The sequence below is a fragment of the Epinephelus fuscoguttatus genome, linkage group LG7 (assembly GCF_011397635.1).
Source record: "Epinephelus fuscoguttatus linkage group LG7, E.fuscoguttatus.final_Chr_v1".
Classification (NCBI taxonomy): Eukaryota; Metazoa; Chordata; class Actinopteri; order Perciformes; family Serranidae; genus Epinephelus; species Epinephelus fuscoguttatus.
Genome location: NC_064758.1, coordinates 25485265 through 25628351, shown reverse-complemented (window position 1 = coordinate 25628351; position 143087 = coordinate 25485265). Strand labels below are relative to the sequence as shown.

The following is a 143087-nucleotide window of genomic DNA, read 5'->3' as shown; positions in this document are numbered from 1 at the left end:
TTCAGGTTTACAGTTTATCCCATTCTTGTGAGCAAGATATCTTAGGAACACTGAGGGAATTTCTTCAAATTTGGCACAAACGTCCAGTTAGACTCAATAATGAACTGGTTAGATATTGGTCATCAGAGGTCAACGCTGCTGTGACCTCATCTGTTTCATTCTTGTGTATGTGATACCTCAAGAACACCATGAGGAAAGTTATTCAAGTTTGGCACAAACGTCCACATGGATTCAAATTGGAGAAGTTTATTGTCATGTGCACAGTAAAAACACAACAGTTTACACCACACAATGAAATTCTTTATCTCCAGGACATGGATTAACTGATGAACTGATTAGAATTTGGTGGTCAAACATCAAGGTAACTGTGAATCGCAATCTTCTCATTCTCGTATGTGCAATATCTCAAAACAACTTTGAGGGAATTTCCTTAAATTTTGCACAAATGTCTATTTAGACTCATAAATTAATCTATTCGAATTTGGTGCTAAAAGGTCAAGGTCACTGTGACCCCATAAAAATGCTTTTGGCCATAACTCAAGAATTCCTACACCAATCATGACAAAATTTCACGCATATGTCAAGTAGGATAAAATGATGACTTGATGACATTTTATCTCCATCAGGTCAAAGGTCAGCTTCACTGTGATGTCATAAAGTTCAGCAAAAACACTTTCCTTGCCATTACTCAACATCATAATAACTCAGAACACAAAGGGAGACACTTGGTCAGATGCTGACTTGGTGGGTGCCCACCTTGAAACCATGCTGATTGTATAGTGTGTGAAGCATCCATGTTTTCACAGACATGGATGTAAACTATAGTGCAACTTGACTGGTTTGCGGATGCATATAACCTAATACTAGTTTTGTAGACAACATTTATTTAAACTTAAGTGGCCAGAAGAAAATAATGAACTGAATATCTCATCTATACATTTACCTGCCAGGCACAAGTGCACTTGTGTTTCTGTGTTATACGAGGCAATACCCAATAGACCAAGTGATTGTCCTACATGCTGTGAATATTTGCCCATTGCAGTGGGAGCTGATTTATAACCTAATACACAGTCCAGTTAATGGTCTGTCAGCCTGAGCTTTCTTTATAGCATACCAGGTTCCGTAGGGGAAACCTGCGTAGGTGCTGTGAGCACATATGTGCATTTATGTGTTCGAATGTGTGTGTGTGTGTGTGTGTGTGTGTGTGTGTGTGTGTGTGTGTGTGTGTGTGTGTGTGTGTGTGTTTGTGGAGGAGGGGAAGCCCTTTTCTCATCATCACTCCTGTCCCAGTAGTGGAAGCCCCTTATATTAACCTTCACTATTAATAGCACACACAGCAGGTTTCCCCTTTGTTTAGAGGGAATCCTTCCTTCTTGCTTTGGAGAGTTAAACAGCCAGTGGAGAACTGTTCATATTACACAGTTTATTTGCATTATCAATATGGAGGATCAAGATTTCTTTGTTGGATCAGTATTTTTTTGATGAACACAAAGAAAAAAAAGTAAAAATGTAAAAAATTCTATTTTATTAAATGAATGCTAATAAAAAAACATCAGATGGAGGGATGATGATGGTTGGAATAGGGACTGAATAATAGAGGAGGTGGAGTGGGAGTAGGATTACAGTTTGAGGAGAGGTGGAGGTGAATGTATGAGAAAAGAAGGACACCACTGGGGAGCGTCAGCCTGTCAATGTGTTTAATAAGCTGAATTGATTTACAGGTTCGACCTACATTCTGTAGACTGCTCTACATCATATACCTTTGCTTACAGCCAAACACAGCACGGCAAGGGTCTTTAATATTATCTTAGCTGTTTACAATGAGCTTTAAGAGCTGAGAAGATGTTTTATTTAATTTTATTTCAGTCAATTTGCAGTCAGCCCAGCAGATAAAGATGGCAACACATAAATAGATCCACATATGACGTATATGGAGAAGGAGGCATTCCCAAGTATAGAAAGAAATGAAATCTGCTGCGTTTATTTTCCACCATCCTCTTTCTTTACTGTATTCCTTATGTCTTTATATCAGCCAACAACAAAATTAAGCATGGAAGCAAAACAAACACAAGGCACAGAGCAAGGTGTAGAGAAGCATAACAAGCTAATCTGCATAGCAGAGTCTACCAAGCATGGCAGTGACCTTAAGACAAGAGAGACTCCCAAAAATTATGCATGATAAAATAAAGGAGTAAAGGAATACACAGTGCTCCCTTTTTAGCATAAACAGTGCTGCATAATAAGAGACAACCAGCTTTGTGGAGGCGGCGAGGATGGTGGATAGCATAACACCTAGGAAAAATAGCTACAAAGCTGCAGATCCACCGTTCAAGACCAACAAACAACACCAGGTGTTTGTAGCGAGAAATCGGCTGCATTTCCAGCTGTGATTGTGGCACCAAAACCATGTATTTTAAGCCTAAACATGAGCTTTTCCAAACCATAACCAAGTGTTTTTGTGCCGCAACATAACGACATGTTAACCACAGCACTGTTGAAGTGCAAAAAGAAAAGTTAAGTTTCAACATATCCGCTACGTACCCATGGTTTGCAGAAATGTACAACATTTATTCTGCCGACTAGACTGAGTAAAAACAAGTATGGACAAAGACATACACTCAGCTAAAGGGTGTCAAATGAAAGAGTGAGTAAAAATTCAAAAGGTTTAGCAGCCCTACAAAACCTGTTTTCCAGGCTTGAGACATTTCAACTGAGTGAAACCCAAGAACAGATGTCAGTCAGCTGCTTGTGAATTTCTTGTTCCAGCAGAGTGGGCAGAGGATGAAAGACTTCAGTTAAAGCTGCCTGCTGTGTGACGTGCGTGATTCATTTTGCATCTTTATGGACCACAAGGTTTTACCTAGTAACTCACACATAAACATGCTCCTTCTTTCATCCCCTTATTGTTTAACCATCTTCCCCCTAGTGTTCATGAGCAGGCATGCAGCAACAACTGTTTGTACTACTGTAAACGTGGATCCTTTACTCTCTCTACTATCCATCCATCCATCCATCCATCCATCCATGTGGTGAGTTAAGGCCGTGTTTGTCTGTGTGTGTGTGTGTAGCAAAGTGCAATAATCGTCACCACAGTGAGGAAACAGGCAAATGATACCCACTTCCTCTCCTCTCTGCACTTCCACCCACTCATTGCTCATAGACATGTTATGGGGGGCTTAAAATATCCCACCCACATAAATAATTCATAACCTCAAAAAACCACGTTCTACAATCCCTCCTGGTCTCCGTCTAGCCTTTTTTCTCCCTCATTCTTCAAACTCATTTGTCCATCTTTTAGTCCAGGTGTGCTTTTATTCGGCCATCTCGCAGGTTCAAGTTGGCTTTATTGTACGAATCATTTTCCACCTGCTAGAACACTGCAAAACACAGATTTGCAGATGTGATCACACTGGCCCACTGGACACACACACATAGACACACACATCTGCTCCTTGTTTTTGTTCTTCATGCCTCTTAGTGTATTGATCAAGTGTGCATCCGAAGTAGATTTCATAATGGGATGGTGATTGGAGAGCATTAGCAGTGGATGGTTACTTAGCCTTAGTAATTCTATCGCAAAGTCAAGGGTTCATTCACTTTCCTTCCATCTGTCTGGTCCCTTGTGTTCAAACGCCCAACCCAACAAGAACATAGCTCTATTTTTTTCCATTTTATATTTAGCATTATAGCATCTTGCCATGCCAGTAAGAAAATCTGTGACATGGCAGGAGGGTAACTCAGACTTTTCACCTTCCATCTGCTCCATCACTCCTCACTTATCAGCACCACACAGGGAAGAGGAGGCTTACAAAGCCACAAATCAGTGGTGAAGCTCAGTAGACATGAGCGGATTATTAGACAATTGAACCCTAAGCACAAATATGCAAAAGCCCCACCGCCTCTCCTACACAGGAGCAAGACACACAGACTTTGTCATGGTTTTGCCTATTTTGTTGTTGTTGTTTTGGGCTTTTCTGCAGTTGGTATGTGTTTTTTGTGGGGTTTTTTGTCCTTTTGTAGTCTTTCTGTGTGTCTGACATAATTCTGTGTATGTTTTTGTTGGGGGTTTTTTGTCTTTCAGGTCATTTTGTGTCTCTTTAGTAGTCTTTTTGTGTATTTTTTTGATCATTTTTTGTCTCTCTGTGGTCTTTTTGACTCACTTCCTGGTCGGTAGGTGTTAATTTGAGTGACATTTTGCAGCTAGAGTCCAAGGGGGTGGCCCTGACACTTAGGACCCCTGGGCCTGTGTCCAGCCCACTCAGTAATCCATCCATGTCAGTAGAGATATCACTAGGTACTGTATTAAGGCATACAAGATGAATAAGTAGGCTTTTTATTCTCCTGACAACAGATAAAAAGGTAAACCCAGTTGACACAAAGCACCACAAGGAAAAAAACAAACCCTGATTTGAACAAAATCTTCTCCAAAATTTTGTAGCTGCCTGTCCCGACTCTCTCTCTGCCCTATTTAAATAATTGCAAAACAGAACAGAAACAGGGAGTTGGCTGTAACAGCTTTGGGAGGAGTAGAAAAAAACAGAGAATTGTGATTTAGAGAAGAGCTAGAGATCAAGTCTGTTGAGACACACGGTATAGGGGGCAGAGAAGAAGACAGTGCTTCTCATGAATATTATATTGCACCCTTAAAACTGACTTTAGACAGGTCACGTGTACAAAAAAATTGCAAACAGTCTGACATAAAAAGTCAAACCAGAAACTCAGAAGTAGGAATGAAGGCCTACAGAGTGAACAACGTGCAGAGCCACAAGAAGCCTGCAGAGGGAAGCCTATCCATACTGTGCGCTACTCCTCATGTGACTCTGTACCAACCCATGCACAGTCAGACAGGAGCCAGACAGTGGCATCTCCTCCCCAGCCTGAGGCTGTGTGCAGGTCCAGGGGTCAGGCAGTGGAACCATCTGTTCCAGACACATCTATTTAAACAGTGATGATGGGAGATCAATACGAAGCAGTGAAGTGAATCACTCTTAATTAACTATGCTGAGTTTACCCCTTTGACCTGCATGATATGCAATATAGGTTCTTAGTTATGGAGATATGACATAATAAAGTGGTGCAGGTGGAATTGAAAAAAGCAAAATGCATTTATGGGCTGCAGGATTAGAGAGTATTAAATTATTAAATTATTTCAAGTCCATCTTAAAACAACAAGCAATCAATATATGCTCTCTGAAGGAGTTATTTGTTAGTTGTTCCTCTCGTCCATACTGGCTATGAAAAGATCTCTTCTTAGGGTGTTTTCACAAACCGAACTCAGTCCTCTTAAAGTGCACCAAAAAGTGGACCAACAGGAAAGAGACTCAGTTCTCTTTCTGGTCAACTTCAGCTCTGATGGGGCCTTAGTCCTCTTTCTGTGCACACAATAGTTTATATATAATATATATTGATGTAGTTTATTTTTTCTACTTTGAGGTGGCACTGCAGTGCAGTCATGAAGCCCCTCGCTTTCAGATGAACTTAAAATTGGAGGAAAACCTTAGCGTTTCTGTGCTGTAGACTGTTGGCTTTTGATGTATTCTACATTTCACATCTGGAGACGTGCAGTAGTATCTTCCGTGGAACAAACTACTCCTCGTTCTGCATCCTTGCTAGCATTACAGGCCGACGTGGTTTGATCTGTTTTTTCAAGCGTCCCAGTGCAATAGCATGTGATCTAGAGGGCTAAATACAATGGCAAAGAGCAAAGCAAACCTGGAGCGCTTTGTGTTCACAAGGCACAGGTTAAGCGAATCACACTATGGACTTAAAGCAAACTGAACTCAGGCCACCCCTGAGGTAGTTTGAATTCGGTTCACTTCAGAGGGGTCTGAGTTCTCTTTGAGTGTTCACACAAAATGCACAAAAATGCTGAGTCACCACTCTGAGTCCACTTAGGGTGCGTTCAGACCTAGAGTTGTCTTGCTTTGGTCTGAATCAGGGAGTAATTTTGTTCCAAAGTTGCATAATTGCCTAGAGTTGGTTCGTGTTCTCACTGCAGCATTTACAAGCGGACCAAATCAAATGCCATGTGCAAGAAAGCTGCTCTTGATTGGTCAGAATTTCCATGTGGGAAAAATCCAGGAAGTAAACAAAACATTGAAGAAGAGTACACTTGCAAGATAAATGCAACACTTTCTAATGTCACAATGGAGGGACAACTATGCAGGTTGATTTTAGCGCTGCTCATCATGGACTATATTGCTGTCATTGTTCATTTTAGTCAAACCATAGAAAACGAGGCGCGGCTCCAACTAGAAAACTACGTTTTGATGCATTGGATGTGCTGAATGTGCATATTAAGGCAGTACAGGAGGAGGCGCACATTAATAATCCTCCAGGACTGGAACATGCTCATGTTTAACCCAAACAATTTGTAATGTGACTGCAGTTGGCTCAGATCGAGGTCCGAACACGTTCTCAGCACAAACAAACCGCACCAGAGTTAGTTTGTAACCGGACCGAGACCACCTCTTCAAGAAGGTCTTAGCCCGGTTGTTTTGAGTTCGACTGAACTGAACCAAACAGGACAAGTGTGAAAACACTCTAACAGGACTGAGTTCAGTTCATTGTGCAAACACCTTAAGTGAACTAAACGTGGACTTGAGGTGAACCTCAGAGGAGTCTGAGTTCTGAGTGTTTACATAAGTGCAAAAAATGCTAAGTCATTGCTCTGAGTCCATTTAGAGGGCTGAAAAGGACCAAGTGTGAAAACACCCTTGAAGCAGTTTCAGTGATTTCAGTGTAACTGATGGGGAACAAAACCTACAACCATCTGTTCAGCAGTCAGATCCAGTGGATGTCTACAATTTTACTCATCACAGTCTGTGTGCAGGTCTTGTGGAGTACAAAACTTGCAGACCTGTATTTCCAAGACAGTTTTGTGGTCATACAAAATTAGAATGACGTCAGAATTGTGATTGAAAATGAGAAGAGAGAGTTATTATGACTGTCGGTGGTAAAGAGAGCATAAGGGGCAGCCTGGCAGAGGTTAGGAAACAACCCTTTTTTAATCTCCTTAGTCTCCTTTCTCTCTCCCTCCCTCCCTCTCTCCCTCTCCCTCTCTCTCCATAAAGCGACATCGCTTTGGTTGGAGGGCGAAGAAGAAAAACAGGGATTTTGCAAGCGGGGAATTGGCCAAATTAAACGTAATCATGTTGTTGTTATATCACTCTCACATCTGGCCCCAGGGTGATTGGCCGGGGCACCTCCGCCGCGCCTGCTGTCGGCGCGGTCAGCCCGGGGGTGAGAGGACGCGCAGTGTGGTCAGTCGATCCAGTGCGCACTAACCATGAGTCCGGCACGGCCCGGAGCGCCAAACTTTCACCAACAACGCCCGGAAGTTTGTCGGATCGCACTGAAGGTAGGACATTTTTCTCTCCTCGAACAGTCGCTTTCAACAAGTGCTACAGGTTCCTGTGTGATTTTTTTTTATGTATTTTAAATTCAACCAGCTGTTGCACGGTCGCATGAGCGGTGCGTCTGTGTGCCGCGGGAATAACAGAGAAATCACAGCTTATTTCTTTTACTGACCTCTTTTAGTTGCCTTCGTTCATACATACATTTAGGAAAGTTGAGAAAAATATATATGTAAATGGAATAAAGGGAAATTAAGGCTATTTTTTTCCATATATCTGCACAAATCTCTTATTTTCAATAGTGTTATATGTCCATGCTGAAATCACAGCTTTACGCTCATATTACTCAAGGACTTTATCAGTTTAAATCGCTTTCAATTCAGTAAGCTTTATTGGCATGACATGTCTTATGTGCTGCCAAAGCACAATTGCAATTACAAATGCACAGACATACATTTTAAAGGAGAAAAAACTCGTGAAGTGAAGGAGTAAATAAAAAGGCAGAGTGTGATCTGTGATTAGATGAACTACATGTTGTGTTAGTTGTCTCTAAGGCTTTGACATATCTTGCTGCATCTATGGTGCTGACACTATTTCCTCCAAGTAGATGTAGCATTTTAGTCTGGTCATAGAGTGAATCAAAATCTTAATTTTTGTAAAGAACTTCGCTCTGATGTCCTCATATGTGCTACACTGTGGCAGGAAATGTTGCTCTGTCTCCACCTGTCTCTGCAGACAGAGCTGACACAGCCTGTCTTCTCTAGGCAGCCAGGTCTGCCTGTGTCTGCCAGTCTCTATATGTCCAAGCTGTGATCACTGGCACTGTCAGTATCTTTCTCAGTCTCTGATCTGTCACAGCGGTCAGACAGTTTGCCATCGTGTACTGTCTGTTTAGGGCCAAATAGCACTGAAGTTTGTTTCTATCTCTATAGGGGGAAACTATGGTTTTCTCCTTTTCCATCTCAGTTGTTTTCAATTATGTTCAGGATTGAGGCAAGTCAGCCTTCTGTTTTGATTTTTCTTAGACTGGAAACTTGCATCGTGACTTTCAAGCAGTCGTGGTGTTTAATGAGTGCGTCATATGTGTTTCCTGAAAAATCTTGATCTACAAAGTATTTAATACAACTGCCACAAATATGAAATACAGTAAAAAGAAGGACTTTGAAATACATGAAATAGAGACCCTCAGGTGAAGAGCTTCATTTATTACTTCCTGTCTCTGGCCAAAGGAGACGATGTGCCTCTGCAGAGGGTAGCACTGCTCTTTGGTCAATGTCCTTTTGCTCCTTTGCATGACAAAACATTGAAATATAGATCCCCCACTGTGGAATAATTCAGCTGAGGAGTTGTGGAAAGTGTCTTTAAATACAGTAAGTGTGCATGGAAATAATGTTTTTCTTAAAATACGGTCTGTTGTGTTGATGCTGGTAGTTTCTTTTTGTGGTGATCACCAGCTGAAAGCCATAATGTACCACAATGTCTTATTCAGCACCATCGGTAACATTCTCATGAGGTGGTTTAATTCAGTAGACTCATGTCCAAGTTGGTTAACTGTTACTGAGAGAGAAAACAGGGATCAAAAATGGTGGCTATTTTATAAGCAGATGAGGAGATTCACTAAATATGCATGGTGCACTTTGGCATCTGTGTGTGTGTGTGTGTGTGTGTGTGTGTCTGGATGTCGTGCACGTGTGTCACTTGTTCGTACGCCACCTGAGATTAGTGATATGTAATAGAGTCGGACCAGATGGCCATATTTTCCTCGTCTGGATCTGGCACAAAAAAAGGCTTCTAAAAAAAATAACAATATTCCTGTGAATGAGACAGGCTTAATCCCCACTGTGGAGGAGGAACGTCAGGATGGGATGGGTAGATGGTGGGAGGGATGAGAGCATGTGGGTTTTATTGCTTTTGAGGTAAAATGAAATTATGACATTTAACTTTATGGCCCTGTGAGCAAATGACCTGTTGTTGCACAATGATGGGAAAAAGTCATGAAGAGTTCAATGAAGATGTTAAGAAACATGAAGAGACATTTGTATGAATGCTGAAATTGGTGAGGTATGTAAGTGAAGACACACTGCAGCATTGCTGATTAAATAGAAGTGACTAGAAAGGAATTGTATCAATTGTATTTCACTCTTCAGGCTACAGACACAATATGTATCAAAGACAAATTTTTGCAGTGGAGAGCAATAACACTTTTTTCCTGTTCAGTCTCCCTTGTTTTAAGTATTATGAGAATTGGTATCTTGAGAGGCACTCTCAGCGACAAAACGGCTTCTTAAAGGGATAGATCAGCATTTTCTTGAGTGGGCTTGTATCCGGTACTTATCCACAGTCAGTGTATTACCTACAGTAGATGATGGTCGTCACTTCCCCAGTTTGGAGAAGCAGACTGGAGTACTGCCACAGAAGGTAAACAATGTGCTGCTGTGGATTGAGAACAAGAGCGAATGCATTTTAACCACCTAAAGAAAGTCACACCTGAAAAACTGAAAAGTGTGCGCTATATTTAGAATACTTTAACCACTTAACCTTGCTGTCATATAGCCCTATCAAAACTGGAGCCACTGTGGTCTCTTCAAACTCAGTCTTACTCCAAGACTTGCGGCACCAGAAACCAACGAAAAAAGGCATACTTTAAATCGCCATGATATGCAGCTGGTTGTCGTTATAGTTTAATGGTGCCTGGCGGTGTCAGGGGGAAACGCTGTGGGACAAGGACGAAAGTAAAGGCAGCGAAAGTCCATCTGGGGCGGGCAGGAGGGGTCATGGATGGGCCCAACACTGACTATTGATAAGTTCCTCATACAACCCCACTTAAAAAAAATCCAAACTTTGAGGGCTCTAAAATATTTTGAGTAATGGGATCTTACTTTTTTCAGCGTGCTAACTGATGTGCTATTGATTCGATCCTTTCTTCATCATGAAGACAGAGTTGAAGTGTTTGCTGTTATATACAGCTATGCTTTGTCTTCTGGCCAGGTTTCTGCACATTTGGTGGATGTGTTTCACAGTTGCATCATAAGTACAGACAGACCCATGCTGGTGCCTCAGTCTCTGTGCCAGTAATTGAGGATGCCCTGTCAAAGCAACAAGAGCTGACTTGGCTGACATGTCTATTTTTCTTCCCCACACACATCCACCAGCAGCAGTCATAGCTTGTCCATATCTTGAAGTAATGTGTTACTATGACTCATATACAGTATATGGCTTTGTACCTCAGAGATGATATATATTTTTCTGAACTCAGAGCATGAGGCAGTGAGCTGTCAGGTCCCATCGAATGGCACTTTGAGATGTTTGTGTTAAAGGTATACCATACTGTACATCTATAGGTCTAATTTCTTTTTCTTTTCCTTTTTTGCAGTGTGAGTGAATGCTGTACTTAATCTATTGATTTATTCCTCTGACTGAATGAATGACTTTACCTGTTGGGAAGGATGTAGGCCTTTAATTGCCTCCAGTACTGTCCGTGTCAAAAGCTGGCGTACTACGTTCTGTTTTTAGATGCTCTACCGGAAGTTGTTAATTTATCAGGAAGTGATTTGGACTGTACTTTGCTCATGATGTGGTGGATGTTTGTGTGTGTGTGTGTGTGTGTGTGTGTGTGTGTGTGTGTGTGTGTGTGTGTGTGTGTGTGTGCGTGTGTGTGTGTGTGTGTGTGTGTGTGTCTTGTCAAAAGGCCAAGGGAGGATTTTGGTCCCAGCTGCTGTGCACTGGGACTTGGCCTGGAGCCTGCAGACACACCCATGTCAGCATCAGCAGCTTACCTCTTATGAATGCCTCGCGGAGAGACTGCACGTAGACCACAAATCTGCTCCAGACAGACATATGGAGTAGGGATGGATGGGTAGTATCTCACAGTTTGTCAAGATTTTTTTTATTTCAGCTCTCTTTAATTCAGCATGATTTGCATGTGTCATCCAAAACGATGCACTAGAGAACAGTCTCCCCCTTCACTCTGGGCTGGACAAGGCTGTGGATTTTATTCAAGCTACAGTTACTGTAGGGATAATTTTCTGTAATCAATAACAACATAAATCTTTTTATGTTAACATCACAGTCATGTTTATACTCACAACTGTCCCCTAGAAATAGCATTAGAAAATAAAATAACCCCGAGGCAAGGGGACTATGAATGGGCAAATCAAATGTTACGCATTTACAAAAATGTCAATAGAATTATAAGATATGATGAAATAACTACTGGAGGGAAACTGATACAGTCTACTATAATAGTCTCCTTTAATGGGAACATATTCACACATTCACATTTTAATGGTGTAAACCATATTTAGCACTGCAGGACATGTTTTTCATATGCAGTGCAGTCTTTGCTGTAGAACTTTTGATGTCTGAGTGCGTGACTGTATCTGTGTTTGTTTGAATATGTTATCTTTGTTCACTTTTCTCTAAGGATGCCCTGCCAGTCAGAAAGTGTCATTGCAGCTTGGTCATCACAAATTCAAAACAAAAGGCTGAGTGTGCACTCGTACAGCATACAGTATAGCGTCCCCTCATATAACCGCCACACACTGACTGAAGATCATCGAGAGTCCATTTTTTGGCCTATTTTGAGCTTCATTAATAAGCGTTTGGCTCTGGTTGTGTAAACTGCATTACCAAATGGGCATTTGTAATTCATATTTCAGTAAGTGACTTAAAAGCTAGAGAGAGGGGGAGAGAGGTGGATAAGGCTACGATAGTCTATAAATCTGTTATTCAGATAATAGATGTTTTGATAATTAAAATATATTCTCAACTACCATCTGTATTACTGTCTGGAAATGTTAACAGGCTTGTTTTTACCCATAAACAGGGAAGATTCATGATGGTAAAGGAGAACAAGACCGTTGTCTGCTGTGTATTTTATTTGTACACAACTGCATTATTAATAGATAAACTGTTTTTTCTGTAGAATGCCAAAAAATAGTAAAAAAAAAAAAAAAAACCTTATAATTTCCCATGTTGGTGAAGATTCTCAGTCATCCAGGTCATGGTAATCTTAAGAGCTATATCCTAGCAGATTCTCAAGCAAGTCCAGTTGCCTACAATAAAGCACTTAAGAATATAATTTTAAAATTGACAAGAAGATCTATTCATCAACTAATTATTGCATTTCTAATTTCCATTGTTGAATCATGACCACAATTTTCGTGTAATTTTAACCAAGTGGCTTAGTTGCTTAACATTACAGAGGAATTCCACAGATTTTACACATAAGTTTGTTTTAGAGGTCTTGAGTGGGAGTTGAGAGGGAGTTGAGTGAAATCTGATAAATTTAAATCGGGGTGTCAGTTGGAGCTGAAGACTGCAAGTTTAAAAGAGAAAAAAAAATCTGGGGGTGTGGAGTTACAAAGAAGTGATTTTACAACATTTCTGTAGTCTGTTCCAGGGGCGTTTCCAAGGAGTGGCTGGGCCTGGCCCCTGAAATCTGATTGGCCACCCTAGGTGGGACCCAGTTATGCTATGATTGGCTATCCAACTTAATCAAAGACAGGACCTCAGTTTGCACCACAGAATAAGAGTAGACTGGACATTCCCTTTCAAATCAACATAACATGGTCAGAGCAGTGGCCATTTTCATGTGTACGGTTGCCATTGCAAAGAACTGTGACTTGAGTTCAGCATAGAGCTGTCGCCATCTTGTTTTTTTAGAGCCAGCGGTGACCATGTTTGGGCAAGAGGGTGGCGCTGTGGAGGAGTGAGGGGTGGATCTGATTTAGAAGATGAGGACACTATCAAGGGACAGCTTGCCACTCAAAGTGACTCGCCCCTAATTATGCCTGACTTTAAGCCTTAAAGGGATAGTGCATCCATAAATGAAAATTCAGCCATTATTTACTCACCCATATGCCGATGGAGGCTCGGGTGAAGTTTTAGAGTCCTCACAACACTTGCGGAGATCCAAGAGGAGAGGGGGTAGCAACACAACTCCACCTAATGGAGGCTTACGGCGCCCCACATTCAAACGTCCAAAAACACATAATTGAAACAACAGAATATCTCCACACTGCTCGTCCGTAGTGATCCAAGTGTCCTGAAGCCCCGACATAAAAAGTTGTTTGGAAAAACGTTATTTGAACTCTATTTTTAGCCTCATTGTAGCCTGTAGCTCTAACTGCCTCTCTGTGCACTGCGCTCACGTGTGAGCACTTGCGTGAGACTGTGAGACATGGGCACCACGTTCATGTGTTCACGTGCTTTCGTTGGTCTCGCACGCAAGAAACTTCACCTGAGCCTTCACTGGCATATGGGTGAGTAGAGAATGGGTGAATTTTCATTTTTGGGTGCACTATCCCTTTAATAACATTAAAACATGTGAGTTATATAGAAATTCACCTGCCATACAGTTGTCATGAAAGGAGAAATTAACTATAGAGACCAAAACCTTTTTTTGTACCAGGCTGTAAATGTGTTTATTTTTGCTAAAGAACTGCATTTCAGTCAGGACCACTTTTGTCAAAGAAAACTTTGTTTCCATTTGCAGTATTATATTTAGCAGTATGGCTCTGTTCTGGGGCCTCTCTACTCTTCCTAGGCCTATGCAGAAAGCCTCTTCCATGGGCCTACGTGGAAAGCCTATGGCGGAGAGAGCACACCTCTCTGCCCTTCCATGTGCCTCCATGGAAAGCCTAAGGCAGGGAGTGCAGCAGCAAAGACCCCCAGGAACAGAACAGAGCATCAATGACAAACAGAAATGACACTGATAAGTCACACACAGCATGAAAAGGAGAAGCTGGGGTGGAGGCGGCTTGCAAAGGAAGCAGCAACAGTAGGCAGGTCAGAGCAGTTTAAATAGGGCGTCCTGAATGAGACCGGCCAATCGGTTGCATAGAAAGAAATCATGTGATCAATCCGCTGCTCCATCAGTTGAATAGGCTGTTTGAGATTAGCTGATGGAGCTGAGCTTGACATTGTGTCCTGCCTGAACTAGCACTATGCTCAGTTTTTTGGCACTTTAGCGCTTCACTTTTCAGCCCCGATGGTTGAGACTTGGCATCAATAAGAGACAGACAAAAGGAAAACACTGTCTTAAGCATGTGCCATAGGTCAAACAGGGTTGTCAAATTAGTGAGTGTGACACTTTACGGTCCTACTGACGTGTGTTGTCACGTTAACAACTAACAGCAATCATCATATCATCATATTCTTCAGAACTTGTTCGCTGTTACTAACACACCTGAGCTAAATTTTCCCTCTGTGGATCAATAAAGGTTTGTCTTACCATTGTGGGTAATAAGTGCCAGGTTTTGGCAAAGAAAAAGAATGCATGAAATAAAAGAGACGATATCTCTGGTTCTGCTGCTTCAAGTTTGATCTTTTGTCTTTAAACTGTCCATCATGAGTCTAACAGTGTTTTCCAAGTGCAATCCTAAATTGATGGAGTACGCTTTCAACTATACTTTAAATACATTTTAGTTTCTACAAATTGATTCTGAAGCCACATCAGTAGTAAGACGTTAAAGGTAACTGTTTTGCCCATTCTGATATAGAAACACAGAGATACAGAGAAATATGCGACCCAGGCAGCCTGTTTCCCAATGTGTGTATCTGTGTGTATGTGTGCGCCTGTGTGTTACTTTTTGTGTGTGTGTGCCTATCTGTGATGGCTCGCTAGTATCTGTGTTGATCTGACAGAAGAGATCCCTCGGCTTATAGCACTGAGCTGCCCAGCCTGCATTAATCTGCTTAATAGGGTCAAAATTCTGGTCCAAAAATACCAGCTCTACCAACCAATGCCTTCACACCGCCACAGACCCCTCACCACATCACAGGGACATAACAAAAGGTCCGACACACAAGGTCAAACACACTGTATTTACTGTACCTTGAAGTGAGAATGCCTCCCACGGTATGTCTTTACACTGAATGAAAAGTTAACACTTGTGCAAGCGCACTTAACAGAATCACCGACTGCGCTCAGCCGCAAACATCTGGCACACTGCAGATTTATTCTTGTGATAATAAATATAAGTCAGTAAAGTGTGTTGGAATATGGACCTCAGTTTGTGATGAGGTAAATGAACGTTCATTTAAAGGTTTATGTGTCAAGCAGGAGGCATCAACAATTTAAACAGATCCATCAGTGAAAGCTTTGAGCACATTTGCATCCCAGTTTAACAGCATCGTATACGGGCCTAGTTTACACAGTGTATAATTCAGCATAGTGTTAGTGTAGTACAGTGTAGTGTCATACATCAGTATATAATAACGTATATCAGAGATCAGAAAGGATAAATAACAGGGACTGAAGTCATAACAGTGACAGTAGAAAACTAAACCTGGTGACTGGTGGCTGATAACAAAAGCACACCTGAGATCCATTTAGATTAAAATGTGGGATATCAGCCGGGATAAGCAGCAAGCAAAAGATCACTTTAAACTTAAAGGGGACCTATTGTGTTGGGTTTTTTTTCAGTTTATACTTGTATTTTAGGTCTACTAGAACATGTGTGCATGGTTTAATGGTCAGAAAACACTTAATTTTCCTATACTGTCTGTGCTTGTATACCCATATTCTCCTTCTGTCTGAAACGCTCAGATTTAGTGCCTGTCTCTTTAAGCCCCCCACCCAAAATCTTCCATATCTTGGCATTGCTGCACCTTCTGTGCAGCTGGGGAATGACTGGGAATGCTGTGAAAAATCCCAAATAAAATCTTCTTAACACAAGCAGGCATGTTCGAGCAGGAATATGATCTGAAATAAGGGAGAAAATTAAAATTGTCGTAGCTATGTGAAGCAGTGTAGGCTACATAATGTAAACACTTGCAGTAGCGATGCCTGGAGCACATGACCATGTGAAGAAATCCGCCATGATGGGATGTCAGCTTGTTGCTAAAGTAGAAAATTACGCTCAAACGCTTAGAACTGTCTGAGATTTTTTTGTTTGTTTGTTTGTTTGTTTTTTGAAACTCTGGCTGATTTAATTCAATTTTAAATTCAATTTTATTTATAAAGCCCAATATCACAAATCACAATTTGCCTCAGGGGGCTTTACAGCATACAACATCCCTCTGTCCTTTGGAACCTCACAGTGAATAAGGAAAAACTTCCCAAAAAAAACCTTTAACAGGAAAAAGAAATGAAACCTCAGGAAGAGCAAGTTAGGAGGGATCCCTCCTCTAGGATGGACAGACGTGCAATAGATGTCGTACAGAACAGATCAACATGATACATTTACAGTAATCCATATGACAAAATGAGACATAAAGACAGACAGAGAGATAGATGGCAAACAGTAATGACAATAGCTACAATAACATTAATTTCAGTAACAATATTATAATAACAATAGTATTTTGGTAGCATATATGTTACAAGTCTAAATTAATATATGATAGTATATGTATGTGACAATAATAATCAAATGTGTGTAATAATAGCAGAAGTATGACTAATAATAACAGCAGTAGTAGGAGGCATCAGGCAGGATCACAGCAGCAGTGTAACCACGAGCCACGATCAAGGGAACCTGCGAGACAGTGAAGCACAAAGGCTCCGGTTTCATACAAACATCTGACATTGTAACACTAAACATATATATATATATATATATATATATATATATAAAACAGAAAATAGGGAAATGTATAATAGGTCCCCTTTAACGAAGCCTCAAACCTGACTGAAATTACTTTGGACACACTTACACATATACACAAAGACAAACACACACATAAAAACCCACAAAAACCCTGCCAGCTAATGTCAGGGCTGAAGGTTAGGGAGCCATAATGTGTATCAGGCTTGATCTCTGTGGTTATTAAACCTTTAATGCTTAAAAGGTCTGAAGTCAGCAGTCTGGGTCCTCCTCAGTCAACAAAAGAGCTTTAAAGTCAAACAACGAAATGGACTTAATGTCTCTTAATGGGAAGGAGGCATGAATGTAAATGAGCTCAGCTGAGGAGACACAGTGTGTGTGGCTGTGTTTTATTTGCATGATTGTGTGTTTATCTTCACACTACTAACCTGACCAGTTATAAAGGGATGCTTTGAATTTGCTGCCCTTTGTCTAAATTCATTTATATTGTTATGTGGAAACGCTGCGTGTGTTACATGGGTTTATATAGGAAATCCTCTGTTACATTTTTGTTAGTAAATTGTATAAAAGGTTTTCATTCGTAAGGTTAATATTGAAGATATACATGCATCACTTGCCGACCAGCTATACCAAAGGATTGTAGTTAAGCTAGATCTGCCTGAACATCTGTTCATGTTTACACACATGTGGTAAAGTCACAGCGGTCAGCTTACTAAAATGTACAGTAGCTCAGCTCAGCACAACATGCAGCACCATATTTCTGATGCAGATTCCCATATTGTCTCACATGTAGGGATTTTTTTCTGCCAACCATATGCAGTGCATGCCTGTATTAGTTTTCACATGTAGCATGAGTTGTTATCTCATGGACTGATCCCACTATGACTCCCTGTGTATTAATAGCAGGGCGAGAATAGTCAGAGCACCATGGGTTGGCGTGGGCCCCATATGACACCTCTGTTTTCCGCTGTCCTAACACAAGTCAAGGTCGCACTGTCTCCTTAGAAGCATTTTGTCCTCACTGCTACTGAGCACAGCTGCTAGTGTCTTTTTCCATGCATCTGTGAATGTATTACAGTATATGATATAACATACATCTTAAATATCTGTTCATTATTTATTAATGTTTGATTCCCCAAGTTTTTGATTTTCATTCTTTTGAGATGTAAGCCCTGTTAACCGCTGAATCAATTCTTTTCCCACATTTAAATTACTGCAATCCAAGACTTTATTCATTAACTAAATAATAATAATATATTCCGAGAGTCATCCTAAATTTCATGATCTTAAAGGAATAGTTTCCCCCAAAAATGAGTATTTGTATAACAATTACTTACCACGTGTTACCTTGAATTTGTGAATTGTTTTTCTCACGTCTCCACCATGAGTGGAGAATCCAAAAGAAGCAAACATTCTTCATGAATTCAAGTACATGGGGGAACATGTTTAACAACAGCATAACTATATAACAATATCTGGTTACAAACTCTCACACAACTCCTGCAGCATCACTTTTAAGTGTCATTTGAACCAGTTGTTTGTTTTGTACTCTCCAAACACGTGCATTTTTGCTAAAACACTATGATTTATAACACATCCGTACAAACAGTCGTATGTATGATCAAGCAGCATGCCAGAGTGTGCGTGTGTGCATGTGAACTGTGCTCAAGCAGAGCTCATACACACATGCAGTGTCTGTAAACAGCTGTTTTGATATAGTTTCACTGTTGTTAAATGTGGACCCCAGTGACTTTAATTAAAGTATAAAGTTGAATATTTAATCAAAGTTTAACATTAATTTAATCAGATTAAGTTTTTGTAATCTCCGTTCATTATAGAGGCATGCTAGAAAAACTTTTTTTTTTTTTTTTTCACAAAATTGACGTAACATGGCAGATAATTTGTATACAAATGATCATTTTTGGGGAAAGTATTCCTTTAACAAAAGTACACCTTGTTTGATTGTTTTTATGCATCCACTTTGAATGTGTACATATGCAAGTTCATAATGGTTTTTTTCTATTAATGCAAAACTATCTGGATTAATTTGATATGAAGTCCACATCGATTACATTGTTTTTGTGTAGTTTTTTTGACATGCTGTCAGCCGTAAACATACAAATACATAGTCAAAGGTCTACACTCAACAACAATTGATACTCAATTAATACTGTGATTTTAAAGACAGTATAACACAGGGGTGTCAAACTCATCTTAGTTCACAAGCCACATACAGTCCGATTTGATGGCAGCTGGGCCGGACCAGTAAAACTATTGCATAATATCCTAAAAGTAACAACACTTTCAAATGTTTCCGTTTTTTTGTTTGAAGCCTCAGTGTATAAAAATGGTGAGTAACAGTGACATCAGCGGTCACATTCTAGATTGCAGCACGCACTCGCTCACCCCTCCCGTCGGGTAAGTGACAGTGGCCTCGTAGGAGTTTTTCGAGTTTTTCAGGAGTATCTAGCGACGAGGTGAATATTTATTTAGGAATCTAAGCCATGTTACCAGTGAGATATAGGTTATCTGTGAGATATATGTTAGAAATGTTTTATTTCTAATTGTTTTGGTAACACATGCAAACATTAGCACAGTAATGCTAAAATAACACATTTTATGTGATAGTCACGGCACAGTGCGGCAAATAAAGGTTGGTACGTTTATAATATATGCGTTTCCAGAGTGTTCTTCCACAGGACACAGGGAGATGAGGAAGAGGAAGAGGGAGAGGGAGAGGAGAAAGACCAGGGAGAGGAAGGGTGCAGAGGCGGTGCAGGAACGGCCAGGTGAAGAGGTGTGTTTCAGCTACCCAAAGGGAAGAGGAGGAGGAGAGGGCAGCAGCCTTCGCAGCAGTGCGAGAGGAATCAACAGATTAGGCTGTAGGCTAGGCTAACCGTTTAGCTGTAGCTCTGGGATAACATTAGCCAAGGCTAGGATAACATTAGCATGTAAACGTAGCCGTCACTCGAACTTAGATGAGAGCGAAAAGTAGTTGCAAACATGAAGCCAAAATGATTTTAAAATATCAGATTGAATTACCTGTCTAGCACAAAGCAGGCAACCTCCGCGTCCCTTGTGAAAGTCATCCACTGGGCCGGATTGGACCCTTTGGCCACCCGGCTCTGGCCTCCAGGCCATATGTATGACACCTCTGGTATAACAGAAGGAACGCCAAGAAAGTCCAAGATAAAACTGACAAGTTTGACTGTGATTCATTTAGTGGAGTGGGTGTTCGTGACAGGTTCTCATAACGACACTACAGAGGCTGAGAGGCATAAAAAGCCTTAATTCATATCCGTGCAGGAGTACCTTTAATTCACAAGTCACAAGTCAAACTGAAGTGCATAAATAGCATTTAATTACTCTCACAGTTACACAGACGCTAACGGAACAGAAGAAGACATGTTGATTAAACAGCGTTGACAAGACTCTCCACAGTAGTTGTTCACACATGCTCCAGAATTATGAGAGTGGAGTGGCAGCTTCCTTACGTGCCTGTGTGTACAAATAGGTTTTACAGCGTGAGGACAGGGAGGAATGGTGGAGTGCGTCTAAGTGTCGCTCCAAGGAATTTGACATAAGATCATTTATGTCCTCTGCGGCTGCCACAAAATGCTTGGAGGGGGTGGGGGGGTCATACGAGATTAAATTTCTCCTTTTTCCCTGCTCTAAGAATAGAAGAATTTTAGATTGAACCTCATTAAAAATGCATGTTCACAAGGCGTACAGCTTAGAAGGAGCTTATAGGTAAAGAAGAGTTAACGGCGCTGATAATATCGGAGCTCTGACTGATGAGTTGAAAGTGAAAGGTGGAAAGCTGTATGAGGTGAGGAAGGGAGCTTTAATCCTCCTGGCCATGTCACTCTCTCATCATTCTTCCTTCCCAGTCGTGTTGAACATGTTAATGGAGTTGTTAAACATCAATTATTTATTGTGAAAGTGCGAATAAGTCAGATATGGATACGGCCCGTGTGTGTGTGTGTGTGTGTGTGTGTGTGTGTGTTGGGTGAGTAAGTCAAGCACAAAGAAATCTGAGGATCTAACTGCTCCGTTCCAGTCCAGAAGGTCTTGAGCACCTCACCCAGATCACTGAGAGATGGCTTATTGCCAGACCTGCCTCCTAGACATTAGGCTGATATACAACTCATTTCAAACAGCAAATATGTTTTTGAGGAAAACATAATGCAGGGAGAAATACAATTTCTATTAACATAATGATACAATGTTTACAGTTAACATACCTGGCAAGTTGCAAAAATGTTTTGGCTAGACATATGAGTGAAATGTTTACTGACATTCGGAGTAGAGCCGATGCTCCCTCGCGTTGAAAGGGGTCAGTTGAGGTGGTTCGGGCATCTGATCAGGATGCCTACTGGGCACCTCCCATTAGAGGTGTTCAGGGGACGTCCCACTGGTAGGAGGCCCCTGGGCAGACCCAGAATACGATGGAGGGATTACATATCTCATCTGGCCTGGGAACACCTTGGGGTCCCCCAGAAGGAGCTGGAAAGCCTTGCTGGGGAGAGGGATGTCTGAGGTGCTTTGCTTGGCCTGCTGCCCCCGCGACCCAGCCCTGGATAAGCGAATGAAAATGGATGGATGGATGCTCAGAAGGTTTTAAGCTGGAGCTGAGTTATCCATACAGGTCTCCTCTTCTCCAGAACAAACAGACCCGGTGATTTAAACCGGTAAAAACACTGAATAAAGTTCCTTCACACAAATAAGTGTGTCTGTGACGCTGTTGGGCATATCAGAGACCGAAGACTAGCCTAGCAACAGCTAATGCTCATGCACCTTTTCCGTGATAACATAGGATCCAGACGTTCTGGAGGTTTTTACAGGGAGCCAAATTATCTGTAATGGTCTCTTCGTCTCCAAAATAAATAGTTCTGTTAGTTTAAACCTGTAAAAACATTGAATAAAAGCAGTTCAGACAGTGCTCGTTGCGGAGGGCTGCTAACTACATTGGTCGATGTGAAAATGCAAATAGCCCTATCTAGACCTAGTGTTTGGTTTGTCCGTTCTGGGCTACTATAGAAACATGGCGATGTAACATGGTGGTGCGACATGTTAATCTCTATGGATGAGGACCTGCTCCCCATGTAGATATAAGAGGCTCATTCTAAGGTAACAAAAACGCATAATTCTTATTTTTTCAGGTGATTATACACTAAAGAAGACACACTTACTACATTATATTCCATTTTTACCAACATATCCGCCTAAATCCTACACATTGAACCTGTAATCAAACTGCTTTTCTTGCCTTAACCCAACCAAAGACAGGAGCCTGGACGACAACCCGAGTCTCTGGTGTCACAGTCCTGCACTTTGTATGAATCCAGCGCAGCACATAAATGTAGCATTTCATCATCTCAAAGAAACGTCTCTGAACACAGTCCAGGGCGCAGTTACATTGCCACCACTGCGTCATCATGAATGCAATTTAGTAACATACAAATGTAATTTGTAGGAGGCAGGGTTGCTTATGGCACACATGGCCATGGCCGCCTACACACACATACACACTCTAACACAGATGCACGTGTGTGTTCAAAAGATATCAGTTACACAGTATTGACAATTTTTTTTTCTGCTGCTTTTCTGTTTTTCGGTGGCCTGTGTGTGTGTGTGTGTGTGTGTGTGTGTGTGAGAGAGTGCGGCCTTCGCCACAGCTCTAGTTTCTACTCCAGCATAAGGTTACCCAGTGTAGGCTGTGATAGATTAGTCATCCTGATATCAATTGAGGAGGTAGCACAAAGCTGCAGCAGTGACAGAACTTGTAGAGGACCTTCTTCTCCCTCTTTTGTTTTTGTTTTTTGCTTTTTACAGCAGATTGTACACACATGGTCTGTAGGCCTTATGCTCAGGAAGGTAAGGTGTGTGTTGCTTGCTTGTGACTCTATTAGCTTATCTTGGCAGTTTATGCTCAAGTTTCTATTTTGTTTCATGCTTTAACAGAAAGAGTGCAAAGAGCAGATTTTGCTTTGCAGCTTTTGATATTAAATTCCTATCCCAGAGATCACATTTCACACGTCTTGAGTCAGATTTCACTCTGTTTTTAAGAGAATTTTAACCTATACTCTCAACAGATCTTTGGCACTGCTGTAATCAGAGGTAAATAGCTGAATCAGTGCAACCATATTGATCTGTTCTGGAAGCCATTTGTCTTTTTGGAGAGTCAAAGCAGTCATAAGTCTTACCATTACTTTCAGACATTTAAGGGTTGGCAGTTCTTTGTTACATTAAGCAAAATTAAACATTGATGGTGTATTGATTTATTGGAAAATCGTTAGGAATTGCTCAAGCAGAGTAATATTGCTAATTTCCAGATATTGATCCAAAAGCAGCTGCAGCTTCTAATTTGGGATCCTGTGAAAGTTTGAGCTGCTCAAAGGGTCAAATTAGAGTTTTCTGAGTGTGTTGTTTAAAAGAGGATTTGATTGATTTCATTTTTATATGGATTTTATTATATCTGAGACCCTGTGACCTCATATGATGACATTACATTTTGGATTTACTGGACCTTATACTTATTCTGCTTCATGTAGACCTGTTGTCCTCATTTGTGGACACTTTTTTGTGCCATCTAGTGGTAGTAAAGGCACAATACACTAATCCACGTAAAAACAAGATGGCAGCCATCTCTGCCAAATCAGTCTGCAGCCAACCCTGACACGAAAGTGGACAAGGTCCAAAACCTGATCAGAGTTAATGGCTGAAACTTGTTTATTTATGATTAATAAGGAATTTCTGGAATTTGTCAATTGTGGGATCAATAAAGGTGTATCTTATCTTATAACATATGTAGTTTGATATGCCGTACAAACTTTACCAAATTTAGCAACAGCAACAAGCTATGACACTGTTAATTAGAAAGTACTCATTTAAAGACATTGGAAATTTCTCAGTAGCTCGTTGAGACATTGAGACTTTATTATCGTCTTGTTTGAGGACATTGGGACTTATCATCAACAATGTTAGTTTTTTAAACTTCTCAGGTCCTACTGATCCCAAATAGCCAGGAGAAATTAAAAATGCATACCAAACAAAAGTTCGGGTCTCAGGATGATAGGTGCAAATGTTGCAGTCCAACCCTCCAACTGATTCTTTTTCCAACATTTTCTTATCGGACAACTTAACCAGTTCTGGATTAGCCGTCATCCTATATGCACAATCCATTACAGTTTTGTGTCTTTCACCCCTCATCGTCATCTGTTTCCTCTGCTCCTCTTGACAGACCTCCCCTCTTTCCCTGTCAGGGCTGCTCTCTCATCATCCTGTCTATCCATCCACCCACCTATCAACTCCCATTCTCTCTCACTGTCACTTTCCTCTCCCTCTCTTGCGTTCAGTCCTCATCCCACCCAGTCCTACCACCCACATCCGTCTTCCCGACAATTTTCATGTCATCCTCCTTGTTCACTCAGCCGGCCCATCTCTCTCTCCCCTCTCTCTGTCTGCCTCTCCCTCCCTCCCTCCCTCTCCCAGCAGGATTGCTATCACTGGCACTGGTTTTAGATAGTGACTCATCTCTGGAGTCTTTAATTAAACATCTGCATCAGGCGTCAGCGCTCGGTCACACACACATACACACATGTTCAGCACAAGCCCACTGCACACAGACTGCACTCACAAATGCACTCAGACAAATCGATGCACACCTCAAAGAGCAGCTTACTATTAAATGTAATCTTCATGCTGATGAAGAGTCACACTACCTCGGGTGAATATGAATGCAGATGCACGTGGCACAGTGGGAGCAGAGTTGATTTCTAGAAGAAATAACGTGGCACAGTGCAGTTTAAATGTGAATCCTGGTGACTGGAGGAAGCTCGGCCCCTGCTATCACTGTACAGCCAGTTAATTATGCACTAATGTATGCACAGCCCCAGTTACCGTGCACTGCTCTCTCCTTCTACAGCCTACATCGGGGTCATTACAGGATGCCGTGCCTAGAGTCCCTTTCCCTTGAGCAGGTGCTATGTTTGTGATTTTGTTCATGTCAAGTCTGCATGTATGCCGGAGTGTATGAGCTCATTAATTAGAGATATGTGCAGTAGATTAAGAATTAAAAGAGCTAGTGTCATCATTTGGACAGGAAGTATCACAAGTTTATGCCAGCAGTTTGGCAAAGGGATATTTTAATTTCCATTAGTTACTGTGTTGTTTTATGTTTGTTTTCCCTTTTCACAGTTACATGACTCATCACAGTGCCTCCACAATAACAGTAGTTTTTCCATAACTGTGGAAAGAAGTAGCATGAAGTTTGTCTTTCTCTCAAAAAGATTCAAATATTTATAATCCCCCTTTCTGTCTTTCTTTCCTTCCATCATTGAGCAGCCTTACCCTCTTGCTCCTCTTCCTCCTCCTCCTCCCCTCTCCCTTTCTCACTCGTCTTTCTCTCTGTGCTGGTTTCCAGAGAGATGGGTATCTAAGAAACAAGGAGTCATGATCGAACATGTGCTTTCCAACGTCATATTCCCGTCACATGATCGCAATTAACACAAAACAAACCCTTAAACATTGACAGAAACACACTGACCCTCTTTCTCTCTCTCTTTGTTTCGCACTCTACAGGTTTTGGAGGAAATAAAGAATAGAGGGCAATTTCAGTTTGTCCTGTGACTTTAAGCGCTGCTGCTGCTGAAGACTGGATATTCTGGTGCTTTGCTGCTGATTGTGGTGACTGAGCCTCCCATCTGTGCCCTTGCGTCTGTGTGTGTGATTGTCTTATCCTGGGGTCGCAAGGCTTTGCACTGGCTGAACCGCAGCCATGGAGGTGGCCCTGGTAGACTTTGAGAGCCTGGATGAGCTCGACGGGGATCTTGATGAGGTGGACACCTACGCTGATGAGACCACAGCTCTCACGGTGGACATGCCCCCAGAGCACAGCAGCCCATGCAGCAACTACCTTATCCGAGGCTCTCAGCTCCCTTCTACGCCCGTGCCCTCCCGCATGTGGGAATCCACCTCATCTTCGCCCATTTCACACATGCAGACACAGACACTTGGAGTACCCCAGTCCCCAACCATGCCAACTCCGAGCAGACAGGGGCGCAGCAGCTGCACCAGTATGATCTCCAACTGGAAACTGCTGCTAAACAGTGAGGGCACGAAGGAGAGTGAGACGATCTTCAGCCGGCTCGCTAAGGAGTGCTGCGAGGACCTGTTTGTAGATAAACGAGGCCTGGATGACGGAGACCAGAAAGTCATCATCAACATCGCAGGCCTTCGTTTTGAAACGCAGCTCAAAACTTTGGACCAGTTTCCTGAGACACTGCTAGGAGACCCTTTGAAGAGGATGGACTACTTTGATCCGATGAGGAACGAGTACTTCTTCGATCGGAACCGGCCCAGCTTTGACGGCATCTTGTATTACTACCAGTCAGGGGGTAAGATCAGACGTCCAGCTAACGTTCCACTGGATGTGTTTGCAGATGAAATTGTGTTCTATGAACTTGGAAGTGAGGCCATGGAGCAGTTCAGAGAAGACGAAGGATTCATAAAGGATGTCGATATCCCTCTACCTAATAATGATGTGTACAGGCAATTCTGGCTGCTGTTTGAGTACCCAGAGAGCTCAAATGCGGCCCGAGGTGTAGCACTGGTGTCTGTTTTTGTCATTGTCATATCCATCATTATTTTCTGTATGGAAACGCTGCCAGAATTCAGAGATGACACCGACCCAATTGTGCCCACAGCGATAAAGCCTTTCAACCAGTCTAGATTTTACAGTTCTGTGGCTCCATCTGCTGCAAAGCCCACAACTTTCTCTGATCCCTTCTTCTTCATCGAGACTGCCTGCATTGCTTGGTTCTTCTTTGAGCTGTGTGTGAGGTTTCTGGTCTGTCCTAGCAAAAAGGAGTTTTTCCACAACCTAATGAACATCATTGACGTTATATCCATCATCCCTTATTTTGTTACCGTGGTTACAGAACTGGTCACGACGCCACAAGAGAGCTCAGGACAGAACATGTCTTTGGCCATTCTGCGTATCATCCGTCTGGTCAGGGTGTTCCGTATATTCAAACTCTCTCGTCACTCCAAGGGGCTGCAGATCCTGGGACAGACTCTGAAGGCCAGCATGCGCGAGCTCGGCTTGCTCATCTTTTTCCTCTTCATCGGAGTCATCCTCTTCTCCAGCGCTATCTACTTTGCAGAGGTAGACGAGCCTAACACGCAGTTTGTCAGCATACCTGATGGCTTCTGGTGGGCTGTGGTTACCATGACCACTGTAGGCTATGGGGACATGTGTCCTATCACCATGGGGGGTAAAATGGTCGGCACGTTGTGTGCCATTGCAGGTGTGCTGACCATTGCTTTGCCTGTTCCCGTCATTGTATCAAACTTCAATTACTTCTACCACAGAGAGACGGAGGCAGAGGACAAGTTGCCCTTGGCAGATGCTGTTGAACAAGCCATGAAGACTGAAACAGACAGCAAAGAGGGCAGCAACACCTCGCTCAATAAAGCCAATGGAATCTGGCAGACTGACAAGGGGAAATAACTCTACAAGGACACAATTCAGGAGGAGAGACTTTGCCACAAAGCAGGAGAGAAATAAGACAATATGGAGGAAATTAACTGCCTTGATTTCCCTCAAACGATGGTCTAATGGGATCAATGAGATAAAAATGTTTGCGCCTAGTTATAAATATTTTATAAGGCTACACAGGATGTACTGTACTTACCTCTAATATGAAAATGACACTTTGAAAATAACCGACAAGCTGAAGAATTGATTCATGTTCAGGATTGTACGTCAGCATATTTCAAGTTTTGGACTTTTAGTTGCATAGAAAGAAATCCTTCATTGTCATAATTCAGCAGTATATGTATGTTTAAAGAATTTTTTTAATAATTTTAGTCTTATTTTCTCTATCTTGTTAATCCTATTGCTCATAACATTTTGCACAACAGCTCCACTGTTGATATTGGCCACAAAACTTTAAAACAGTGTCTTCTGGGGCCAAAAAACATCTTATGCTGCTTTCACATGAAATCAGGGAGACAGCGAACTGTATTATTTTAGTGAACAAGAGCAGGACATTAGAATTAGGTGATGCTGCCAGAGAATATCACCAGTGGTGATGGTAGACATCATTGCAGTTCAAAGTTAGGAATTTTTAACATTCTGCTGTCCTCTGCGATGGAATTTACAACCAAGAGTTGGGTAGCTTCTTCACAGAAGGTGAAAACACAGGAAATCTGCAAGTTACTAGTATAAAATAAACACAAGATACATTTATTCAGTGTAATTTTTTCTATTCCTTGTAAACAACACAGCATCACCAACGCAACATACCATTGTGGATGATGTGTTTTACCATCCTGCCATTTCGTCAGACTGTTTATTTGTCTGTTTATCTGCCATCTGCCTGATTCCATGTGAACGCATCATTAGACAGGTTTAAAGCAGTACAATTTGATGAATAAGGTAAAGAGAAAAGTTAAATGTCAAAATCCAAATGTTCATATAACAAGGACTGTTAATTGACCCTTTGCTAAGCCCCGCTCCTTTGTGATGGTCCAACAAGCTGTCGCAGTAAGCATGGAGCCCACACTGTAACTAACTGCACTCTCTGACAAAATATTGTCATATTTTTGGGAAAATGAAACAGTGATTCCAGAGAGAAGCAGACAGAGGGGTCTACAGTCTGTGTTTGAAGGATATATCCAGGATGTCAAACTGACTCAGCAGCAACAACAGGTTAAAAAGACAAAGATAGTTAGAAGCTAAAGCCGAACTATAGGCTACAGATCACAGTGTAAAACTGAACCACCACATCACTGCTGATCGCCACAGAAGACAATGAATGTAAAGGGAAACTCTGCTGATATTGAACCAGCTGTGTAGCATCACAGTGTGTGCAGAAGAACGGTGTTTGGCTTCACACCCATGCTGTTGCCAGGACCTGGACCTCCACCGCCAGACAAGCAGGGATCTCCGGAAGTCAAACAACATCCATCCGCGCACACACAGCTGATTGACTATCAGCAAAGTTTCCCTGCTTCCCTTCACTGGTGTTATAATCATTAAAAAGCAAAAGCAGCATGTGTATACATTCAGTAGGCTATACCTTCAGTAGCTAGCTAACCCTACACTTTTCAGGGTTTGATTTTGGTTTTGGAACAGGGAAGAAACGTATGTCTTTTTCCAACCTCTCCAGGTAACGAGTATCATTAATACACGACGTGCCCCAGGCACAACATTTAGCTCCAAATCCACAAAACCAGCCTGAAAATGAAGGAAATCTGAAACAATTGCAGTCTATGGAGCACAGCTGTGTTGTTGTCGGACCCTGGTCTGAGCTGGCCTGATGCTACATTATGATTGGCCTGTCTGTGTGCGGGGGAGGGACTTAGCGAAGGGAAAGATGTAATTGCTGAGCTACTTCTTCATTTAGCTTATAGGAATCACCTTTCTGTTGCTGGAGTAGCTGACACATCATGAGATTGTTATGATGACTCCTAGGTTAAGGTAATTTGAGCAACACATGATTATAATGGACAAGTTGGTTAATGCATTTTCTCATCTTGAAAATGTTCTGTCTGCAGATAACTACGTCATCATCAACTGATGGCTACTCCCACACAAATAAGACCAAGGTTGTAAAAAAACAAACAAAAAAATACACAGTTTTCCTGTCAGTGTCTTGGATGAGTAACACGTGTATAGTTTCTAGATTATAGCCCGGCTGTATTTATTTATTTAAAACCGTATCATGATTCCATTGTATTTATTCATCCTCTTTGACGAGTGGCGTGGGTAAGAATCCTCCACTATTGTTAGCAGTCATACAGACTCCACACTATGTATTATAATGGAGTGCCTTAAATTATGTAACGTTGGGACACTGTTGAATTTGCCATACATAATCTTACTGTAAGACCTGTGTTTATCATGCATATATGCTCAGTATGTTTGATTTCAGCCTGGTTGAAAATGTTGTAACCTCTCTCCATTCTTTTAAGATATTTTTTGGGGCTTTTTAGCCTTTAATGTAGAGGACAGACAAGCATGAAGGGGGGAGAAAGAGAGGGAGTGACATGTAGCAAAGGGCCACAGGCTGGAGTCGAACCCGGGCTGCTGCGGCAACAGCCTTATACATGGGGCACCTGCTCTACCACTAAGCCACCAGCGCTCCAACCTCTCTCCATTCTTGATTATGTTTGTGAGTGTTTTCCAAAATGCTGTCCAGGAAAGAAATGCATTCTGACCCGAAATACAAGTTAACATATCCGAAGTACAGCGGATCCCATCTGTTTATGAAGAGGTACTGTCCTAAGAAACATCGTCACTCATCAGTAAATATCTTGTTAAGGAAAGAAGACCTTTCATACCCCTTTTCCTCCAACATGGAACATGTTTTGTTCTGGTTTCCACACTTAATTTTGAACCACTCTGAGCATTTTGACCAAAAATAATTTGGTTCAGAACCCAAAAAGTTGGTGTCATACTCTACAGGGTGGAAAAAGTAGATGGAGTCCTGCTGGTGATAGTCTTCTTCTTATTAGTAGTCGATCCTTGCTTGTTTTTTTGGATAAAAAGCTTGCATGTAACCACTGGGATCCGCCATCTTGTTACTACTGTTTACATCTGTTGGGCACTGTGCATTGCCCTCTGTCGATGACCCATCTTTGAATACAAAGCTTCCACTCAACACTGGTAGAAACACGTGCTGGTTTGCTTGACAGCACCAGGGTTCCAGGAATCCTGAACAGAACTGGATCAAGAACCAGAGCTAATTTGGTGGAAAAGGGGTATTACTGACACCGTGATCACAAACAACGGAGGTGAAAAAGAGAAGGAGGAAGCCAAAGATGAAGGAGATAAAGGGAACTGTTATGACTCCAAGGGACATTACAGGCCTAAATGTCCCATGATCCAGTTTATTCTGGGGGAGTGAATGTTAGCTATGCTGTATCAGTGTGGTGTTCTGGTGGTTGGTTCTATGAGTATTTCTTTTGTAACTTGTTTTTCATCATAAAAGAAATCTTAGAAAGTAAAAAATACATCATGTGTAACTGAAATCTAGGAATTTCTCAGAATAGCTTTAGACTCGTGTTGTGTCTGAATGTCGGGTTGAGCCTCTGATCAAAGACTACATGTAGGTGTTTTCTGTGTGTTTGACAATGATGATAATGATTACAGTGGTTATCATATATTTTCATGATATAGTCAGTCCCTCGTCTGTGAAGTCACTGTTGTACAACGAATGCACATGGCCTGAAGTGATTACCTGCGTCGTCATGGCTACGAGTTTATTACACCAACAAGACCATTACACTGTATTTATATTTGTATGTATGTATAACATTTCAGTACACAATATACTGTAATGTATGCAATATATTCTGGGATTTTAAATCATGTCTTCTCATGTTTTATGTGCTCTGACTTGTTAAAGGTCCAGTGTGTAGGATTGAGGGGGATATATGAGAAGAAATTGAACATAATAAGTATGTTTTCTTTAGTTTATAATCACCTGAAATTAAGAATCGTCATGTTTTTGTTACCTTAGAATGAGTGTTTTATATCTACAAAGGGAGTGGAGATCACCATTTTGCACGGCGATGTTTTTACAGTAGTCCAGAGTGGACAAACCAAACACTGGCTCTAGAAAGGGAAATTCATGTCTTTTGGGTCAGCCTCCATAGATAGCAGCCCCTCCACAATAAGAGCGTCAGGAAAACACAGATATTTTTCACAAGAAACTGCTTTATTCAGCGTTTTTACCAGATTTTAATCACCAGGCCCATTTATTTTGAATAATTCAGCTCCTGGTCCAAAACTCCTAAACATCTGGATCTTAAGTTATCAAAGAAAAAAGGTATAAGGTCAGACAATCACCAATTTGTAATGCGAAACTTCTTTTTATAGTGTTTTTACTGGTTTACTGGTCCGTTTGTTTTAGAGAGGAGCAGACTTCTGCAGTTATTAATTAAAGTTATCAGAGAAAAAGTCGAGCACACATTTGCAGGTGTGAGGCAGATGGGCTAGCTGCAACATGCCAAACAGGGTAGGAGAAACACTTATTTGTAATGTGACACTGCTTGATCCAGTGTTTTTACCCAACACATTCTTACCACAACCTTGTCACATATTGACATTTGGTCGTGGACTTTCCACGTCCACATATGACGTGCAAGGTACCCTTGGTTGTTGACATTCTGGGACACCATGTCAAGTTCTGCCTGCTCTTCTTTCAAAATACACTTCTGTTTCCACAGAAAATTTAACATTTACATACAGTGTCTTTCAGAATAAATGCACTACATTGGTGCAACAACATGAATTGACTTCGTTTCCTTCAACGACAAACACAAATGTTTAGGTTGATGAAAAAAGAACATGGTTTGGCTTTAGAATCTTAGGGGACGCGAACACCACTCTCTTGGTGAAAGTCGGTGTTTGTTGGACCCATCCACGACCCCTCCCACCTACCCCACTCATAAATTCGCTGCCATAACTTTCGTCCTTGTCCTGCCTTGTTGAATATTTTTGGCGCACACAATTTTTGGCTTTTGCCCATACATACATTTTCAGTATCCTTCGCATCATTTTATAAATGAGGCCCCTGGTCTGTTTGTTTTGGAGAGGAAAAGACCTCTGCGCATAATTCGGCTCCCAGTAAAAACCTCCTTAGCAATGAACACTGAAGGAATTATAACCAGGAGAGCTGGTTGCAATCTGCAATCCTCACCTAAATACCCCTAAATTTTACACACTGGACCTTTAGTAGAAAGGTGTGTTTTTTGTGCATACCATATGTGTGTTCGTAAGAGATAGACAGAGAGAGACAGGGTGAGCATTCTTGTATTTTCTCCTTATCTCCGTTGGTGTTCCCCTTCAGGGAGATTGCGTCACTGCTTTCAGTAACCTGTCTCTGCTTTCACTGTAATGTTAGCACACACACACGCACACACAAAGATAGAGGTCACATCAACAAGGCAGTGTGGCAGTGCGGCGACCGTGCCACTGGAAGTCATCCAAACAACAATAGGATGCCGGTTTCTGGTTGACATGGAGTAGTCTTCTTGCTATTAATGCCAGTTAGCTTCACCCGATACCCTTCTCTCTGGACTCGCCTCAACACCTCGTCTCAGATCAAGAAAGGCTCCTTAGCTAAACGTATGGATTCAGTAAACACTTATAACTTATTCATCATATAAAACACAATCTCTCAATCATTAACAGGATCCTAAAATATGCATTTGCTTGCTTTAAGTGTGGTGCAGTTTGAAAAGCAGCAGACCTCTTACAGTGTAAAAAGTGTCAGATTTTTTTAATACCAAACAATAAAAATTGTGCTTGCATACTTCCTAAAAAGTAGCTGGTGTGCAAAGTGGAAGGTGTGTTTGTGGCACAGTATTCAGAGAATATTAATCAGAGCATGAATAACATGATGACAGCAGGGGTCTTTTTTCTGTCTCTGATATGCAACAACAACAAGATGAAGAACTCCTTGTTGCAAATACATATTATGCATATTCATAGAGCAATTTGTATATATTGCTGCAATATAATCAACCAAATATGTAATAAGAATAATAATAAAATTAAGCAGTACATTAGATTTACAGTGCATTTGGTGATATACAATAAAACTCATTAAGTCATAGCAACTTCTGATTTGCAAGAAATGTCTTATTAGCAATGCAGATTAAGATGTACTCACAGGCAACTTTAGAGCTGAATTTAATTCTGTGTCACATCGCAACTGTTGTGTTATGATTATGCAGGGTTGTGAACAATAACACAAACACAAGAACACAAGAGTCACAGAGTTTCCAACATTTCAGACTCTGAGTGCTGCTGAGGAGAGCAGATGAGTTTTACTTGGCAACTCTTGCTCCCCCAAAATTGTTTTTTAACTGCTGTAGTAAAACCAGTTGAATTTCCTCCCCGGTAAAACCCCATAACAGGAACCCTAAACTATGAATGGATGTATGACCCAGATTATTACCACATGGCCGTAGGAAATGGGGGACATCCAAGGACAAAGAGTGAAAACAGAGCTGGCGATGAAAACAGAGAAAGGGAGGATAAATGACGCTTGCGAGGAGATGAGAGCAGATTTCACACGCTAGCCATTCTCTGGTAATGGACAGTCGGCCATGCAGATAGATTACAAGCAAGTGTGGAAATAGGTTTCAATTGAAATAGATCTGTGACACACACAGGTAAATCTGTATGTTCACACACACACACGGACTTGTTTCTGTCCCAAATCTTCCCCTGAAAAAAATATCAAACCTTTTCGAAAGCTTTTTCTGGGAAGGAACTTACTATCTACGCCAGACATCAACCTGGAGGGCAAACTATCAGACCAATCAGCCTAATATTTTGTGTGCAAATTTGCTTAATGACCTCTCGTGGTTGTGGTGATTCACACTTGTCACACAATTGTTTTAATGACTGTTTTATAACACTACTGACTCTTTATTTCTCTTAACTGGCCCTTTAGGGCCGCAACTTTTCCAGAAGTTGGCTCGTCTGAAAGCAACAAGCCCCACTCTCTGTTGCAAGCCACATATTGGCTTTCAGCTTGGGTTAAAAAAACAAATATCCATAGAAAAGTTTGGTCTGATTTGGAACCAGAATATCTGTAGAATAAATCCGTACATGAAATAATCCGCTAAAGTTCGGCCATCTCTGCGTGACCCATACTATATAGTATGCCAGAAAAAGATTTAGTATGTCTCAATACATAGTATGTCAAAATGCAGTATGCAAGCCAGCATGCTTTTCTAGCTATTCTGACCAACAGTCCTCTGCATGGACCAACCAAGCCACACACAGATTAGCTTAACAGCTTGTTGAAAGCTCTCAGAAGTTGCAATGATGGTCTTTGTCGTGCTGTAGCCTACAGGAAATGTTAATACTGTTAAAAGTCTAGTTAGGAATGACATGGATCAAACATTCGTGGTTGTGTTTTTATGTACATTCAGCCTCATAATTTTAATGTATCTTCTGAAATGCACTGCAGGGCATCTGCTGGATGATTTGTCTGGAGCAGCTGCAATCAGCTCGGGCAGCCAGGTGGAGATCTGCCCTCTACTGAGTCTTTTGGTTCAGTATTTGAACCAGAGTCTGACTTGAGACACACTGTTCACTCAATATAGTATTTTTGTCAGTGACTGTAAAGAGCGATGAAGTCAGGGTGTCCCATCAGTCCCCAGATACTCCCCTCCCAGCAGACAACATGTTGCAGAAACAAAGTGTGTTCATGAAAACACACTTGAATCCAGCCCTCATTGAAGAGTGTGTGTGTGTGTGTGTGTGTGTGTGTGTGTGTGTGTGTGTGTGTGTGTGTGTGTGTGTGTGTGTGTGTGTGTGTGTTGATACCCTTTAACATGTCATGTGGTCAAAGCTTTTAGGTATGTATTTGTAATTCTATTTGGACAAGTTAATAGCTGAAAAATTGTATACGCTCATGCTCTAACTTGGTGCTTCCCAAACTGACATTTTGACATGTCAAACACAGGTGTAACTAATCCCCTCACCAACACGGTAATTACTGCATTGCGTTGCAATAATCACTGGAACGGAGTCATCACTGACATTGTTAGTTCCACCTGTGCTTTCCCTGCTATGACATTTCCCAATGTCCACTGTGACGAAGGTATGTGAATCTGATTAAATTAGGAGGAAACAAGAGTGCTGCGATGCTTTATTTAAAGCAAGATAGACAGAAAAGAGAAACTTGTGATGCTTGTCAATCAAGCAGCCCTCTGTCTGTCTCCAAGGTAGGATTTTCTTCTGTGATGACAGCCGAGGTTTCTAAACTTGCAACAACATCTGTATTTTGACTAGAAACACTGTTGAACCTCATCCCTTCCATGGATTTTAACTCAAATTTGAAAAGGACATTCCCCACTGAAATATTAAACCCAGATATCACATCCTATCATAGAGGACTAAAACGGCTTTTGAGTTTAATCCTAGTGTCTCTTTCTGGTTATTTATCCAGGATGTGTGTGGGTGTTTGTGTGTGTGTCCCATATTCTCATTGCACTGCGGGGTTTGAACAACAGCCAGTCCAACCCGACTGCATTCTTGGCAAGGTTGGGTAGGTCACTAAAATTCTATTCCATTACAGTCACTAGACACCTCTTTAAAATTGTAATCAGTAATGTAATCCGAGGGATTACCCCAAACTCAATAATAGATACTTCCAGATTACTTTCCGTATATGTTGTATATGTAAACAATGTATAATATATGTAATTAAATCTGAGATTGCAAATTCAGACAAATATTTTCAATTAAAAATGTAAAACTCTTCCTCCAAGTAATCCTCCTATAATCTATAATGACTTTTTAAAAATTTAATCTGTTTGTTTCAAGCAAAACTTTTTGTTTCTTTGATTGAAGATTCATCTGTCACTTAACTTAAGGGGACCACACATCAGTTTATACGTATACACACTATATCCTCCGCTGTGCTTTCTATGCAGACAGCTCTCCCACACATATATATATAAAACAGGAATGCATAGGAATTTAAACACATAATGAGATTGACAGCAACAGCCTGTCACAGGAGTGTGGTTCATACACTGGTGCAGGTGCAAAAATCTTGTGTGACCGGTTCAAGAAGATTTCAGGCTTTTTTTTTTTAACACCCCCCAAACAGTCATGATCCTGTTTGTGTTGGTGACAGCAGGAGTGCTATCTTGTGCATGCAGACAGTGTTTGAAGTTAATCTGCTGGGACGACATATGATTAAACTGTTTGGGCTTCCAAAGGCCCCCACACACAAAAACTGACAAAATATACACTTTCACACATTTACACATTACATAAACACAGATCCGGGCCAAAACAGGATTCCTCTGTCAGTCCTCATAGTGCCTTCCTACCAGTTTATTCAAAGTATATTTTCTTTTTTTTGCGCTTTCTCCCTTTTATGATTCACATTCAAACTAAAATGCATTGTTGACTGTTTTTTATGTGAACATCTGTGTGAGTTTGTGTGATCAAACAGCTGACACTGCACAGTGGAAGATCCCTGTCAAGTGCTTAAAGATGCATGAGAGTGCTCCATCATTAACGAGATGCTTTGATGGAAAGTTCCACGCGGGAGCGAGAGATACCGGGAGCGAGTGAGAAGACAGACATCAGGTGGAGAGAGTTTTGGTGACACAGAGGAAAGAACTGACACACAGTTTATTTCTATTTAAGCCAGGGCATCCCTCCTCTGAGCATCATGCTGCTTGTGTGTCTTCATCTATAATTAACTGTGTCTGGTGATAGTAGCCCGCTGTCATAGCATGTGCACATAAAGCAGAGGAAATGCCCAGATTTTAATGGCTCAGTGAGCAAAACACAAACTTGGATTTGTTATGTTAAAAGGTTTTTGTCTGCGCGTTTAAAACACAATTTCCATTCTCACATGTTTTGCTATTGGGATCAAATGTGATGTTTCCTGTAAAATCAGTGTGACACCTTGTTTCTATATAGCTCTGTGTATGTATGTGAGTCAACTGGAAGTTCATTCATTATGAGAACCTCTGTGATCAACACATTGTCACTCCGACCTCGTCACATATCGACATTTGATCATGGACTTTCCACATCTACATACGACTTGCAAGGTACCACGGATGTGTTGATTCTTGACGTTCTTGGACGCTGTTTCAAGTTCTGCCTGTTACATGCATTGTCTTCTTTCAAAATACACTTCTGTTTTCACAGAAAATTTAACATTTACATACAGTCTCTTTCAAAATAAATGCACTACGTGGGTATAACACTGCAAATTGATGGGTTTTTTTCCTTCAACAACAAACACACATGGTTGGGTTTAGTAAAAAAACAACAACAGGGTTTGGCTTTAGAAACTTATGGGATACAAACACTGTTGTCTTGGATAAAAGTCTGTGTTTGCTGAACCCAGCCATCCCAGTTGGACTTTTGCCACCTTAACTGGGTTCAAATCGAAAACCCTTTTGCTGTGAATCTCCTCACTTATTTGTTACCATGCATTATTGATCTGTTTTTGTCTCTGTACTGCTCCATGCTCAGATTCCAAAACTGGGTGGCAAAAAATACTCAAAACTTTTTAGCTATTTTTGCTGTAGCGTTTTCATCCATTCAGAAAGAGATGCATTTCCTGGTGATGAACACTAGTGGGCGGACTCTGTATACTACACTGAAATATGAACACAAAATGACTCTGTGGGAACGAGGCGAGAAAAGTAAAAAGGAGTGTGTATGCACATTTTATGACTTGAACACTGAAATTGTAATTGGTCACCCCTGTCATGACAATAAATTAGCTTGTCTTACATTTGTGATGCTCCTCTCACGGTCTTGGAAGATGACTCGGCCCAACTCAAAAGGCAGCTGGCTGACATGGGAGTTTTTGGTTTTGCACTTTTATCACTTTCACTGCAAATTTGACACACATACGGCTTTGATCATGGCTTTCAACAGTGACTCTGCTGATCTACACACTCCGTTGTTCATTTGAGTTGATCTTAGTTTAAGAAATTATGTTTGTTTTAACTAAATCTCGTGTGTACTTTCTCCCTGTCACATTCCCCGAGCCAGTTTGTGACACACTGTTTTTATAATTGTGATTATTTTGACATATTTGGTCACCATGAGCAGTGTTGGATGAGCAAGTGATACAGTGATGGATGTGATGCAACAATTGAAAAAAAAAAGCAGTTAGTCAAGAGGAGTCATACAGTAATGAATGAATGACTTTATTTCTAACCAAAATAAAAAAAAACATAATTAAAAAGCAAACAAGACAAGATAACGGTGTCTGAAAAGGGGTAGGTAGAAATAAAGCTTATATATCCTGACTCCTTTCTTACATGTCTTCTTTTAACTCATATATTATCTACACAAATTCCCAAATTTATTTACAATTTATCACCCTCAGCACCGCCTTCGACACCATCAATCACTCCCTCTGTCTCAGCCGACTTGAAACCGTCTTTAACATCACTGGCACTGCTCTCAACTGGTTTAAATCACATCTCTCTGACAGACTTCAGTTCATCTCCATCAATAACTGCAAACCTCCCACTGCTCCCCTCCCCCAAGGTGTCCCCCAAGGTTCAGTTCTTGATCCCCTCCTCTTCGTCCTGTACCTGATTCCCCTTGGTCACATAATCCGCCAACATGGTCTCCATTTCCACTGCTTCACAGATGATATCCAGCTCCTCATCTCCACCAAGACAATCTCCACTGCCACCCACTCAATCCTGACAAAATGCATAAATTAAATAAAATCCTGGCTTCAAACCAACTTCCTCCAATTAAACTAGGACAAACCTGAAATTATCATTATTGGGCTAAAAGCACTCACCAAATCCACCCATAACTTCACCCTCAACATCGACGGCTCCGCCTCCCCTCACCTCAAGAACATCATCCGCCTCCGTCCAACCCTCTCCTCCTCAGCTGCAGAAACTTCTGCAATAGTCTCTATGGCTCATCTTCAGAAACCCTCAATAAACTCCAGTATATCCAAAACTCTGCTGCACGGCTACTCACCCACTCTTACACCCGTGACCACATCACCCCTGTTCTCCATAAGCTCCACTGGCTCCCCATCCTCCTGAGAATCCACTTCAAAATCCTCCTCATAACATACAAAGCCCTCAATAACCAGGCCCCACCCTACCTGTCTGAGCTCCTCCATCATCACACTCCCACCCGCACACTCCGCTCTCAAATCCTGGGAGGACAGGGCCTTCTCCATCGCTGCTCCCACCCTCTGGAACTCACTCTGCAAACCCATCCACTGAATTAGGAAACAGGAGAGCCACATGTATATTAAAGAAAATATAAAATCCTCTTTTGGTGTCATTTCAAATGGTTTAAATTATAAAAATAAATAAATGATAAATAAAAATAGGAGCCTTGTCATTTGAAGTACACGGAACAGAGGGTTAGCATGAAGATTTCGTCACCCAGTGTGTCTCCAACACAGCACTGGTGGCTGTTGTCAACGTTTTTAAATAGAAAGTCTTGTGATTCAAAAGGTTGTAAGGTCAACTTTGGCACCAGCAGGACAGAGCAGTGCTCACATCGCCACAGCTGAGGTATTCTGGAGTCCTGTAACCTACCAATCCTCCACCGAAGCATCTGAGGCCAATAAATGAGGTTGTATGAATGAACTGTGTATGTAAATAACTTTATAAGTAGGATGTTCTGTAAAAAGAGAACATTGCTCCCACTGAATGTTCTCTATGTTTAAAACAAACATGCAACGTATGATACTTTTTTATGACTCCAACTCAGAACAAAACTGTGTCTCATTACTGACTGTCATGGGATACATGAGGCTCCATTAAGGATGTAGATGACTAAACACTGATGTCATAATTGCTAACTACATAACTACAGACTTACATGATTGAAGATATACAACTTAGAATAGATTTAAATAGTCTAAATTCACACAAAAACAAACCTATGATTTTGACAATAAAGGTAAGAAGATCTGCATATGGCATTTATGACATTTATTCCTGAACCTAATGGCTTTACAATTCTAAATTAAACCTTCTGAATTGGAGTGTAGCAGAAACGAGGGAAAGAGAAAATACAGACTAGACCTTTTTAACTCTGACAGGAAACGAAGGTGAGGAGACCAATCAGGCACACCTGTGAGCTGGGAGAAGGGGGAAATCTAACAGCATAGAGGAGAGCAAAAAGATCAGTGAGAGTGGCTAAAGGAGGAGATAACTAAAAGTTTGATCTCAGTTTCTGGACATTGCGACATGTATATAAAAATAAATGGAGTTGTTCCAAGAACCAGCTGGATTTCCTGGACTTCCCTGGGCAACAACATGCAGCTGGAAGTGTGCTGATCCTCAGAGTGGGTTTGGATGAATCTTCGATGTAGCTGTGGACTTCCTTGTCGTTGTTGGACCTCCAAAGGTGAAGATAAGTCTCCTCTCCTGCTACTTTCCAGGTTTCTCTTATTCTCCTGTCGCAGGTTGATGTGCATAGTTCCTCCTGACTCCATTTCCTCAACATGCTCATTGCCTGCTTGGACAAACATCCCAACTCTGACTCTGAATTTGAATTTTGTCTCTGCTGGTTTAATGAGAATCTATGAGGGAGAGGTTTTGTGTTTGTTTAATAACTGTGTCCATTTGATTTGACTGCTTAAATTGTCATTATTATGTGTTTTTTAAAACTATTTCATTAATGATGAAACTGAATGTGTGGTGTGTTTTCTTTTTATCTTGTGTACTTTTGTAGTTATGGGAAGATTATGAGACAATGTGGACCCCTGGGCACAGATATGCAAAGGGCCCCTCCACCTCTGCTACAAAGGAGCAAGACACACAGACTTTGTGATGGCTTTGCATCTTTTTGTTGTCTGTGTCTCCTAGTGCTTGTTTTTTGTCTTTCTGTAGTGGTTTTGGTCTCTTCAAGGCATCTTTGTGTCTGACTAGGGTCATTTTGTGTCTTCCTGAGGTAATTTTGCATCTTGTCAAGGAAATTTTGTGTCTTTTTTTGTGATTTTGTGTTGCTTTGTAGTTATTTTGTGTCTCCTTGTGGTTGTTTTGTGTCTTTCTGTAGTGGTCTAGGTCTCTTTGAGGTAATTTTGTGTCTTACTGAGGTAATTTTTCTGTCTTTTTTGTCCTTGTTGTGTGTCTCTTTGTGGTCATTTTTTTTTTGTCTCCTTGTGGTTGTTTTGTGTATTTCTGTAGTGGTTTAAGTCTCTTTTAAAAGTAATTTTGTGTCTCATTAAGATCATTTTGTGTCTTTTTTGTCATTTAGTGTCACTTTGTAGTCATTTTGTTCCCCCCTGAGGTTGTTTTGGGTCTCTTTGTGGTCATTTTGAGTCTTCTCCTGGTTGGTATGTCTTAATTTGACATTTGAAGTGTTACAAGTGGGCAGCAGCCATGGGGCCCCCTGACAGTCTGGGTCCTTGGGCCTGTGCCTGGTTGGCCCGATCAGTAATCCATCCATGTTTGCAGTTGGGGTAACTAGCTATTAGGGTTATTTCTCCTTAACTTGTGTATATCATTATTTTTTAAGGTTTAGGTGAATGATGAGATGTCAAGAGGGAAGAAGATATAAAGAGTGAAAAAGAATTAAGACTGAAATGGAGAGCTGCCAGTCTGTTTTACAAGGAATAGGCCTAGATGTCCCTTAGTACCGGACATCATCATCAAGACAGTGTGTCTACATCTAATCAAGTGGACTCTAAAATTGGAAGACGAAAGAGGGAGAGGATTAGAAACAGAAAACTGTCAATCTGTTGCTGTTTATTACTCAGTTGGATCACAGAGTCCTGTTGAGGGTCTTAGAGATCCATGGCGGACACACACATACACACACACACAAAACACAGTCATTCATTAAAACATGTGCAAGTTGTGCTCCCCAGTGAAACCTGGTAACATCTGTTTAGGTCTGTTGATTGAGTGGAAAGAATTAATCTAAATTTATCCCTTCCAGATCCCACAGATTACCTCTTCAAGACAGACAAACAGACTCAGTGATAGTTGGTCACGTGGGCATTTTAAGAGAATTTTTTAAAACCTTTTTCAATTTTCAATTTTTTTTTTTAATTTTTGCATACATGCTTACAATGACACTGCTAAAATGTTGGTGTTGAGCAGGTATTTGTTCCCTTTTTCACCACCTTAGTTTAGCATGTTGCCTAACATGTTGCCAGTTAACAGTAAACACAGAGTGAAGCTGAGGCGAAAAGCAGCGTCTTTAGTTGGGTTTCTACATAAATGACAAATTAGAATTTTAAACCAGCAGGTGGCGCCAGAGGAAAAAGTGAAGGAATCACCAAAGTCAGTAGGATTCTTCCTCTGAGTGCTGTGTGTCTGTACCATAGACTGTATAAAATATTGGATGTTGCCACTGTGGCATCACCTATTGTTTTGTGGATTCCCATTTTGAAGATTCAAGTCTGGCATTTTGACCGTTGCCATCCTGGGTTTTTGGAGCCAGCAGTAATGAGATTTGACCATATTTGAATGAGAGGGTGGAGATAACCCAGTTGCTAGCTACTTGCTTGGTTAGCACAGTGCATTTAGAGCTGTGGTAAACTATAACAATGCTAATGTTAATTTTTGCTCGCAAAAAAGAGGCTTGAATCCATTCAAACAAAATGTACTTACTAAAAAAACTGAATATCCAACTACTTAGAGGATCTTGTAGTACAACCAAGTGATGAAAAGACTTTTTCAGGCAACCACAATGTTCCAGTTAACTTTTATGACCTGACAACACACTGAAATAGTGACAGCTATGGCTACATATCTGTGAATCTGGGGTCACGCTACGGTTATGTCACATAATTAATAATGTCACTGTGCTAGCAACTCGTCAATGGACAGCATTCACCTGTCACTCAAAGCGGCCCTTAATTATGCATAACTTCAAGCCTTAATAACATTTAAACCAGTGAGTTTAAACATATACCCCTGTACAGTCATGAATAGGGAAAGAGCTACATAGAGACCAAAACCATTTTTTATACCATGTTTATTTCTGCTGCAAAGTTGGGTATCTTAACATGGGGGTCTATAAGGACCGACTCGCTCTTGGAGGCAGGCTCATGTGGCCATTCTTTTGTTTGGCTCTTCCCTGTCGGCTTCCTTTTTCAGCCCCAGAGGGTGCCAATTGGTCTGTACTAAATGTCATGATAATCCACCCAAAAGTTGTTGAGATGTTTCAGTCTGGACCAAAGTGTTGGATCAGCTGAGTTCAGAAGGACAATGTGATACTGTGATATACATTATCTCAAAAGGACGTAAGTGAAACTCGCAGATAAACTGTAAAGTGATTGTGACAATATTATAAAGTTTGTATGCATGTGGTCTGAAGACAGGGGAGAAAAACACGAGTCGCATCTGTAAGTGCCAGTGTGTAAGCAATCCGGTCTCACTCCCACTCCCGTCACACACCGATGCATAGAGGCACCCTTAGCAGTGGTGTGAGATGCACCAGGCAGCTGCATTTTTTGACAATCTGGGCAACTACCACTGCATAAAGAGCAAGAAAATCAGAATAGGGCCTGTGGGAGGGGAGGTGGATGGGTCAAACAAATTCTGGACTTTCACCCAGGAGTCCCACATAAAACCAAAAGTCAGTCAAGTTATTTTCATAACGTCATAGTTTGCAAGTATCTGTAACATCTTGTGCTAGGTGCTTACATCAGTAACCATCACACTTAGTTTAAGCCAAACCATGATGTTTTTTTCTAAACCTAACCACATGGCCTATTTTTGCAGCCTATATCTAAGGAAATAAATGAGTAAAATGTTTTAGGTTTATTTTGAAAAGCTTATATGCAGTCAACAAGCAGGAACTGCACATTTCTTGTGAAAATGGAAGTTTATTTTGAAAAGAAACAAAGCATGTAACAAGCATAAATAGGCACGCTGTCCCTGGGCATCCAAAATTGATGAGGGGAGGGGCACCAGGACGTGTACTAGGGCCACTGCACAAGTCATTGGTTTTTGACGAGCTGGGACAGAGAGTGTGTTGGTATGGGATTCTAAGAGTTAAAAAGCTTCACTTCAGCAGTCAGATGATGGATAAAACATACTGTAGTAATTCACTGTGGCAGATAACACACAAACACACACACGCACTGACACACTTAGACATAGTAATGCAAATCTGCAAACACACACAAACTGAGCTAATACTATAAGTAAGGGTTCATACAGTACGAGAGAGCATATCTCTAATACCCTAAACCCTCTCAAGTGTAAACCAGTGGCCGTGCATACATAAACACAAGCTGGCACACATGCACATATATCATACCAGACCAGGCATGCGTTTGTGGACTCATGAGTGTCTTCTTCATGTCTCTCACTAATGTTGAACATGTCCCCAGTCAGACATAAGAAACCTCCCTCCCATCTTGCCATCATCTGACTTCTTAGCTTTTCTCTCCTCAGTGGTTTAAGGCATTTGTCATCTGCAATCACATAAACACAAACTATGAAATGTTACAGAGATAGCAATTTGTGATTGGTTTTGCCTTGCCATTATGGCCTATTGATTTATGTGTGGCCGTGTTTCAATGAAAGAAGCAAGACAGAGTCCAACAGAGAGTCTGCATGTCAGGCAGTAAAGGTCACAACCCCGCTTTATCAGCTCAAAGGTCATCCTCTTTTCGCCTCGTCACTCCATCTTCATTCATCAGGAGCAGTGAGACACTGACACCCTATCAGTATAAATTCTCCCTCCTCTGCTCTCCCTCACACAAAGCAATACACACCTTTTTTTTTTAATGAGAATCAAAAATGATAACAACCAAATGTCAGTCCACTCATGTGCCGTCACATTGGCCAAATATGCTTTGTTCACCCTGTTGCCAGGCGGATTAGTGAGACGGTCATGCACTTTTAGAGGTATCGTTACCAGAGAGGCAGAGAGACAGGGAGCAGAGAGTGCGCTAATTTTAGCCATGTCAGTCATTTCCTCAAATCAAATTTTTATGGCCCTTGATAGTCCAGGAGGAGAGGAGATGAGATTAATATTTTTAATTTTTTTTCTGCGTACCCCGAATGTGTGAACCCTTTACAAAGTCTTTTCAAAGCCAGCTGGTTTCCGGCTGACTGGCTGGATCAGTGGCTGGTGTGGGACAGCGGCAGATGTGTGTGTTATCCGTATGATCCATCCACACTCATTATATAAGAGGATCTCTCTGCAGGTAACAGGCCATCTGTATGAAAAGGACACGGAGCACAGATATCAAATGTTCTGTTCCGGCTCTGTGATAACACATGTCGCCGTTCAGGCGGGAGTGTGAAAGGTGGATTAGCTGATCAAGGGTGGAGTGTACGCCTGACTGGGGACCTCTCTGTACTGTCTGTAAACAAGACATAAAAATGCCTCAAAAACACTTGGGACTGTGGTCAGCAGACAGACTGTTCTCTTTGCAAACAGCTGATAAAACAGGTCCAGAATGCATTCACAGTCACTCTTATCTTTCAGCCAGTACGGCCCTCAACTAAAAAGGATGATTCAAAACTGAGGTGGCATTTCTGGTCTTGTAAATAATCATCTGAAATTTGTACATATAGAAAAAAGATTTTCATTCTCAGTATTTCAAATGGTTTATTCATCAAAGTATACTGAAATAAGTGGAGACAGCAGGTACAGAGTTGAATCCAAGTAAGCAGACTAGAGTTTTTTGTTTGTTTGTTTGTTTGTTTTTAAAATGTTTGTTTGTTGTGTACTCTTCAGGTGGGGTTTGGGTGAGAGAACTGGAAGACTTCATGACATCATGGCATTTAATTCACAGTCAGCCCAGTTGTACTGTGCTCCACCCTTGCACTCAATGCTCCACCTTGTGGGCATTTTATGAAATGACATTTCAGATGTCGGAACAGTTATTGCCAACCCCATGAAGGAGTCAATTCACTCATTGCAGTCAGGAAAGAATAGGAACAAGTCAATTTAAATTAGGGACTGTGTGTGAAACAAATTAGGGTGAGTAGCAGGGTGACTCTAAATGTGCAGCCATTCTTAAAAGATTTTAATATCTGTGATGGCTTTAACTAATCGCTAGACATTTCTCAAATTGAAGCAGGGAACACAGACGCAAAAGCTATGGCCAACAGCAACACATAGCTTACAGCAATAAAAATACATCACACAAGACAAATAAGGGGAGCACCGTTTATTAATGCGGTCTACATGATTCCAAAAGCACTTAGACCTTGGTTTCAATATGTTACAGTGAAGATAAAGGAAGTCAATGGTAACACCTAACGTTGGCTTGATTTGTCAGAATTCCACGATTTTCCAGCAGCTAATTCTGAAAAGGCAAGTTTATTTATATGTACATACATATAAGGAATGATTATATTGTTTGTAATGCCTGATGTGATATGTTTGTAGTTGTAAGGCTGCGTTGTTTGGTTAAATGTCGTGCTTTGTATTTCAGTTTTTATGTAAAACAGTGTACATCCTGGGATGCAAGGAAAATTTCAGAAAATATTCGGATATGAAGTGAAATCAAACCAGAATCAAATAGAGCATGTTTCATACATTAAAGCAGCCTAAGGTGCATAATGAAGTTTTAAAGAGACACTGGTAAGAAAAATAGGTGCATGAAAATTCTTCTTGCATAAAGCAGACACATGTACAAAGAATAAAAGAGAATAACGTAAACAGATTCAGATAGAAAGTTTAATATAATAATAACAACAATAATAATAATAGCAACAACAATAGTCAGCAGAAGAAGAGGAAGAATAATAATAGAAGATAAAAAGGCAAAATAAAAGTGCGATTTCAGTGCAATGCAAACATAGACTTGCAATTTCAGTTAAAAGTTCAGTTCAGTCATGAACATAAGTCTTCTGGAAGTTTGCTCCAGCAGTGGACAGCATGATAACTACAAGCAGTTTCATCATGTTTTATTCTGACTTTGGCAACAGTTAGCTGACCTCTTCCTGAAAACCTATAGGCCTGGAGGGTTCATGTAGAAGGAGTAGGTCAGAAAAGAATGCAGGCCTTTAACTATAAATTGATTCCACACAACCTATAAGTGACTGGTAGCCAGTGCATGGACCTGAGAATTGGTAAAATGTGTTCAGCTGCCTTAGTCTTTGTGAAAATTTTGAGAAAAGACCAATACAGTAGTCTATCCTACTTAAGATAACAACATGAGATTAATACATTTTTCTAGCTCGTTCTTAGACATGTATTCTCAAACTCTTGCTTGATTTTAAAGGTGGCTGACTTTGCTATTGACTGGATATGGCTGTCAAAGTTGGATCTGAATTGATATTATAGCCAAGATTCCTGACTTGAGTCAAGATGTACCTCTACTTTTAGCCTTTAACTTTTGTCTGTATTTAACACTAGAAGGAAATTCTGGTTCATCCAGCCATTTATTTGGTCCAAGCATTGATGCAGCAAGTCTGCGTCAATGAGAGTGTTGTATCATGCTGAGAGTCATCCGTTTACTTATGATAAGTGATGTTATTGTTCTTTATGATTCTGCCTAAAGAGAACATGTAGAGGTTAAAAAGCAGGGTCCAGGGATGGAGCCTGAGGAACTCCACGTCATGCTAGGTTGCTCAGACAACAAAGTGTTACTTGTCTTGTAGATAGGACTTGAACCAATCCAGAAGTGTGCCAGACAGGCATATGACTTGTGTGTCGAATGCAGTGATATACTTGTGTATTACATTTGAGTCATTGGCTTACATTATATAATAATATAACTTCTTCTTATATAAAAGTGTTTGAAAAAATCAAGAATATTTCCATAGAGATATTCATATAAAATAGAATCAGCACTAGAATCCCAGATGAAGAAGTATGTCCTGTATGTCCAATGTAGTGATGCATTTTAGTATTCAATTTGATTCATTGGGTCACGTTACTTAGAAACTTTTGAAAAACCTGCCATTATTTTTTAATAACTGTTTATATAAAATCAACGAATTACACATTATTAATGAGAATAATTGTGCTGCATGAAATCAATTAAGCATAATTTTAAAGCATAATTTTCATTAATATTAGCAAGTCAGAATGAAGGTATTGGTGGAACGTAAATTGGCCCTGACCATCTGCAATTTGAGGCCTCCTACGACTTATTTTGGTTGAAAATCAGTATGAAGATGCTTCTGGGTCTGAATGTTTGCCAAACATCCAACTTAAAACAAACTAATGTAATGTTAAAAGTCAGATTTAGATCAAATTAGATATCCAGACCCATCATATTTAAAAGTGACAATAAAACCCTGAGCTTAAAGCCTAAAAACACTTAAAAAAGATATTAAAAGCTTAACAATCAAGCAACAGCAACAGCTAGCCACACAGTGTTGCCCAGTGAAAAAACAGTAAATGAGGACGTGCCAGCAGCTTAAAGAAAATGGAAACTTGCCAGAGGACAATGTTGATTAACATCAAATCAATGAACAGTTGTAGTGAGGTAGCAAAGGCTACACTCAAGGGGATGAGGAGTGAAAGGCTGCAGTGTGAAAACAGCACATCACAGGACTATTTGTTACCTCTCACGAGGAAATTAGATTAGTAACACTCTAGATAAGCAACCTGGAGCCAACTCCAAATTTGACTCAAACTGACAAACAAAAAAGAATTTTTGTTGATAATGTTTCACTAAAACTTTCGCATTAATACAAATTAATATGTTTCCCACAAAAATCAGCTGTTTTACAGCCATTCTTTTGTCAGCATTTAGTTTTTCTATTTAGGCCCTGATACACTTAATTAATATTTTACAGATTAAGCAAAGCGGATAATTAGGATCATTAGGCATAACGTTAACAAATGAAGATTTAAAATATTACAATGATATAGTTGTACAGCATAATATAAACTGAGAGAGCAGCAATACATCCACCAAGGATTTTATGTAACAGTTGATCTTCAGAGCAAGATATCTAATTACACAGTGCCCCATCAGGCCAGCTTTTCAATTTTCCAGTCAAGCATGACGTACGTAACTTTGATCACACAATATTTACACATGACTCTTTACCCTACGCAACTGTCTGACTAAACATTAGTTATGTTGATGGAACTTTTCTATCTAAGAGTAGTGTTGCTTGTTAATTTGACGTCTGTTTGGTCAGCTTCGTATACTGTAACATTCTACCACAAATCTAGCACAATGCTGACTGTACAATCAGGCCTCAGTCGAGCTCTGCAATCTACTGACGCAGTGATATAGTTTAAACAGAATAGAAATATTTTAACCATTTGCTAAAATAAAGTCCTCCTTTAAATTGAACAAAACTCTACCTTCAAGACTTTTCGTTGCTCTATTCAATAGCAACATGCACTCATAAATGTAACTTTCCAAAATACAGGTGAAAAACTATACAAAGAATACAGTGTAACTCTCATCCTGTGATGAAGCCCTGAGCTGTTTCTGTAGCCTCCCACATTTGAAATCTTCTTAAAGGGCAGAAGAGAGAAAACTTTATCGAGGTGAAGAGTGCATCCGCCCTTATGGAGCCTCATATAGTACTATAATCAGCCACTGCATCAGCATGATGGTGGGCATAATCCTAAAACAAGATGAGTCCAGTTGAGGTTAATCCGATCAAGTTGGGTCAGACATGAGATGAGATTTTATAAAGGAAATATCAGTACACAGTATGCAACAACCGATCACGAAAATTGGCAGTAAAATAGGTAAAGACTTATTCACATCCAACACAGTTTTACAGAGTAATGACTCATGGAGGCAGTCTTACCGGTCGGTTATGTTCTTCTTGATGGTGCAGACACATATGTTGAAAAAGAAGACTGTAAAATGTCTCAGGCCATGCCAAACCCAGAACAGCAACTCAGGCACCTGCCTGAACATCAACTCCATTCTGGGGGAGAGAGAGAGAGAGAGATATGACTCACTGAAAAGCTGTACATCATGTTTGATTACAAAGTATTTAACATAACCATGAACTGAACAATGCCAATGGCCGTGTTTCCCTGTTAAGACCAATCTTCAGACTTAAATGCACAGTTAAGAACGTCTTTGGTAAGAAGGGTCACTAAGATACGAGTGTTTCCCAGATGCATTCTTAATGCCCTTCTTAGGGTAGCTCTTAAGATCGCTCTTTAAGAAGCTCTTAACAGGACGTGGCCACTACCGCGGTGCTGAAACTAAATCAATCGATGTCAGGCAAATCGATCACCCACCACTTAATCAGCGCAAAAGTCACACACAGTGCTGCTACCTAACGCACTAATTCCCTGCTGCTCGTGTGTATGTGTGTTCTAATAATTCTAATGAAAAACTAAGACGATAAATGTTTGTTAATGACCTATTTTCATGATGAAAACAAGACTACAACTAGCCTAACTAAGAAGTAGTCTTGGTAAGAGAATCATGAGGAAATGTATTATATTTAAACAAAAAAACACAGACGCCTTGCTGAGGCCGGTGCCATCTCCCACCACCTCCAGGAAGCTCCCCACTGCATAAAAACACAGTGCAGCCAGGCCCTGCAACTCCGGGCTGAGGGGCGAAATTGCACCGGGTTGCCCTCTGGATGTGTGGAGACACTAGTTGATGAGGTGTTGTATCTCAGCACGGGGCAGCTGGTACTTTATTTGGAAAGCCCGGTGCGCACTGTTTAAATATCTCCTTGCTTAGTGTGTTATTAATTTGCCTGACGTGGCAGGATCTGTGAGCGTTTGGTCGCTAAGAAGACTGTTAAGAGTGGGTCAGCTCAATCTTACAACTCCTTCTTAGTGAAAGATCTTCTTAAGCTAAGAGCGATCTGGAAAACACGTTTTTCTTTCATGGGAGGCTTAAAGGGACACTGTAAAATGGGTTGAAAACCGTTGAAAACAGTGACATCAGTGGTCAAACTTGCTCACCCCTCCCATCAGGTAAATGACAGTGGCCTCGTAATGACAAAAAGCCTTGCGCAGACACGAGTTTTTCAGGAGTAGGTCTATCTAGCGACGAGGTGAATGTTTATTTAGAAATCTAAACCATGTTACGATATTGTAATGAATCCCTCACAAGCAGGAGACCAGAGGAGCGTTCGGGAAAAAGGCCCGTTTATTTGAGCACTCCAGAAACTCCGGTAACACTCCAGGGGGTAAAAGACTCCGTCCCAAACTCTGACTCTTCTAGCGTAACACACACACTCCATACACACATTCTCGTTTACAATACCAAGAGGGCAACCCCTCCCCTCTCTGCTCCACCAATCTCCAGCCCGCACACTGACTGACAGCGTAGCTGGTAAACAGAGCTCAGCTGTTTATTTAGCCTAGCAATATCTCCGGACTGTAGTAGCTGCAATGGACGACTTTGAACGCGATTTTGAAGAGTTTCTTGTAGCGGACACAGACCCAGAGCCATACCTGTTTGAGCTGGAGCATACAGATGAGGAACTCCATGTGTTTGATGCTGAGCGGGCGAGAAGAGAGGCTGAATGCACAGAATGGGATTCGGTGCTACAGCTACCATTGTTGGGGAGATATATCACCAGGAGGAAAAGCGCCGCAGAGAGTGCATCACAAGGAGTGAAGTTGCATCTTCTTTTCCTCGCAGATGACGGTTCGGGCTCATTCTCTCCTGTTGCGTGGTAAGTGTAGTCCATTCGCAAACTTTATAACTAAAAAAACTTTTCACTACTCTCTATCGACAAACTACTAACACTCTCTGCTGTTTCCTCCTCCTTCTTCCTTCCTTCCTTCCGCTGTCTTCGTTGGTTCATTTATACACGCGAAACGCGTTCTCTGGCTGGCTGGATTGTCTGCTCGGTGTGCCTTACATATATGGCGGCACAAGATGGCGACCTCTCTAAAGCAAGGCCCTTGCTATATATATATATATATATATATATATATATATATATATATATATATATATATAAAAGCATAATTATAAGGCTACGAAAACCAAACGAATTTTATTTTATAGCAATTATACACTTGTATAAACATATTAATGGGTAGAATATTCAGATTCAGATTCAGATTTGACAATAAGCCATGCCAAATATTACACACTGGCCCTTTAAGAGCATTCTTCAGAAGCTGTTAGCGCTAAGAGCGATCTGGGAAACATGGCCAATGTGAATATAGATTTGACAGAGTTAAGGAAGTATTTTGTTGCTGGAAGGATGGTCTTTTCATAAAACGGTGCTGTCAATGCAGAAAGATGCAAATACTTTAAAAACTGGTGCTACATGACCAGGGAAAACAAAGAAAAAAGGGCTGTGGCATTTGCTGTTCCTCAAGACGTAGAAAACCTACAACTTCCAGAATGCCCTGTATCACACCGGGCCAATAAATGCTCCCGCTGGTGGGTGACGTAATGTAGGCTTGGCCATTTTGACACAGGAAACAATATGGTGGCCATCTGGTAACACACAATCTTGAATTGCAGTTAAACAGTAAACCAAAATATGTCCCTGTAAACATTTGAGGCAATACAAGTAGGCAAGAAATCGGCAAGGCCCGTTTCCATCGCAGGAACTCCGGGGTAATTTTACGGGGCCGGGGCCGTTGGTGCGTGTCTCCATTACAGGAACCACCCCCGAAGGACAGAGTTCTGGAACTTTTATAGGGGCTAAACAAGTCCCTGCTTTGAAGTAGGTACTCAGAACGGCCCTGAGAAACTCCTGACTGGGGCTTGGGGATTACTTGGTGCTGATTGGATATACTCAAGGCGGGATGTGACGTTTTGTAAATAACAACATGGTTATCGCAGTTTAGCTAGGCTAACCGTTAGCTGTTAGCAGTGTCTGTAATAACTCAATAAACTGTCCGTGAAAAAAATATTTTTCCAGCGGATATCTTAGTTACAACATGATTGAGCTAGCAAAGCAGTTTTGTGTTGCTATGTGTGGTATTTATTCAGTTTTGGGAAATCATGATGTCTAGAAAGCATCAGTGGCTGCAGCTGACAGGGACAGCTAACAGCAGCAGCAAAGTTAACATCAGGACGTCATCTCTTAAAACATGAAACTACTCCAGTTAGCTCAATCATGTTGTAACTAAGACATCCGCTGGAAAAAATATTTTTTTCACAGACCGTGACCAGAGTTATTACAGACACCGCTAACGGCTAATGGCGTCCCTACGCCCCTACATCGCCTCGGCGCAACGATTACGTCACATCCAGAGCCCGTAACTTTACAGGAACCTTCCTCCTACTCCGCTCTCTAAGTGGAGACACGGCAGTTGAGAGGGCCGAGCGAGAGGACGTTCCTGTAGTAGTTCCTGCCCCCCAAATAGTACCAGGAACTTCTTCAGTGGAAACGGGCCTAATCTTGAATTACAGTTAAACAGCAAGCCAAAATATGTCCCTGTAAACATTTGAGGCAACACAAGTAGGCAAGAAATCGGCAACACGCTAACCGAATCTTGGTTCAGATTCTTTTTAATAATTGTTTATTTAGCACAAGTTCTCATACTACAGCCAAACAGTGCACTAAAATATGTTTCTGACATTTTAGGTGAGAAGTAGGCCATACAGTATCAGAATCTTGGTTTATAGTTAATCGGCACTGCCTAGTTTGACAGTTTAATTGGAGTTTGGTCTGCATTAAATAAAAAGATTGTTTAAAAAAAAAGAAGGTTTTTGGGTGTGTTTATAAATCCAATCTGACACTCTACACTAAAATGAGGCCACTGTTTTACCAAGAAACAGAGCGTTCTATTTCTACAACCACACATTCACTCTGTTCAGCACTTCACTGAAACTTGTCTGCAGACAGATTGTCCAGATAACCCTCTTCTGTCCTGATAGTGTGGTGTTCTGAATAACCGAACAGTACATTTCAATTCCGTATTTTTCTGTACACTAGACACAGAGCCACAGCCAGTAGTTGGTTAGCTTAGCTTAGCATAAAGACTGGAGATGAGAGAAAGCAGCTAACCTGTCCGTCTGAAGGTGACAAAATCAACCTTCCAGCACCTCTAAACCTCACCAATTGATACCTTAAATGTTTATATGTTCAGCTAATTGGTCCTATTTTTACCATATAAACATGGGAGTGGTGTCAATCTTCTAACTCTTGCAGAAAAAAGACCAGTAAGTATGTTTCCCAAAATGTCAAACTGTTCTTCTAAATCTGAGAAAACATAAAGATTTTTTCTTCCTGTTGCATTTTTGTGTTACAGACAGAAGTAGATGCAAGTGCGTGAGAACACAACCTCTGCGTCCTCAATGGTTGTTGCATTTATGTCTATGTCATGTACTGTGTGTTCACTGAATTTATTACCTGTGCCTACTCTGGTGTACAACGTAAAACGACAGCATGAGAGGTAGGAGCAGGTTGGATAAGAGTCTTGCAGGGAGTCCAAACATGCTCAGATAGGTCACCATGTTGCCAAGCATGACTGAAAGACAAATGTTAACAAAAGCAAATCAGAACAGGCTGTAAAATGCTGACTGTTTAATGTGTGTGTGTGTCGGTGTGTGCATGCATGGCAGCCATACCATTCTTAACCATGTCAAAATGGAGAGGAGGATCTTTAACCGGTCGATTTCCAGTCAATTCGTGCTCAGTAGAGTTTCTCGTCTGCATGCGTCTGTCGGTTCTAAAAGTCGTCAGTGTGGTTTTCTCTTCCACCTTCATCTCCTTCTCTTCATCTGTGGTGGTCGTCAGATTCATCAACGATTTAGTTTGGTGACAGTTAATTGGCACTTGGGATATTTTGTGTATCATCAAATATGGGGCAAGATCTGCAAATGAGGAAAACGCATGAAAGAGAAGTTAAGAAAGTAGGTCAGACCGAGTCTGTACATAACAAGAATGTACAGTTTTTTAATGCTGCAAGCTTTTTTCCTCGAGGACACAGCTGACTCACCATTGCTCTGGAGGAAGTGAAAAGCATCTTTGTAGCCGCTGTGGTAGGCTTGTTCCAGTATCTAGGAAGAAAGCAAACAAAAAGAATACAACCTTTAGAAAGTCTTTTTTTACAGTTTAATTGCAGGATGTGCAATGTGTGTGGTAAAGGGTCGTCCCATCTATAGTTTCAACTCATCTCGACTCTTACATGCAGAAGAATTCACTTAAATATTTATTGCTGTGTCTCAAATTGTGTACTTTGGTACTTACACTTAATATTTTGAGTGCATAAGTGCGTTCACACTGAGAGTATGGAACAGTCCAGTGCACTATGAGTACCTGGATGGTGCATTCAAAAAGGTCAAGAAGTTGAGTGTAGAATTATGGACACTTCTCGCCCTCAATGGTCACCATCTTGACTACGTAGCGGAAGAGGAGGGACTACTTTTCAAACTGGAAATGGCGGCTGAAGACTGTGCAACCGTGAACGTTGCTGCATTGTACAAATATACATGTTTTTTGCACTAAGAACCACTATATTGTTGTCGGGCCAGCAGTATGTTTGTTGGGTTAATTTAGCAGTCCGATTTGGTACCGCGAACAATAACACGAATGCTAATGCTAGTTTGCTAGGTCAAAATTTGCGGTTGTCATTTCCGGTAAGTGCACAACGGCTGTGTTTGGTTTGAGACAACACTACCCTGTCGAAATTCACGTGCTACGCCAATAAGTACATAGTGCACATAGTATACTACATGGAAGTGGACTAAGGGAAGTATGTGATTTGAGACATAACATCTGTGTTTATGCGGTATTGAGATCATCCTCAAAGGAGTCCAAATTGTTAAAAGTAAAACACAAGTTTATTTCCTTTTTCCACGTTTGCAAATATGTAAGGGGTCTTACCTTTAAATCCATGGGGTAGAGAGCATTAATGATCCTGAAGCTGTTCGCCATGTTCCCCTTCAAGGTGCTGCCACTCACCACCATGTCCCACATGCAAGGTGTGTCGGCGGGACAGATGTCTGTCTCTCCAGAGAATGGAGACACCGTCAAGGTTTGACTGTAGGGTACGGACAGCACTGGCTGCATGTTGCTGAAACCCCCGTCCACGTAGTACTGCGTGATAAGAAAACATATGTTACGATACAGACCAAAACAATGTGCTTGAAGAGAGTTCGTGAAAAAGCCGTCAAATACTCACCACTCCTCTGAAGGATGGAGGCAGCACTCCACAGTACATAGGCACAAAGCAGCTGCATAGCAAAGCCTGAGAACAACATGGGCATAGACATGTTAATGGTTACAAGTGTGACTTGACTTTCAAATGAGTCAGGGCTAAAGTTAATCCATGTTTTAAACTGTTTTAAATGTCCTTTTATATTGAATTGCCTTCTCTGTTTTATGTCCATAATGTCTATTTTCATGTGAAGCACTCAGTGCTTATAATGCCCTCATTGTAAAGCACTTTATGCTGCATTTCTTGCTATATAAATAATAATTATTATTATCATTATTATTATTATTATTAGATACTGAGTTTCTGGTCAAAATAACTTTTTGCCATTGCACTGTTAACTATTTATGTAACTACAATAATTTTATTGGGGTCATTTAGATTGAAACTTATTTTTATTTTTTATTTACAGCATAGGCCTAAGCATTTGATATCACATACCATATCATTAAACACATATGTAGGTTATTATCTTATCTGTTATCTTATTTATTGTCATATAATGTATTTAATTCATTATTTATTTAAGTTGATATTGTATGAACTTGAAATATTTTGACTGAAATTGGTTAATAAAGTAAAATAATGTGGCACCACACCAGTAAGCAGTGGTAAAACCATAGCTTTCGCTTGATTGCTTGAACTCTGGTTCAGCAACAGCTCAGGTTTAGCCTGACTGGGACCAAGTTATGCAGGTGTTGTGTCGAAGACTGTTTCCCTGTCAATATGAGTTTCCCCCAACCTAAACCTGAACCAAACCCTTAGCCCTAACTCTAACCAACAAGGGGGAAAAACTATTTGACTGGGGAACACATTACAGTACAATACCAGCCTCACACCAAACAACTTCTCAAGCAATTTCACTGTTGAGGACAAATTTCTAAAATCAGAATTAAACCATGAGAGTTTTACTCCAGTTTGTGCGCTCACCCATGATCCAAATCTTTTTGCATAAGGAGGTCATAAAACTCAGTCTGAACTGTCTTAAGTCAGTTTGTTTCAGGTCTTGCCATTCTGACAAAATCAGATGTTTAATATTATCATAATTTGTTAGTCTTGGCTCATGTGAATAGTCAAGAATAGCTGTGTTCTCTCCAGCATCAAACAAGTAGCAGCAAAGCGGGTAGACAGTAAACATGGAGGGGACTCTGGGAAGACATAAGAATGTGAACAAGTCTCATTTCGCTTGTGGGAAAGGAGGAGAAACTGCGTGGAGTTGTTGAGTGAAATGGTTTGTCTCACACTCCCAGGGTCTCCTCCCACTAAAATAGCTAATCCCTTGGGGCTAACCAACAATGGCTGGTAGCGAGCTGAAGGGTCAAAATCCAAAATGCAAACTTGTATGCATATGCAGATTATCTGATGGATTTTAGTGATACTAAATTGACAATAATACTGTCAACATATGATGCCTTTTATCTTGTGTTCCTAGATTCACGTGTTCTTGGAATTGTTACTATGTCATGTTTCTCATAAAGAGTTTAGTGTAATATTTTTCATGGGAGAAGGATGGTAAGTGATCTCAAAAGGAATCTAGTTGTAGTCTTGCAAATAGTGACCCAGTCTTTGCAAAGTCAGACAGTGTGTGACTAAAAACTCATAGTCTTTAGATGTAAGAGGGTGTCAGCAGTGGTTGAACTGAGGGGGGATGAGGGGGGATGCCATCCCCTTTATTAGAAAATTGACCAAAAACTATCCCCCTTGTTAATCAAGAATCTGTGTGTGCAGGTGGAGCTGTGCTGCTAGCTAAATCCCGCAACTCAGTTTATTTTATTACGCTTGAAGACGTGCATCCGTAGTAGAGAGTTGAAACCGTTTGAGCTTGGTGGAACCAAAATACACATGAGCGCGAGACGGGAGCATGTTATAGCTGCGCGCACACTCACTCACGCAATCAGTTGATGCATTCATTGGCAGCATGACCAAACGAAAATAAAGTTTGACCTTAGTGATTATTTTAAAAAGAAAAGAACAGGTGAGAAGCTTGGATTTGACTCGTGCCCAGACAATTTAAGTGATGTGATTTCTCACACAAAACTTGAATGTTGCAGTGGCTATTTCCACAGAAATGCCTTTTTTAGCTATGCTACTGTTAGCCTAGGCTATTTTGTGGTAGAGTAAGGGCTCAGCTAGCCAAAGTGAAGTGAAATTGACCAGCTAGGCAGCTAGCAAACTGCAAACTTTACCTGCTTTTCTGTGCATGCTTTGGTGACATCTGGTTATGTAGTAGGGCATAACTTGCTTGATATTTGGAGTAGAAAAATAATATTGGTATCATTTGTTGTTTGATTATAGTTATGGTTAATGAATCTGCAGTGCCAACTCACCTGCACTACGTCCTCCTTGGACTGGAACTCAGACATGAAAATGTGCTTGCCATCACTCATGCGCGTCATAGACACAGAAAGACGCCCGTTGGCCAGCTGGTGTGCATTGGAAGGGAGGTGTTTGTGTAGAAGACACTCTAACCAGTGGAAAACGTTGATCGAGGGGTTAAATGGTCCAAGTGTGAAAGCCTTCAGCTGTTTGGCAAAATGCAGTATCTCATCCCGAATAGTAACTGTTAAATAAAAGACTTTGAGTCAGAAACAGTGGTTACGTGCAACAAGGAGAAAAAATAAAGTCACTTACTCATGCTCATCTCACAGACCACAGCAGCTGCCACCAGAGACCCAGCAGATGCACCCAGGACACAAGGTGCTGTGCTCAGAATCCAAGGTGCATATTGTAGGAAGCACTGGGCAACCCCTAACTGGTAGGTGGACATGAATCCAGATCCAGAGAAGGAGATGGAAGGAGGAACATCCCGATAATGACAACTGGACACCCCTGGAGCCATTTTCTAAGAGCTTTGAATTACAAGTTTAAGTTCTTCAAATCGTAGCTGGTGAAAAGCATCAGCGCTGAGGCAAAAACTCCTTTCCGTCTTTTAGAAGTAGACCAGATGAAGGCAGGCAGGGACGAGTTATCCAGTGGAAAGTGGCTGGCGGTATCACAATCAGAGTTTTTAAACCATTCCCAATTAGACATACCATATTGGTCATGCCCATGTGATGTAACATACAACACTCTCAATGACTTTTTGTCTGTTCCAAGTCCCAAAAGCGGACATGATTTTAATTTGATTAAGACTGGTTACCATGTGATGCTAATAAATACAAACTTTTAGCAGTGCTGAATAAATGGAAAAAAAACAAGTCCCTAAATCCACAAAGACAGGCTTTAAACAAGCCCTTTCTTTTCGTATTTTTAGCACGGATGAGAAAACATTTTTCAGAATTTCACAGTGATGGTTTTAAAAGGTACAACTAACTGTGGGACATTTAGTTCATTATCACAGTAGTTACATTCAAAGTATGAGAATGTGGCAAATTAATCTTTCCCATCTTATCAGCTTTACGTCACAAAGAAATCACTGACTGTATGTTTTGTACCTTTTAATGTCATCTTTTTTCCCACCACTAACCAGGGAGACAAACATTAGCAACACCATCTGACTCGTTTGGGTCACTGTCCTACTTTTTTTTTTCAAGGAGGTGAGGTTATTTATTAGCAGCTGAGCCATTGATGAAGATGCTACCACAGCACCCCCTGCAGGTACAGACGCCAGCTTTGACAAGAGGGTTTGCCAAGAAGGAGTACTGTGCACAATATTGCCTATATTAGCTTGCTAATGCTGTGAATGATACATTTAGCCAGAAACACAGGTTGCATGTTAGTAAGGGTACCACACTTCTAACCTGTATGTGTTTGTTTGGTTTTTATTTGAATTAAGCTTGAGCTGAACTGTAGCCTTGTTTCTTCAACCAAAACAAGCACTGGAAACACTGACTCAGGAGGTTTATATGGCCTTAGGAGGGTAACATGGCACAGCTTTGTGAAATTTTCTATGGCCAGGAGTTTCAGTCAAGCAATTTAGATCAGAGTTGATTCACCTGCAGAGAAGGGGCATCTACATTTTGCCCAGAAAGGTAAACTGACAAGCAATCTAAGCAAGCAATCTCTAGGATTTGGTTTGTCAATCCACCTGCCATTCACACGTGAGCGGGTAATGAGACACTGAGAGCAAGTCACACAGACTTTATGGTGTTTTTGCCTCTTTTTTTGTTGTTGTTTTGCATCTCTTTGTAGACGTTGTGTATCATTTGTGGATTTGTGTGGGTCATTTTGTTTCTGCTTGTGGTTGTTGTGAGTCCCATCCTGATCAGTATGTGTAGATTTGAGTTACATTTTTGCAGATGAAGGAAGGCCAGAGAAGGGCCCTGACATGTCAAAGAATCAATAAGGTTTTGAGGTGCTTCTCGTAGCAGACACCCCTTTGGAAAAACTGCAAATGGGCCTCGCACACTATAAGGCCCTGTTTATACGACAATTTCAAATGAAAATGGTCAACTTCAGTTGCGTTTTTGCCGATCATTTACACGACAGCGGCATGTGCTGATTGGGTACCGCGAACGATAACGCGAATGCTAATGCTAGTTTGCTAACTAGCTAATTTGCGGTTGTTATTTCTGGTAAGTGCACAACGACCCTGTTTGATTTGAGACAACACTACCCTGTCGAAATTTGCGTACTACGCCAATAAGTACATAGTGCACATACAGCAGTATACTACATGTAAGTGTACTGACAGAAGTATGTGATTTGAGACACAGCACTAAATTTTTGAATGCTCTGCCTGCTCCCTTATGGTCTGCTGTTTCTGTGGTTTCTTTTAAAAGCCAGCTAAAGACACACCTGTTTAGACTTGTAGGTTGGCTTGTATGTACCAGATATGTGTTTCATTCATATTTTGTGTATTGTGAATTATTTTTTTGTGTAATAGTTTTGCTACTTGTGTACTTTTAATTACCTGGTTCATGTAGTCACGTTGTTTTTATGTCTTCTTTCTTGTTGTATATTGCCCTTGTGAAGCACTTTGTGACCTCTGTCTGCAAAAATCGCTATATATTTACATTTTACAACTTTAAGAGCAGCTAACAGTAACCAGGACGTACAAAATCTGTGAAACAAAATATTTATTTTACATAGCAGGAAAAACAATGGCGATTATAGGGTGTACCAAATTTTCCACTTAATACCTTTCCTTGAGGTTAATAAAGAAAACTATCTGAAAAATAAACTGTACAAAGTGGCATTTAACCTGCAACACAATATGTTTTTGCATGAACACAAAAAAATTACTCCACCCTGCCTCCTTCTATTTAACAATATACAACAAATTAGAACACTAATTTCACAGTCATTTCCACCACTGACCTACAAGTCCTCTATAGTATATGAAAATTAAGTGCAACTTTTGTATTGACATTATGTTGAGCAAGCCTGAGAATCTAAGTCATGATGAGCATTTGGCTGTTTGAATGTTGACGTGATTTCTTTTAGTTTCCCTCATTCCTTATTGTTAGTGTTTGTTCTGATCACAGTGATACAAACATTGACTAACAGCAAAATAAAAAGCAATATCATTGTGCAAAAACTCCCTAAAATACACCTTACAGTGCATTTTGTCATACCTGTACATGCATGTATTATTTTCTAAACACACATCACCATTCTGTAATCATTTGTCATGTATTGTGTTTAGGATGTTTAATACATGTATTTGTTTTCTATGGCGGATGCTGTGGAGAAGCACGATCAGGGGAAACCTCAAAATGATCCTCACTGAACTCGTGTGTCGGAGTGCCATCCGGAAAGTCCCCATCCTGAGGTGGAGTGTGTCCCGGGGACTCGGCAGGATCAGCCTGTGGTTTTTTGACGTCTTGTGGGAGTTTGAGAAACCTGAGGGGAGGCAGAGAAGAAGTTATAACAATGTGTGTCATGAAAATAGACAGGAGGAGAATGAGGCAGAGAGAAGTGGACAGAAACCTGAAAAGAAGCTTTTGTCCTCGCTCCTTTCTGATGATGTTGAGCTTGTAGTAGTGTCGCAAAGCCCGGGACATCTTCTCGTAGGTCATGTTATCTCGGTTCTGCGAAAAGAGATCCCACATCATGGATCAATAATTGCTCTACTCCCATGTCGCCTGTTTGTGCTGTCTCGTGGCTCTGTCTATGTGTTCTTTCTCCCTGTAAGATGAACCACACAGACATGGGTGCTCACCTTGTGGTTTCCCCAGAGACGTGCCAGTCCGTTAGGGTCGACCACCCTGAACACCAGGTTGCCCTTGTCCTCCCATCGGATGTATTCTTGATAGCGGTCGTCACACAGCAGCTGATACACATAGTCCCACAGCAGTCTGCACTCTGGCCATGATTGAAAAAGGAAAAAGCCACATTTTGAAAAACTTATTATCTTACTATATAATGAAGAAAACTCTGTGTGTGTGTGTCTGTGTCTCTGTTCCACATTTTTCTCCTCACTGACTTGGTCAATCCATGTGAAATTTGGCACAGTGGTAGAGGGTCATGGGAGGATGTGAATGAAGCAATATTACATCAACTGGCCAAAGGGGGGCGCTATAGCAACTGAACGAAATTGCAAACTTTGAGTGGGCCTATCTCATGCCCTGTATGTCGTAGAGACATGAAACTTTGCACAGAGATGCTTCTCCTCATGAGGAACAAATTTGCCTCAAGAACCCATAACTTCCAGTTATACAGATTTTCTGCCAGTTTGAATTTTTTAAAAAACACTTAAAATCGATCTCTTCCTAGGAAGTTTGAGCGATCTGCATGAAACTCAGTGAACATAATCTAGGGACCAATATCTAAAGTTCCCTCTTGGCAAAAGTGTGAAAACTTACTAAAACTGAGCTTCTATAAGGCAATGAATATTGCAGAGGGCGTGGCTCATCACATAAAGCTGTATAACATCTCAAGGGTTTCACCCATCACCACGCAACTTTGTAGGCATATGACCACACATAATCTGAGGGGACCCCTCCATTATTGACCCCATCAAACAAAACGGGGGCGCTAGAGAGCTAATTTCTTATCTAGGCCTAACTGCCATATCGATTTTTACTAAACTTGGTAGATATGTAGAACAGGATGCCTCAAGGTGACTGGAGAAATTTAACTCTAATTGGCAACTGGGTGGCGCTATAACAACAGAAAAATACTTAAAAATGGCTAAAATATGACCGATCACTGTGGCTCCCCCTGTGGCCCAATGTTTTGGGTTTTTTTTTTTTTCTAATTTTTGGTATGACTAAGTCATGGTATGGTATGCTGTACATAATCACAGAAACTGTCAGTGTGTCACTCTGTCAGTCATTCTGTCTGTCCCACGTTTTTCTACTCACTGACGTGGTCAATCTATGTGAAACTGCACATAGGCATTGAGGATTGGCATAAGTAGAAGGTGACAAAGCTACCAATGGGTATGGACTAGTTGGTATTATTGGTGTTTACCACTCTGTTTATACCTTAGCATGCATGCATCTGTAAGGTTGTCACTCTTAAAACTGATTTTAAGGGGTTATACTAAAGTCAGACCATATGAGCTGTCTGGACATGTTTTTCAACATGGAGGTGGCTGAGCCTGCAGCTAGCAGCTAACAGTGCTAACCCCATAAACAGCAAACAATGGAAACAGTGTTGACAGAGTTGACATTATCAGCCTGTGGGGAACCAATGACTGAATGCTACGGTCATGCAATTATGCTGTCCCAATATCAGTTCCATGAAAAGTGGCGCCAATGAGCTGGCCAGCAGGATACAAACAAGCATTCAAGGCTGGATTACTTACCACAACAAACCACAGAGAAACTAAGATAACAACACACACACAGACTTCATTCTCTGCTCAGGAAGCCTTTGCCCACTCAATTTTCAATTCAATTCAATTCAATTTTATTTATACAGCCCAATATCACAAATCACAATTTGCCTCACAGGGCTTCACTTCACTTCACTTCACTTCACTTCACTTCAACTTTATTATGTCCCAATATGGGCAAATTGGGTTGCAGCAGGCACAGGCATTATAAACAAATTGCAGAAAGTACCTTTGCAAAAAGTACATTTGCATGAGAAACAAAACACACAGATAAATAAAAATAAAAACCTAAGAGCATACGTCAGTCAGACAAGTATTTTTGCATGGGGGTGGGGGTGGGGGACAGAGTTCTTTCTTCTTTCAGAGGGCTTTACAGCATACGACATCCCTCTGTCCTTATGACCCTCGCAGCGGATAAGGAAAAACTCCCCAAAAAAACCCCTTTAACGGGGAAAAAAAAAACGGTAGAAACCTCAGGAAGAGCAACTGAGGAGGGATCCCTCTTCCAGGACAGACAGACGTGCAATAGATGTCGTACAGAACAGATCAGCATAACAAATTAACAGTAATCCACATGACACAATGAGACAGAGAGAGAGAGAGAGAGAGAGAGAGAGAGAGAGAGAGAGAGAGATGCAGGTAATGACAGTAGCTTACAACAACATTATTGAAAGTAATAATATTATAGTTATAGTTCTGGCTACCACTATATCTTTATATAACAAATATTGGTTTGCTGCCTAATTAATGCTCTGAATGTCACATGAAGAACCTTTAAGCAATATTTATTTTAAAATTACAAGACAGTAAAATGACAGTGGACTTCCTGTCTGAAGCTATTTGCAACTCAAACTCACTTTCAGTTCATTGTTTCAGGGTTTCTAGCCTGTGTTGCCCTTTGCTCTGCCTCACAGGCAAAACCAGACACAGACAGCTGAAGTAAAAATGTGGCTGAAGAAAAATGTTAGATGGAAATGCTGGGCTTAAGACGAGCACCTCATTAAAGCATATGTTGTACTGTAAACTTCCACAAGTGTTCTCAGACTTGTGTCTGGGAGTTTTCTGCCCCCTACTGATCATATCTGTGCCTCTCTCTTGAACAACAGACATTTGTTTTGTGTATTTTCCAAGTGAATACAGCAGTACACTTGTTAATAAATTGACATACCTGGAATGCGGCCATTGGCTTTGTGCAGCAGGCTCCTTGGCTTCTCTCGACTGGACAGGTTGAGCGGCTCCTGGATGACTCCCTCTGTTTGGGGAGGACCCTGAACTTGGTTTTGGGGAAGTGCAGAGACAGCTGCTGCTCCATCTGAGATAGAGAGAGAAGGAAAGATATAGAGCGCAACAAAGAAAGAGGGACAGAAAATCAGACATCACAGCAAATAATTACAGCTGCAGGGCACTGTATTTGTGATATTGTGGTTTATTATACCTACTGGTATGTGTGAGTGGAGCAGGGAAAGTGTAAAAGATCAAGGGACGATCTCTGAGAGGTGACATGGGCTCCGTCTGGCCGGTCACAGTGGTTACAACAGCTGCGGACGTAGCAGTGGTGAAAGCGAGGGAAACTGAGAGAGAAATAAGAGGAACTGTGACGAAGAGCTAAACTGAAAGCAAAAGTGACTTAACAACAGCTTCAAACATTTTACAACAAAGGGTTTATCAAAGGCGAGTGCAATGAACTACACAAATTTCACTGTACGATATGGAGGGCAAAGAGATTGTTTTGGACTCTGGAATTGTAAGATAATTGGTTTCTAGGTAACCATGGCACACCCACTGGCACACATCCTACGCCTTTGAACGGAAAGTACCTTTTTTATAGTAGGGACAAATGAGGACTGTGTGCATTTGTATTCCTCCACTGAAGGGTAAAATGTCTGAACCAGAAGTGCCAAACACACAAAGTAAATTTACTCTTGTACAGTTCTGAGGTGCTTGTACTTTAGGTGCTTGTACTGATGGGTGAGGCTGTAAATAAGGTTTTTACATGTAAAACAATGCACATTATGCACAGCATTAACTTGAGAGAGACTTCTTGGCATCCGAACCAGCAACAACTTTAAAATTCCACTTACAATTTAACACCCTGAAAGTTGACATTGTCAACTGTCATTTGATATTGTTTTGACATTGTTTACTTTGTTACCACTTGGTCCTCATGTGTATAGGAGAAGTGCAGTAAAAGGTAAATTTGAATTTATTAAGGGTTAAGAGGAGGAGGGAAGGCAGTCAGGGGTTAAACTCAAGAGTTTGGAAGATGAGAAGCAGACAGATGTCCCTACAAGTACAGCAAAACAAATGTAGAGAGTGCATGAATTCCTGCATGATGTGTTTCCACATGCCAACATGCTGATCAGGAAGTAATCTTGGCCACAATCTAACCAGGATAAACAAGTCTGATTAGATGCACCACAGACTTGAACAATTCCCTCTGCAGGGGCAGAGGCAGATATTGGAAACATTCAAGGCTCGGCCCAAACCCAGCAGGGTCCAGGGGCATGCTCCCTCGATTTTTTTCCCCCACTTACGGCAGCTATACGCACTATTTTTCAGGCATTTGAGATAAGAGAATGCCTAAAAATCTGTACATCATTTAGGAAAAACATGATGATTGCCAAGGTAAAAAAAAAAAATCATCCTGTAGAGCCTACATCCTTTTTTTGTATCTGACTGTATCCAACTGTCTTCATTGTCCTAAAATCATAACACAACAAATTTTGAGGATGACCCCCTGCACCCCGCTATGCTTCTAGAAACCTATATGTAGTAATGCCAGGTAGTGGAATGTGACCCCTTTAAGGCATTGATTGAAGTTACCCAGTACCAAGTAGTATTGATACGGCTCCAGTCAAAAAATGCCTGGTTTGGATCGTTTTTGCGCTGTAAGCCTGATCCCAGATCATCCAGACTCCCTGCCAAATCAGAAAACTTTCTGTTGCTGCTGTCTCAGGAGCCGCTCTCGACATCTGCCAGGTTAGCACAAGCACGAGAACAACTAGCACTGAGCCTTTGAACGTTCCCAACATACTTACACCGACACGAAGACAGCTCAAATCTGTCGTTAAATCTACTGAGGTAACATTAGCTGTGTGATGTTAACAGTCAGCCCTGTCACTGTGTGTGTGCAGCCGGCCAGACTCTCACAACTGTCCAGCAGTGCAGAGCTTACATTCCTGCAGCAGCAGCTACAGCGCTGAGTCTGTGGTGTGGCAGTTTAGCGTGCAGAAAAGTATTGCTGTACTTCATGCTACTCCATTCACATTATGGGTATTGAATGAAGTCATGTATTGGTGTTGGTATCACTTTAAGGGTACTAGTATTGGTTCTGGTATTGTAATTCTTTAAACAATACCCGGCCCTAGTATGTAGCCTACAGTACATGTGTGTTGTACTGCCATGCACACATACAGGACATAAAAATCTGACCTCCATGTTGATGGTTTGTTGTCCAGATCTTTCCTGTACTGTATATTATGGCTTCACAGCTTTATATTATAGTTTGACTGTGTTTCTTTAGCTTGATAGCTTTGTTTAGCTCTATATCTGCACCTGTATTGTCTGTTTGTATTGTTGTCTGTGCCATTATTGAATATACTGAGAGCTGTTGAGAACTGATGTATGTATATATATATGTTTAAAAATGTATTTGCTGACCTTGGGCGTCATTGACCTTGGGAGGCTGGGGCTCTTTGACACTCTGAGGTGGTACCTGGCAACTGACTGGACTCTGGATGGGTCCAGCTGCCGTGGAGGGGGACGAATTTGGGGGGTTAAGGACAACACTCCTCCTTTGCTGTTTTACACACTGCAGGATCTCATACAGAACATCACCTGTAGAAGAGAAGCATATGAAAATACAGGCATAAAACCAGTCGGCAAACTCTCTGTCTGAATGCACACTCATATCTACCTGAGCTGGGGCAGCGGCGTCTGAAGTCCTCCTTGGTGAGCAGGCACAGGGCTCGACCGTTCATCTCGAAGCGTCCCTTTTCAGGCCGGCGCAGTGAGTACTCCCTCTGAGCCCACTGGAGCCAGTGGGCGACATCCTCCTTATCCCACAGAGATGGGTTTATCCCTAGAAGACAGACACACAGACTTAAAAAACACAGTTACAGGCAGCATTTGTGCTTTAGTCGAGGCTTTACTTTGCTGCATGTTATTAATGGAGTGGTGTCTTCCAGGTAACAGTTTGACTCACGCAGCCGTCCAGGTAGATGCCACAGGTCTTCCTGATTGGGTGGGCTTGCCAGAGGAAGTTGGTTAGTGGGAGAGTGATGCACACTGAGAGGAATGTTGCTTTGTCTCCCATGCATTGTGGCTGGAGGACTGTTTGCTGTGTTTTCTTGCTGTAAAACATCCACACAAGTGCCCATGAGCACACATAACAGTGGTGGCAGGAGAGGAACAGAAATGCAGAGTAATTTTAAAGCCTTTATATTTGAAGTGCATTCTTAGTAGCCTAAACAGCAGCAGTTGGCACAGAATAAAATGAAAAGCTCTAAAAAAAGTATCTACTCATTGTTTGCTTTATTTAAAGATTAGGCTACACATTACAACAGCTTCTTCCTTTGACCTTAACGTACCTTGATCGGGGAAATGTTCTCCATGGAAATGTCCTTTATTTGGTCGACTGTCCGAAAAAACTGGATGATTTCCTTGTAGGCAGACATATAGCCCGTCTGATAAATGAAATAAACCGCAGGTTAGACCTCTCCAAACTCCATACTGAATGAAGATTGAATAAAACTTTCGAAGAAATAAAACTCCACTATTTTCACATTCGACCCTTCCGGGAAATGAAAACGAAAGAAACATAATCCTTGCAAGGGGTGTGTGCGAGACAGGCTGATTGGAGGAAGCAGCTGCGGAGGACATTTCCAGCAGCATTTGACTGCGTTTGATAAGAGCGCGACTCAGCAGCATGTTTATGGGAGCCTTGCGCAAGGGATCTCTCATAAATTAAATACGAAAAAAAAAAAAACAGTTGCAATGTTTTCGCACTTTTGCGCATTAAATGGCTAAATGAACAATTCTTGCGATTGGAAAATAAGTGACAGTGCCCAAAAAGACAGTGGGAGTGTGGATCAGTGGATGAGAGACGGAGCAGAGTGAGCGCGCCTGTAAAGCTGAAACAGTCCTCGGAGCTCCTCCTCCTCCTCCTCTGACTGACTGATTTACAGGAAGACACAAACCAGCGCCTGAGGAACTCACTGCTGCGCAACAGACAGAATCACATGCAGTGGTGGAAGATATAGCCAAAAGCATACTTAGAATTTTATCAGCAAGCTCATTTAAAGAAACAAAAAAAAAGACTCATGCATAAAAAATATAATAGTTTTACAGATGATGTTTTTGGATCAATATGACCGGTGCATTAATGGGCATTTTAGTGCTCATTTTAACTACTTTATATAGGCTACTGTTGGATAGTTGAATCTACACGGAGTAATGACTGGTGCATGATCAGCTGTAGTACAATTCAATGTGGGTTCAGTGATGGACCTAACACTTTCAGCGCCCTTGGCAAGACCCCACACCCATTATTATTGTTATTATTGTTATCTTTTGCATTTGCATTTATTCTATGTATTACTAAGCTTGAGCAGTAACAAAGTAATAATGCATTACTAACAGGATTTGGGGTAAATATATAATAGACGTTTACAATGTCACATAACCACCCAAAATAAAACTCCAAGTACGTCACCAGAAATAAAATATCCCCCGAATGTTGTTGTTTGTGGTCGTGCCATTCATTATAGGCCACCTTACAGAAGGTTGCCAGTGATTGTGTGCATTATCTTGTCCAGTGTGTTCCCATTCATATACCTACACTGTGTCCCATTCTGTTTTTGACTGCCTGAAAGCAGCGGGGAAAAGGAGCTGGCCTCCGCTTTGTTGTGTGCTCATCACAGTGATCAGCACATCTGGGTGATGCTTCTATTCACATTTCCTACAACTGCAGAGCAACACTGGCACACAGTCCCGCTCTTTTTATTTATAACTCTCTCTCCGGTGCTGCTGTAGCTGACCGGCACACCGGGAACTGGTAGGTGGGTCCTCCAGCTCATAGGCCCACAAATATTTATCCATATCTCATAATTATTAGACTTTTATCCTCTGCCTGACCCTCCCTGTGTCCAAGGCTATTCCTTTATTTTGAAAGGTCTAGGCTATTTAATTGTTCTATATTATCAAAGTTATATTGTTGATATAAGCAGGGGATTTTAATACAAAGTGGTAACCACTGTATGTGAATGCACGAATGCGAAGAAATGTTATAAAAGGAGCCTTTGTGCTTTGATTACCTGCTGTGAAACATGACCCTCATCCATTGAAAATACCTATTAGTTCTTCTGAGGTCATTTTGGTGAAAGCAAGGCAATAGTAGTGCAATAAGTAACTTGTTACTCAACATAGAGAGAAATATTATAAGCAACTTTCTCTTACTGTAATGCTCTCCACATACACCCAGCTCCATCATTGTTAGGCCTATGTCACCTATACAAAGATCTGCTACTGTCAGGGTTACAGCTAAAATAATACCTTATACAAAGTCAGATAACATACACATACATCTATGTATAATAATAATTATTCCAGCAGAGCAGGTGGGTACACAAATATTGATAACCAAAAGTTGTTTAATGTGCTGATTGTAGCTACTTTACATGCTGTTGGGTAGTTTAAATTCCAGCATTACATCATATTATGTAAAATCATCATATGTTTGTGGCATCGCTGTCTTACAGGACTCACAGGTTCTCACAAGACTTGTTACAACAAGTCTGCTTCTCATGAGCTCAGATAGATACCCCTTTTTTCTAATAAAAGTACTTATGTAAATGTACTTAGTGATATACCACGACTGCTAAAGTGTTTAACCAGGCAAGCAGCACTAAAGACAAACATACTCAATATTGTTGATATTGTCAGATGTTTCTCCAGTCATGTGGGCTGAATGAGTGGGGAAACAGTCTGGCCATCTGACACAATCAGTGGGAGGGTGGCTGGTCAATAGGTTTCTCACAGCGTGCAACCGGGTCCTTGAGGAGAATGCTGTGCAGCTGTGCCTGATCCAACCTGATGACACAGTGCTGGAGCTGGGTCACAGCCCAGGTCTGGGTCTGAGGTCAGCTGCCAAACTGCTCACAGAGCCCACAGGCCACCTCATAGGGGTGGATTACTCAGCGTACATGCATAAGGTGAAGTATAAATACTGACAGTGGGCAATAAAGTTATGAAATCACGTTTTTATTATCACATGCATGTCTTGAAGTCTGTAACCATAAAAAGAGTGTCTTAAAAGAACAAAGCACAAAACTTAGTAACAAGCCTCTGTCTGCCTAAAAGAGGAACACTACAAACAGGCAGACAAAAGCTGAGGAACTTTATTTACTAGTCTGGGACAAAGTTGCATTTGAAGCTGGAACATTACTCACTTTTAGAATAGAGGAATATTTCTCTTTTTCTTCTCTTACAGGAGGCAAGTGAGCGAATGAAGGACCTTGTGGCCAGTGGGAAAGGGACCCTGCATCACTGTGATGTAGCAGCAATGCCTCTGGAAGACAACACTGTGGATAAAGTCTTTCACTGTAACCGCTACTACTTCTGGCCTGACCTCAGGAAGGGAGCCACAGAGATACACCGGGTAATGAAACCAGGTAGGACATGAGGTTTTACAGTAAGACAGACTTTATTTTCAAAGCACATTCAAATGTAATTCTTCTTTTCTGTCTTGTACCCACACAGGAGGCCTGATGGTGACCACACTGAGGCTGTCTAGCGTGGCTGCTTTGGCAGCAAAGCAAGTGATGCCAGGGGAGAACTGGCGCCCGGAGGCCTACATGACAGCTCTGAGAGACTCTGGCTGATGTCAGGATGGAGGACAGACAGCTGAAATACATTTCTTTTTGCAGACTGAAATCAAACTAAGAGACTGTATATCTTCTATCCTACCTTTGTGACAGTGAGGTTTTGTATGATTACGTTAAATTTTCAAGTTTCACCTTGTGAAGATAGGAATGTTATAACTGCAGTTATAAACAAATACATGAATAGCAATTTCTCACTATAAGCACTATCAGTTCGCCTCAACGGTAGATTCTTATCATACATGCCGAACATTTTACATTAGTTATATCAGTGAAGGATGTAGTGATAATAATACACACTGGGCACAGTACAGGAGCTTTAATGCTGGACATCTCACATTACAATCAAACATTTCAGACCAAGGACATAGGTTTTGTTTTAACATTACAGGGGACACGTGAAATGAGGGGTTGAACATCAAACACTTCATTTCCACCAGTTGGTGCCTTTTTGCATCATTTTGTGGTGTCAATTACCTCTGCTACTTTCACAGTAAGACACTTTGTTTTAAAGGTACATTTGTCATCTGAATAAAAACCTGTCTGTATGGTGATTTACTACCTTACTCCTAGTTTTTAACATCAAACAATATCCTACAGTCTGGTGAATGTTATGGCACCAGGTAATGCCTTTTCTGCATCATTTTGTGGAGTGAATTTCCTCTGCTACTTTGACAGTAAGACACTTTCATGTTGTTACTGGGGAGGACAAATCCATATGTTGTAAATACTGACACTCCTGAAATCTACACCTATGCTTCAGATTGAGTATGCTGAAAGCAGGATCCACAGCCACCTGTTAATGGAAGTCATAAACTGACATAAAGGTCGGTGACATTTCCAAAAAACATGACTGCACTTGATGAGCCCGAACCAGCAGCATATTTATGAGAGCGTTGCATAAATTAACTCTTTAAAAATCTGACAGAAAACTGTTACCTTAGTTTCACAATACTGCAATTAAATATCTGAAGGATGCTAAATAAAACTGCAGGGAGTGATTTAAATACAGCGGGAGAGTGTGTAAAGTGAACGCAACGACAGCAGAGCAGAGAGCAGCGCGTGCGCCCATGTGGCACACACGGAGCTCCTCCTCCAACAGGAAGGCAAACACACCGACGTTTACAGGAGAGACACACTGCTCACAGGAACAAGCAACTGACCGACCAACTCGGTAAGGTAAGGTGTTTATCCAGCCGAGTGGTACTGTCAGACAAACTTACTCAACAGCGCAGCCACAATGGCAACACATGAAGTTTACTGTAGTTCACACGGCAGGGCGACACCTCCAAACTCAGAGCTCATACACCTGGGCGAGTTGATACAACCTGTAACATCGACTACAAGCTTATAAACTATATCTACGATACAGTGGCGTTAACATACCTGCAGGAACATGACATGCGTCGTGCTCAGTGTCAGATTAAAGTGACTCTGACAGGACAGAAAGCACACTGCAGTCTGTTGATTGGTCAATAGAGGACGGTCACTCTGCTCAGGGCTGAGTTGTGGCTGGTTTTGAAGCTCATGTAACCACTGTTCATACTGTGGAGAGTTATATTAGTAAACTGTAACTATAAGATGAAAGGATGTTTTGCTGCCTCTCACAGCAGCTGGAGTGAAAAAATAGCTTTATTCACTGGGCCGACAGCTGGCGACTTTTTAAGGTGGAACATTAACTTGTAATGTTACTCAATGTGTGAGGTAATGACGTGACTCAATCACCACACCCTGAATTTCACTGTGACAACTTTGACCATTACTTGATGACATACACTGTTAGTAAAGAGTGGAACTTCAAGCGTTTATATTAATTTCTGCTGGGTTATGTGACAACAACTCTGCCCACATTTAAGGGTACTGTTTGTGGTGGAAACACTAGGGTCTAGAAACCATGTCTGAAGGGTTAAGGCCAAAACACAAACAGCCGCCCCCATTATTTTCTATGTACAATCCCACACCGGCCGCGGCACTTTACGCTATTGTCCTATTTTTCCAGCGTCGCCACCCTTGAAAAAGCGCTATTTTGTACTTCCCAGCCTAGCGGACTGGAGTGTGCAATAGAAATCCGGTTGACGCCCCGCAGTGCGACGTTTTTTGTGTGCGTTGGGGGCGGCACTTGACTCGCGTCAATGACGCCGCAGTCATATGATGCCACTGGTGTGTTTTGGCCTTTACTTTCAGTTCCAAAGGTACCATACTAAAAGTGTTTGGTGGAAACAGGGCTTTAGTGTTTGCATCAGCCAGTAAAGCTTCCTTCATGCTTGGCACACAGAAGTTTCAGTTGGTTGCAATCTGCAACCTCACCACTAGATGCCTCTAAATCTTACACTTTGATGTGAATTGAAGACGTTAAAGTAAGCATAATCCAACTAAAATTCACTAGACAAGATTTAAACCAACCCAGTTTTCACCCGATCCCCTGATCTTGAAAATCTGAAGTAAAATCTCCAAGTTTTGATTTGATTTTGGATTTAAAAAAAAAAAAAAAAGGGATTCAAAAATATATATTTCTGTAGTTCAGTTTTGTCTATTTACTTGGACTCTTTTTGTTTTTTATTTCCAGACTTTAAAGATATGACTTGGCAGTGGCATTTAAAGGTCCAGTGTGTAGGATTTTGGGGTATCTATTAGGAAAAATGGCATATGATATTAAAAGCTCTGTTTTCATTAATTTATAATCACCTGAAAATAGCTACCCCAGGTACCCCCAGTTACCCCTAGTGGTGTGCACGGGGGACTGCCCCCCCTTGTGGCCCAATTGTTGAAAAACGCACGCTAATGTGCCCTCCTGGTTGGCAAAACACACTAAACTGCCTTCTTGGGTGGAAAAAACACACTAAACTCCAGAAGACTATTAGGACCAAGAAATACTATGAAACAGTACTGTTGCAATGACTTCTATGTTGGGCCCTTTTTTGATATATTGAGCCAGAACTATATCTCACAGAACCAGTTTGGATTATCTGGTGCTAATATGGTGTTAAAATGCACTAGAATACAGGAAATGGCATCTACTTAATTGAAAATGTTCTGGGGGACCCCCTCAAGGATTCATTTCCTTCATACATCCATGTCTCTGTGTGTTCTTCACAGTCCAGTGTTGTATCTACACAGTTCTTGTGGATGCTGATCCTAACTACAAACTAACTTGAGTAGTCTGTATAGTTAGTCTGTTTTAAGGCTATATAATGTGCCATTTGTATAACATATAAACATGTCTAAAGTGCCCTCGAAAACACGCAGAACTTCGCGCCCTCTTCAGTGGCGAGAATGTGCTGTATGTGCCCTTTATTTTCTTTTTGCCCCTGCCCTTCAAAAAGTCTGTGCACGCCACTGGTTACCCCAATATGAGCCATTTATGTTGACATAAGGAGTGGGTCCTCTCCCAGGCCGTGTTGGTTGACAGTAGCCTGAAAATGGACAAATCAGACACTCTAGATAGGGACTTTCATGTTTTTGAGGTGGCCAACATAATTCTCGTACACTCTTGGCGAACAAGAGGAGTTTCAGTTCTGCAACCATACTGCGAAATGCCATTAAATCCTAAACACTAGTACTGTAATGTATTTTACATGCAGATGCAACTATTCTGATGCATTTTTAATCTGTGTGATCCACTCTCTAATAACTACTGCTTACAATATTTGTAAACCACCTAAAAATGTCCACATGTCATTTTTCTCCAGTGATGTGGGCTGAAAAATTGGGGAAACAGTTGGGCCACCCGACACAATCAGTGGGAGGGTGGCTGGTGAGTAGGTTGCTCGTAGCACGCAACCGGGTCCTTGAGGAGAATGCTGTGCAGCTGTGCCGGATCCAACCTGATGACACAGTGCTGGAGCTGGGTCATGGCCCGGGTCTGGGTCTGAAGTCAGCCGCCAAACTGCTCACAGAGCCCACAGGCCACCTCATAGGGGTGGATTACTCAGCGTACATGCATAAGGTGAAGTATAAATACTGACAGAAAGGAATAAAGCTTTTGAATGAAGTTTTTATTATCACACGCATGTCTTGAAATCTGTAACCAAAAGGGTGTCTTAATGGACAAAGCACAGGACACAGTAACAAGTCTCTAGTCTGGGACAAGTTGCATTTGAAGCTGGAACATTACTCACTTTTAGAATAGAGGAATATTTCTTTTTCTTCTCTTACAGGAGGCAAGTGAGCGAATGAAGGACCTTGTGGCCAGTGGGAAAGTGACCCTGCATCACTGTGATGTAGCAGCAATGCCTCTGGAAGACAACACTGTGGATAAAGTCTTTCACTGTAACTGCTACTACTTCTGGCCTGACCTCAGGAAGGGAGCCTCAGAAATACACCGGGTAATGAAACCAGGTAGGATATGAGGTTTTACAGTAAGACAGACTTTATTTTCAAAGCACATTCAAATGTAATTCTTCTTTTCTGTCTTGTACCCACACAGGAGGCCTGATGGTGACCACACTGAAGCTGTCTAATGTGGCTGCTTTGGCAGCAAAGCGAGTGATGCCAGGGGAGAACTGGCGCCCAGAGGCCTACATGACAGCTCTGAGAGACTCTGGGTTCACTGATGTCAGGATGGAGGACAGACAGCTGAAATACATTTCTTTTCAAGCTATCTATGCCACTGCCTCAAAATGAGATTCAAACTGCACACTGCAAGTGAGAGATTTTGTGTCTTCGACCCTACTGATGTGATTGTGAGTTTTTGTGAGATTGAGTGTATTTCTGACCCTCGACTCTCCTTTCTGTGGCAGATTTCAAATGACTAAATGAAAACATATCAAACACAGAAATTCCGTTTCATGAAATACACTTTGTTATTTGCATTGATTGTTTTATATGGTGACATGCTGGGGCACCGAAAAGGGGGGGGGGGGAGGAGAAGGATTCTCGGGGCCTATGATTAAGAGGGGCCCAGAGAGGCCCCTAATAAAATTATAATACTGACAAAAAATAATATGACACTAAGTTATTAACTAACTTATAATCACAAATATATTTTATTTACAATGTACTGGTAACAATAACTTCATTTGTTTTGGAAACATCAACGCCCCCTCCCCCTCGATTTACGTAAAATGGTTCAGTCCGACTGGATCAGCTGCAGTGTGCTGGTTATTTGTCACAGACAGTGGGTAAGGAGGCGGAGACGGCAATATGCCTCAAAAATCAGGTAGCCAAAAACAGAAAGAAAGGAAGCTAAGAAAGGAGAAAGAAGCAAAGGGTCGACAGTATTTCACCCAGTATTTCAAAAAGCAAGGTGGGTTTGTTAGTGGTTCATGTGGTGGAAAATTATGGAATATTAACTTTGTCCGTGGTATGTGAGATAGCTCACGTTTCTCCCCATGTTAGCTCATATTTCTGAAGAAAACTGGATTTTTACATTCCACTGTTTTAGTTAAATAATCAATACAGTCAAACGTTTTGCAAGCTGCTCATATCCAATCAGTTGACCTCCCCTCTGTCAAAATGATGCCTCATTCCGAACAGATACGTCAAGTGCAGCAGCAGCAGCAGCAGCTGTCTGTCAGCCTATTCCTGCCCCTGAACCAGTACCCCCACATGAGGAAGGAGGTGAGCAGCTGTGTGTTGAATTAATAATAATGATAAACTTTATTACAGACTCAAATGTCAGATAAGAACAAAAAACAATACACACAAAAGATATAAAAAATGAATCTATTATTATGGAAAAGATTAATTAAAATAAATGAAATAAAAATCGTTCTGAACAATTTTTATGGTTTAACTTTTTTGTTTTGTTAAAATTCAGCTATCACTGAAATAGAAGAATTGCAGTAGGAACAGAGGAGAAACTTTATGGTGTGTGCAGCAGACTGGGTGACTGCTCTCAATCCAATCAGAGAAATGTTTACATATTCTGGAAATCAGAAGATTAAATAGATTTAACGACCATATAGCCTCATATATGTATTTTTTCACCCCAAATCCAATGACACCACCTGTGAGTCTACAGTTCTGGAGATAAATTAGACCTTCTTTTTTCACAAATATGGGAATGATAGTCAAAAATACCATCAAAATGCATAGTTTTATGTAAAATAGCATCAAAAATTTTCGCCCGCCTCCCGGCTGGCTGTGTTGGTAGCCCAGTAAAAAAATTTTTCATGGGGCCCAAAATCCCTGGCAGCGCCCCTGCCTGTGAATGACCATCCAGTTGAGTTCAAGATTGATACTGGAATGTCTCAGCGTACATTCAACAGCCTACCCCAAAAGCCCCGCCTAGTCAGGACCAGACCCAGCCCAGGCGGAGAGGTAAAATGCATTGGCAAATTCCTGGCAGTCAGCCAGTATAAAAAGCAAAAATACTCATATTGGGTAACAGTCATCCATGGACAGTTCACACAGAACTTATTGGGGAAAAGTGTTGCTAGGAGAATGGGTCTCATTGCAAGAGTTGGAGCAGTCAACACAGCAGAGTTCAGCGACATATTCGGGGACATAGGGCTCATGAACTGTGATCCAGTTAAGATTGAGTTAAAGGCGGATGCAGAGCCCTACGTCACAGCAACACCCCGCCATGTGCCATTTCCTCTCCTCCCCAAGGTTGAAACTGAGCTAAAGAGGATGCTAGCTTTGGGCATCATTTAAGAGGTAACTGAACCCACTGACTGGTGCGCACCTATGGTGCCAGTAGCTAAAAAGAACTCAGAGGCCGTCAGAGTGTGTGTCGACCTCAAATGCTTGAACAAAGCGGTCAAGCATGAAAGATACATGCTGCCCATGCTGGACGACATCTAGGGCTGGGTGATCATACGATCTCAATTCGGGATCGCGATAAAATTTTGATCAATCTCAATTATCAGCATGGGACATTTTGAATCGATATCATATGGCAAAAGTAAGCACAACAACAGCATATCAGAGTCTGCCGGCTACCATATGCCATGCAGGCAGGATACGCCCACTTCTCATTGTAAGCGTGGCCACAGTTGTGACGGGAGGTAAACAGAGAGAGAAGTTGGAAAAGGAGAAAAAATGAGTGACACTGAAGTCGAGGACGGCAAAAATAATGCAGAATGTGAAAGCGACATCACTATATCATCCGGAACCGAAGATATTGTTGAAAAAAAGAGATAATGCGATGTCAGTTGTGTTGAAGTGGTTTGGGTTTGAGTTTACATATGGCTAAGGGAAAAAAACAACCGTAAACTAACAGCATGATTAATGTTGCGTTCAAGGTCCCCCCAAAAAACGGGAGGAAAATAGGCAGAATATTCGAATTTTTTTTTCTCAATCGAATCCCGTGCCATCAAACAAAGCTTCGAAGCTTCAAATTTTTTGGGTCAGCCCTAAATCCCACATGCAAGGGGCTAGCCATAAGGTTTTTGTTTTCAGCAAGTTGGCCTTGAATAGCTGATGTTGAGCTGTAGAGCTGTGTTACTCGTTATGACCTGCCTTTGGTTTAATTTATTCTTTCAAGCTTTATTCCTTCTCATCTTATCTGAGTTCTGTTGTATGTTTGTGCTCTATAGATTTAATTGCATACTACAGCTGTTTAGTAAGTTAAAGATGTGTTGCTGCTAACGAAAGCCTGAAGTGGGGATGAGGTCTTAAGGTTTTTGGAAGGTCTTAAAAAAGTCTTAAAAAGGTATTGAAATTAACCTCAGGATTCCTGCGTATACCCTGTAAAAACATTTTGTTTTCAATATTGGAAAAGCATATTATTTAGTGTTTTATGTTATTAAACTTTTATTGTTAAGTTTCAGTGAATCTCTTGTTTCTTCAAGCTCCAATCAGGATGCTCCCCGAGCTGGCAGAATCAGCAAAAACTACATATCGTGATAAAAATCGAGATCGATCAATAGGAAAAAATATATCGTGATAACATTTTTTGCCATATCGCCCAGCCCTACGACATCACACCAAAGCTAGCTGGAGCTAAAGTATTCTCCACGCTGGACACGTCAAGCGGCTTCTGGCAGATCGCCCTAGACCCTGGTAGCTGGAAGCTGACTACATTTATCACACTGATGGGCAGGTTTTGTTTCCGCCACCTGTCTTTCGGGATCTCTTCAGCTCCAGAAATTTTTCAGAGACTGATGTCTGACTTGCTAAAAGACCACGAGGGGGTCGTGGTCGTCATGGACGATGTGCTAGTGTATGGGTCAAGTGAGGAGGAGCACGACCAACACTTGGAGACGGTCCTGTGGACTATAAAGCAGTCCGGCCTTAAACTAAAAAGGTCAAAGTGTCACTTCAACAAGACGGAGCTGCCCTATTTTGGACACATCATAAGTGCAGGAGGCATAAAGCCTGACACTAGCAAAGTCAGGGCTATTACGGAGATGCCCAGACCAACTAATGTCGGAGAGTTATGTCAGATGCTGGGCTTCATCAATTATGTGGGGAAGTTTCTCCCTGGTCTCTCCACCATGCTTTACCCACTCAATGAACTGCTCAAAAAGAAGAGTGAGTGGTCATGGGGCGAACTACAGGACCAAGCGCTGGAAAAAGCCAAAGCCAGGCTCTCATCAGCACCTGCACTCGCCTATTATGACTCCAGCCGGCGGACTGTTGCGGACAGTGCAGATGCAAGCAGTTGTGGTCTGGGGGCTGCGCTGCTGCAAGACCACAATGGTGAGCTGATTCCAGTCGCTTTCTGCTGACGCACTCTTAACAGAGACTGAGAAACGATACTCTCAGATTGAGAAAGAGTCCCTGGCGGCTGTGTGGGCCTGTGAGCGGTTCACGCAGTACGTAAAGGGAATGGATAGTTTTCTCCTCCAGACAGATCACAAACCACTGGTACCGCTGATCAATGAATACGATCTGGACAAAGCGCCACTGTGGTGCCAGAAACTGTTAATGCGCCTCATGAGGTTCAATGTGACAGCTATACACATGCCTGGGAAACAGTTAATTGTAGCTGACATGTTGTCCGGAAGTCCCTTGAGCCATGGAGCAGAGCCGGATATGGAGCAAGATGTGGTGGTGTACGTCAGTGCAGTAGTGACAAACAAATCAATCTCATCAGAAAGGCTCAATGAAATACGAGAGACCACTAAGAATGACTCAGACCTTCAGACTGTCATTAAGAGCATCCGGACAGCCACATTTCAGTCCTCACATGCCTTCTATACTGCGAGAAATCACCTCTCTGAAGCGGATAGACTAGTCCTTTACCAGGACCGAATAGTTATTCCAGCACCGCTGAGAGCCAAGGTGCTGAAACAAATCCACGATGGCCACCAGGGGTTAACAAAGTGCTGCGAGAGAGCTAAAATGTCAGTCTGGTGGCCAGGTATTAGCAGCGACATAGAACAGCCGGTGATGCAGTGCAACTTCTGTATCGAACACAAACCAAAATAAAGAAGGAAGCCCCTCATCACCTCGCCCCTGCCAGAAGGACCCTGGCAGAGGATTGCTGCACGCCTGTGTGAGCTGCGCGGGAAAAGTTATCTGATTGTGTTCGACTACTATTCCGAAATGGCTCATCTCACATCCACGTCAACCTTACAGGTCATCAACAGACTTAAAAGCATATTCGCCAGGTGGGGGATACCACTGGAGATTATCAGTGATAACGCCATGCAGTTTGCCTCAGCAGAGTTCAAAGACTTCAGCAAAGAATATGGGTTCACCCATGCAACCTCCAGTCCCCACTACCCTCAGGTGAACGGGGCAGCCGAAAGAGCAGTTCAGACTGCCAAAAGGATTCTCGACCAGCCTGACCCGTCGCTAGCCCGGATGAGCTACCGGGTGACGCCCATCGCCGCAACAGGGGCCAGCCCAGCTCACCTTATGATGGGACGACAGATTCGCATGGCTGTGCCGATGTTGGGGAAGAAACTACAGGCAGATCCTGTCAGCCGGGCCCAAGTTCTGCTGAAAGATAGTAGGGCTAAAAGAGCATATGAACATTTCTATAATCGCAGGCACTCTGCCCGCCCACTGCCAACACTGCATCCAGGACAGGCCATCAGAGTGAGGCTGGATGGGGAAAAAGGATGGAAGACCCCTGCCGAGGTGGTCGGACAATCTGCGGAACCACAATCCTACCTCATCAAGATGGTTTCAGACAGAATGATGCGTCGTAACAGGAAAACACCTACAGGCAGTTCCAGAGTGCATTGGCCCTGCTGACCAGCTGCACTGGTCGGGAGGACGCCCTACACAGCCAGCAAACAGTCCCCACTCTGAGCAGGCCGCCACGGACGTCACACCACCCCTGCGCCTGCCACCCACAGAGACTGCACGGGAGACTCCCCTGCAGCCCTCCTCTTCCCAGGGGATAACCAGACTGACCGCAAGGGGTCGTGAGGTTAGACTGCCTCTCAGGTACAGAGAGACTGAGTGACTTTATTGTTAACTTCAACTTGGTGAGTTGAAAGTGGAATAAGGGACACTTGTTCATTTTGAATGCACTTTAATTTGTTCTGTTTGAGTTATGCCCCAGTGAGGGAAGGTGAAGTTTATAGCACCAGGAAGACCTCTTAAATGAGAAAGACAGTTGAGCTCAGATCTAGTTTTAAGTATTCATATTTGATGTTTAAGTAATGCTATGAAAGAGTTAAATGTTTGGCATAAGCTTACATAATTGTTTTGTGTTTGTTTACTAAAAGAGGGAGATGTGATGACATTTGTTAAATACAGTCAGCCCACCACAGTTGAGGGGTAATGACATCACGGGAAGGGACTGTGTTATTATAAGCCATAAGGTGAATGCAGTTATTGTTTCATCTCGTTCCGACATCTGGGGACTACACGATCTTTACTTCATAAAAAAGATCGATACATGTTCATTTAATCAGCGGGAGTTCGTAGCTCATAACCCCGCAAGAGTCCTGTGAGGTCGTAATTCGGCACTTGTTCCGTGGTGGCACTGCTGTCATGTGATTGCGCTACACCAATAAGGTACCCGCATTTCGTGTCGCCATGGTCTCATTCAGCAGAGGAAAACAGACCCTGAAATCCTCAAAAGTGAGCAGAAATGAGCTGAAACAGTGCTATTCACATCACCGTGTCCATGAAACACGATGAGACAAATTCGTTATCACAAGAAAACAATCGTTATATCGAGATAGCGAAATAATAAGTTGTTATCACGAGATAACAGTGCACTAAATAAATAAATAAATACATGGCCATTCTTGGATTCCGTACTGGACAGCTGTCTATGTAGGCAAATAATACGTCGGTTATGCCCAGGTATTGAATCAAATGTGTTTTAAGACATTTTTTCTTGGTTCACCTTATTGTCTATTTGTCTCATTGTGTTTCATGGACACGGCGATGTGAATGGCCGTGGCCATGGCGACACAAAATGCGGGTACCTTATTGGTGTAGCGCGATCACGTGACGGCCGTGCCACCACTCGCATACCAAATCTCATTACGCTCAGGCGGAACAGATCTTTACGCTCAGACGGAACAAGTGCCGAATTACGACCCCGATCACAGGACTCTTGCGGTGTTATGAGCTATGAACTCCCGCTGATTAGCTGAACATATATCGATCTTTTTTATTAAGTAAAGATTGTGTAGTCCCCAGATGTCGGAGCGGATATCAGTTTCTGTGAGACTTTTTCTGATTCACCTTACAGCCTATTACTTTGCTGAATGAATATAACGGTATGCCTCGTGTTGCAAGAGCTGTTCAAACTGAAATAAAACTTGGAGTTAACACAACCTACAAGCGTGTGTGATTAACGTGACAAAGTCCTTCACTGTAACCACTACTACTTCTGGCCTGACCTCAGGAAGGGAGCCACAGAGATACACCGGGTAATGAAACCAGGTAGGACATGAGGTTTTACAGTAGACAGACTATATTTTCAAGGCACATTTGGTGATTTACTAACTCACTCATATTTATTTTAGCACAAACTGTCTTTTAGTCATTCTTTTCTGCACAAATGTAATTCTTCTTTTCTGTCTTGTACCCACCCAGGAGGCCTGATGGTGACCACACTGAGGCTGTCTAACATGGCTGCTTTGGCAGCAAAGCAAGTGATGCCAGGGGAGAACTGGCGCCCGGAGGCCTACATGACAGCTCTGAGAGACTCTGGCTGATGTCAGGATGGAGGACAGACAGCTGAAATACATTTCTTTTTGCAGACTGAAATCAAACTAAGAGACTGTATATCTTCTATCCTACCTTTGTGACAGTGAGGTTTTGTATGATTACATTAAATTTTCAAGTTTCACCTTGTGAAGATAGGAATGTTATAACTGCAGTTATAAACAAATACATGAATAGCAATTTCTCACCATAAGCACTATCAGTTCGCCTCAATGGTAGAATCTTACCATACATGCTGAACATTTTACATTAGTTATATCAATGAAAGATGTAGTGATAATAATACACACTGGGCACAGTACACTTTCATGTTGTTACTGGACTGGGAGGACACAAATGCATATGTTGTAAAATCTACACCTATGCTTCAGATTGCATGTACTGAAAACAGGAGTAACCTGTTAGTGGAAATCCTAAGCTGACATAAAGGGCGGTGACATTTCCATGACTGCACTTGATGAGCCCGAACCAGCAGCATACTTATGAGAGCGTTGCATAAATTAACTCTTTTAAAAGTCTGAGAGAAAGCTGTTGCCTTAGTTTCACAATGCAGTTAAATATCTGAAGGAGAAATTCTGGGAGTGAGTGATTTAAATACAGCGGGAGATTGTGTGAAGTGACCGAGAGGAAGACAAACACACCGACGCTTGTGTTTACAGGAGAGACACACTGCTCACAGGAACAAGCAACTGACCGACCAACTCGGTAAGGTAAGGTGTTTATCCAGCCGAGTGGTACTGTCAGACAAACTTACTCAACAGCGCAGCCACAATGGCAACACATGAAGTTTACTGTAGTTCACACGGCAGAGTGACGCCTCCAAACTCAGAGCTCATACACCTGGGCGAGTTGATACAACCTGTAACATCGACTACAAGCTTATAAAGTTTATCTACGATACAGTGGCGTTAACATACCTGCAGGAACATGACATGCGTCGTGCTCAGTGTCAGATTAAAGTGACTCTGACAGGACAGAGGGCTCGGCCAGGTACACAGGTACATTCCTTCGTGCTGGCATGCTGCAAGGGAATGAAAGTGCTCAAAGTAGGAGCCACAGTAAGGTATATCTTATTCTTATTTGTTTTAAATCTGCACAATTCTGAGTATTAAGTATAACAATAATAATGATACAATACAATTTACAGGAGTCTACTCACAATCTACAAGTAGTTTATCAGAAAGTGTTGTTTTACTATCAGTCATACAGAAGATTAAACATTTACTTAAAGGTCCAGTGTGTAAGATTTAGGGGCATCTACTGGCAGAGATGGTAACATTATGGTAATATTTTTCCGCTAATAATCACCAGTAAATAACATCATCACCTTAAGCCCTGTTTCCACCGAGCAGTACGGTTCAGTTCAGTTCGATACCTTTTTTCCGTTTCCACTGTGAGAAGTTGTGGATGGTACCAATGGAACTGTTTAGTACCATTCCCATTTTTGGTCCCCCCTCTGTTGGGGTACCTAGCACACAGATCTGGTACTAAAAGGTGGAGCTGTGAACACTGCAGTCTGTTGATTGGTCAATAGAGGACAGTCACTCTGCTCAGGGCTGAGTTGTGGCTGGTTTTGAGGCTCATGTAACCACTGTTCATACTGTGGAGTTATATTAGTAAACTGTAACTATAAGATGAAAGGATGTTTTGCTGCCTCTCACAGCAGCTGGAGTCAAAAAAAAATAACTTAATTCAATGGGCCGACTGCTCGGAACTTTTAAGGTGGAACATTAACTTGTAATGTTACTCAATGTGTGAGGTAATGACGTGAATCAATCACCACACCTTGCATTTCACTGTGACAACTTTGACCATTACTTTAGTTTTTATGACATACACTGTTAGTAAAGAGTGGAACTTAAAGCAGTTATATTAATTTCTGCTGGGTTATGTGAACTGCATATATTCTAATCCTCACTATGAGGGAAAAAAGCGTCACAGAGTGTCAAGCAGTGTCATTCCTGTGGGCTCAGGCAACACAAAACCCCTGAGCTTGCCTGAGAAGGACTAAATGCACAAACCCACTATTTTAAACGTCCCATGGAGAGAGACTGCAGTCTGTTTTATTTTGTTCTGAAAATGTCAGAGTGCAGCCTCGTTCTGTGGACGATAAACGAGGTGCAGACTTCCATCTGTGTCACCAGTAATGAGGAAATACAGTGAGTGCTGGACTGAGCAGTGAGTGACAACAACTCTGCCCACATTTAAGGGTACTGTTTGCGGTGGAAACACTAGGGTCTAGGAACTATGTCTGAAGGATTACTGTCGGTTCCAAAGGTACCATACTGAAAGTGTTTGGTGGAAACAGGGCTTTAGTGTTTGCATCAGCCAGTAAAGCTTCCTTCATGCTTGGCACACAGAAGTTTCAGTTGGTTGCAATCTGCAACCTCACCACTAGATGCCTCTAAATCTTACACTTTGATGTGAAGTGAAGAAGTTAAAGTAAACGTAGTCCCCACTAAAATTCACTAGACAAGATTTAAACCAACCCAGTTTTCACCCGATCCCCTGATCTTGAAGTATCTGGAGTAGGCTACTTGAAAATCTGACATAAAATCTCCAAGTTTTGATTTGATTTTGGATTGAAAAAAAAAATGATTTGAAAATATATATTTCTGCAGTTCAGTTTTGTTTATTAAATAGAAGAAAATGGACTCTTTTTGCAGAGGTTTTTTATGTCAGGACTTTAAAGATATGACTTGGCAGTGGCATTTAAAGGTCCAATGTGTAGGATTTGGAGGCGTCTATTGGCAAAAATAGTATGTAATATGAAAAGCTCTGTTTTCATTCATTTCGTTTATCATCACCTGAAAATAGGAATTATTTAATTTACGTTTCCCTCGTATGAGCCATTTATGTTGGTCGCCAGTAGCCCGAAATGGACAAATCAGACACTCTAGATAGGAACTTTCATGTTTTCGAGGTGGCCAACATAATTCTCGTACACTCTTGGCGAACAAGAGGAGTTTCAGTTCTGCAGCCATACTGTGAGATGCCATTAAATCCTAAACACTAGTACTGTAATGTATTTTACATGCAGATGCAACTATTCTGATGCATTTTTAATCTGTGTGAGCCACTCTCTAATAACTACTGCTTACAATATTTGTAAACCACCTAAAAATGTCAACATGTCATTTTTCTCCAGTGATGTGGGCTGAAAGATTGGTGAAACAGTTGGGCCACCCGACACGGTCAGTGGGAGGGTGGCTGATGAGTAGGTTGTTCGTAGTGCGCAACCGGGTCCTTGAGGAGAATGCTGTGCAGCTGTGCCGGATCCAACCTGATGACACAGTGCTGGAGCTGGGTCATGGCCTGGGTCTGGGTCTGAAGTCAGCCGCCAAACTGCTCACAGAGCCCACAGGCCACCTCATAGGGGTGGATTACTCAGCGTACATGCATAAGGTGAAGTATAAATACTGACAGAAAGGAATAAAGCTTTTGAATGAAGTTTTTATTATCACACGCATGTCTTGAAATCTGTAACCAAAAGGGTGTCTTAATGGACAAAGCACAGGACACAGTAACAAGCCTCTGCCTGCCTAAACTAGCTGAGCTGTAAGATTCTCTGTAAAGGACTAGTCTGGGACAAAGTTGCATTTGAAGCTGGAACATTACTCACTTTTAGAATAGAGGAATATTTCTCTTTTTCTTCTCTTACAGGAGGCAAGTGAGCGAATGAAGGACCTTGTGGCCAGTGGGAAAGTGACCCTGCATCACTGTGATGTAGCAGCAATGCCTCTGGAAGACAACACTGTGGATAAAGTCTTTCACTGTAACTGCTACTACTTCTGGCCTGACCTCAGGAAGGGAGCCTCAGAAATACACCGGGTAATGAAACCAGGTAGGATATGAGGTTTTACAGTAAGACAGACTTTATTTTCAAAGCACATTCAAATGTAATTCTTCTTTTCTGTCTTGTACCCACCCAGGAGGCCTGATGGTGACCACACTGAGGCTGTCTAGCGTGGCTGCTTTGGCAGCAAAGCGAGTGATGCCAGGGGAGAACTGGCGCCCGGAGGCCTACATGACAGCTCTGAGAGACTCTGGGTTCACTGATGTCAGGATGGAGGACAGACAGCTGAAATACATTTCTTTTCAAGCTATCTATGCCACTGCCTCAAAATGAGATTCAAACTGCACACTGCAAGTGAGAGATTTTGTGTCTTCGACCCTACTGATGTGATTGTGAGTTTTTGTGAGATTGAGTGTATTTCTGACCCTCGACTCTCCTTTCTGTGGCAGATTTCAAATGACTAAATGAAAACATATCAAACACAGAAATTCCATTCAATGAAATACACAATGTTATTTGCATTAATTGTTTTATATGGTGACATGAACTGACCGTGCATGCTTGTACATTAAAATCTACAGAAAACAAAGTGAAGAGATATGTTCCAGTCTTGCCCAACAGAGGGCAGCATAGAACTGCCAGTGCTTATTGGGAAAGCACTGTCAGTGTTTTCATGAGATGGTTCGAGGGAGTTCAGTCTTTTTAAGCAGACGCACCATCAGTGCCAAAATGAACTGTCCATAGCGTTGGGGCAGAACTGTGGATGACAGACAGTCTTTAACATTAAAATAGTTTTCTTTTGGCCAGCTGGCCAGAGGAACACTATTGCTGAGTGTACATTTAGTTACATCTGTAGGACTGCAGCCTACTTAAGGAGGCTGAACTTTGAGGGATCTACCTAACAGAATTCTCAGTGGGCCTTAATGTTGACGGCTAAGATAATTAGCATTAGCTAGCATTAACTTACAGTTTGTTTTTTCCTCCAAGTATCCCACTGCTGGTAATTTCTGTCTGAGAGCTGCTGACTCACTGGGCTGTCTGCCTTCACTGGACTGGGTCCATACACTGCCACTGTCACTAAAGTATCAACTAACCATATAAGATAAGATAAAACTTAATTTATCCGGGGGGGAAATCTTGCTGCAAAAGAAATGTATGCATTGTATAAATATACAATATGCTATATATTGCACACACAAAATAAAATAAAATACAAAATTGGATTAAATTTAAGTTAAAGTTTTTAAAAAATTAAAAAAGTTAGCTGAAAAGTAGGCTACAAATACTGGTGCAATGCATTTCCAAACAACTAGCAATGAATATGTTGTATATACTTAGGTGTGAATGTAGTGTTACAGATGTACATATTTAGGTCTACAGCAGGCATGTCCAAATGATTGTCGCATGTCACTTGTGGCTCGCAGAAGGATTTTCCCCCGACTTGTTTTTAAAAATATATGTGGCCCGCTACACAAAGTTAGTTAATCAACCAAGATCCATCCATTTTCATCCACTCATCTGGGGCCAGGTTGTGGGGACAGCAGGCCAAGCAAAGCACTCCAGAAGTCCCTCTCCCCAGCAACGCTTTCCAGCTCCTGCTGGGGGACCCCAAGGCGTTCCCAGGCCAGATTACATAATGTGATCCCTCATGTTCTGGGTCTAACCAGGGGCCTCCTACCAGTGGGACATGCCCGGAACACCTCTAATGGGAGGCACCTGGGAGACTGACCCCTTTCAACGCGATGGAGCAGTGGCTCTACTCCGAGCTCCCTCCAGAGCTCCAATGAAGATCACTTTACAAATTTTCCATCCACCTCACATTGGCAGGACTATCAAACAGTTTGTAGACATGCAACAAGTAGGAACTTTGCAGGAGGAACTAATGTGTCCTCATAAACAGACACTAAACATGCAAAGAAACAGTTGCATGGCAGCAGACATTTCCTGCTAGGTAGCAGACTTGAACACAGCAAAGAAGCGGGAATTCGACAGGAAGGGCCGCTGCTTTCAGGAGCAGTGGAAAGTTGAATACTTTTTCATTGAAAGATGTAACAGTTGCATTTGTTTCATTTGTATTAGATTGTTTCGTGTTTTGTCTTTTTTAATAAAGAAAGGACGGCAGAGTAGACACCTGCACACCAATACAACTGGGCTGGACAGCCACAAAAAAGGTTCACAGGCTGAGATCAATGCAAACAAACAAAAAAAAAAGTTGATTTATTTAGAACATCCGTGCACAAAAAGTCGGGTGCTCAAAAGGCAAAAAATAATTTAAAATAAGTGACGTTGTTTTTACTCACTTTTTTTAAAATTATTTTAATTAAGAGGTCAGGCCTGATAGGGTGGTGGTGTGCACAGACTCATCAGCTGTTTTGGAAAGCATACAGTCAGCAACAACTGGCAGAGACGATGTACTCATTGAACTCTTTCATTGCTTACAAAGACTTCACAGAGGTGGTATAGATAGATAGTTTTGTTTGGTGCCGACTAACTAGCAAAAGGGGCATTACAAAAAGAAACAATAGTACCACTTGGAAAATGAGAAGGAAGAAGAAGAAAGGAAGGGAATGTCACAAAATACAAAATTACTCATAACAAAGATATATAAAAAAGGAACAGAAGAGAGGAAGTCATCATAACAAAACAAAGAATAGATCACACAGCCTTAAATGGCACCATGTATGTAGTGGGGAAAAGAAACAGTGACAGGTGTGGGAGTGGGATTTGAGAGGCAAATGAGGTGAACTAATATGATGTTATACACACTTGTACGGTAGGTGGCGGTGTGCACTGGAGAGTCGTTTGCGTCCCGCCAATAAACTGAGAGAAGAAGAAGAGTGAACGCGGGCGGTGTTGGTGACGCAGGAAGAGGGAAATCCAAAACAGAGCTCGCCTCGCATCTCCGTCAGCTGGAAGTGAAGAAGTGAAGTTGAGCCCTGACAGCGGTTGTAAAGTGGAAGGCAGTTGTTAAAGCGGGAGAAAAGTAAGTAATTGTGATTTAGTATCGAGTAAACAACATCTTATTTCGACTACTGTGTGTCTTTTACACTTACAAAAACAGACAAAGATGTTTTTGTAGCCACGTCAATTAGCAGGCTAACAACGGTAGCTTGGAGTTAACGTTAGCATCACCATAACATTATCTGAACTCTCAGAGCTAACTGGCGTTTAGGTATTAAGCGAGTGGATATTTTCTGGCTGGGTTACTTTACCCTCCGCCCAGCAGGATGCAGAGGGCTTCCCGTTTGAAGCGTGAACTTCAGATGCTGAGCACCGAGCCACCTCCCGGGATAACATGCTGGCAGACTGAGGAGAGGATAGACGACCTCCGGGCACGTAAGTATTCACAGCCTGTAATGCTGCAGTTGTACTCAGCAACATGTCACATGCAGACAGGTGACAAACTAAAGGAAAACCCTGAATAAATGAGTGGAGAAACTACGAATGCAGCTTACTGAGACACTTCAATCAATCAATCCATCAATCAATCAATCCATCAATCAACCATTGTTTACTGAGTTCACATTCAGAGGGCTAGACAGATACAAAAATGTAATAGCAATGGCAATAAAGTGATGATAAAAGTCCATACAAACAATTACGTAGCAGCAGTGTCTATTAAGAATTATAAACTAATAAAAAACAGTAAAAAGACAAAAAAAAGTCAAATAATAAGAATACAGTCTGCCATACATAACAACAACAACAACAATAAAAACAGTAATATGTACAATATCATGTGTTATTGTGTGCTAACCAAAGCAGGAACACTATATAACAGCCATATCATCTAGCATACGCTTGAAATGACTTAATGCCTTTAATTTGTCACCCATGTGTATATTGCAAGCTAAATGACTGTTTTATCTTTCTGATAATTAATTTTTTTCTTCCTCTGGTTCACAGAGATAGTGGGCGGAACCGGGACGCCATATGAAGGTGGACTCTTCTCCTTGGAGATCAAGGTCCCAGAGAGGTACATTTTCCCTAAGCTTTAACACTGACATTAGGGCTGGGTACTCTTTAAAAATTACAATACCAGTACCATTACCAGCATCCAGAAAGTGATACTAATACCAGTAGAGTACTTTGTTTGATGTATTTCTATACTTAATACTCCATTATGTAAATGGAAGCATTTCAGGTACATAAAATGCCACCACTACTCCTCTCTATCTAAATGATTTATACACACATTTGTTTGACAGTGATTTACATTTGAGCAGCACATCACAAGGCTTGTGCAGTCATCTCAATTTTTAAAACTCAAGGGACAATTTTACACACTTTCATCTCTTTACATCTGGATTACTGCAGCCACTGTTTTTCTTGCCTGAATTTTAACTAGAATCAGATCAGTTTAGTTTCAGCCCCTTTCCACTGGCTCCCAGTAAGTTAAAAAAAAAAATAGATTTTAAGATTTTACTGATCACATTTATGGCTCTCCCAGTTATATCTCTCACATCTTGGTATCGTACACTGCACGCCGGTATGAACTTTGAGATCAGGCAGAGGTCTCCTGTGTGTTCCAAAGGCCCTCCTGAAAACTGAAGTTGACAGAGCGTTTTCAGTCAGGACCCTGGGGCTCTGGAACAATCTGCCCGAATAAATCAGGTGCACTGAGTCTGTGATCTCTTTTATGTTCCTTTTTCTTTTAAGCATACTTTGATCAGAGAGTCTTACCTGATTTTACTTGAGCTGTCTTTTGTTTCCTTGGTTTTACACATTGACTTGTTTTCTTTTAAAACCTGTTGATTTTATGACTTGTATGTCTTGTGAAGCACACTGTAATGCTGTTTTTGAAAAGTGCTTTATAAAGCGACACAATTATTACTACTGTTATTTTGAAAGTGTTTAAAGTATTAAAATATTTGTTGTATAACTGTACAAACCACTAAGTCAAATACATTGCACATCTTTACCACATCACAGACTGAATGAGACAGGTTGTAGCTGCTGCAGTCATGGGCCAATCACGAGTCACATTATAACGAGGAGCGCTTGTGGTGATTGGCTGCGAGAAAAACTGTAGAAGTTGTCTTTTTTTCTAGATCTGGGTAAAAAGGATTGAATGCAGGTATCTTCTGACTTAATACATTTTGACACTACTTGTACTGGATTACTTCAGTTAATACTTTAAAGGTTTTAAGTACTGATACCCAGCCCTAATTGATATGTTCCCTCTCTCTCGTTTCATTGTCATAAACACTTACTGCAGTGTAGTAGGACTGACCTGCTGTTTTCTTCTCGCAGGTACCCATTTGAACCTCCCAAAATGCGATTCTTGACCCCCATCTACCACCCAAACATTGACAACTCAGGACGTATCTGCCATGATGCCCTCAAACTCCCACCAAAGGTTGTCACAGACTTCCCAACAAAAAAAGTTATTTATGGTCTGCATCCGTCGTCTGGTTTTGTTTGTCTGCTGTCAGATTTTAATTATTATCTTCTATTATTCAGGGTGCCTGGAAGCCATCCCTAAACATCTCCACAGTCCTCACCTCCATTCAGCTCCTCATGGCTGAGCCCAATCCAGACGACCCGCTCATGGCTGATATAGTGAGTCACACATAATCTTGCATTCAAAGATCTCATACGCTCATACATCTGTTACAGTAGCAAAGCTTTGATACACATTCACACTGCGGGCGATTTCTTTGCTTTTGTGAATATTTTAATACAAATAATTTCAACAGAGCTTTTGCAAAAACTTTTGACATTACAGTGGCTGAGACCTAAATAACACTGCTTAAAATTTGCACCTGGAAAAGAAGTAAATACTCTTTCTAGTATGCATTTTAATACAGGCAGAGGTTTTTTTTTTCTCTCAATGCCAGAATAACTTGTTACTTGTCAGCTTGAGAAATCTTTACCTCTTGTCGCACAAAAAATACAGCCCCTTGCAGTCTAAAAATTGCATTAGAGAGCATTTCAATTCTGATACTGTGATCAATTTTGTATCTCTGGCGTATACGCATGTAAAGAGACGCTTACATTTTTTGAATGCAGTCATCAGAGTTCAAATACAACAAACAGCTGTTCATGGAGAAGGCCAGGAAGTGGACAGAAGAACATGCTGTTCAGAAGAACACGGTAAGTCTCTCTGATCTAACGGTGAAGCAGTTGTAACTTACTGTCGTTCACGACTAAAACAGTTCACCTCTTTAACCTTTTTAATTTCATCATGGACTGACTGACTTTGGGTAAGCTGCATTATTCTTAGTGGGTGACATGAGTATTTTGTCTGTTCGGGGTTCATACGCTGTATTGAAAAGTATGGAATCTGATTGTAGTCATTTTCAGGTCTGGATGATTATTAAAAACAGAGAAAAAAAAATTGTTTCCAGACTTTTGCCTCCGCAACTGCTTATCCCATTCAGGGTTGCAGGTGGGCTGGATTATATCCCAGCTGACGTTGGGCAAGAGGCGGGGTACACCCTGGACAGGACGCCAGACTATCACAGGGCTGACACATAAAGACAGACGACCATTCACACCTACAGGCAATAGAGTCACCAGTTAACCTGCATGTCTTTGGACTGTGGGAGGAAGCCAGAGAACCAAGAGAAAACCCCCACACACACGGGTAGAACATGCAAACTCCGCACAGAAGGGACCCACCCTGTGAGGGGACACTGCTAACTGCTGCACCACCAACACAGCCTCCTGTATCAGCCAGTGTCAACAACATGTTTTCCATTGTGTCAGAGAGTGCAGGCCAGAGGGAACGTGATGTCGTTGAAAGCGAGGCAAGAAGTATGGTGTGTGACAGCTTTGCCACAAATGCCTCACAGCCGTACCAAATCTGAACATCCAGAACAAACTAATTTAAAAGAAAATGCTGTAATATCTTTGAATATCATATATACATTGTTATGCAATGATGTTGTTATCAGGAATGTAAACAGTCTGTCCTTTATGCTTATGGAAACCATATCTTTATGGCTGTGTTCATCGTCGTCTCCATGGACACAGTAAATAAACAAGGCTGCACAAACGCCATAAAGCACTATTAATTAATTTGTTTCAACTAATTTTTGGTTCTTATTTATCAAAGAAACTTAAAAAATATGGGGGAAGTAATGACATAATATAATTTATTCAACATGTTAAGGTAAAATAAGATGAGTAAAAGTGGCACCAATCAGTTTACTTACTTCTCTGGGTTTGGTGGTAAATGATGTATGAGTTACGTTACCTGGCTACAGTCTTCTTGCAGTTATTTGGCAACATAATAACCTACATAGTCAGAATGTAACATACATGTTAACAGTTGGATTTTAAAACCATTTGTTAACATAATTAACAACTGATATGGTCTGAAGAATCTGTCATTGTATAAGCGCTGTGTAGTGGTATATTTTGCCCACAAGGTGGAGCTGTTTTACCTCCATAGAAAGGTTGTCTACTTATTTATTATTTACTTGCAACAAAGTGATGCAGACTGTTTGAGTTATGTTCAAACATTTAACTTCTCCAGGGTGTCTACAGGTCCTAAAAAACTCTTAAAATGTCTTAAGTTTTCTTAATATAAGGCCTCAAAAACTCTTAAATTGTCTTAAATTCAGATTTAAATATTTTCAGTCATATAACTACAAAAATTTCTCCAGCCTGAGCCCAGTGTTTACAGTCATTGACAGAAGGTTTTTTTTCTAACACATTAAACCTGTTGTCATACATATATAATGTGTATTTCCATTGCAGGGTTGGTTTTAAATTTCATATAAAGTGGTATTAAAAAAGGTCTTAAAGAGTCTTAAATTTAACTCGGTTACATCTGTAGACACCCTGTCCTCAGTTTTGAGACGTGGAGGAGCATATATGGACAATGCAGTCATTGGCTAAAATGTTTTGTGTCTCTCTTTGTTCAGGGAGTCGTGGAGAGCAACAAAGAAAATACTCCAGATCAGAATGTTTCATCCCGCAAACGGGAGGCTGGCAGTGCACAAACGGAGACAGAGGAGCCCGCAAAGAAAACCTGTGCCTAGTTTCAGTTTCACTTGAGCCACAGGACTCCCTTCTCTGACGCCACCATGCTTTATATGCCTGTCTATTTGTAAAGAGTTTAATTTTAAATTTTAATTTAGCACTGACGCCTTCTTACATTTACTTTGTATGCATTCTCCTTCTTAATCCAAAAATACCCACATATTCATATGTATAATGTTTGTTTTGTGTTGTGATATTAAATTGTATTTTAACTTAATGCCAACGTTCAGTTTTTTTTAATGTTTTGCATGAAATGCTTTTACTTCTCTTGTGTTGTGAAGGTGTGTTTCACAATAGATGGAATATACAGTATGAAGATAATTTTATTCAAACATATGCTTACCAGTTGTATACAAAGTATGTACATCCTAAATAGCAAAGGTTTGTTTTTTTTTTTTACAAACTAAGGATTTATTTCTTAATATATAAAATTATATATTTGCTGTTTATCATATAAAAAGAGAGACAGACATCATAAGGCTGTAGTGAGTCAATACCATGCTAGTTCAGAGGTAGTTACATTGTATGTACATATTGCTAGTTTACTCTAACGTCTGTAGAAAGATAGCTACATCCCATTCAGTCTGTATAAGCGCTTGCCTCTTGTTAGGCAGATTTGCATATTTGAGACAAAATTGTGTAAACCGTATGAAACTGTGCGACGTGTTTCCTGTTGCATTTTTGCTGCCACATAAAGAATAACATTCTCATAAAGGCTATTACTCAGTTGCAAAGAAATATATCTGACAATAACATTTCTGTGAATGAAAAATGTTAGCTTACTCTGGTAAAAAAAAATGTCCCGGTGTGTCTGATAATGACTCCCTTTCTTTGAAACAGACTGAAGCAATAGAATAGAACTTGTATGAAAACAAAGATAAGTCCACTTAAAATATAACCAAACAATCTGTAACCTCTAAGCTGCATGTCTCACGATCACATTTCAGTATAAACATTTACACGTAAAATTCTACTGGTTCTACCTTTATTTCCCCTGGCTAAACCATTGATTTGTCCGGTGCTTAGATTTTCCATGACAGCTTTTGCTTGAGCTTTCTTTTTGCCATGTGAGTCCATGACTGACACAGTCCCCTGGGTAGTGTCTGAAATTGTCCTTTATTTTAACAGACGTGCTGTGGTGTTTCCTTTAATAGTCTTTACTGTGAAGGGAACTTTAAGTTGCACTCTCCATTTTCAGAGGCACTTTGTTGTGTTCTCATAGGCTTCTCTAGAGTACTCTACAGTCTCTGTGTGGACTCATTGTGAGGCACTTGAGGACTGAGCCGGTCTTGCTGCTGTTGTGTCGATGATGGTCCTTTAGTGTCCATAGTGTCCCAGCTATTCAGACAGCTAGCTTTGAGGCTCACGGATGAGAGGTGAGGGAAGGAGTCATGGTAGAGTGATACAGAGGGCAAGTGTTATGAATCACATCTTGATCCAAACTCTTCAGACATTCATCGTCGCTCAGGCTCCCCTCTCCTTCTGTCACCCTGTCTCTATCTCTGGCAGTGGGAGTGGGTATCTGGCAAGGGATGAGAGGGACTGAGGAAGTAGAGGAGCAGTGGGAAAACCTGATTGGATCCAGTCGGGGTTGAAGAGAGGACCCCCCGCTGTAAAGGGCATCAGCGAGTGACACTTGTGTCGAAGAGTCGGAGCAGGAGCTCTTCTCTGTCTCCACAGATACCAGCGAGTCCAGGGTGCGGTCCCGGCGTAGCTGTGGACGTGCTTTGGGGTGAGGCCAGAAGAAAAACTGGGCGTGGTCTCTTGTGAAAAGGAGGAAGAGGAGAGGGTTGAGGCAAGCAGGCAGGGGCTGGAGAAGCAGGAGAACTGATTTTAGCACCTCCTCCCCCAGAGAGAGGAGACCCAGGAGGGAGCAGAGGGACAGGAAAGCTACTGGTACATAGAGGAGGCCATTGGTGAATATTAGCCAGGCAACATGTTTAATCATAGCGCAGTCCCACAGGCCTTCGCACTCTCCCCTAAGTAACTCCCAGTACAGACGGATGTATGAGCCTGTGACTATAAGCAAGCACAGAGTGTTCATCATAATGAGCGCCAGGGGAAAGCCCAGGGAGGATGGCAGTCGAGAGGATGGGGGCGGCAGGGGTGAGGGAAGGCAGAAAGGTGAGGACCCGTACTCCCCAACTCCTACCAGTGGGAGAGAAGCAAGGGTGAGGGAGAGAGTTAGGCAGAAAAGTGCACATGTGCGCACACTCCCAAGGGATGGGGACTTGCCGTAGGCACGGGCACATGTCACGCTCACGCCACACTGCACAGCTGCCAGAGTCAGCAACAACACACTCGCCTCAGACGCAAACACCCACACCCATCCCGTTGCCTGACAGCCAGGACCCCCTTCCCAGCGGGCACCGTGGTGACCAAACTCTCCCAGGGTCAGAGCGTCCACAAGGGCCAGGGTGCATGTGCACACACCTGTCAGCAGGTTGGAAGCACCCATGCAGGCCACGGTGAAGCGGAGCGGCGACAGGTAGCCGGGTGAGCCGAAGAGGGACAAGAGCAAGAGGGAGTTCCCCAGAAGAGACACCAAGGAGATGGACCACAAGCCCACACGGACCAGCCAGCTGCCCAACAGAGAGTCACAGGGACGGAAAGGACCTGCAAACACAGGAATCATCAGCTTTAGATTAACAATGTCCTTACGCTGTAATTGTGACAAAACAATGTGCAAGCCAGTTGACAACTGCTTGATCATTACCAATGAAAGTGGAATTTAATTTACCTGGAGTGGGTGTGCATTGGACACTGGTCTGTAGTTTGGATTCCTCTATTTCTAGTTGGAACTCTTCCAGGTCAGGATCATCTAGAATAAGGCATTGTAAGGGATAACTTGTGTTAGGTTTCATGACAGTTACATGTAGAAGACTAAATAGTTCTGTTCATGACAAGCATTGTAACCGTGACTGCCCACCTATTTCCATGCGTCCTGTATGTTAGAATAGATATATCCACTAGATGGCACTAGAGTGCAGAGTCAAAAGTTCCTGATCTCAACAGATATGGCAACAGTGAAAGAGGTTGCAATAATGCCTCTTTTATCAGAGGCAGTGTTGTACACACTGGTGGTCTGTGAGGTCAGTAAATGCATCACAACATGTGGACGGGATTTTTTTTTACAATTTTAATTTAACAGATTCGTTCTGTTTTGCTGTTTTTTAACTGCCTTCGTCACATCTCCGTCACGGCCCAGGCCCCCAAGAAATATAAGATTTATATTTTCCTTGCAGGGCCCCAGGAAGTGTGCTGGTCTTTGAAGTTAATTTTCATAGTGGCCAAACAGTGGAGTCACAACTTACGAGTCTGTCTGGCCCCAAAACACTTTTCTCCCATAGACTTGCATTGTAAAAGAGGTGTCTTTAAATCAGTGAGAAATTTTTTTTAGAGTATCACACCCGTGAAACGACTTATTTTACAATCAGACTTTGATCCATTTGATCCAATAGCGTGGAAACTCAGAGTCAGATGATTAAATCAATTTATCTCGTTCAAGTTAATGGAGCGCTAAACAGGAAGTAGCTGGCCCAGCTGGCAAAAGTATCTAGTGTGCTTACTCTGTGGGTGCTGATCATTCAGGTAATTTTATATGCAGTTAAACGTTTTTTTGCTTCTTGTGCTACTAAGCAGCTTTCACACTCAAACACTGTATCCATTTCTCTTTACACATCCATGACACTGCCCCCACAATATGCGGTGGTACTGCCCTGTTGTTGTTTTTTCCAGAAAACACGCACATATATGGATGACAAGAATAAGGAGTACGGACAGAAGACTCCCATGTCTGTTAATGTTGAGCACAAATGAGCCTTTACTCTGCATGTGTACATATACACAGTATGTTTAATTGTGTGTGGCACTGGCTTCAGGCGGTTGGTGCAACAAAGGAGGTGATCTAACATTCTTCTACAATGATATAAAAACACTGCAGAAGATAATTGGCACTTGTCTGAAATTTGATCATCACGACTGTTTTTCCAACAATTAGAGGTGAATAAATTTTAATCAGTGTTATGTCATGCTTTAATCATCTTTTGTTATTGTATCTTTTGGTACACCCAGCAATTGTTTATTTTCAGCTTTAACAGTGCAGGTTTAATGGTTTTAATTTCAACTTAATTTCGGTTTATTGGTTTTTATATTTCTCGCCTGCCACAGGAATGCATGGAAGGGTCAACGCTCATGTGTATGTGTGTGTCAGCTGCCAGGTAGCTGTGGTTTCAGCGAGGCTCTGACATGTTTCAAGTGGGCTTTAGTCAATAATTCGGCAATGAGCATATGGAGCTCAGATTTCTGTCTATGCTTTACCCCCCAGTCCCGGGTGTGTACCATGTGTGGTTTATACTGCAAATAGGCTTGCGCAGATGTCGTAATGGCATCATTTCTTACAGTGTGTGTCGGCGTGGATAGGATACACTGGTACAGTCCTCTTGTGTAAGTCCTCGTCAGTGTTGCTCTGCTCCGTGTCCCACTGGCCGGCTGGCTTGTAGCTATCACAGGAGCCATACACACAGCACTGGTAGGCATAAGGCATCTCTATAACCCTGTAACCAACAGATGGAACGATATTGAAAATAGACCAGGAAAACAATGCCACGACAGATGGTTCAACAAGTGCACAGAAAATGTTTACAAAACCTTAAGACTTGCATGATGTTCACTTGTATGGGAGCTTGAGCGCTACCAGCTTAGCTTTGAAACAATACTGTATATTCTCAGTTAAAAAGCAACCTCAAATGCTGATGAATTTGGGACTGGCATGCATACTTGATTTTTCTTGCCCTGTAAAAATATGGCTAGATAGACAGATAGATAGACAGACCCTATATTAAAAATTATAGATATGTACAGCTAGAAGTAATTCTTTCAGTTATACACTCTTTATAAGGTTACATGCAAAATGGCGACCAGGCACAAGAGTGATGTTTGGAAGTATTTCCACCAAATGAACAAATTGAATGTGCAGTGCACGCTATGTAACATTAAATTCGTGTATCAAAGAAGAAGGAATTTTGAAGATTCACCATTTGCACGCTAAGCACAAGGAGAAATCAGTGGAGACACAACAGGCAATCTCCCATCACCTGGTGGTTTTTCCTTTATGTAGGCTAAACTCTACAGCCTGTGCAGCATGGAAAGGTTGGCTAATCCTGACCATAGACTGTGAAAAATAATGGATGAAGCTACCATGACATCACCCATTGGTTTGTGGACTGCCATTATGAGGCCTCATGGCATTTCAGCTGCCACCATCTTGGTTTTATGGGGCCAGAAGTGACCATATTTATTTGAGAGGGTGGAGCTGTGGAGGAGCTAAGTGTGGATCTGACTCATACTGTAAACCTTATTAAAATGTAAAAGTGTGAATTGTATGAAAATTCGATACATACAGTTGTTGTGCCTGTCGAATTTAGCCATAGAGACCAACACTGTTTTTTTGTACCAGGCTGTAAACATGTTTGTTTCTGTTCTAAAATTGGGAGCCAGCCTCAAGTGGCCATTTAAGGAACTGCAGTTTTTTTGGCACCTATCTTCCACCTTCATTTTTTAGGCCTGGAGGTTGCTGCTTGACTCAAAACACTGCCTGCATTTTTGCTTTGGTGTTCGTTTTGAACCCTGTTCTTCAGCCAGAATTTTCAGGAGTTCTTCAGTACTCTATTGTGCAAGTATTCGATTATGGAAATGACTTAAAACGCCCATCCCTGTTATCAATCTCGGTCTGAAGACATAAAAAAAATCAAGCCAATGACCCATCATGTACAGGGAAAACGTTGGTAAAACTGTCAGTTTTCTGAAGTCTGGATCAGCTGACTTTGTTGTAGATGGCTGTACGCAAAGATTCACCACACACATACGGTGCTTTTGAAAGGGCGTTCTGCCAGGAGTTCTGTTTTGGATGATGTTCTACAGTAATGCTGACATTGCCACTTGATCACCTGCCATCTCCTATGTCTTTGAAACTAATGCTCCATTTTCACTGCACCTTTCCAGGCCTTCAGGGGTCTGTGTAACAAGAATTAACTTGCTGCTGACAAATACTTCCTCATTGTTGAAGTTCAGTTCAGGAATGGCTTTCAGGAATGGCTTGCAGGGATACAGTGTAATTAGTTCATTGTCAGCCTTGGCTGCTTTTGGTAAATTAAAGATATTAATATAAAACTGTGAGAGGAAGGATAATTGTAGGGGTGGGAAAAAATGCATTGTTTTTCACAGCCACAGGTTACACACCTGGGAAAGTTAGAATGTTAAGTTTCTGATGAGAAAGTATGAAACATTAAGTAAGAAGAAGATGCATTATGGTGTGTTTGTGTGTTACCTCATTCGGGGGAAGTAATCAGGACTGAAGGCCTCGTATAATTCTGTGTTGCCCCTCAGCTTGAGATGGGTGAGACCCCCCAAACCTGCAACAGGTACTGAGCTGAGACGGTTCTCAGTCAGGTCCCTGAGATGAATATAGAAAGAAATTGAGAAAGAAACAGAAGAGGGGTGGGTGTCAGATCAGGCCAAGTCCGTGTTTACAAAATGTGTTTTCATTTCACATATTGCCGAGGGTCATCTTTGGTAACAAAAAGTCCTTGTCTCATAGATATTTTAAACTGTTCAGACAAGGTTCTATCAGATTCCCTCCATATAACACTTCCTGTCAGATGTAGTGTATCTGCTTGTTTAGTTATGCATACTTCAACCAGTCTTTGTACAATGAAGCAGTTTGTATTGGCATGACCTGAGATGAATCTCCTGGCCACACAGAGGGGGTTTTCAAACAATAAATGCATATCAGTGTTCTCTGTAGACTCAGCCAAAGGCAACACGTTTTCTGTCGCACACACAGCCAAGCGCGGAGTGTTTGTGTAAGGCGAAGGCTCTGACATACAGCTTAACTTTAATTAAAGATGTGCAAATTCTGCATGCCTTCTAGGGGCGGGAAGAGTGACGGTGCAGAAGGACCAGATGAAAGGGAGTAGAGTCTTAGTGATAATAATGTATCTGTGTTTACTCACAGTTTGATCAAAGAGTGAAGCGAGGCGAACGCATCCAGGTGGATCCACTCGATCATATTCCAGCTCAGATCACTGTCAGAACAAAGATTCACAGTGAAGTGAAATGGACTGAAAGTAACAGTAATTACACAGTGAATGATGTGCCTTGATCGCCACTAGGTGTCAGTAATAGGTTGTAAGTTTTCGTAGTTTGATCTTTACCCATGCTTCCTAACCATGATGGCTTATGACCCCTTAAAGTGAAGCAGTCTCTACTTGTGGCATCTCATCATACCATAAGTGATTTCCATCTCATAGACTGTTTCATTTAGATCCAGGGTGTCAAACGCATTTTGTTTTTTTGGGCCACACACAGCCCAATTTAAGTATCCCAGACCAGTAAAACCATTGCATAATAACCTATAAATGACAGCACCTCCAAATGTCTCCCCTTCTTTTAGGGTAAAGAAGTACATTCTTAACGAAATAATCCATTTAGAAAACAGACTTTCTACTACTACTCTCTTTCTACTACTTACTACTACTGCTTTCCATTTTTCCATACATCATGTAGTGATGCAGGGCAGGCATCACCACACCGAACTAAAGTGAAGGCCATTGAGGAAGCAAGTTAAGCTATCCCCCGCCTCTACAAATTTGCAAATCAAAAGTTGTGGCAGTGCCTCAACAGCAGGGTTCCACCAGTATTGTTTTAAGATAGAAGTCTGATATAGGTTCTTTTGTAGTAAAGCTGCTGATGTGACAATGTTGTGCACAGTGTTTAATATCTTTAAATATAATAAAACTGTATCCTGGTCAGGGTGAATTGAAAGCAAGCAGCATTTTACATGAAGAAGGCTACTCAATGCTAAACTGGCTCCTGAAACCTGGCATCTCTTAGCCTTCACAAGTGAACCAGTATTAGGTGTGTAAAGCCATCCAGATTGGAGCCTTTGGCGGGAAGGTTCTGGCCCGCGGCCGTATGTTTAACACCCCTGATTAAGATATTTTTAGAGCTAAAACTATCATGTGTTTCACAAAAAAAGCTCAGAGGAATATTCTGTGTAGAAGAAATGTTTTGTTTTTCTTCTCGGTTATCCTGGTAATCATCTAATGAAACCTCAGATGTATCTTGCGACCCCTTTGTGGGGTCCTGACCCAAGCGTTAAGAACCGGTGATTGTGGTTTTCCACCAGGGATCCAGGGACCTATCAATTTAGGGGTCATGGATCCGAAAAAGCTTGAAAACACTGAGAAGAGTTATAACAAAGATTGACTTACAGAGCTCTCAGAGAGGTGAGCTGCTGGAAGGTGCTGGACTCTATCCTCCTGATTTTGTTATGCTGTAGCCCTCTGTTGAGAAACACACAAACAGGCATACATTAGGGCAGTGTGAAAGGTGCAGGAAACCTGATACAAATATGATTTTGCCGTAGATGTGTATGCAGTTGTGTTGGGGGGCAGTTGAACTCACATCTCTTGCAGTGCGGAGCAGTGGTAAAAGCTAGGCAGATCCTCGATCTGGTTGTAAGACAGCTCCCTACAACAATACACAAAGCACACACACGGAGCACACATAAACACAGTGACCAGCTGTGGATTTATAGCGTGGGAAATTATGGGGGTGACAGGATTATTTGAGTGAACAGTCGGCTCTGTGAGCAAGGCGATATAGCAGGACAATAATTTTTTGGGGGGTGGTTGGTGATTGGATTTCATAGCACAGAGATTGTACACCAAATGATTGCTTGGGGGCACAGCTCTCCACAGTTGGGTTTTGTGTATCACTTTTTGGTACCTCTCATTCCCCTTCGCATGTGTGTGTGTGTGTGTGTGTACTCACAGCACTCTGAGGCGAGGCAGCTGCTCGCATAGATCCAGAGGGAGAGCTGAGAGACCGGCCCGAGTCAGCGTCCTATAGAGAAAAGGAGAATCCTCTGATTATTGTTGAAGTGCGAGCAAGCGAAAGGATCCCCCAGTCCTGTGAGTCTAACTTGGTCAGACAGGGAGCTGTGTAGGTTCGCCAAACCTGTCACCAGCTGGCATAACTAGCCCTATCCGGCCTCTGAGTGTCCTTTTCTGTCCCTTTCTCTCCTAGAATCCTAAAACACACATGTTCTCTCTTATTTTCTCCTGCTTATCCTTATCTCTCTCTGATCTTTGTCTCTCATGTATTTGGACACGCAGGATCATCAAACCTCAGCGTCTTTTTACGTTCTTTGCTGTTGTATGTGGCATAGCAGCACTAGATGATATAATAATATGCATGTGTGTGGTGGTGGTGTGTGTGTGTTTGGGGATAAAGGAGGCACTCACAAAATTTCCAGGCTGGTGGTTCCTTTCAGATCGGGAAACTCTTGAATCTGGGTTGCCCCGTTAAGGGAGCTGCAACACAGGGAGAAAAGAGTCAAAAAAACTCTCTTTCTTTCCCCTTTCTCAAACTCGCTCACACACACACACACACACACACACACAGACCTTGTCTAACAGCTCATTTCAGCCATCAAACTTTTCCTCCAACATCAACACAGGCTGTTTTGGCTGTCTCACAAGACATCATAAGTCACACCATTCAACATGTTCTTACAACACACTCTCTCTTACCACATCAGCACAGCGCACAGCAATACGCTAACACAACATCATTCAGTAGGCCATTACACATGTCCACTCAACTCTCACTGCTAGGGACAGAGGATGATTTAAACAGTGTTTGGGCTAACTCACTGGAATGGTTTCTACTGACCGCAATACTCACAGTGTGTGCAGCTTAGGTAAGAACTGGAAAGCGGATTTTCCCACAAACTGGATGGGGTTTTCATAGAAATGACTGCGAGACAGAAAAAGAAAAATTGCTTTGGACATATTCTGATTAATTTGTTTTTGGGAATGAGTCATGCCGTACATGATGTTGACATGAAATAGCAATTATGTGTTTATCTAATACAGTATGTGCACATTGTAGTATTAAGCTCACATGGTTTGGAGCTGAGGGTTTCCCACGAAGGCCCTCTCAGGGATTGCTTTGATATTGTTGTTATGGAAGCCCCTGCAAATATAAAAACATACTGTTAGTCAGACAGTTTATCAATATGTTTCTGATTTTGTGTGTGTGAGTGTGAGTGTGTGTGTTTGGAGGAGCGAGAGTCAAGTCATATGTCCTCATGTTGCACCTGCCATTGCACAGCTGAAAAACATTTTTGGATAAATGAGATGTAAACACGCACACATACGCTGTATCTGTGTCACATATGCGCGCGGCGGAACATCTGCTGAAGCCGAGGGAAAACATGGTTTGTTTGTGTGTGCGTGCGTGCGCGTCTGTGTGTACGTGCAGGCGAGCGGGTGCGTGGGTGTGGAGCCAGCACCTGCTTAGGGCGAGAGAGATTGTATCCGAGTGCCACATTAAAATCACTTAACGGGATTACTTGGGATAACGCAACCATGATAGTCATGTCGGGCAGGTGTGTTTTTGTGTGTGTGTGTACTCACAGTTCCTGAAGCTTACTCAGTGTCCTGATGGCCACAGGGAACTCCTGCAGATCATTGTAGTTTAAATCCCTGAGAGAGACACAGTAAGATAAACAGTCATGATTGAATAATATATTGAAACATTCCAAGTCCAAGGCATGATGGAGGTTTTTATTTCGCTGCAATCATAATTCAACCATATATGATATTCTGCGTTTCCGTGTGTGAGAAAGTGTGCCTGATTGCATATGTATGCGCAGCCGCTTCCTCTGCACTCGGAGAGGCTGACAGCTGTAGAGTGTGAAGTTTGGATTTGACCTTTGACCTTTGCTGCTCTGACCTGATTATTTAGGTCTGTCTCTGATTAGTTTCCAAGGCAACGCTGGATCAAAACAACCATTGCTACAGTATAGTTGACACAGCTCATACGCAGGTGGCAGGAAAAAGAGGTTTTACTGTACATCCTGTAGATGTGCTTGTGTACATGGGAAAAGTTTGTAGTGTGCATGTGTGTACAGCCCCAATTCCAAAAGAGTTGAGACAATGTACAAACCGTAACTAAAGTAGTTTAAATGTCCCTTTCAACCTGTATTCAATTGAAAACACTTCAAAGAGTGGATATGTAATGTTTAAACTAGCTGGCCTCTAGTGTCGTTAGACATTGATATTTGGTTAAATTTAGGTTGTGACATTGGCTGACCCAAAGTGTTGCACACTCTGGCTCTATATGCATTTCTTTTATTTTGATGATGTTTCAGTCTTTGGGCTTTCTTCAATATCATCAACATTATAATTTCAAGAAGGCCCAAAGGCTGAAACGTCATCAAAATAAAAGAACTGCATACGGAGCCAGAGTGTGCTACACTTGTTTTCTACAATCAAGACGATATCTCATGTCACCGCCAATTCATTGTAGAATACTTTGTTGGTTTTAAGTTGTTTTGTTAAGTAACCAAAATCTAATGTCTTCCATATGTCCAACGCAAACATCATCTTGACGTAGAATAACAACATTTCGTTGTAAGGTAGAGAACAAAAGTCGATATCTGCAAAACGTCATCATGCTAACATCCAGAAAACATGAACTTCTATCGTCGTTAGACATTAAAAACATTGTCAGCGTGATTTTCATTCCAGCCAAAATTCAAGGCGTGTCCGACAAGGTGCGTCTTTCTAGCGTCATATAAACGTCCAGTGCCGGCTTGAGTACTGTCTTTTGTAAATCTACACTCATTATAAATTTGATGCCTGCAACACAATCCAAAAAAGTTGGCACAGGGGCATGTTTACCGCCATGTTTCATCACCTTTTCTTTTAACAACACTCAGTAAGCATTTGGGAACTGAGGACACTAATTGTTGACGGTTTGAAAGTGAAATTTCTTTCCAAAGATTCGGAAGCAGGCGCCCCCAAATCTTCAAGATTGAATGACTCTCTGTGTGGAAGAATGGGCTATAATTCCTATTTGAACACTGTGAGACAGAAGTTTCTTCATACACAAAGCGTCTTGAAGCTGGCATCATGAACAAAGGCTTCTCCAGGTATTAAATACATTTCAGTAAGCTTGCTCAATACTTTTTTTTCTCTGTCATTCTACGTTATTGCACAGAAATTTAATGGATTGAAATATTACGATTTCTTTCTCTGTGTAGTTTATCAGTGTCTGGTCTAAATTTCACTTAAGAAACAATTGTTGAACACTTATTTCCCCCACTGTGTGTTGAAAAGGATTTGCAAATCACTTCATTCTGTTTTTTTTTTAAAATCAGGGTTGAATGTACATATTTTCATATTAAGACATGTGCCTCCGTATGCGTGCTGTCTTTGAAGATTCCTCGCCATCCAGGTCAAAGGATATCTAAAACTACTAAGTCATAGTCGACTGGGTTCGTTTTTATTCTTTTCAAGTATAAGACAGCAAAAATGCCTTTGATGAAGTACTTGTAGATATGTATGTGTGTTTTTCCCCCCCAAGTATCAGTGGATGTTGTGAAATGTTTGTCTGTCTGTGTCTGCTCCGTCTTGTTTGCATATGCAGTTACGTTTTCCAGCAGTCCTCTGGACGGCTCCTCGTAGTAATGATTTTATAATACACACTAGGGGCTGGGGAGGGTTGTGGTGATGCAGATGGTCTCTCGTATTTCTCATAAGCGAGGCCGCTGTGAGAGATTAACCCCTCATACCAGCGCAATCCCCACGTCAATGACACCTGTCATCTTATCCCGCTGAATCATCTGTCTCTCCTCGCTGCTGACGGCCCAAACATTTTAACACACACTATTCTGGTCCAGAGAGCTCCATCCCTCTTTTTCTCATTCTCTAGTTTCCCTTCATCCCGTTAAGCACGGCTCCCTTGACTTACACCCTGTTCCCTCACATTTCCCAGCATGGATAATGGCTTTTAAGTTGAGTGTTAAGCTGGCCATACACTTGTGAGTGCACAGGCAGAAGTACTTGCTCATTCTGCGCTCACACACACACACACACACACACACGTGCCCACACACATGCTCATAAAAAGAAACGCATAATTTTTTACTCTTCAACAGGTTGTTAAGCAAACGTGCCAGAAACTGTGTTTTCATCAGACCACCGTGACTTTTTTGCAGGAGACACAGTTGCGCTGTCTCCATTTCTCTCGCTTTTTCTTCTCTACCTCTTTTTCATGAGGCTGTGTCAGTTTCCTGCGGTTTCCATATTGGTGTGTGGTTAGGATCCAGTTATCGAAGCTACGGCACGTACACTCAAACAACTCTCCTGCAGCCCCGCCGAGCCATACTTGACCTCGCCGCTGCTTAGCAATTACTTTTACAAAACACAGACAAATCTGTTGATGTTACTTCAAGGTAATCAAAGAGGAACTTTTCATCTTCACATTCCTGTCCTTCGTTGGCTGGTTGTGGTTTTTGAGAAACGTTCAAGCACCTGCTGAAATTACCAGGACATTAATCATTATGACTTTGTGATTTAGCGCTGCGCTTCATTATTCTTTGGCACACTTGGTATATAAGATTTATAAAAACACATTAACTTCAGGGGTTCCAGCACCAAACACAGAAAGAACCAAGGCTGGAGTCAGACGCAGAATGCGAGTAAAAATCATTATATTCAGGCAGTTCTTCATATATCTCCGAGTTATTCTAAGGCTTTGTGGGAAAGGCTGCCGTACAAAATGAATGTTGATGCTTGCTGATACTTTGTCATCATAAAGCCGGCATCTATGTTTGGGGAAACAGAGGAGGTACTCATTTGGGCTTATGAAATGAAATCACTTCAGGGTGCGTGCATGTGAGTGTATGTGAGAAAGTGAAAATGTGTTGCGTTTAATTTGTAATTGTAACCTCTGTCCAAAAAGCACGTGTGCATGCCTGTGTGTGTCTGTGATTGGGTGTGTGATACTCACAGTGTCTCCAGACTGTGTAAACCTTCAAAACATCTCGCGCCCATGCTCTGGATCTGGTTGTTATGAAGATGTCTGGAAAAGGGCCACAAATATTTTTCAACAAATCAAAAATTGCTTTCTCAAAAACGTTTCCACACTGCAATCATCACCGCCCTGTTCTGAGACGACGGAACAAATCATTTCCCTTGTAAGTTGAGACACCCGTGCTCAGGAGAGTTTTTAAGTAAACAAATCAAGATGTCACTTACAGTACGACAAGGGCGGAGAGGTTGGTGAACGCGTAATCAGGGATGTGTGTGATCTGGTTGAGGGCCAGCGTCATGGCCTGCAGGGAGGGCAGAGAGTCCAGCGCCGTCACTGGGATTTCTGTCAGGGAGTTGTCGTCCAGCCACAGGTGTCTTAGGGCGCGAACCCCTCTGAAGGCCCCAGCCGGAACCTCAGACAACAGGTTCGCATCAAGACGCCTGGAGGGTGAGAGGAACTGAGCTTAGCGAGATAATCATCGTGTCTAAGTACAGTATGTTTGCTTATGTGCGAGTGTATCCGTGCTTGTGCGTGCATTAGCGGTTGTGTGTCGTGGCAATGAAACACTTTGGCTTACAGGAAGGTTATTATGAGAATTACACATCTTTTATTCTCCTCCTTTCATCTTCGCTGCAGCGTCTTAGAAGCTCCTCATTATGATTTATTCCCATGCTAAATAAGCCATGTCTAGCTTTACCAGCACAGACACGTATGAAATGTAAGATGAGAAATACAAACATGTAGGAACAGTCATGACGGGCCTGTTCTATTCAACCTCATTTTATTTATGTTGTGTAAAACCGACTTCCCTCAATGCTTGGAAAAGTGGAAAGATGGAAAGAGGGAGGAACAGTTAAAGCCGCATCTTCAGCTGTTCCTCCCTTCTTCACTCTTTCCATTGGCGTCCTGCTGTCGCCATCAGTCTTTGACATCCAAACACAACACTGGACACGCACATTATGCTCTCACACATGCACTACTATCTCTTCAACCATATCAAACCTAACAAACCTTTGTCCCTTCTCCGTCGGTGTCCTCATCCCACAGGCGATAAGTATGGACTGTGACACACACCCCACGTAAATACACACATGCTCGCACACTGTCCATTAGTGATGAATGATCCCCTCAGGGCAGAGTTGACAAGCTGAGACCACTTCCTCTCGCTATTCTTCTTTCTTTGGCCCTTCACACTCATTCATTAATCTCCTTTCTCTCCCTCCAGGCCCCTCTCAGACTCACATTTTGTTTCTTACATCTTCATTGATGACCTCCCAGCCGCCGCAAACCCCTTTGCGTCTCACTCCTTAACTCTTGTTCGTCTTTCAAACATCCTCCCTTATCAATCTTCCACTGTGGTTCTTTGATTCTGGCGCTGCGGCTCCTCCTCAGCCTCCTCACCCCTCAGAGGCTTCACCAAACAAACAACATCATCAAAGTGAAATCTGAACTTGAACTCTGAACTCTGGGCTTTTCTCCCCAGGGAAATTTTCCACCAGGAGAGGCAACTGTATACACTGGCAGATGCTCACACACAGGCACACTGGGGGAACACCCTCCAGCATCTATGGAAATACACACGAATGTGTGTACGCGCACGAGCAAACAGCTTCAAGAAATTTTCATCTTGCCTACTTCCTGAGCACACATTTTCCTCGGTGCTAAACATCGTCCTTGTGCATCCTGTGCACTCCAACTGAGGACATTGTTTGTCCCTGACCCAAATCACAGGATGAAAGCTACGGAAGACCCTTCAACTCACTGGTTTGTTCTCCAGGGCAAAATAATAATTGCTCCTCTGGGTGGACCTGCCAGGTCTCCAGAAGGTCCAGACAGAACCTGGAATGTTCCACAGAAGCCAATAAAGCAGCAACTATTTCCTGTCCATCACATCAAAGTCTGAGGTATGATTATGGGAGAGAGAAATAGAGACAGAAAGAGAAAGCTCTCTTAAATGATCCAGGAGATCTGTTGACCTGCCTCCTCTGGTTCAATTCTCCAGATGGCCAACATTTTATGCAACGAGGAACTTGAAGGAGCACGTTGCACTGCCATCGAGGCAAATCTATAAAAACAGGTTGATTAATGTGGCTTGTGGAACTCATCAGTGGTGATTACGTTGCTTAACCTGTGGGTTGGGACCCAAAACACTGTCTGTCTCCTCATGATGGCACTGAGCTAAATAACAACACTCGACACTGTGTGGTGTAATTATCTCAATTCAAACGGTGAGACAAATTTCTTGACTCAGCTTAAGTTCACTGCTGACAAAAGGCTTCGTGTACGAGATTAAGACATGATTTATTTTAGATCAAAGCCTCCTTTATACATTTATACTGACTCAAAACCCATGCGCTGTCTCAGATGCTGTCTCTCTTTCTTTTTACCTGGTGTGTTTAATGTCAGTGAGAGGCGCCGACAAGCTTCACTCTCCAAAGCCTTTCCAGTAATCTTTCTCCGCTGGGCTTATCATTACTGTAATGACAAGGTGCGTCTCTATACACTGACTCTGCGTGTGTGTGTGTGTGTGTGTGTGTGTGTGTGTGTGTGTGTGTGTGTTTCATTACTTGAGAGCATCTCTATGTAAAGAAACTGAGACCACACACACATGCACATAGACGGAAAACAGACAGAGACATCATCATGGAGTTAGACACACTCACACAGGGCCAGCCTGAGCCATAGTGGCTGCTTGTAGGTACAGTATGTGTGTGAGTGTGTGCAGGCTTGGTGACTGTGTTGAGGGAGAGCAGGCCTGCTTAATACCAGACAGGGAAACGTTGTAGGTGGTAGAGAGGAGTTACATGTGCACGCCCCTCCCATGTTACAACTCCAGCAATTTCAGCGTGCGATGACGGAAATGGCTTTATGGATATTTACAAAGAATTATTAATTTGGAAAGCAGGGATGTGGAGTACGTGTGCGGTACGTCGGGAGAGGGGTGAGGAATTACAGATGAGGTGGTCCACGTGCACCCGCCCAAACACTCACACACATACACACGTACGCTGACCCCACAGATGAGACAATTATGCCACCAAACACTCTCATTAGCCAGGGGGATAGCGGTGTGGGTGGTGGGAGAAGAACGGAGGAGAGGAGCGGAGGAGGAAGAGAGGGGGAATTGATGGAAAATGGGGTTGTTTCACAGCTCATTGGAGATGCTCTCTCTGGCCTGCAGTGTCTGCTGTTTCCCTCATGGCTTCCAGATGCTACCATGAACTGCACTGACACAGTCAGACTGTGACTCCTACCGTCAGGCAGCACAGCGCTGAACGCAGAGCTATTGGGCTACGGTCTGTAATATGTCAGCGGTACTCTATACCTGCACTGCGGTTAGAGCTGAGATGTGTGGGTGGGTGGCCAGGGGATGTTTCATTCCCTGCTAGATGAGGTAGAGTAGCATGATTAGTGTGTGTGTGTGTGTGTGTGTATGTGTGTGTGAGAGAGAGACTCACAGGGACAGAAGGTTGGGCAGGTCCCATGGAGCATCATCAGGAAGTCTCTCCAGCTGGTTGTTTTGCAGCATCCTGAAAGTGACAGGTTACAGGTTATAGGTCTTTACGTGATAGAGTGTACGTGGTGTGCGTGAGGGCACATAAAGCAGAGCAAATAATTCCATTGCGAGGGAAATCTGACACAAGAAGGAAAGGGCCAGTGAAAGCTTGAAGAGAAGCAGAGAATGAAGGGTAGAAGAAAAGACGAAGAGAAGCTCCTTGGGTGGGCTGCTGATGTCATTCTTAGAGGAATGGAGCAAAAAGCGAGGAGGAAGTGGGGAGCAAACAATATCCCTCTCTCTTTCCTCTCCCTCCCTCACTTTTTCTCTGTCTTTCTCTTGCTCGTTCTTTAAAGTTTTATCATGAGCAGTTGTCTGACGAGGCGAATAGTCTCCGGTGTGTCGCTCTCAGCGGTGGCGCCTTTATTGTGGCATCGTGGTGCCTCAATAATCAGTCTTTGTTAGTCTGCGAGCGTAACGCACACAGTTATACATTTTAGCTTACAGTAAGGTTTTTATAGTGTAACAATTCAGTATCTTCTCTTGCCAAGAATTAGACATTTTTTGGGGTATTCTGTGTGTCTCAAAGCATTTTTGCCATATTTATTTACATAGCTCAATGTGTCACATGCTTTTGTAGTGCAGTGTATTTCACAATAGTCTTCTGTGTAAGATACAGTGATTGCTTCAGTGTAGAAAAACTGCTGCTAAGGTTTTCAGAGGATCAGGGGAATGTTTCCGCTGGGATGATGATGCCATGATAAATACATCGAATTGAGTCTTTTCCTGTTTCAAAGAAATTCCCTACGGGGAGCTTCGCTGTACTCCACTCTGGGTTCATAACCTTCTGTGTGTGTGTGTGTGTGTGTGTGTGTGTGTGTGTGTGTGTGTGTGTGTGTGTGTGCATGTGTGTGTCTGAGAGGGAGAGAGAGACTGCAGGAACCTTGCGGTTACCCTACACAAGGTCAGCGGTCCATTTGTGTTTGACACGGCCTGACTTTAACTAATATATTGAGGAAGGAAACCAACAGCTCAGCTGCTCTGAGGTCAAAGAGACCATCCAAAGTTTGCTAGGGTGTTGTAGTGTGAAGCATGAATGCTTGCAGACGTGTATGAATTCAGGATGTGTGTGTCCTTCTACAGTAATGACATAATAACTCAGGATTCATGGCTGGTTCCCTCATTCTGTCTTGATGAGTTTCACAACACAAGGTGAAAGAAGATCAACTTGTGCGCCTGGTAATCCCCCAGATTCCCTCAAATTACAAACCACAATTCTCTAGCTAAGTTTATATTCTGTGGCAGGGCTTCTCAAACTTTTCTCAGCGTGGGTCCAAAAGGAATTGAGTTGGTTGCCAAGGCTCATGAAAACCTCCTTAATACCCTTGTCTCGCACCCAGTAGAAATATGGCAGCAACTCATTAGATGCCGCGATCACAAGTCAGAGAGAGCCATGGTTTTATGGCTGCTTTGCACTTTTTTGTGATTTAATACTTCACGGCAGCGCTAACAGTTGGTGGCCATGGATCATAAGGATATGAACACAATATGAGAAATGGGGTGTTGAGAGAGCGGCTTTGAATGGCGTTTTTTAAGTGATTTTTTTTTTTTTTTTTTTTTTTTTTGGTCACTTTCTATAATCTCAGTGGGTGGTGTGACTGGGAGGTCCTTGCATTACACCTGTGTGAGTGTGTGTGTGTGTCTGTGTGTGTGTGTGCGCATGCTTGCAACTGAAACAGGGCTTGTTTGGGAATGAAGGAACCAGCCCATAAACTTTAACTACAGTTAATGATGCGTGGCCTGTGTGTTTTATTCAAGGCGGGAGCACAACTCTATCCCCCCACAATGCTGCATTGGAACAACCCACCTGGGAACGAGGACTGAACCACCAGAGTGCAATAGGGCGGGTGGGTGGAGGAGGTTACTTACAGAACTTTGAGGTTGTGGAGACCCTGGAGAGCGTGGCCTGAGATATACCTCAGTTGATTCCCTGAGATACGCCTAGGAGAGAAACACGAAGATCAAAAAGGGGGAAAGCAAAATATTAAAGTGAAAAATGAAATATAAGCACACACAAAAGAATTTACAAGTCTCAAAAGACAATTTTTGCATTTGCTTTATTCTACGTTTTTGGATTGAGCTGTGATATGACTTCATCCTCAAGTTCCTGCTTTGGGGTTACTGCCGGGGCACTATGCAAATAACAATATTCGATTCCCTTCAATGTGGTTGCTATTGGCCTGAAGCACACCCTGAAACCTTAACCAATCCTGGGAGCGCTGATGAGTGAGTATAGACTGAATTGAATGAGACTGAGATTGGGTCAACAAGTGCAGCCTGAAAGTATATTTGCTTGTGAGCATGTGGGTGTGTTTATGTACGTGTGTATATAGTAAGGTGTATACCATATATGCGAACATGTGTGTGTGCGGTGCGAATGCGTGCGCTATTTTCCATGTCCTTGAGGTAAATTGGGCCCATTCTGAGGGGCCTTGAGGACAGCGAGGGAGAGAAACCACACACATTCACACAAGCAATCCAATCAGTTTGTTTATCAAACACAGCACCTAATGGTCATTTGTGAGTGTGTATAAGATGTCCAAATAAATAACATTCAGTCCAAGAGAGTAACTCTCAAGGTCACGAGCTGGAAGCACACTTTAAACACAGATTTGGTCTTCACAGCTCGAGACCACCCACTTTTATTAAACACACACGCACACGTTAAAAGTTACTCATTGGCATCCTCCTGCTCACACCGTTGCTCCACAGGTGACATTTGCCTGACATTTGAGTTTATGCTAAGCAGCCTGCCTCTGGCTGAGTTGTTGCATCAGTGCGGGGATACTGAAATATTGATATAGCACTCTGCCTGCCTTTCCAAGCCACTATCATCCAGATGGTAATGGACGAGAGCTCGCAGCAAACTCCCTCTGACATCTGATACTCATGTCAACATGTCTCAGTCTTATTACTGTGCAGTGGCAAACCACACAACCCCACCCGCGCCTGCCAAATCTCACACTCAGCCCAGTTTAGAACTCATGTAGAACTCGTATTTATCAACACAAGCACGCACACGCACATGCACGTAGACGCACGCCCACATCGGCGAACTAGAATGCAAAATGGACTGATTGTTATCCAAGCTATTGTGGTGCCATTTAGTCATGCCTCTCAAACCACAGTCAAAACTCATTCAAACAGACTTTGACTGTGTCACATGAAGTCTCAATATAGATTTCACAGACATAGAAGGTGCAGATGGCAATGAGTCAGTGACTGCAGCTCTTTGACCCCACAAATTCTAATTTTCATTCTTATTCAAAGATAAAGGAGTTCAATTTGCTCTCAGATCTGATTTTAACTCTGTATACTGCTCATTTGTTGTCCCGCAGAGGACGATAGGTCTGCTACTTCAATACCATTTCAGTTTCCGCTATTGCACAAGCTGGTCACCGGGGACCATTTCAATAGCTACTTTTCCAGAGGTAACTGTTTCAATAGGCCTCGCTGAGGTCCTGACACCAGTAAAATAGATCTAAGCCTATTTCTGCAAAGACCCCTAAGTGCCTTGTTTTGGGTCCTGTTCAAGCGCAGTGATTAGTTACAGGCGCGTTGGACGGAAAAAAGATATAGGTAGCACCAAAGAAAAATAAATGTCTTTTCAGTGGGGGGATGAGGAGGCGCAGTAATTTAGAGTTTTAGAAAACAAACATTGTAGTTAAGGCCATGGTATGATGTGCATGTCCTACTGCCAACCAGCCTTTCTCTATTAGCTGCACCATTGGAGCCAAAACAGCATTAGAGTGGAATCATGCTTTTTTGCCGACTTCATTTGTCAAATGGATAATTATGTCGAAAGTGAAGATGGATATTGAAAAAGGAAAGAAATGTTCAGACATTCTTGATAGACATCAACAGAACACCGGCAGTTGCCACTGACCAACTGTTTCCATGATATCAGTGTGTGTATTTATGTGTGTACGTGTGTGTAAATGATCGTACGTATGAGTGAATGTTCCGCACTTAGCCTCCTAGTCATTCCACATCAATCTCATTCTAATGAAAGGCGCCTTGCTCTTGTCAAACCATGGCTCCGACCGTTTTTTCTTTTAATTTGATTTGGGGATGGTTAGAATTTTTCTTGGCCCCTTGGCTGCGTTGATAAAAAATTCCACCTCAGCATAATTCAGCCCTATTGACGTGATTCATAGATAAAATAACAGAGGCCAGTGTGTAGTTCAAAATGTATGGGAGAGAAGTGGGAGGGGTGCTGGTAGCAAAGGTGAGACCACCCTGCTATCAGAGCTGATCAGCGAGGGCGTCACTGAAGCATACCAACTTCTGATTATCCTATGTATCACCATATCCTATTGCCTCACTACAATAAACAAAAAGACAGAATAAAAGACCTAGTCGGCAAAGACAGCATCATATTTCGGGATGCTATCTCAGTTAGTGATAGGACACCATAGTGGCAGCATGGATGGTTGATAGGAGTCGATGATGAAAGAAGAAGGTGAGGATAAACAGGTCTTATCAAGTAGAGGCCGGTGTGTGTGTGTGTGGGTGTGTTTTTAAGTACATATGCATGTTTGACCTTTTGTCACCCCAGTCCATCAATAGAAATGTTATCCCTCCTTCTGTTCAGAGGTCCAGCCTCAGGGTCAACCACTTAACCTGGCGTTAACCTCTGAAATTACTGGAGTAAAATATAGACATGTGGAAAACAGTGTGAGAGGGTGTGTGTGGGTACGTGTTTGTGGGAGAGAAGGAGACAAGCAGACAAAAACCAGTGTTGGCAACGCTAAAAGGAAAAGTTTTAATTGACCCAGATAGTCCCAGCTGTGTGGTGCACCTGGAATATCAAGACAGCCAATACTGTAAACCCTTAACCCTCACCTGCATTACACTCCTGGCCTATCAGCAGACAATCTTATCACCAAGAAGAGGACAAGTAGGGCAGCGCTTGGCCTCCACTCACCACTTCTCTCCTACTGCATCTTGGTTTCATTTTTGTGATAGTGGCAGAGCACCTGAGAGCACTCTCACAGGGCTGGGTGGATATTCCAGAGTCTCAGTCTTGAGCTGATCACAGGAGTTAGCACCATATTCCACGCACTTTCACTTAAAGGGACAGTCCACTCAAAATTAATAATAGATATTTTTTCTCTTTCTTGTAATTCTGTTTATCAATATACATTGTTTTGGTGTGAGTTTCCAAGGGTAGGAGATATCGGTGGTAGAGACGTCTACCTCTCTTGAATATAATGGAACTAAATGGCACTCGGCTTGTGGTGCTCAAAGTGCCCCAAAAAAGAAAATTCTGACCTGAATCCTGACCCTGTTACTCAAGATAATCCACAGACCTTGTGAGCCATTTCATATAGGAACTATTTTCTTTCTAACAAACTACATCCGCAAACTATATCATAGCGTTCATCATGGACAAGAGGTTTGTGACAGTGTGAGATGTAAACATTTGTGGTGTCCTTCTTGGCTGAGCTGTAGCATTAGCTAGCTATGTGGTGCTAGGTCAGCTAGCAGTAGATGCAGGCTTCCTTATGCATGGTGATATGGTTGGTAGGTACAGTTTGGTAGAAAGAAAATGGTTCCTACATGAAACTGCTCACAAAAAGATTTGTGGATTATCTTGAGTTACTGGGTCATGATTTCAAGAAAGAAAGATTGGAAAGATTTGTTCTTTTTTTTTTTTGTGCTTTTAGCGCCACAGACTTAGTGCTGTCTAGTTCCATTATATTGGAGATATCCCTGGGGCTGATATTTCCAACTCTGGGCACCTCACACCAAAACTGTCTAGATTCGATAAGTAACACTACAGGTTAGAGGACCAATATGTATTTCTGATTTTGGGGTGAGCTGTTTATTTAAGCTGGTAATATGAGACTGTCCTTGCCCAAAAAATGACACCACAGGTTGTTTGTACAAACACCTTATTACGACCCATATCTCTGTTTGGTGTAGGCAGCGACCTCTAGTGGCTGTACTAATTATGACGGGAGCAAAGGAGAAAGTCAGGTGATGTATGTTAGGCTGACCAAAAGTCCTCTTTTGCCCGGACATGTCCACTTTTCACGTCCTGTCCGGGGCGTCCGGGGTTTTTTTTATAAACTGATGATAATGTCCGGTTTTCCGTGTGTTTGTGTGTGTGTGTGTCAGAGTGCGGCACTGGCCGCATATTTCTGTCCGAACCCAAACCGAGCCCGACATTATTTAATGACCAAAGCACTGAGTTTGTGTCACACAGTTGTTACATTTACAGGCTATTTAACAGGCCGGGCGTGCGCCGTGGGTGCTCAGCAAAGAGGGAGACCTCCGCGTTTGAGACAGGAGCGGGAGGCAGGAGGTCCGACGCTTCCAGCGAGAGGAGAGGGAGAAATAAAACAAAATAAGATAAAACAGGAAAAACCTGTCTCCCTCTTTTATTTTATTTTCAGCGTTTAATCAAGGCAGAGGTGGGCGGCTGGAGGTCCAAGACTTCCAGCGAGGAGAGAGGCAGAAACAAACAGCCAATGTGTGTCTGTGTGTGTTATGTTCAGGTGTTGTCACGTAAATAACAGTGCCCAAGCAATAAACAGGACAGACAATAGGATTTTATTTATTTTTACACTACATTTTCACTGAAAGCTGACCGAATCCGACCTGAGCCCGAATACAGTTTATAGCTACATTTTTGACCAAACCCGCCCGACCCGTCGAGTACCATCGGGCTCGGATTGCCACACTCTAGTGTGTGTATGTGTCCCCTATTGGGGCCTATCTGAATTTCTGTCTTTGAGAGATATTATTTTGTAATATAACTGAATTTTCTATCCATACATATAAATTTTAAATATATTAAAATTATAAGGCATCTTTGAATAAACTGCAAGTATCATTTAAGTAGGCTATGTCGTGGCCAGCCGAGTGTCCTCTTTTTTGGAAATCAAAATATGGTCACCCTATGTTTGTGATGACCAAAAGTCAACACTGAGTTATTTTAAGTTATGCAATATCATTATGTTATGTTAAGTACGTAACATTATGTAAAGTGCATAATGTAACAATCCCCACCCATGATTTTTTGCTAAACCTAAACTAGCTGAAAGGGGCACTAATGTGGCAAACACTCCTGTGGGTCATGTTAGAGGGTAGGAACAAATGAGCACGTGGTCGTATGGGTTGGAGGACTTGTTTGGTAATAGTGTGGGTCAAAAGAGGCAAAGGGAAGAATAATAGAGGGTTTTAAAAAATCCAGTGAGATTGTTTTTCCTGTCAGGTCACTTTGAGTGGGCTGATTTCACCTCTGCATTGAGTGATGGCTACAGATAATGATAAGATGAGCACGAGAGACTCGACCCAAACGGCTGATTATGACGGAAGTCAAAAGAAAAAGGCAGAGTGAAATCGGATCTCCGGAGGTACGAACCGCACGGACTTTGATACTGATGATAGGTGGAGAGCTTGGTCGCCTTCGAAAGTGGTTTTCAGGAAGGGCTTTTTGGGTGACAGTTCCCACAATACCAACCTCTGCTAGTTTGAAGTTGTAATTAGATCAGAAGTAGATAGTATATCTTTGATATTAAAGTGGAACATTTGGAGAGTGGGGATGTCTTTGATATGTCAGGTAGATGAGTAACCAGTCTCGCAGTCTGCAGGCATTGCTGCCCTCTCATTAATCCATAGACATGCAGTCTGCCTCTCAGTCGCCTCTCTTCATGCTCCGTCTGACTGACAGTTGCGTGCAGGTTTCCGAGTTTGAATTAAGAGCAGATTCACTGATCAAAGCGCTAAATGAAGGTTTAATGAGAGGGATCTGAGATCAATAGAACAGGTTTTAGAAATAAGGAGTTACAGGTAGAGAAACGGCTGGAGGGAGGGGTGATTACTCTTATTATCAATATCAATACCGCAATGAATCAAAGGCAGGTTTGCTACCTGCTCGTGAATTAATTTAATCACCTCATTTGAGGTTCAAAGGGATTAGCTGTACGCACTTTGATACTATAGAGGTGGGAGCTGAGCGAGGAGATAAGAGGCAGCATGATACAGTTTATGAGCGGTGCTTCAGAAGGACAGTCTGTTTGTGGCTCATAAGATTTTATTCCCTCTCCTCCCCATAGTGTAAAACAGGATGAAAGCTGGACTCGTTGCCATAAGCTGATTTGTTTTGGTTTGTAAGAACGTGGAGAGGGCCAAAAAGGGAAAAAGTAGAAAAACTATCAAAGGCAGTGACTACAGCTTGCAATAGCCTGCAGTAAAATGGAGATTGGGGGCTGTAGAAATGAATCTGAGAGGAGGGAGATAGAGTGAGTGAGGGCAGACAGGGAGGTTGAGCCCAACATCAAACAATTTATCACTCTACCAGTCACAACATGCCTGGCCCTTGCCTCTCCCTGTGCTACCAACAAGTGCTATGGACCCACATCAAACGCTCTCGCTCTCAAACCAACCGTGTTTGTGTTTAGAGCCACGGTTTGTTTTTCCAAGCGCCATAACTTGTCGTAATTATAATGTGTTTACCATAACCTGCTATGCTTCATCTCGCTAAACCTCCTCGACAGGAGTGTATGTCAGGAAAGTGTTTCTCCTTGCCTTGGAACATCATCGCCGTCTCAGCATGTTTCCAGAAATGGTCAGCAGGGCTATAAAAATTGGCTTTAGGGCAGGAACATCCTCCTTGGAAGAGTTACAAAGCAACAGAACGTCTCCATAAAGTGTCAGAACATGAGAGCGATACAGAGGAAGCAAGATCAACGGGGCTGTAAAACACTGGGAGGATTGTCTCTGGACAAACACTGCAGATGGAGCCGCATCCAAGACCCCCACCCCCTTTTTCCCCAACGCAGGCAAATGTCAGCATCAATGTTCGGCATCACTCTGCGCTGTGTGGTTCTGATTATTACGCCATCAGCAATATCTGACCTTTACCGTTTTTATAACAGCAAAAAGTTCAGATCAGCCATTCGATACAGGACAATAAATCAAAGCCTTGAATTTAATTCTCCGGCTTCAAGGTGTCACAAAACTTCATTGCTTGGCCTCGTTTCTGCTCTTCAGATTCACTTTGACTGCAGCTCAAAGTCAACTGAATGGTCATCCAGCTAACCTTTTACTTTCATCATCATTAGTCTATGCTTCACAGGCTGCAGCTGCAAGAATTAGCAAAGAAAACAGCAGACTGTTCAAACACCCCATGCGCGCGCGCGCGCACACACACACACACACACACACACACACACACACTGCGGGCTCCAGAAGTAAAAGAATCAGGTGAAGGCTGACATACACACACACATTCACACCCTTAGGGCATATCTTTGTGCAGCTTTTGTAAAACCGAGACTTAGCCGAGTTCTGCTGAGTGGTCAAATCAGATATCGGCCAGGTCGACTGAAAAAAATGTTGAAGAAGTTTTGCTATGGTGTGTGTGCTTTCATCAGCCCTATGAGAGTGAAACCAATACCTTCTACTTTGTGAATTACTGACCAAATTGTGGCTGTAGCACAGAGTTTAAATGCTGAGGAATGTGGCACGGAGGCTGAGTGAAATTCTTAGCCTTGTTTTTTATTTTTATTTTAACATATTGTTTAATCTGTCACCAGCCAAGAAAAGTATAAAGAATCTTTTTCAGCATTTAACTTATTTAGTGTACTATATCGAAGCGTTGCTAATGATACCCAACTGTACCTATAGTTAATGTCATAAATCTTAGCTTGTTTCATTTTCCCTAAACCTGTCCTGACGTTCTCCTATAATGTGTTGTTTGTCTTGGCACAGGCTTGTGTCTACGTGTGTACTGCTCCTACTGAGCTATCCAGCTGAAACAAAGTCAAGGGGGGGGCAAGAAAGCAAGCGGCTTGGATGCTCAGCACAGAACCTGCTCTCCAAACACTTTAAGGACCATATATTCACTCTCCGAGTGGATATCGGGTTCCCTTTGCCTTCCTCTTTTGTGCCGCCATCTCGGGATCTACTCGTGTATCGCTGCAGGCAGTTTCTTGGTAGGAGAGATCAGAGGCAGGCCAGAGTCATCAATCCCCATCACTGAGGTCTGTGCATCTCAGCGGCTCAGGGAATGACTGCTTCTTGTGCGAGCCGTAATGATGATGGAGTTTTCTTAATTGAATGTGAGTTGAATGATTTTGTACTCACAGTTCTGATAACAGGTGCAGTCGGTGGAAGGCTCTGGGCTGGATCTCACTGATGTTGTTCATGCTCAGATCCCTAGAGAGAGAAAAAGGGGGAGCATCAGGATCAAAGTATCAATCAATGTATACCTTATCAATGTTCTGTCAAAGGTTCTCTGGACATGTACACGGTTTTCACATGATGATCAGTCATTGGGAGTGGGGAGTAGTGCGCAGAGAGAGGTTAGAGGGTTAGGTAGAGAGGTTGGAGGACAAGAGGGAGGAGAGGGAGATGTAGAAGAGAAATTTTCCCCAATGAATCATTGTTGGGCAGCTGTAATTTCCTCCTCGTCCCAGTGACTCTTTCTCTTTTCCAGATGTCTCACTCTACCTTCTCTCAGATCTGACCCCTCAGTCTCCCTCCGTATCTATCTCTCTCTCTCTCCTCTTCTTCTTCTTTTTTCCTCCTCAGGTTTCTCAGGAGACCACCTCCTTCCCTCTTTGTTCATGGCTGTAACATAGACACACTCCATTTCTCTGCTTCTCTGACACACAGTCTGACGTGAGAGGGTGTGCTGGAGGGTGAGTGTTGACGCAGCTGCGTTGCGGTCAAAGAGGGAGAGGCGCAGGATGCTCAAATACATGCATGCTCACACACACGTAACCTACTTTTTTAACACTTGGGATGGTATGAGGACAGCTTTTGTGTCAGCCTCTGGTAGAAAACATACATAACCCTGTGGCCCCAGTCATGTAAGGTCATCACTTTGATAAACACAATGAAAGCAAGAAGGTGCTACGTCACCCCTTCTTTGCTTTCACAGCCCTTGGGGTCTCGCATGAGTCTTCAAGAGCAAGGCTTGCATGTGCGTGTGTGTCTGTGTGTGTGTATGACACTAACCATTGCTCATAAAGCCAGACCACCGGGCTAGCAAGTGTAAACTGTGCTCTCAGAAGCCCTTTGCAGTTGGGAGTTTTGACACACTGGCTGTTTGTTTGTCAAGTCAGCCAAGCTGACGGGGGGCTGGATGGATCTATCCACAGGCGTGATCTATATTCAGCTTCGGGGGCGATGTGGAAAAAACACTGCATGGCAATATTCTGGTTCAACAGTGTGGGGATTTGAGCAGCCTGTCATATTTTAGCAGTCGTGACAAGACAATTCAGTACACCAGCAGTCTGGTATCCTGTCAAGGATAACATTTCACATCAGGCGGTGGTCAGGATGTGGAGTCCCACTGTCACTTTGGGTGAGGAGGTGTGTTCTCACCATGTGATGAGCTTGCAGCTTTAACTGTGTTCTTTTGCTTTGAGGTTTTGCAGATCAGATCATTAGGATATGAAGCCTTTTCACAGCCTCTGCTGACACTGAATATTTTCCTTGTGAAAGCATAATAATGGCATGTTAGTATCCCATCATGGGAATTTCCTGTTACACATGCCCCCTCCCGGGAGGTCTGACTGCAGGGAGAGGGGTTCAAGGTGTTACTCGGGGACACGTAGGCAGGGTGGATGCTTTCGTTCGGTGTTGAGGGGAAAAAGGGTTGATTCTCTACTTGCTTTAGTCTGTCACAGAACAACGTAGGGTGTAATCACAAGTTTCATTACGATATTATACCCATATTTTGGACAACAATACGATATATGGTGATGTCACAAAGTCTGCCGTGATATGATTTCGATTTGATTCACTTCAGGGGCCTGCAAACATACAAGATGATATCACAAAAAACCCCTCAGTCTTTTCCTTGTCTGCTTTCCGCTGCCTGCCTGACGCTAAGCCGCTAACACTGTTCGAATAGGGCGTATCTTAAAAATGACGGTATGTGTATGTTTTCATTTTACATCAATGATGTTGAATTGTTGATAATTGAATTGATATAATCCAGATCGATTTATCACGACACCCCTATTACTGATATTAAAGTCTTTGAATGTTTTGACGAGCCTCTCCCTGTATCATCTGCAGCTTGTGTTCTCCTAGGCCACCACAAACACAGGGGTGATATTAGACTCATTTATGCTGCTGAGAGTGGTTATGCGTGCTGGCAGCTGGATGTGGTAATGCACCATAAAAGGTAGCAATGGGCCAATAAAAGAGGAGAAGAAGAAGGCCGCGAGCCAGAGTAAATGATGCAGGTGTCCAAACATTCAGAGAAGGCTTTGCAAATATTTTAGGAGGTACAGGCCTTTAAAACAATCCCTCATCCTACCGACTGAGTTACACGGAGACTCCAGAGGTACACTTTTTGTCTTATTTCACAGGTGCTTTATTCTGTCATTCCAATTCTTCATGAGGTTGTCATATTTCAATTATTTCACGTCACTGTTTTCTGTTTCTGTTTTAATTAGTGCTTTTCAAAAGTACCAATGCATTGGAGCCCTGGGGGGGACCAGGTCAAAAACACCTAATCCTGCCAATGCAGTTTTAAGAGATGGAACTATTTATTGAGTTCATGTTTTCCATAGGTCCTAATTTAAAGTACCGTGCACATTTGTGGGGAGTAGGGCACTCTGTTAGTCATTTTAAAGGAGAAAGACACTAACGACTGTCAATACTGCGCTTCCTTAAATAAGATGATGTTCAACTGTAACAACCCTTAATATTGATTATCAGGGTTTTTTTCAGATAACATTAATTACACAATTAATAATGTTTGGAGAAGAATAAGTCAACATTTTGCTGTGGTGGTTGTTTATTCATGAGGACCTCAGTTTGTTGTTCTTGTATTATAAATATATTGGTAAGATAAGAGTTGGTGATACGCACAGTGCGGTTTGGTGTGAAACACTGTATGTAGCCATATTTGCTTAAAATAAAAATTAAACTAGACATTTTTAAATATTATAGCATCATTATTTTGCCATAGACACGTTTCATCTTTTAACAGTTTATATTGAAAATCACAGTTACAAATTAATGACACATTTAAAATGTTTTAAGTTCACATCAGCTCCTTGAAATGTAATACAGCGCAAGTAATTACTTTTCCTAATAAGCACCGAGTAGAACAATTCAGTAAATGTAAGCAAGTGAACAAATAATGAGTAATTTATTACTTATTCCCCAGCGCTGTTGCTAGCCTACCAACTAAAGTACTTTGGTGATGTCATGTGAATTATAAACTTCTTGTTTGTCCCATTTTTGGCACAATCTGCTCAGGCTCCAGGCGGTAATTTGGGGAATGAATGCAACAAGTGTAATGCACTACTGCTTGATTAAAGTCAGAGGTAAATATAAGTGATAACAAAGTTGCCATGGAGATGACACAGCCAGCAGTAATGGCAAACCAATTGACATAATCAAGACTGGGTGACATCACATATAAGCACACGATCACCTCACAGGGCCTCGTGAACAATACAGATACACACCTTAATCCTATTCATTGTCTGTGTACTAATATTCTTCTGAGAAAAATATTTATTGGAACATTCTGAGGGGATCATTAAAGCATAGCAACACACACACACACACACACACACACACACACACACACACACACAAGCACACACATAAACACACACACATCACCCAGCTTCTGGGGATGCGCCCACGAATGGAGACAACTCTCCATTATCTGGTCCTGATTAAAGAAGCCATAAACAAACGTTGTGTGAAGTCCATAACAGCGGCCTCACTCAGACAGAATAAACATGCAGCAATGGAGAGAGAAAATGTTTAAAAATAAAGACACACAGTGGTGAGTCATGGGGAAAGGTTGAATGCAGCTCAGCTCCACTGTGCTCTCCAACGAGCTCATTGGGAAGCCGGAGAGAGAGAGAGACATTTCTGCTGTGCAGGCCAAGGCCTCCGCTGACAACTTGACGTATCGTTGGAAGGCGCTGCGCTATGGCTTGTTTTTAAAATCAAATAACAGCTGTGGCTTTTTTAAACCATGATAATTATGATTGATGACTACCACATGTGCATTGTGTCGGCTGGCGCTGTGACGTGCAGATATTTTGAGCGCAAATAAACGGCCGCAAAAGAAATGAGAAAGAGAGCGCTTAAAGATTTCGCAGGCTCCGCAGCGTATGGGAGTTTCACAATTAGAATTGGGGTTTCTGTGTCCCCGTTTTATGGGCACCTCTAATGTGTGTGTGTGTGTGTGTGTGTGTGAGAGAGAGAGAGGGAGACCGAGTGCAAGTGTGTGTGTCAGTATCTGTGTCTGTGTGTGCACTACAATATTTTTTCCATTTATAGGTGACTGCGGTGTGTGTGGTAAGATGTCTGTCGCTCATTTTCACACCCCTATTGTTTTCCAGGGAGCCTGCAGATGTGGTGGGTACAGTCCCTGGTCGCGCTTTTACCACATCATACATGAACGCTGCCGGGGCATGGAAACAGATTGCCGTTTGGGTCTGTTTGTGTGTGTGTGTGTGTGTGTGAGGGACAGACTGGAAGTTCATGTGGTTTCTTTTCTTTATTTTTCATGCAAGTATTCAGCAGGGAACTGTCCTGCCCTATCTTGGCCATCGCGGCGTCAAGAAGTCAGCCTGATATTACACGCAGGACAACATATCTCTCAACCGCCAGAGGCACACAGGCCATCTCATCCCCTCAGATCTCTGTCTGCTGCTGAATGACGAACTAAAGACTCCTTGGCAGTATTAGGAGCAGAGGATGCAGACATGGAGACCCATGCTCATCCCTCAACAAACACACTCCCAAATGTGCCTCTTAACTGTTCTTTTTATCCCCTCTCCACTCTGAACCTGCAGAATGACTGACAAAGCCCCCAGTGATCTCCTTCTGTTTCCCTGGGGAGGAATTACATTTTCATGTGTGTGCATGTAATTTTGTGTGTTTAAGCACAGTAGCGTCTGCGAAAATTGCAGCCTGTTTTGCAGCAATTGGAGGAGTTAGAAGATATGGACATTTTTCCATTCCTATTCCCTCCATCGTTCCGTGATTTGCCGATACACAATGTGCTCTGATAGATCGTTTATTCTTTCCCCTCCAAAGTGTGTGTACGCTTGTGTGCATGTGAATGTAAGAGAGAAAGGTTTGGCATGGGAAGAAAGGTAAAGCACTGGATATTTGACTGCTTTATGCTGTGATTGATAGAGTAACCAAGGCAGGGAGCTTGTCTTAAGGGGGGAACGGAAGCATGAAGAAACAGAGGTACATTTCCATTCATCAGCCTTGGCCCTCTCTCTCTTATGCCACTCTATCGCTCACACTCACTCTTTCTCTCCCCATCTCTGCTTCAAATTTCAACTGGAGCATGGGGTTACACAGTCCAGTAGTTACAATAATGCGATTCATCATATTTCCTCTCCGCCGTCAACAGAACTACTGAAGTATGTTATCGGCTGTGTGATCAAAGGCAGCGTGTGCGTGTGGGTGTGAATGTGCCCCTAGCTCTGTTGTAGCCAGTTGCAAACTGGAAGCGTTTCTGACAAGAGTTGGTTGATTTAGCTCAAAACAACTGGCCACATCATATGAAAAAACACCGCTGTTTGTGTTCAGAGACGTACACACACACACCCACGCTAAATACACAGGCACTTGTACACACTCCAGGCTCCGGGTGGCTTTTGTGGGGTGGATGCCGGACCACCCTGGTGAGTGAATATACCCACAGAGTGGGGCAGATGTGATCAGTAGTCAGGTGTCTGTTTTTATCATCAATGGTGAAATGTGTCAGTCAGACAAAGCAGTACGGGAGCAGGCTGAGGAGAGATGACTTGATACATTTCACTTTGGAGAATTCCATTGTCTCAAAGTTTAAAAAAACTTCTATGGAAAAAGTTTCTGGCATGTCGCTCAAGCATAAAATTGCATGCAGGTACGGCACATAACAATGCAGCACAAGCATGTAAACAACCAGGCTTACATTGCTGCCCTTGAGAGGGATGTTTTTTCATGACTCTCCCTCTCTCTCTTACACACACAAAATCACTTCACAACAGCCGTACCCTGAGGTCTTCCCTCTCACTTCCTCCTCAGCTCTCTTTCTTCTTGCCTCCCTGCCAATCCCTTTCTCACTCACTCAGGTGGAGACTCTTACCAAACAAACAGCCAATAATGGCAGTAAGCCCTACACCTTTGAAGGCGGCTTATCTGTGAGGAACATTAGAGTAATAGATCTTTAGTAAAAATCAACAACCAGAGCCGTGCCCAGAGGGCAGGAGTTCTGCATTAGCTGTGCTTGAGCCACACCTTGGCTGTCTTTTACAGTAACTATGACAGTAATGTCTTCAGTCGGATTCAGCCAGTCTGATCCTCTCCGCTTAGTGCTTTGAAACAGTTAAGGCCACGATGAAAGAGGATCTTTTATTCCACACAATGCAACTGGTAGTCAATGCTCGGGCGCCGCCTTAAAGAGGGCCTAAATGGTTGTGTGCATTAGTGTGTATGTGTGTGGATCTGTGTGAGGGAGAGGAGAATGTGTGTGCGTACTGTGTGTGAGGGTGAGGTCTAAGTGTGTTAGCTTTTTTCTGTCTGAATAGACTGACTGCTTTGGCATTCAGTTTCTCTCGTGGTCACACATGAGCTTGCACACACACATGCACGCACACACACACACACACACACACACACACACACACACACAAAGAGTCAGGAAGGAGGGTACAATGCTGTCCTCCCCTCCTCCTTCCTCTAAAGATGTGCTTTTTTTTTCTCCCTCTCTCCCAGACTTCCTGGGAGGGGTACACTGCCCTTTGTGTCCGAAGGCACTCTCTCTTTATCTTTCCCTCTCTTATTCTCTTTTTCCCTCATTCACGGGGCACAAAGAGCGAGGGAGAGGGCGAGGAGAAGTCTTTCACCTGGACAAGGAGGGCCACGGGGAGGACTCGGCTACAAAAGAGCAGAGAAACGGGGAGGGAGGGCGGAGGAGAAGAGAGGAGATAACGAGACAGAAAAGGGAGATGCTCGTCTGTGTTTTTGTGTTCCCATGTTTTGTGCTCTTTTCCGCTCGCTGCGGTTTAGGGGAGAATGACAGGCGGATGTCTGGGTGGAGAGAGCGGCTGTTTAGTCTGAGGCCATGTCATGGGAAACATATTCATGCCCTCTGGGACTTATTCATACCCTGGTATACCGCACACACACATATACACGTGCACGTACACACTTTATGTCCGCTCCTTGTCCTCCCACACACACCCTGTCATGAGACGGAGAAGGGGGGGAGGTGAAAGGTCAAGCACTTCAGTAATGGAACAGGAAGTGTTGGAACAGTCGGCACTACACAACATACAACTGCCTCCAACATGTGGACAGGACTGACAGGCAGCTGTTGTGGGTAGGACATAGCTTTGGAAGGCAGAAAGGCATTCAGGCCCTGCCCTAGTCCACAAATCTGTTGTTTTGGCATGTATATTTTGTCTGGCTTTCATATATGTTTGTTACATGACGTGCTGCACAGCCTATTTTGTTTCCTCCTCAATCGAAGCGAACAGTTAATGCCACATGGGGGAAATGTTTCATGAGCACAGGACAACCCCTTGCCACTGAAATCTGTTGAAGTAATGGCAAAGATGTGTGGAAAGGGGTTACAAATTTCACCACTTTTCCACACATCCTGAAAAGGTATCTCTTACAGAGGTGTCCTTTCCTGCAAGCTGATTCAAGGCAGATTCTCAGCAGTGGCTACAACAGTAAATGAAACCCGATGAGTATTAGTGTCAGGCTCTATTATGACTTCATTTGGTTGAATGGCAGAAACAGGAGGACACTGGATCTAGTTAGAAGACTGCTCAAATCCACTCCTGGCTCACCCCTCTTTTTACTGCTACGCTCACAGATCTATGATCAGCTCATCTGCTCCATATATTTAACAGTACCCACGGATAGCATCAAGACCTGAACTTAGATCAGCACTTGATGAAATCTTACCCCATACCAATGAGGACATGTGGCTGCTGTTGGTTTAAAGAGATTTAGTTTGGCCTCTTGCCATGCATGTAAAAAGTCCAGATTTCCTCTTTTGCTCCTTCTCAGACATGTAATAGAGACGTGAGTGAGTCTGGCTGCAGTTGCAGAGGCTCTGCAGTGGCAGAATTCCCTCCAGCCTCCCTCTACGGCAGATGGAAAATACACCTGTGAAGTCCAGTCTTAGCAAGAATTATACTATTGCATTATACCATCACAGTGACCCGACCTCTGTTTCTGTACTCAGATCAGTCTACCTAACTAAATTAAGAGTCCTGAGGAGTCATCTTTCCTTACTTCATTCATCTCTCCACCTTCTGTTTTCTACATCCCCTCTTCCACTTTGCTGGACATTCCTGTGCAGAACCCCCATTTGGCTACGCTCTATGTATGTGTGTGTGCCCTGAGGTGTGTGCACATGTGTGCGACATTTAAGTGTGTCTGTGATTGCTTCTTTGTTCCCTTTAGCTAACTCCCTTCCCAGTGGTCCATTCTCCCGACCTAATCCCTGCTAGCATCGCTGTATCAGCACTGCTCTGTAGGATGCTTTGATGCTGCGCAGGGGGATTGGATGGGGCATTAACCATCATTAAGTCAGTATGTGAATGTGAGCGTGTGTGCATACATCCATGCTTGTGCAACGTCTTTGGTTGTGTGTAATGTGAACACGGGGGTCTTGTGGGTACGTGCATGTGTGTGTACGAGTGTGTATATTGTTGGAAAGGGCATTAAGTATCATTAGCTCTTACTAGTCATCACCTGCACACTGCCAGCCCCACATGAGCCACTTTAGTCAGCAGGCCTGGCCAGCGATCACACAGATAGGCAGACAGAGACAGACAGACCCATGTTGAGGTACGGGGGAACTTGGAGAGCTACGTCCTACACACTCTTGTAAACATTCTCCTTTTTGGCTAGAGCTCACGATTTTTGTCATTTGCTCTCCACTGTCTATGACCGCGAATGTTTTGGTGCGGTGGTCTGTGCCATTGATGACATCCCGACATGTGGACAGAGAACTCTTTTCACTATATTACTGATCCTTTCTGTTCCATCATCACTTAAATTTCTTCGTTATTTGTTGCAGTCGTATCTTGCTAGAATTATGCTACACTGGCCCCACGATCTCCGGTGGTATTGCTTAGTTTCGTCGGTATCCGAAAGCTTTCAGAAAACGTGCTCAAGTACGAACAAAATGAACACAGAGTACGAACAGAGGCATACGTCTGCCTCCATATACCTATTTAGTGTGGAGTATATATGTAGTTACTAATCAAAAGTTATCTTAAAGGAATACCTCACACCCCAAATGAACCCTTTACTTGCCTGATATCAGACAGAATTTTTAACTCCTTACACTCTGTTTCCATCTTCAGTCTGACATTGCCTCCACTCTAACCGCTGTCCGTGGAGGAGAGGGATAGGATTTTCCCTAATCAAACATTAGAGACCAACGTATTAACCTGAATCCAATCACATTAGCCCTGTTTCCACCAAACACTTTTGGTAGGGTACCTTTGGAACCAAAAGTAATACAGACATGGTACCTAGACCCTAGCGTTTCCACTGCAAACAGTTCAACTCAGCCCTGAGCAGAGTGACCGTCCGCTATTAATCAATCAATGGACTGCAGTGTTCTTAGCTCCACCTTTCAGCATCAGATCTGTGTGCTAGGTACCCCAACCGAAGGGGTGACCAAAAATGGGGACGGTACAAAACAGTTTCATCGGGTTACCCTAACCATCCACAACTTTTTACAGTGGAAACGGAGAAAAGCGTACTGAACCGTACCGTACTGCTTGGTGGAAACGTGGCTATTGTAAGTCCATGCCATGGCAACGTACCTGTTGTGCTGGGGTTTTTAGAGTGGAGCAGAGCGAAGTTAAACAAACTACAATGTAAGGCAATTTTGAGAAGACGTCAATTTAGAATTGCATCAGTCGCAGCATCTGTCTTGTTGTTATTACTCCTCATTGGTTCTGGCGCAACGCTTGTCAGCAGCTTAAAAATGGCATCCCAACCCTTGCGCTGATAGCTTATCGAGTCCCCCGCTGCACTCATTGGTCAACTCAGAAATCATTGTTTCATGTCACAATGCCAGACCCTGGACCCTGGCAATCCCTTTACTTTAATTCATCAATAATTTTCTCCATTTTTGGATTATTTGTTCACCTTTTCTTGCACCAAAGCAACATGGAGTGAGTAACTGATATACAAGTGGTCATTTTGGAGGTTAAGTATTCTTTTAGGGTAATATATAATTGATAACTTTAATAACTTTCACTGGTTTGGTTTCTCTTAGACTTTGCAGGAGCCTGATCTAAAATTTGTCAAGCAGCAATAGCAGAAGATCTAAAGCAAACTGCAAGCTGCGTCTTCTTCTTGTAGCAGGAAACCAAAAACTTTCGAATGCCTTAGGACTCACACACACTGACACAAATGACAGCTCGCAAAGTCACAGGTCATAGATGCACATGTGTGTATGCATGTACACACACCAGAACAGTTAGGGACATTTGTCGTGGCCTGGCCTGGGATTAGACAATGCCTTCTCTGTAGTGGAAAAGAGAGGGCTGGTGCACTTGCACAGATTCATGCACGCTCGGACACTCACACACACAAACATTCCCATGGATTCCCAGGGTTGGAAAGGGGCTGAATAGGAATCTGGGCCATGCAAGCATTCTGAATCCTCTCAGTCAGAAGCAGCCCTTCACCCCTCGATCACACGTCACACGGAGCACATTCCTAGCCCCCGTGTCATACTTGCGTCACCCTGCTATCACACGAAACATACAGATTTACATATTCAGTCGGCTGGCACAGGTCTGACCCCGACAAATACCGACCACAGTTGTGTTCAGTCCATATGCAGGCTCTTGTGCATATACACTCCAAACTCATTCTCCACTTTACTTCCCCGATCTCCACCTCCTCCACCCTGGTTCCCTTTAAGATCTTGTGTCGTGATTGCTTTCTGCTTCTTTCTAAAGGACAGGATATGGAGCGGTGGAGCACACTATGGCCTCTGTGTCTTCTCCGCCTGCCGCTCCCGAGGGAATTGTCATTGTTTCCATTGTTGTCCTCTACCTGCCTACCTGCCGTCTGTCCCTGAGCGACATTTAAAAGCCTCCCAGGTTGCTCTCAGGAAACCACAAACCACTGCACTATCCAGTGCTGACTGCCTATCCCTTCTCTCCAACACCCTTCTGGCATAAATATCACTTGTGTAGCAGGCCGCAGTGGCTTTATCTGCTGGTGCTCAGCACCGGGCCTCCAAGGAATCTAGAGCGGAGGAATCAACACTTCAAGGCGAGCACTTTAAGTTTGCAGGAAGGAAGGAAGAGGCAAGTGAAGGGATGGAGAGAGGAAATGCTTTGTGCAGAAAATTCCTCCTAAGGAACTTTTTTTTAAAGGGGCAGTTCACCCCAAAATCAAACATATTTATCTTCCTCTTACCTGTAGTGATATTGATCAGTCTAGATTGGTTTGGTGTGAGTTGCTGAGTGTCAGAGATATCCGTCGTAGAGATGTCTGCCTTCCCACGAAGTAGTTTGGTAGAAAGAAAATAGATCCAACATGAAACTGATCACAATAAGGTCTGTGGATTATCTTGAGTAACCTGGTCATGATTTCTGGGAGGAGACATTGCTGTTGGGTAATAAAAATGTATTTTTTCAGCACTTTGAGCACCACAAATCGAGTGCTATTTAGTTCCATTATATTTGAGAGAAGACAGACATCCCCACGGCCGATATCTCCAACATCCGGCAACTCACATTGCAACAATCTACACTGACAAATAGAATTACAAGTAGAGAAAAAAAATATGTAATTTGGATTTTGGTGTAAACTGTCCCTTTCGAACACAACAGATCAACTATGTCACTGTTTTCTGTATAATGCCTGTAAGTCTCTTCCCCAGCTCTGATCACAGCTGCTAGTTAGTTGGCTTGTAGCCAAAGCACCTCCTCCCCCAGCCACACACACATACACACACACCTTGAAAACATTTACCATTTGGCTTAGGTACACACCCTTCACTTCTCTCACTCTGCTGCCCGGAGCTATATGCGTTCATTTTGAATTTTTTGCACATCAGTGATCATAAATTCACACTTAGCCCTGCATGACCAGCTTCAACACCTGCTTTGAAGGCGCATACACTCAAGCACTTAATGTACGGATTCTTGTTCTGTCTAAAGGAGGAGGCCAGAGGAAACAGGTGAGGAAAGGAGAATAGGTGGGAGGAGGAAAGATAGACAGAGAGGAGGAGAAGGAGGGCAATGTAGTTGGGGCAGGGGGGCTACCATAGACGTCTGGAGCCAGGACACTGATGCTGGAGCTGATAGCTGCTGTATAGAGAACCTTCCACTGACAGCACACACACACACAAACACACACACAGTTCTTTTTTCTGCAATTCTCCTATTTTTGTTCATTTTTCCTGTCAAATTCTCCGCCCCCTCTGTCCCTTACATTTCTCTCTTGCTCTCAGACATGATGTTTACAGAGTGACCCCCGGTCGCTCGTGATAGGAATCATTCCACCAACATAATGGCTAAATGACACGCACACGACTGTTACAGTCATGGCCACCGTACAGGGGCAGTATGTTGTCCCCTGTGTGTACAGTATGTGTGTGTCTGTGTGTGCGTAACTAAGACTGGGTCTGCAAAATCTGCCAATACATGATTCTCTGTCACCAATTTTCTAATCTTCACCTTCCTCCTCGTCAGTTTTCACCCCTTTTTCTTCATCTCCCCTCTCCCCATTTTTCCTTACACTCTTGCTTCACCTCCACTTGCTAGAAAAAAAAAAAATCCCTCAGCAGTCTGGGTGGTCTTCACAGACACACACACACACACACACACACACACACACACACACACACACACACACACACACACACAGGCGTGCACTCACACACTCCTTGGTTTTCCTCTGTCTGGTAATGCACTAGCTGTGGTTTCCTGGCCTCGGCCAAAACACCGTTAGAAGTTCACCGCACTCACCGCTACCACAAAGCATCACCTAATCGCTGCTCAACTCCAGTCACAGAGCAGCCTCAGACCCACACACTCTTTTCCTCTCTCACACACATGCACACACTGATGACCACTGAAGGAAGTGCGAGAGGTGTGAACATCAGCACCTGACAACCTTAGAAACCATGTATGTGCAGTATACCTCACCGGCCAGATCATGAACACATGAATTATTTTGATATCATAACTTAGTGTGAATATATAAACTCGCCTATCAGGGGTCAGCTGATTCATTTGCTCCCAGCTATTATTTGTGACAGACGAGCTACTTATCGTGTCACTGTGAAGCCATCCCTTACGACACATTACCTCGCTTGCAGCCACACATATAACATCACCGATCTTCGATGTACATACTGTACACAGTGTTCTCAAACGCAACACACATTAACACACATGCACACACATGCGCACAGACACACACCCTTGGGCACTGTCTTTCCTCTCTAATCTGATATCAAAGAGAATGGTCTTTCAAAGCATCTCACATGACAGCTCATTTCATGTGTTGCCCAGGGAAACGATTATTGTCATAAATCTCTACCCACTCTGCTCTGCAGTTGCTCGCAGCACCTTTGACTCCGAATAGTTAAATTCCATTGCAGAGTCAACCTGTGCTCGCCTCAGTGCCGTAATACTGTTGTTTTTGTTGATTAGCAGTCTGTTATGTATCTGCCTATGTGCAGCGGGGTCGTCCAAATGTGCAAATAAACTCTACGAAATGGAGTGAATCACGCATAGCCTGGATTGCCCTCTCGGCCACTATAGCATGAACAGTTGCGCTCACTTTGAAGAGGTCTCCGATGACACGGGTGAATGATGTCATATACTTTCACAGCGTTGTGTGGATGTGGTTTGTAATGTGGACTGTTCCCAAGCAAATCCCTGTGACCTCGGCAGCCTACAGTATGTGCTGGGAGGCTAATCCAGCCTCCTCAGCACAGTGGGGCGTGCTGGACACTTCAACAGATCCTGGTGGGGATTGGACCAGCTCTCCGCTGTTGTAACCTTTTATACTCCAGGACGAAATGAGAAACTGTAGCCTGCTGTGCTGGCTTCTTCTGGGTAATGTGTGTGTGTGTGTGTGTGTGTGTGTGTGTGTGTGTGTGTGTGTGTGTGTGTGTGAGCATGTGGGCAGGGTTAGGAAGGGGAGGTTGTTTTGTTTGTGTTTGATGATTTTTATCAGCGCGGCAAAAGAGAAATCTGTGATTCTCTTATCTTCTATCTTAATTTGTTGCGGCATCTCTCCTGCTGTCTCACATTCCCCCTTCCTCTCCCCTCTGCAGTAATGCGTATATGTGTGTGTGTCACTGTGTGTGTGGGCGTGTGCGGTTGGTCTCTGAGTTTATTTATCTTATTCTAAATCAGCCCTCAAACTCACTAATTGGTCCAGTTCCACTGTTAGGTAACGAGGGGAAATGAGCAATTACTCTTGTGTTTGTAGGGAATGAGTGTGTTGTGTGTGTATCTGTGTTTGTAGGTGTGTGTGTGTGTGTGTGTGTGTGTGCATGGCTGTAGAGAGAAGAAGTTAAGAGCAGCGTAGACTTTCACAAAGGGAGTCTCAGGTCATCACTGTTTTTATTTTAGAGGAAGACTGAGAGGTTCATCACTCTCCATCTCCGATTCATCTCTCCTTGTATGAGTATATGCAATGTGCTGGCTTAGTTGTCTGACATGCCTCAGTGTTGGGCCAACCGTCTGATGTTCTCACAGGTAGATTGATTCCTGGATGGAGTTAGAGACCGTATTTCACCTTCATAAACTCTACATGTGTTTTAACTCTCAGACAAGCTCGGTGAAATCTGGCCGTCGCGAGCTCCCATGACAGCTGAGGAGTCGGGCATCACTCAAGTGGTCTTTTATGTGTCTCTTTTAGAGTCGTTTGCTACATAAGCTGTTGATCTTTCCTCCCTCCCTCTAAATTCTGTCCTTGCACTCATGTAATACTTGTAGAGCCCCTAGTGAGCAACTGCTCTATCACACCCTGTTTCCTGGATTTGACTTGTATCAGTTCAATATCACTTATCACAAAGTGTCTTTAATCTGTCTCTAGAGGCTTGCGCAGTGAAGCAATCTGAAAAGATCTGGCTTTAAGCCACAGCAGGGTGGTGTAAGAGACTGCTCTGATCTACTGTCCTTACATAATATAAGTAAAATTTCTGGTGATGATGTGAGCTTGAATCATAGAAATAGAATAAGAGTAGAACGGACACTGAAGTGTTTGTTGTGGTTATTTGTAGGGTTTTATCTGACTCTGAATTACATTAGTCAAATCAGATTCAGCTGTTCAATTTGAATATCTGACAATTTGTTCCTTTTTTCCATAGTTTGAACGGGGTTCAGCAGGACGTTCAATGTGCAAGTGACATTTACATAATGTAGTAGCCAAGCTAACTATGCTAACAACGAATCAAAAATGTGCAACAGCAGCTTTTGCAAACACCAGATATCAGAGTGTATCATATTAGATTGCTGTGAGCTGTAAATTCAACACCTCTACACAGAAGGCACAAGATAACATTATCACGGAGCCTTACAAGGCAAAGCCTCTCTTCCCTCAGGCAGCTGCCTTCGTCTCACTCAGACTCACCCTGGGTCTGGGTCTGCAGCTGCCTGTATGACATAGCAGCATGAAAGTGAGGAGTGCTCTCTAAGCAGCTAAATCTTTGGACCAAGACATCCCCGAAAGTCAACTGCATACAGACTGACAAAACAAAACAAAATAAAACAAGCAAAAAATCCTGACTGTTCGACTTGAAGAAATCTCAGTTGACTGCAGGGTCTCTGACTGATGATTCAAACCTCCGATTTTCAGGGGGCAGCCATAGTTTTTTGACTAGTGCAAGAGAAAATGGCGACCTCTCTTAGTTGTATGACAACAGACATCATTGGGGGTGTAAAATGTATCACACTCACTCATTTGAGAACTCCATTTTGGCCTATTTTTACACCTATTTCCCTTATCAAACAGAAAAATACAACCATACACCAATCCATGTTTCACTCTTTCACCTAAGACTAATGTCAGCTTAATTGCCATGTTAACTAAAAAACACTGAGTTCAAACTCAACAAAAACAAGATAAAACTCATCAAAACCATCTCAGTTAGTCATCTAGTTAGTTAGTTAGTCCACTTTTCCAACGATCACCAACTCTGGTTTGGTCAAAATAAACCCTGCCTCTCAGCTGTCCGCTGAGCAGCAGCTCTCACTTGTTCTTCCGAGGCACCTTAAGTTTCAGTTTACATGTTTCAACAAACATGCAATTAATGGCAACAGAAACATAACAGGGAAAAAACAGTTACAGTAATATTTTAAAAGTAATGGATCAGACTTGAAAACGTACTATTACACTGCCCGTTTGGTTGTTACAGCACAACCTCACCTCAGTGAGAATATACGGAAGTTCATATGGAAGGCTGCTTCAAAGGTTGCAGTGGCAAAGGTACACATAAAAATGGCCGCCGCTCTGCCCTTCCTGATACACTGATTTGAATGTGAATGTCAGTTCTACTCTCATCCAGTTTCTATGGCTCAAATCCTGCAACTCATTGTGGTGAAAACTGCTGATGAGTAACGTTAATGATCATGTTCCTAATTGTATTTACAGTACGTGCCACTTCTTGAGCCAACCTTTCAAACACAGGCTCACAAATCATATTTAAAAATTCAGTGAAAGGACTGAGTGAATGTTCAGTCCCGCAAAGAGGCAATTTAGTCGAGTTATCAAGCAAAAGAAAATAGAGCAGTTTGCCACATGCCGACAGTTTCTATCTGTTTAAATGTCGGGTTTGGGTATCAGACAGTGAGATAGAGATTAGTGATATAAAACTGGTCATTAAACCTCACACACATTTAGACATTTGCATTCAAACACTTCCTCTTTCACACACAAACACATGCTTGTGTCATGTGCTCGCAGCTTGCACACACACACAAATACACTTGTATACACAAAGGCACACACACACACACACACACACACTTTCACGCTGGGTCTCCAGTTGGCGCTCAGAAACCTGATACTGAAAGAAGTGGTCCAGTAATTTTGCCATAGTGGTCAAAACACACACTCTCTCTAAGACACACACATGCTCCCTCTTGGCCCTGTCCGTTTTTATGTACACTGTGGGTTCTGCTGCTGTTTTCTGGTCACACATTCAAGCGACTGTTCTGCTCTATTTTTAAAAGAGGAATCCCAGCTTCACTAACTTTGTTAGTTCTATAGGAATGATCAAGAGATTAGTTTGGACTCATCATTTTTACTTCTCATATAAGACAAACTGGCTTTAAATCATAATGAATGAGAGGAAGGTTGAGGATCAAGGAGAATGACACAGGGATGATATACAAAGTGGAAAAATAAGAAAAGGATGATGGAGGTCAAGGACACAGTCGTGACAAAGGTAGAGGCCTGAAGGTGGAAAGGTTCAAGTGAAATGTGACGAGGTAACACACCAAGGAAGTCCCCAGCTGTTGTAACAGTAACGATGTACTACTCACAGGTAAGTGGTGAGAGGGCTGAGGTTGTTTGGCACAGACGATAGTCCCAACTCCGAGCAGTCCACCATGACGAAGATCCCATCTTCTTCACACTGGCAAGGAGACGGGCAGAGCGGTGCCGCCGGCCCCTGTCTCTCCTGGATCCGTCCGTACCCCCACACTCCGGGGGCGGACCCCCAAACTCCTCCAACCACGCAGAGAAGCAGAAGCACAGGCAGCATGTCTGAGTGTCCACCTGTCTGCAGCTACACCTGTAGAGCTTTCTGTCTGCTCACACTCTCTTTAAGTCCTCTCTGATGATTGAAGAGGCAGCTTTAATCAAGTGAGGAGACTCCAATGATTCTGTCTTTGCTTCTTCAAATAATCCTGGCTCTGTTCAAAAGCCCCTCACTGCCTTTCTGTGGTGTGCAGGTTGTCCACACTGTGAGTCTGTCCCTGTCACAATCTCTATGTCCTCATCTCTCCTCTCTATATCTCTCAGTCACCACTTCATCCCAGGGGTTAACTTTGTTGTAACTTCTCTCCCCTCTTCCCTCTCACTCTGCCCTCTCCTTTCTCACTGTCTTTCTCCCCAAACAGTCTCTCTTTCTCCCTCTCTCCCTCTCACTCCCTCACTCCTTGTATATATCTCTTGCTCTCTCTGTCTCTCTCTCCTTACCTATTGTAGAAGGAGCGCATGAGTTGTGAATGAGCCACCCTCATTGGCCCACAATTTAGGGATGGGCTGGAGCATCTCCGGAAAGTAGGAGGGGCCCGCGATTCTCAAACTCTTCCCTCTCTTTCTCCCTCTCTTCCTTTCCTCCTGATTTACTTTTCCTAGAGGCTCAATGTGAAGAGAAAGAGTGAGTGTTTAGTTTGAGGAAGGAAGGGGGTGGCAATGCAGTACAAGTGGTGTGAGACAAGATTCCTCCTTGTAGGACCTTCTGAATGGAACTGGGAGAAAATGAGAGACAGTGTTTATTGCTGAAAGACAGAGGAGGAAAAAGCAAGCTCTGGGGGGGGATAAGAATGAGTGTGTCTGGCCGTGTGAGAGAGATGCAGAGGGTCAGAGTGTGTGACTGGGAGTGACTGTTTGGAGGAAATTGGAATTCTGACACTTCAGCACCCCTCAGTCCCCAGAAAGAGGCGAATCCAGTGTCTCGTAAGTCGCACCTTCTCAGGTTTCTGCTGCTGGAATGTCGCGTTGCACAAACACACACACACACACACACGCTTGCATGCACACACGCACATGGGACACCCATAGAAAATAACAGATTATGAGTGACCGGCGCAAAGGAGCTCACGTATCCATTTCACATGCACACACTCCGGTCTATAGAGAGAAGAGTGTGGATTTGTGAAGAAGTGTCAGCTGCCTCGGGCTAAAGCCTATCTGTATTTCACAGTCTGTCTGTGTGTGCTCACTTGCAGTTTTTTCCACAGAATCTTGAAAATAATCTCATCCGACCTCCCCTTTCTTTTATTACAATACATAACACATTCTTGAGCGTGTGGGTTTTATTTTAAAGTGAAATCTGTGCTTTTCCTGATGCACTGAGGGCAAACAAGGGCCGTATACTGCCGGACAAGAATGCTATAAAATTAATCTGCTTCATATGTTACACAACTAAGCTTAACATGCTGTGCACCTGTAAGCACAGGATGTTGCATAACCGCCTAATGATGCATTCTATAATTATAACAAATCAAAGAAAGAAAAACTGGCCTGCCTTTCAAAGCAGAGCCGCCTCTATTCTGCTAGCGGTAAGCAGTATAAAGCTGCAGTAAGGAGGGGAGATAATTATTTTTTCCAGTAGAAGAGAATACTACAAGAAAACGCCGCACCAATTGATGATTCCGATACGCTCGAGAAATTTCGCAGAAATCCTCACAGGGGTAGACATTAAAGCACACCACATAGCTGAGGTTGTTCCTGGAAAGCTGAGGCTTGAGGAACTGAGGCTCTTTCAATTGCCAGCAGCAATATGTTACATGCACGCAATCACACACATGCAAAGCCAAGAGCAGAGATGCAACATGTCAGTTCATGACATGATTCCCTGAGCAGGTCTTGAAGGTTGCATTGAAACTGGGCCTGGAGAAGTACAGAGCATGCTATTTGAAAACGATACAGTTATAAATGCACCCACTTTGAGTTTGTCTACCCCTCCAGCCGGTCTGTCCGTCTCTCCATCTCTCTCGTCTGTCTTTCTTTCTCCACCATTCTCTGTAGGCTGAATAGTTTCTCATTAATTAATTAACATTCCTATGCCACTGTGTTTTCTGAGGGGTCTTTGTTATGTCCCCAC

At 42.4% G+C, this 143087-nt stretch overlaps 6 protein-coding genes and 1 pseudogene across 17 annotated transcripts; 4 read left to right on the top strand and 3 right to left on the bottom strand.

The window, feature by feature from the left end:
- Positions 1–6749: 6749 nt before the first annotated feature.
- Positions 6750–27677, top strand: kcna10a (potassium voltage-gated channel, shaker-related subfamily, member 10a). 2 transcript variants are annotated; one of them, XM_049582375.1, is made up of 3 exons: positions 6968–6987; positions 7188–7360; positions 25490–27677. In XM_049582375.1, exon 3 carries the CDS (start codon positions 25686–25688, stop codon positions 27417–27419), a length of 1734 nt encoding a protein of 577 aa, XP_049438332.1. In that variant the 5' UTR covers positions 6968–6987; positions 7188–7360; positions 25490–25685; the 3' UTR covers positions 27420–27677. The 2 variants fall into 2 exon arrangements, with proteins under 2 accessions (XP_049438330.1, XP_049438332.1); XM_049582373.1 differs by having other exon boundaries at positions 6750–7360.
- An 11746-nt stretch (positions 27678–39423) lies between these two features.
- pnpla1 (patatin-like phospholipase domain containing 1) lies at positions 39424–59144 on the bottom strand. Its single transcript, XM_049580967.1, has 8 exons — positions 59055–59144; positions 58751–58983; positions 56391–56456; positions 56093–56305; positions 55206–55266; positions 54835–55080; positions 54637–54734; positions 39424–39681 (listed from the first exon to the last, which is right to left on the bottom strand). Exons 1-8 carry the CDS (start codon positions 59062–59064, stop codon positions 39424–39426), a joined length of 1185 nt encoding a protein of 394 aa, XP_049436924.1. The 5' UTR covers positions 59065–59144.
- A 2279-nt stretch (positions 59145–61423) lies between these two features.
- Positions 61424–69260, bottom strand: etv7 (ETS variant transcription factor 7). Its single transcript, XM_049582386.1, has 9 exons — positions 68736–69260; positions 68351–68498; positions 68063–68227; positions 67807–67983; positions 65586–65717; positions 65315–65458; positions 62527–62669; positions 62295–62395; positions 61424–62207 (listed from the first exon to the last, which is right to left on the bottom strand). Exons 1-9 carry the CDS (start codon positions 68820–68822, stop codon positions 62036–62038), a joined length of 1269 nt encoding a protein of 422 aa, XP_049438343.1. The 5' UTR covers positions 68823–69260; the 3' UTR covers positions 61424–62035.
- A 1842-nt stretch (positions 69261–71102) lies between these two features.
- Positions 71103–72087, top strand: LOC125891589 (uncharacterized methyltransferase YdaC-like; annotated as a pseudogene).
- Positions 72088–72933: 846 nt separating this feature from the next.
- Positions 72934–90763, top strand: zgc:194242 (uncharacterized protein LOC100005854 homolog). 8 transcript variants are annotated; one of them, XR_007449737.1, is made up of 5 exons: positions 73049–73205; positions 75716–75972; positions 76184–76364; positions 76453–76708; positions 90630–90724. XR_007449737.1 is itself a non-coding variant. In XM_049582416.1 (5 exons), exons 2-4 carry the CDS (start codon positions 75718–75720, stop codon positions 76647–76649), a joined length of 633 nt encoding a protein of 210 aa, XP_049438373.1. In that variant the 5' UTR covers positions 73049–73205; positions 75716–75717; the 3' UTR covers positions 76650–76670; positions 90630–90763. The 8 variants fall into 8 exon arrangements, 7 of the variants coding, with proteins under 7 accessions (XP_049438375.1, XP_049438377.1, XP_049438373.1 ...); XM_049582416.1 differs by having other exon boundaries at positions 76453–76670; positions 90630–90763; XM_049582415.1 differs by lacking the exon at positions 90630–90724 and adding an exon at positions 83925–84760 and having other exon boundaries at positions 76453–76670.
- ube2t (ubiquitin-conjugating enzyme E2T (putative)) lies at positions 90703–96177 on the top strand. Of its 4 annotated transcripts, none has more exons than XM_049582421.1 (7): positions 90703–90835; positions 91079–91188; positions 91759–91828; positions 93106–93211; positions 93316–93414; positions 93865–93948; positions 95727–96124. In XM_049582421.1, the coding sequence occupies exons 2-7, from the start codon at positions 91080–91082 to the stop codon at positions 95841–95843; spliced, it is 585 nt and encodes a 194-aa protein (XP_049438378.1). In that variant the 5' UTR covers positions 90703–90835; position 91079; the 3' UTR covers positions 95844–96124. The 4 variants fall into 4 exon arrangements, with proteins under 4 accessions (XP_049438378.1, XP_049438380.1, XP_049438379.1 ...); XM_049582423.1 differs by having other exon boundaries at positions 90714–90835; positions 91008–91188; positions 95727–96177; XM_049582422.1 differs by having other exon boundaries at positions 90729–90835; positions 91076–91188; positions 95727–96177.
- Positions 96178–96195: 18 nt separating this feature from the next.
- LOC125892378 (leucine-rich repeat-containing G-protein coupled receptor 6) lies at positions 96196–141929 on the bottom strand. Its single transcript, XM_049582359.1, has 18 exons — positions 140797–141929; positions 123389–123460; positions 115160–115231; positions 113193–113264; positions 109959–110174; positions 109711–109782; positions 106329–106397; positions 105814–105885; positions 105595–105666; positions 105153–105221; positions 104680–104751; positions 104311–104376; positions 104118–104189; positions 102858–102929; positions 102173–102298; positions 100246–100400; positions 98585–98665; positions 96196–98460 (listed from the first exon to the last, which is right to left on the bottom strand). Exons 1-18 carry the CDS (start codon positions 141015–141017, stop codon positions 97208–97210), a joined length of 2904 nt encoding a protein of 967 aa, XP_049438316.1. The 5' UTR covers positions 141018–141929; the 3' UTR covers positions 96196–97207.
- Positions 141930–143087: the final 1158 nt, after the last annotated feature.

What these genes read in the sequence shown, in the direction of transcription:
- ube2t (XM_049582423.1), top strand. Translation starts at nt 91,080, where the DNA reads ATGCAGAGGGCTTCCCGTTTGAAGCGTGAACTTCAGATGCTGAGCACC. An exon ending in GATAGACGACCTCCGGGCAC is followed by an intron (nt 91,189 to 91,758) that starts GTAAGTATTCAC and finishes TCTGGTTCACAG; the next exon opens with AGATAGTGGGCGGAACCGGG. An exon ending in ACCCGCTCATGGCTGATATA is followed by an intron (nt 93,415 to 93,864) that starts GTGAGTCACACA and finishes TTTTGAATGCAG; the next exon opens with TCATCAGAGTTCAAATACAA.
- kcna10a (XM_049582373.1), top strand. Translation starts at nt 25,686, where the DNA reads ATGGAGGTGGCCCTGGTAGACTTTGAGAGCCTGGATGAGCTCGACGGG.
- etv7 (XM_049582386.1), bottom strand. Translation starts at nt 68,822, where the DNA reads ATGTCTGCCTACAAGGAAATCATCCAGTTTTTTCGGACAGTCGACCAA. An exon ending in CAAGGTCAATGACGCCCAAG is followed by an intron (nt 65,718 to 67,806) that starts GTCAGCAAATAC and finishes TTTCTCTCTCAG; the next exon opens with TTTCCCTCGCTTTCACCACT. An exon ending in GTCTCTGGGGAAACCACAAG is followed by an intron (nt 62,396 to 62,526) that starts GTGAGCACCCAT and finishes CTCTTTTCGCAG; the next exon opens with AACCGAGATAACATGACCTA.
- pnpla1 (XM_049580967.1), bottom strand. An exon ending in TCACTTCCTCCAGAGCAATG is followed by an intron (nt 55,081 to 55,205) that starts GTGAGTCAGCTG and finishes CCTCATTTGCAG; the next exon opens with ATCTTGCCCCATATTTGATG. An exon ending in TTTTGACATGGTTAAGAATG is followed by an intron (nt 54,735 to 54,834) that starts GTATGGCTGCCA and finishes TTTGTCTTTCAG; the next exon opens with TCATGCTTGGCAACATGGTG.
- LOC125892378 (XM_049582359.1), bottom strand. Translation starts at nt 141,017, where the DNA reads ATGCTGCCTGTGCTTCTGCTTCTCTGCGTGGTTGGAGGAGTTTGGGGG. An exon ending in TTACCTAAGCTGCACACACT is followed by an intron (nt 105,222 to 105,594) that starts GTGAGTATTGCG and finishes CCTGTGTTGCAG; the next exon opens with CTCCCTTAACGGGGCAACCC. An exon ending in CCAATGCACACCCACTCCAG is followed by an intron (nt 98,461 to 98,584) that starts GTAAATTAAATT and finishes CTGTGTTTGCAG; the next exon opens with GTCCTTTCCGTCCCTGTGAC.
- zgc:194242 (XM_049582416.1), top strand. Translation starts at nt 75,718, where the DNA reads ATGTGGGCTGAAAAATTGGGGAAACAGTTGGGCCACCCGACACAATCA. An exon ending in ACTCAGCGTACATGCATAAG is followed by an intron (nt 75,973 to 76,183) that starts GTGAAGTATAAA and finishes CTTCTCTTACAG; the next exon opens with GAGGCAAGTGAGCGAATGAA. An exon ending in ACACCGGGTAATGAAACCAG is followed by an intron (nt 76,365 to 76,452) that starts GTAGGATATGAG and finishes GTACCCACACAG; the next exon opens with GAGGCCTGATGGTGACCACA.